The sequence below is a fragment of the Apodemus sylvaticus genome, chromosome 20 (assembly GCF_947179515.1).
Source record: "Apodemus sylvaticus chromosome 20, mApoSyl1.1, whole genome shotgun sequence".
NCBI lineage: Eukaryota > Metazoa > Chordata > Mammalia > Rodentia > Muridae > Apodemus > Apodemus sylvaticus.
Window position 1 is genome coordinate 43,580,482 of NC_067491.1, and position 128,589 is coordinate 43,709,070.

The following is a 128,589-nucleotide window of genomic DNA, read 5'->3' on the forward strand; positions in this document are numbered from 1 at the left end:
ACCAATACTGGAGTTACAGGACCATGCAGCAAGATCAGGCTTTCTATGAGAGTTCTAAAGAGTCAAGCTCAGGTCATCTTGCTTGGTCGTCATGCTCGGAGAGCAAGTGTTCTTCCCCACTGAGCCATCTCCCCAGTCCCTGTGATGGTGTATGCTGGATGAAGCAGTATTAGGATCCACATGTGTGTCACACTGCCCAGCCCCTTCTAGTCTTTAAAGAAGACTCCTTGGGGGAAATTATCCCTCCCATTGCTTTTTAAATTCTACACCCTGTTTACCTATCCCAGGACCATGTTAAGACCACTGTGGCCTCTTCCACCCTTATTCTTGCCTTGTCTGTCGGCTCTTTCTCCTCAGCCCACTAATGTGCTCAAGTGACTGACTTCTCTAAAAATCCTCTTAGGTCGAAAGTTCATTTGCATCAATCAGCCCATCGCAAGCCAGATTCTATAGTAACCTCACCTGGCTCTCTACACTGTCCTATTATTTGACTCATTCCACCAACACAGTCACTCAGAAATGTTTCTTAAGGCTCACTTATGCTCCACTGCCTCAAGTCCTGCTCAGTGGCTCTACTCACTGCCTCCCTGACATACATTCTCCTCTAGTCAAGTGACTTTGTAACAGTAACATTTATTCCCCTGTGTAATTGTCATCTAGGAGGCTTACTGCCTCATTCTGCTAAACTAGGCCTAGTCCTGGACGCTTCTAGTCTCCAGAGAATCTTATCTAGGCCTAGAACTTTTTCAGCCTCTGAGACACGCATTGCTGAATAAACTCACCCTTCCTAGTTCTTTCGCATCTCTGGCTGGCTGATTCAACTCAGTTGGTCTGGCTCAAACTCTTCTCCAAGCTGATTGACTCAATCTGGTTTCTTTGGGCTTTTCCTGAATTGCTCTGCTTGGCCTTATACTAACTTGGACAATATATTCTAATCTTCTGGATCCTTCTCATTCTCTAGCTTGTTCTGTATCCACCTGTGTCTAGCTTGTTCTCTTTTCAACCTGTCTCCTTTAAAACTCTCCTGGTAAAACTGCCTCTTCTCCCTCTCTCTGCACTGCTCACTTAAGTAGATTCCCTTTCCTCTCTCTTCTATTGAGAGTTGGGCATATTCTAGTCTGTCAAATCTTCCTCTGAGTCATCACTTTGTCTGCCCCTCAATTAGACATCTCTTTTAAAACACGTGCTTCCTTCTACAAACTAACTTTACCTTTGTTGTTTGGGATTAAAGATGTGTACTAAGGGCTTGTCTTTATTCCAACCAAGGGATTAAAGGTATGTTCTAAGACTGAGCCACACCACAACTAGAATCAATTTTTTTTCAGTAAATGACACAATCTTGGGCTTTACAGTGTAATCAAATACCCCATAAAATGCCTTGAACATGAAATGGGTTTCATCATTCCTTGCTACAGAAACATGATATATGTATCAATGTGAATCTAAAAGGTCTCATCTTCATAATCTGCTTTAATTCCATCTGAAAAAAATGGCACCTCACATGAATCTCTGTAATAGCTATCACATCAGTTGGAATTCCCCTTTGTTAAGTCACCAAATAGCATTGAACTTGGTGGGGACACTTTTTTTCAGAAGAAAACCCCATGACCTCTTCTCTCACAGTTGCCAAGTGTTCTCTTCCAAGACACAATTCATAGACTTTATCTTTCATGAAACCAAATGGCCATCAAAGCAACACCTGTACCTTCAGGTGCTCAGAGCCACTCATGTGTATTGTCAACTTCTACTTGCTTTCTCTTATCCATCAAGATTCCCTACAATCTCTCTGACATTTTCTTACATGCAATTATCATTCTGCCCATTCTGCCTGGGATTTCCTCTCTCTAATTTCCACTTAATTGTTTGCTTCACGTCATGAGGATCCACCATTCAGTTTCAAACGCTGCCACATTGTTTCTCATTTTATTTCTTGATGGGTGTCATCATTGGTATCTAATTTTTAAATTGATTTTCCTTGACCATAAACACAATTGAAGGCAGAGTTTGGTTTATAATGTTCAAAGCTAACTTCTCAATGCTTACAACTCATTGTAGGGTGTAACAAAATGTGAGGCGTGAATGTAAACCTCATGGTCTTGTCTTTGGAAATGCAGGGATTTTATATGCTTTCAGATTCCTCTGTGGTCCATTGTCTCCTTTTCTAATACTTAGTACTTTCTGAAGAATTGATTGAATAAATAACTGAAAAGAGAGGTCTTTGATATTCTGGTGATGAAACCCTACAAGCTACAGGCTTCCAACCCCCACTGTCCACGAGAGTCCTCTGAAGAGCTTTTTCAAAATGCCAGTGCCCTGCTCTCTCCCCAAGAGATTCTGATTTAATTAATCTGAAAAGGGGCTTAGACATCAATATTTTTTAAAAGGCCCCCAGATGATCCTAATGGAAATCCAAGGTTGAGAATCACGGCTCTGAACTGTACAGAAGAATGTCAAATCCAAATAAAGGTTGAATTCTGAGCAAGTTTTTAGAATGTGGCTATTGATCCAGTTCTTGAATTGCTCTTCATGAGGAACTGTGAGCAAGTGCCCTCTTTTGCAAAGATCTGCTAAAAGAACACTTTGAAAGACGGTGTTGGGGCAATGACTATTTTAAAGCGTACACTGAACTGAAGGAGTGGCCCTTCAAAACAAATATGACTTAGATCTATCTACTGTTCAGGATTTCCTTGAGGGAAAAACATTGCTTCTAGCATGTGTCAATCCTGTACAACCTGTCTCTGAGAAACAGTGAGCATCCCTCTGGCCAAGATTGGGAGTGTACTTGCAAAGGGGTGTGTCATATGTCTCCAAAATGAAAAAAAAAAAAATAAAAAGAGCCTATTTTGTTCAGGATTCAACAGCCATGCAATAAATTGGATGGAGTGGTATTTAAAAATCAAGAAAAAAAAAGTCCCAATTAGAGTACAAGGAATGGGAAGATAAAAGACTGAATAAGGTCACTTTGGGCTCCATTTTGCCTAGAGACATCTCAACACTTGCTTCAAAATAAATCAAAAATTTCCTGTATATATTCAATATTTGTTAATAATGTGCCAGCCAGTGATTTTCTGTCTTTCCTGCACACACACAGAAACTGACATGTGGATTGTCAGGCAGGTACATGTACAGGACCACGAGTGGCCCCTCTACCTGGGTAGACTCATCCCTGTTTCAAGAGAAGACTGCCTTCCCAACTTGAAACCCAAGAGAAGAATAAGAGTGCCAGCGAGTCCTCCAGCTTCCCATATGGTCTCGAGGAGGAAAATAATGATTCTTGGAGGCAATTTGACAAGGAATTTCTACCCTGCTAGTTTGGGTTAGAGTTTCTGAATGTGATAAATAACCTGGTTCTTGGACAGCCCATTCTTTTCTTTATTTTGATACTTTTACAGCAGTAATCATACCTCTCGCCAGGTGTTATAAAGATCAAGACGAATGCCCCCTATTGCTATTCTGTCAATGCAGCTCAACTCTAGTTGAAGAAAGACACCCCTGCTGATGTAGGAAAGGTAACATTTGTCTTGTTTCCATTGCAAGTGAAAGCACATCTTACCCCACCCAGATCCCTGGGTCAGAAAAGTAGAATACACTCCTGACAGCAACACAGCTTGCTTAGTTTGTTCCACTAACCACGCCCCTCTCTATACCACGCACTCTCCCTACCAACACCAAGATTTATTTTTCCTTTTCTGAGACTATCGATTAGCCTGTGTAACATGTCCATAAGGTCAAGTAGCAGAACAATTCGTTTATCAAATAAAATGGGGCTTTGGGGTGAATGCTTTCTTTCTCATCAGGACTCTACACAGTCATTATTGATGGTGCAGTACTTGGAAAAAATAAACATAAAATGATTTCCAAAGATGTGGTGCAGGAACCCGTCTGAATATTGTTGATGCCAAAACAGATGGAGTTGGGTTTAAATGTTGAAATAAATTGCCATATGGAACAAAACACAGCTGATTATTGCATTAACACTAATGGTAATAGGCTTCGTCATTCTGTTGTCATGAGAGGTACAGTTGTCACTATACGTTTATCAATATGCCTAGAATGGAAAACAGATTGTGGAGATGGATATCTGAAGGAGACTTCAGAAATAACCTAGCCATTTTATGGACAAGGAACGAAGAGAGAGAGAGAGAGAGAGAGAGAGAGAGAGAGAGAGAGAGAGAGAGAGAGAGAGAGAGAGAGAGAGAGAGAGAGAGAGAGAGAGAGAGAGGGAGAGAGAGAGAGAGAGAGAGAGAGAGGAGAGAGAGAGAGGAGAGAGAGAGAGAGAGAGAGAGAGAGAGAGAGAGAGAGAGAGAGAGAGAGTCTGCATGAAGGCATATTCCCCAGACCTGAGCATCAAACAATTCTGACAATATGGACTATCTCAGAAGAGGACATAGACACAGAGCTTAGGTCACGGGACCCACAGTGACGGTGCAAGGTTAGCAAATGAACATGGTGTGACGTTTGGTGCCATTAGATGAAACAAACAGGACAGCTGAACTTGCCCTGATGATCCTTACTGATTAGCATCTTGGAACGAGCACCCAGGATGCTTGATATGATCTGTTCATGGCATTTTTACAGTGATTTCTCACTTATTAGCTTCTGGGGGTATTCTCCATATGACAGAAAGTCCTTTGTGGATGAGAGAAGGAATACATCATCAAGACACAGAAGTACTGGAGAAAAAGAAAATGGGACATGATGCAGGGGGAGGGGGTAACTTCCGTTTCTACATGTGGTGAGTGAAGTTTTTTTTTTTTTTAATTCTCGTAGTTTTTCTCATAACTGTTGATCCTTCCCTGGTCCTCTCATCTCTGTAAAGTGGGAAATGAATGGGAATTGATCTGAAAAGCTATTTCAAAAGTTATTACAGGATTGTCAGTAATCCTTCTAAACCTCACCTCTGTCCCTTCTGCCACCCCTATACCAGACACACACAAAAAAAACCTTTGAAAAGCTAGTGTTGGGAGTCTGAAGCAAGAAAAGAGAAAGCCGGTAGCCACCCCCTGCTCCCACCCAAGCACAAGGTCAGTGACCCCAAAACAACTGAAAGGAGAAGTCCAAATTCTGTCAAAGAGAATGCACGGGTGCATGGAACAGGTGCTTCCTGCGCCGATTTGTGTTTTCATCGACTGCAGGGCCTTTAAGAAATTTCCAAATCCTTTCATTTTCCCTGGCTCCCACCCCTGACAGAACCTTTTACAGGACTCCTTAACTTTAATTTCCCTGTTATATTAGGTTTTTCTATCTTCCCTGGCCAGTTTGCTAGGTCCCTGGGGGGGGGGGGTGGGGGAAATGAATATGTAATTTTTTATGCAACCAAGTGTCCAACAAATAATACAGCAGACATTCAGTATCGATTACCACACAAGGACACAAATCTAACATTTACTGAATTGCTGAGTTCTGAGGACTGTATTAGACAGTGTGCATTTATGTGCTTATATCTGGGAGGCACTTGCTAAGCAAGTCAGGCTGCTTCAACAAAGATTCGACAAATGCATTGGTATTCTTAAGGTAGAAGTTACCTTTTCTTTTACAAAATAAGCCAGTAGCAGACAGGTGCATAGTTCAAGGTCAGTAAATGACTCCGTTCTGTGAAGTCATTTTAGGACTAAAACTTATGGTATGTTGACTCTGCCATCTTCAGCATAGGGATTACATCATTGGGGTCTAAAAGGTGCCACTAACAAGCTGGAGAGAGTGCCAAGGAGACAAAAAGAAGAAAAAAGAGCAAAAGGTAAAAGGTTTTCTTATAACTCATTTCCTCTGTTCATATCTTATTAGTCATAACTGTGTCATGTAACCACACCAATTCTCTTGCAGCCACAAGAGAATCCGAGAAATTTCATGTAAAATTGGACAGCCGAAACTAAAATGTGACGGTATGAAAATCTATTAGTAAAATTAAAATAGAGGGGTTAAGGTTAGGGTTAGGGTGTATATAAGAGAGGAGGGAATGGAGGGAGGGAGAGAGGAAGAGGGAGAAGGAGAGGAAGAGAGAGGGGAGTATGGAGGCCATAGATTTTGGAGTAAGAGGACAGCCATAGGTAGCACAGGGTCTCTTATTTTCCACTACTGTGTTACATGGCCTATGGACTTCCAGTTCTCTTGTCTCTATTTCCCATCCTACCATAGAAACATTAGGATCACAGCCCCACACTACTACAACTTTAAGTGGGTTCTTGGGATTTTAACTCAGATCTTCAAGCCCATGTAGCAAGCACTTTACTCACTGAAGAATCTCTCTTCCAGAACATGATCTATTTTCCGTCATTATTATATTTAAAGAACTTAGAACCGTATCTGGAATGTAATAGCATTTAATAAGCAAACTTCGAGTGATTTATTCTCTATTACATTTATGTATTAATAATGTTATAGTAGATTGTTGATGGGTAGATGATAGATAAATGATGAGAGATGGATAGATATACAAATAGATGGATGTTAGATGATAGATAAATAGGCAGTTGGTAAATATATAATTGATATACAGACAGAAAGATAGGCAGGTAACAGATATACAGAATATAGATAGATAGATAGATAGATAGATAGATAGATAGATAGATAGATAGATAGATAGATAGATAATAGACAGAGATAGGTGATAAATGATAGAGATAAAGAATAATAGATGATAGAAAAATAGGTGATAAATGATAGGCAGATGATAGATAATGATAGAGAGATAATGATACATAGACAATAGATGATAAACAGATGATGATGATAGATATAGATAGATAGTAGATCATGTATGATCACTTACATATATAACTCATCTATTCATCTCTGTCACTGGGGAATAATTGACAAAGTGTGGTCTTGTGATTCCTGGACAATCTCATTGGACATCATTGCCATTTTAAAACAGTTAACTTAATGTTCCTGCCTGCTTCTAATTGTCTTCAAATATTACTCTATTACATCAGTGCCCACTGTTTGGTTTCTAGTCTGTATTTCATGTGAATTTATGAACTTCATCTTCTTTTGTTCTAGCAGATAGAATAATTTAAAAAGAATCTTCATGAACTGCAGTTGTTTAAAATGTACCCTCTCGTGTAAGGAAACGTTCTCCCTTGAAATGCAAAGATGTTGTCTACAGTAGCTACTGCTTTTGATCTAGATGGTCTCTTTCTTATTTGCTATAGCAAAATCCAGACAGTGATGAAAACCAGTACTCTGTACCACAGATGGTGCTTCACAAATTTATCTCCTCAGACTTCCTCTGCACAATACCTATTGCAGATGTATGATGAAGAGGTTGAATGTACCTCCAATCTGTTTTTTTTTTCCAGGAAGAAGCCTCCTCAATTAATTATTGCTTGGAAGCTCTTCTCTCATTAAGCAAAAGATATTTGCTGTGTGATTTTGTTCTGCGTCTACAATGTCACCCACTTTAAATAAATGATAATAAAAAATTCTGGCTTATAACTGGCTTTCTACTTGACCCTTCTGTGCCTGGATACACTTGGATGACAGGGGGCAGGTAGATCATCAAAGAGAGCTCCAGGAAAACTGTAGGTCAATAGAATGAGCCATATTAGGGGGAAAGCTGCACTTCACAAGTAACCTAAATAATGGCAGCATCTATTTTCCCAGAGTTCATTTGGGAGCTCTTCTCTCCAGCTACACAACCACTTGCAATTTTAAACCTTTCAGTCCTAGACCCAGACAATTACAATGTCTCTATTTCCACCTGCCTTCCCTCTTCTCTAATTTCTCCCTGATAGAATTACGAATCTTCCTCCTAGCCTACAAATGGAGGGACTGCATCCCTTCATATCAACAAGACTTTGACACATTCTAATGCTAGTAGTATCTACTCCACAGCTCTTAGCAAACAAGAAATCCACTCTTGACTACCCTGGGCCACTCTTTTCCCCTTCGTGTCTTTTATACTACCCTAATATTCTAACAAAGGAGAGCCAACTCATTAAAGAATTTCCTGTTCCCCACCCCTGGCTCCTTTTGTTTTGTTTTTTCTATCAAGAATGCTCTCCCTTTCCATCAGCTCATTTTTCAATGTCCAGACCACAGTCAACTTAATTCATGAGACCTTGCCTGGTCATTTCCATTAAAATTAATTGTTTCCTCCACGTTCTATTCAGCCTTGCAATTTCTCCTCAACTGCACACCCACCACACTCAGCGTTCTTGTGAATCTATATTTGTATCTACTCGACTAAATTGCCAACTCTTTAAAAAAATATATTCATTTCTGTGTCCCTTAGGAGGCTTGCACTATATGTTAGACATGATTTCAGATACTGCAGGTGTGTTAGTAATTTATGTAATGCTCACAAAAGCTCTGGGGAGTTAAGTACTTTATCTCAGCTTTACAATTAGGTAGGGGAAGTATATAGACAACTAAGGTGATCTATCTATACTCACACAGCTAGAAAGTGGTAAAGCAAGTCAATCTGACCTCAGAGTCCATAGACTTAAAAGCTATATAAAATACATATTTAAATTTACCCAAACAAACACATTTAGATAGTACTAATGGCAACAGAAAATGCTTCAAGGGCAGGTGATAAAAAATATTAAGGCTGTGTTAAGTGTTATGGAGCACACAGGTATTCTGGTCATTTGGAGGGCAAAGACAAAGACATGTCTTTGCTTAAGGACAGCCTGTGCTACATGGACAGACATTGTCTCCAAAATTGAAAGAAGGAAGGTAAAAAAATGAAAGAAAGAGGAGAGGGAGAGGTGTGAAGGAAGGAAGGAGGAAAGGACAGAGGAACAGAAGGATACAGGAAGATAAAACAGACTAGAGCTAGAGAAGTTGAGTTGTATGGCCTAGTTTGTACAATGAGTTAGCAGAAGACAAAATGTCAGTGAGGATCCTGGAGCTGACCTTTAGATAGATCATGGCAGCCCTGTGGTTTGCAGTAACTGGGCAAGGCAGAGAAAAGGAGAAGTGTAGTCAAGTCTCATAGAAGTATAGGAAATAACGAGGAGCACAGGCAAGGATGGGTCTCAAGGCAGCTTACTACCTGGGAAGCATCACGGCAGATGACATTTCCTAAACTGTAAACTGCAAAACATAAAAATCATAGATCCAAGTAAAAATGTGTGTAGACTTCAATGAGATGAAGCTGAAAAATAGTAGAGACGTTTCCTCAGGACTCCCTTCTGCTACTCCATGCTGGGGTTGGGTGTCAACCAATCTTAAATCATTGGCCACACCTTACAAGACAGTCATTCTTTACAGATCTTGCAAGAAAAATTCTCAACCTCATATGGAAAAACAAAAGGCCCAGGAGAGCTAAACTAATCCTGAACAGTAAGAGAACTAACTTCTGGAAGTATCACTATCCCTGACTTCAAGCCATACTACGGAGCAGTAGTTATAAAAACTGCATAATATCAGACAAGTGGAGCAACAGAATCCAATTGAAGACACAGAAAAAATCTCAAGCACCTAAGGCCACTCAATTTTTGACAAAGAAGCCAAAACCATATATTGGGAAAAGGAGAGCATCTTCAACAAACAGTGCTGCTCTAACTGGATGTCTATAGAATGTCTGTAGAATATAAATAGATCCATATTTATCACTCTGCACAAAACTCAAGTACAAATGAATCAAAGACCTCAATGTAAAACCAGATACACTAAATTTAACAGAACAGAAAGTGGGAAATAGCTTCGAACTCATCAGTACAGGAGACAACTTCATGAACAGAACACCAATGGCTCAAGCACTAAGGTCAAGAAATAATAAATGAGATCTCATGAAACAAAAAACTTCTGTAAGTCAGAGGACACTGTCATTAGGACAAAATGACAGCCTACCAATGAAGAAAAATATCTTCACTAACCCTACATCTGGTAGACTGCTAATATCCATGTATATATATATATATATATATATATATATATATATATATATATATATATATATATATATATATATAAAACTCAAGTAGTTAGACACCAACAATTCAAATTACCCAATTAAAAAATGAGGTAGGAAGCTAAAATGAGAATTATCAACAAGGGAATCTCAAATAGCCAAGAAACACCTAAAGAAATGTTCAACATCCTCAGTCATCAGGGACATGTAAGTCAAAACAATTCTGAGATTCTACCTTACACCGATTAGAATGGCTAAGATCAAAAGCTAAAAGGTAGTGTGCGATGGCAAGATTGTGGAGTAAGGGTACCACTCCTCTAATGCTGGTGGGAGTGAAAACTTGTACAACCACTCTAGAAATCAATTTGGCAGTTCCTCAGAATATTGGGAGTAGCTCTACCTTAAGACCCAGCTTTGGTATATTCCTGGGCATATACCAAAAAGATACTCTACCATCCCACAAGGCCACTTGCTCAACTATGTTTACTGCAGCTTTATTAGCCAGAAACTGGAAACAACCTAGATGTCCCTCAACTGAAGAATGGCTAAAGAAAATGTGGTTCATTTATATGATGGAATATCACTCGGCTATTAAAAATAAGGACATTGTGAATTTCACAGGCAAATGAATGGAACTAGAAAAGATCATCCTGAGTGAGGTGACCCAGACCCAAAAGCAAAAGTATATGCAACATATCATGCTATAATCAAGATATAGATGTAGATGTAGATGTAGATGTAGATAGAGATAGAGATAGAGATAGAGATAGAGATAGAGATAGAGATAGAGACAGAGATAGAGATAGAGATAGATATATGTCAAATAACAAGGAGGGCCCAAGGGAGGATGGTTGAATCTTTCTCAGAATGAGAGACAAAAATAGATACTGGAGGTCAATGAAAGGAGGGAACTGGATGGAAGAGGGAATGTGGAGGAGAACAGGGTAGATGGGGCGATCTTATGTAAGGAGAACAGGGGAGAGAGAAGGGAGATTAGTGGGGGAGAGGCAATATCTAGGATGTGCCAGAGACCTGGCATGGGGAAAAATCCCAAAGGGTCTATAGGGATGATTCTAGGTGAGACTCTTAGCAGTGGGGGATATGGATCCTGAAGTGGCCACCTCCTGTAGCCAGGCAGGATTCCTTATGGAAGGATAAGGACAGCAACCCACCCAAAAAGCCTTCAACCAACAATGCATCCTGCTTACATGATGTTCAAGAGCAAAGACAGAACAGATACTGAGTGGATAGCCAACCAGTGACTGCCCCAACTTGAGACCCATCCCACAGGCAAGAACCAATTCCTAACACTATTGATGATAGTCTGTTAGGCTTGCAGACAGGAATCTAGTATAACTGTCCTCTGAGAGGCTCCACCCAGCAGCCCATGGAACGAGATGCAGAAACTCATACCCAAACATTAGCTAAGCTTGGAGAGTCATATGAAAGAGTTGGCAGAAGGATTGAGAAACCCAAAGAGGACAGGGACTCCACGTGAAGACCAACAGAGTCAACTAACCTGGTCCTTCAGGGCTCCCCAGAGACTGAATCACCAACCAAAGAGCTAGCATGGGCTGGACCTAGGCCCCATGAAGATAAGTCACAGATGAGCAGCTTGGTCTTCATGTGGGTCCCCCAATAATTGGAGCAAGGGCTGTCCCTGATCCTGTTGCCTGTCTGTGGTTCCTAAGCCCCTAAATGGACTCCTTGTCTGGCCTCAGTAAGAGAGCATGTGCCTAGTCCAACAGTGACTTGATGGGGGGGAGGGGCGACACCCAGAGAGGGACTTCCCATTCTCAAAAGAGAAGCAAAAGGTGGAATGGAATGGAAGATTTGCATTACAGAGTTCTGGGAAGAGAGGAAGGGCTAATATTGGGTTGTAAAGTGAATAAATATTTTGTTTAAAGATTAACATTGAAAAAAGAAAGAAAGGAAAAGAAAAGAAAAGAAAAGAAAGGAAAGGAAAGGAAAGGAAAAGAAAAGAAAAGAAAAGAAAAGAAAAGAAAAGAAAAGAAAAGAAAAGAAAAGAGAAAAGAAAAGAAAAGAAAAGAAAAGAAAAGAAAAGAAAAGAAAAGAAAAGAAAAGAAAAGAAAAGAAAAGAAAAGAAAAGAAAAGAAAAGAAAAGAAAAGAAAAGAAAAGGTAAAAGGTGACTCTCGGGAAACTGCACAATTTTTCCAGGTCAGTGAGCATCAAGAAGGAACACTGGGATGTAAATCCTAATGAGCAGGTTTTTTAGAGAATACAAATTCATCCTGAAAACTCTAAAACAGTTTTGGGTTTCAGTACACTCACATGTAGCACATACTTTTATTTTTCTCTTTTATTTCCCCCTCCAAATACTTAGATATATTTTAGTTCTTTACTGGGTCCCTAATGTCATCCTTAGGTCTATGCATAGGTGCCTTTTGAAATGGTCATAAAGAAGCAATCACAGAGAAACCTCTTACAGACAGACAGGCACTCTGGTGTCTAACAATAAATGGTCTCTCAAGCGCTGGTTTTTAGTGTTGTTGCTTGCTTTTATAGGTTCCCCACACTTTCTCCATCAGGACGTAGCAGCTGTTATTCCGTGCAGCCGTACCTTTTCCCCTTCCGCTTCACATCTTCCTAACGCAGGCTGAGAAACAACACACACTGTTAGAACTCAATCAAATTTCCATTACATTGCTCAGGATTGTTGGTTCTGTTTCCCAGTCTAACTTAACCTTGGAGTAAGAGGAGGCTGAGATGCCAAACTCTGAGAACTTAACTGCAAGTTCACAATCCTCCTCCCTTGAAAACACTTTCCTTTTTAGCTATGTTTCTGATGAGTCAGATATTAAGTAAATGTTTTGGGTTATACTGGAAAAATTAGCTATAAATTGAAGGAGACTACAGAGTGTTAGTGTGTAATACAAAAAAAATTAGGGTTTTTTTTTTCAAAGCCATCATTTCTAGAGAAATGACTATAGGAGACTTTAGAGTCATCCGATGTTAAAAATTCAGATGTTCCTTTTAATGTTTACTAAATATTTAGAAACATATTAAAGTGAGATTTAAGAGTTTAGACTTTAGAGCAAACCTACCTAAACTCCAATACCTACCTCTCTCCCACCCACCTGCCTCTCTGCTGTTTCCTGGCAATTGACTTTGGACATGTTATTTAATTTCCCTGGGCCTCATTTTCTCATTTCCATACTTAAATTGTAGTTAATAATAAAATCTCTCATAAAGTATGTAAAGTGCCCAGCACATGACAGCTCCCTTTAAAAAAAATCTCATTTAATAGAGTTGAGATTATATTTTTATCACTTGAACTTAAATATGCTTAGCCTTAAAGTTACCTCCATGATCAAAAATACATAACTCATCATTTTATGGCCAAAAAAAAAAAGGAGGAAGAATTCTTGCTATCACCTTACAAGCTATAAAAGTAGTAGTGTTTTATCTACAAAGCATTTGTATGGCTTATTTTCCCAATCACAATTTAAGCCCGAAGTTTATGGCTTTAATTTAGAGGGTCCTCAATAAGTACATGTTGGATGATAGATGAATGGGTGGAAAGACTTGTTCTCGGACACTGCATTGATACTTTCTAAGAGATTTTGCAGATAGAGAAAGAGATCCGTATTTAATATGTATTTTCATCTGGGCTGGATCAGAATCCCTTTTACTGCAAAAGATACAAACAGCAGTGGCCACTGAGACTTCAGGACATTAGGCACTTGGCGATGGACACTGGAGAAGATAAGGAAAAGAAGGTGAGTGTGGTGATTAGGTATCCAGTGCATGGATCGGCTTCAGAGTCTATCCCAGGGAGAGCCAGTTGCACAATTTAAGGTTTAGAGTGAGAAGAGAGAAGAAATTCTTGCACACTTCAGAGAAACAGTCAATCTGACAGATCACACAGTAATGGCGAATCCACAAAGAAAGAAACCAAAGTCATTCAGCAAATGAAAGGACCGTAGTGTTTGTCCTCGGAGACTGTTCTTTATGGATCTCAGTCCAGCAGCTTGGGAGTCAAGGAAGAAGCTTGCATCTTCAGGAAAAGACATTAGAGCCACACAAGCTGATGCCTGATGATAAGGAGCCAGGAGACATTTACAGAGATGTGGCTGAGGAAAGAGTGGGAAGAAGGGAAACAAAGTCCAGGGTAGATAAGGGGGTGGAGGTACAACTCCAACTGGTGATGAAATGTCTCCTATCCAAAATGTAACTCCTGATGAGACCCAAAGATGCATGTGGCTCAGCACCCATGACTGTGCTGAGTCCTGGATCTTAAGACTCAAAGTTACTGAACTGACACCAATACCATTGCCTGGAGCATCTGTATAATGATGTTCAGTTGAATTTCTCTTCACAATAGTCCTAAAATGGATTTGAACAAAAATCCTTGTTAGCTTGGTTGGCATAGTAGCTTGGTGGCTACTGTGACTATTAGGTACAAAGGATACAGGAAAATGGGAGGTACTCAGAACACATATGATCAGAGCACATCTTTGTCCCCAAGGTGTTATATAAGTAGCAGGATTAATAGAAATATATGATGAAATATGTTCATGTAGAAAGAGCATGGAGACCGAAGCAGAAAATTGTTACTCAAGTTATAGGTATGATTGTTTTTTATATCAACCCCCAGTGTGTTTCCTACACTGTTAATCATATTGTACCTGTGTAGAAGCTTTATTGAGGTGCCATGACACCTGGCAGGAACTTGACATCAACCAATGTGAAGTTTCTCTCTCAACCTTTGAGCAGGAACTCCTGTGTTAGCCATAATCCCCTCCACCTAGGGTGGAGTGCTCAGACCAAGGTGAAGCCCCATTGTTCTTCAAGGACCTGCAGTTTCCTAAGAAACACTAGCCACCTGCGGAGCAACTGAATTGGTTCTGATGAGAAGCTTCCAGCCTTTGGGGGAAGGGTTTTCCTCTGCCTATATATACATATACATATACATATACATATACATATACACATATATATTATATATAATATATATAATATATATATATTAAACAGCAATGTTGTCTTGATCTTCATCTCTTTTCACTGCCTTCCCATACATCCCCAGCTTCCCTTCTAGGTAACCCATTTGATGTAACTGCGGGCAGTTACATACCTGTTCTGTTCTCTGGCACTTATTTCAACCTCTCTGAAGGAAGTTTCTTGGACTGTAAGCTACCCTCAAAGTAGATTGAAAGCTGATAGGGGACTTTGCTCATAAACAATGTTCTTGAATGTAAGCATCCTTTTAGTCCCATTTCTAGAGTTAAACTGAAATATATGCACCAAAGTGAAAAAACTGTTGTTTAAGGAGATAATATTTTTTCTTAATTCCTTGATTCTGAAATTATCCCCCCAAGCATTCATGATTAACATGTTGAATTAGAGCTGGTTCATCACCCACTAGCTTCAAAACAACTGCTTCAGCTATTTTTAATAAAGAAAATTACAAAATTGTTATACAATTTCCCAATACAGAGTAGCACAAATAATTCGGGAGATAAATATAAACAAATGACTACTTTAAGAGATGAGGTACATAATACCTATTTAATGAAATTTCACTGCATCTAGGCATAGGAAATAGTCAATAAACGTATAGTCTTACAACAACAACAATAAAAAAAAACACTATGAAAAAGGTAATCACCATAGTCCTTGGTTACTGTTTCAGAGTATTTTTACATTCATCTAAAGAAAAGGCAGTGCTGTGGGTCACATTTATTAATTTAAAATAATTAAAATCTTGAGATTGGGGCCAAATCTGGAATGTGGAACACTAAAACTAGTACATGCATAATTTCCACAAAGGTAGAGTCCTTGCCAGATCACAGAATTGAAGAGAGATGAAGAAAAAGACACACCCAATGAGAGTTTTGCAGTACCCAGGTCAAACCAAGGAATTTATACATGCTGGGTCAATGCTTTTAAACTGAGTTACACCTTAGTCTAACATTTGGGAGGCAAATATTCTATTATAAAGAAAAATAGCTTATTTGACTCTTACCAACCTAAACTTTTTTCTTGGGTTTATAAAAAGCCAGAGAGGCTGGGGCCCATATTTGTAGTTCCTGGGTCCCCAGATTATTTCTACTGAAATTGGATAAACACAGATTGTAAGTCAAGTCTTTCTTACAGTTTGATTATGATGAGGCTTAGGTCTTAAGGATGAAAAATACCAGGAAAGGAGAGAGATAAGAACAGAGGGAAAAAGAAAAAGAAAGAAGAGATGGAGGGGGACGAAGGCCATTGTGTCTCTTCAGACCATTTCTATTCATTGTTGAACTTAAGTTCTAGTCAAAAACAAAAAGTAGAAAACTTCAAGATATAATAAAAAACTCATATCTACGTGTAGATGGAATAATCATTTATGGAGAAAATCCTAATCAATCTGCTGGATAAAGTATAATTAGTAAACAAAACCAGGAAGACTTCAGGAAACAGTATCACTCTGCAAAACCAATTATACTTCTGTAAACAGTAAACAACCTGAAAATGATTTTGAGAAGATGACTCCATTGAACATGACATGTGGAATAAATTTAACAAAAGGAATGCCAAGCCAATACTCAGAATACTTAACTGCTTTCTAGATGGGTGTCTCTGGACCCATTGGTGAGTGCAGCTGTCAGTCATCATCAGAGAGACTTCTGTGAGTAGTGGACAGTGACTCACAACTGATAGGGAAGAGAGAAGGTGTCTGAATGACATGTCATCACAAGTAGGACTTCCGTGTCACACTCCCTTCTCAGGAGACTCAGAAAACATCACCACAAAAGAGGTGAGAAGGAAGGAAGGGATGGAGAAGGAAGGGAGGGAGGAAGGGAAAAGGAAAATGAAGGAGCCAGAAATGAGGAAGGAAGCTAGAGTAGAACAGTGTTTCCTGTCATGACTGGACCCTTGCAACTACGAACACACAGCTGCTATGGTTCATGACCTGTGTAAGATCACAGCCAGTCATCTGCACTGACCGTTCTGCAAAAGTTGTCAAAGCTATTCTACAATCTTCTAAAAACACTGTAAGAGACCTGGAAAAGACAGAGTAATCTTTAAAAAAGTGTAAGTCGGCAAACTCACACTTCATTATTGTAAAAATCTACTGCAAAGTGGAGAAGGTGATACAAGCCTACAATTCCAACACTCGAAAAGCTGAGGCAGGAGCATTGTGAGGTGGAGACCAGCTTGGGTTACCTTGAGAAACCCTACCTCAAGCCACCAAACAAAACAAAGCAAACACGCAATGTAAAGTGCATTAGGGCTGTTTCAGAGCAAGCAAAAGAAGATGGCGTAGTAGCTTAAAGACAAGCCTGTAAGTGGATGGGGTGAGAACCAGCAAACTCTAAAACCTGTTGTCAACTGATTTCCGGCCAGGCAGCCACGAAGGCTCAGTGGTAGAATAACTCTCAACAACTGGGAACAACACAACCAGTTGTTCATGCAAAATAAGGAAGTTGGACCATTTCCTTGGACTATGCCTGGAATTTACTCACAAGTCATGAAAAAGCCCAAATACAACATCTGCAACTAACGTCAGAAGAAATTAGGGAGGTAAATCTCCACTTTAATACATTAACAGAAACACTGGCGACAGGCTAGAGTGTTGGTAAGTGGTGGAGCATGTGCTTAGCAAGCGCTAAGTTAAATCTTTGCCCCAAAAGTATCAAGATAAAAATAAACTGCTATTCGTCAAAGCTGAAACTCTGTGCCCTGAGCCAAAGTAAACCTTCCCATCTTTCAAGTTGATTATGCCAACTATTTAGTTGACAATGTCGAAAGCTGAACAACCCAGATACTGTCAAGAAAGTAAAAAATTAAGAAAGAGGAAGGAAATTATATTTTCATATAATACTTAATTGGATGTTGTATCCAAAATACAACAGTAAATAAACATGAATTATTTTTAAAGTCACTTAAAATGGGAAAGAATCTTAAAGACAGTTTTCTGAAGAGTTATGTAAAACCTCAACAAGTCCATTTGGCAAGCATTAAACCACTAGAGAAATGTAAACCAAAACCACATATCATACCTCCTCACATCCATTAAGATGCCTCCTAACAAGAAGATACTTACAGTATTGACAAAGATGTTGAGAATCTAAAACCTCCATGCAACACTGGTGGAAATATAAAATGGTACAGTCACTTAGGAACACATTCTGGCTGCTTATCGATGAGTTAAAGAAAGAACAGTCAGATATAACAAGGCCAGTTTAAGACATATAACAAATAAATGCATGCACAGATATCCATGCAAAAATTTCTCAATGAATGTTTCATGCGTAATCTCTATGTTTATTAATTTTATGTTGCTGTTATAAAATACCATGACCAAAAGCAATTTAAGGGAGGGATAAAAAGCTTATTTTAGATGAGAGTTCCAGAGGAATAGAGTCTATTATGGTATGGAAGGCATAGCATAGTGAGATATTTTTTTTTTATCCGCATGCGGGAATCAGAAAGAAAGAGAGCAGGAAATAGAATGAAGTTGTACACCCTCAAATCCTGCCCCTAGTGACTCACTTCCTCTAGCAAGGCTCCAGTTCCTAGACATTCCATAACCTCCTCAACTGAAGGTCCACCGCTTAGGAACTACATGTTCAGATACATGGCTCATGGGAGACGTTTCTTATTCCAACCACCATAATCCACAATTACCAAACAATGACACCCCAGATATCTGCAGGCTTAAGAGCAGAAAGATGCAGTGTACACTTTTATACACTGAATTTGAATTTGTATTTGAGAAAGAATGAGATTCCCGTATAAGTCACATATGGGTGAAACTTGGAGGTGATGTGCTCAGTGAACACCATGAAAGGCACATATCAACCACTCTGGAAATCAGTCTGGCGGTTCCTCCGAAAACTGGACACCTCACTTCCAGAAGATCCTGCTATACAACTCCTGGGCATATACCCAGAGGATTCCCCACCCTGTAATAAGGATACATGCTCTACTATGTTCGTAGCAGCCCTATTAATAATTGCCAGATGCTGGAAAGAACCAAGGTATCCCTCAACAGAAGAGTGGATGCAAAAAAATGTGGTATATCTACACAATGGAGTACTATTCAGCCATTAGAAACAATGAATTCATGAAATTCTTAGGCAAATGGATGGAGCTAGAGAACATCATACTAAGTGAGGTAACCCAGACTCAAAAGGTGAATCATGGTATGCACTCACTAATAAGTGGATATTAACCTAGAAAACTGGAACAGCCAAAACATAATCCACACATCAAATGAGGTACAAGAAGAAAGGAGGAGTGACCCCTTGTTCTGGAAAGACTCAGTGAAGCAGTATTCCGCAAAACCAGAACGGGGAAGTGGGAAGGGGTGGGTGGGAGGACAGGGGGAGGGAAGGGGGCTTACGGGACTTTCGGGGAGTGGGGGGCTAGAAAAGGGAAAATCATTTGAAATGTAAATAAAAAATATATCGAATAAAAAAAACCAAAAAAAAAGAAAGGCACATATCTTGTGATGCCATTCACATGTAATATTCATAATGTAATATTCATAATAACCCAAGCTGATAGAAACAGTCAGTGATTGTGGTAAACTGGTGTCTGGGGAACAAGATGAAAATGTTAGTGGGGACAGGAATGGGGAAAGGTTTCCAAATTTCACAGTAGTGAGGGTGACACAGCTCCATCTAAGTAGTGAACCCAGCCCCACTCCCTACCCTATCCCCCCCCCACACACACACACCCTGGAAGCAGGAAGCTAGGGGTGTGGCTCAGTGGGTGAAGTGCTTACCACACAAATGTGAAGACTTGAGTTTGCTAAGCCCGGATGTGATGGCACCTTGAAGTCCCGTGTTCCTACTGTGAGATGAGAAGCAGAGAAAGAATAATGCCTGTGAGCCGGGCGGTGGTGGTGCACGCCTGTAATCCCAGCACTTGGGAGGCAGAGGCGGGCGGATTTCTGAGTTCAAGGCCAGCCTGGTCTACAAAGTGAGTTCCAGGACAGCCAGCAGCCAGGGCTACACAGAGAAACCCTGTCTTGGAAAAAAACAAAGAAGAAGAAGAAGAAGAATGCCTGGGATCTCACGGGCCAGCCTGTCTGGCACAGGTAGCCATGAACAGTGAGAGCCTAACTCAAATAGACTGTGCAGTGAGGATCAACATTGAGGTTGTCTCCTGACCTCCACATGTGTGGCATGTGCATGTCCACACTCCCACACGTGAATGTGCACACACACACACATGCATACACACAGACACACACACATGCACACACACAGACACACACACAGACATACATACAGACACATACACAGACATACAGACATGCACACATGCACACACACACATGCGCACACACACACACATGCACACACAAAGAGTTTGAAATACTGGAAGTGTATATTTTTAATTAGGTGATTTAGATGGTGTGTGAATTATGTCTCAATAAATCTGTTGAAATTTTTCTTAAATCAATTTTGAGAGTGGCCCTTTCAACCAAGCTGCATTTTCTAACAACACCAAATGCCCTGAAGGAGACAGAATACCTGGAGACATGGGTACAGCAATAAAGGGAATTACAGAATACTGCTGTAATTTGGATCTGAAGTATCCCCTAAAGGCCTGTGTGATGGAGGCTTGCCCCCACCATGATGACTTCTTAGGAGGTGCTTGAACTCCCAGGAAGTAGAGTTTAGTGGAAAGGAACTGTTTGGGGGAATGTGGCTTTGAAGGGAATATAGGGATCCTAGCCCTTTCTTCCTCCCTCAACTACGAGCTGAACAGATCTCTCCAAACATGCACTTCTCACCAGAAAGATGGTGTCTCTCACCAGAAGGTCCCAGGAGCAAGATCAGACAGGATCAGATGACCAAGAACTGAAACCTAAACCTAAAACCGTGAGCCAAAATAACCTTTACTTGTTTTGAGTCATGCCAAGGATTCTGTCAACATAGCGAAAGTTGAACGATGTAGATAGCATTCCCTCAAGTTCATGCCAGGATTTTTATCCCGTGGGTTGAGAACTTTCCTTATGCATCTCTCTCCCCTCAAATGAGGTTCATCAGAATATTTACATCACAAAGCTTATGTTATCACTAACAATACTGATGCAGAGGGAAAGTGATTTGAATAGTTGAAAAACCATCCATTCTTTTAAAGAAACTAGAAAAGAATCTTTGATGAAACATATTTGGGTTCACGATTAAGGAAAAAACAAAACAAAACAAAAAAAGAAGCCATTTACATCAATACCCCAACAGAGTGAGACTCTTCTGTACTTAATTTTCAGATACAAAATTAAATGTCAGAAGCATGCATTGCGAAAGAGGATGCTCAGCCCAGCAAAATGTTACTGAAGTTGAAAGTGGCCTTGGTTGGGATGGAGCTAGAGAGGGCTCAGAGGTTCTGGATTTCTTCACAAAAAACAACAGCTTGGTAACACCCAGTTGAGTGTATCTCTTTCAAAGACAGTCAATCAGATAACAACTGCTTCAGTAAGTTGTACCATCTTATTTATTACCAGCGTATTTTGTATCTTTCCAAAATGTAAGTCATCTCTTAATCCTTTCATCTTCCTAGAGAGCATGTAGAGTTTAGGGTTGCAAGCAAACTTGTAAGCATGACGTAGTTTGGGTGAAAGAAGGATGGAAAGCACTGGAAAATCAGACACAAAGACAATTCAATTTTTCAAACTGTGACCCCCCATGAAATCATTGTAGGTGGAACAAGAAGCTAATCTGAGTATTTGGGAGCTACCAGGAAGTCAGAAGCATGGCGGTTCATACAAGCCTGCTTTTTATCCATTCTGTGTCATTTCCTAGACCAAATTCCTTATTAGGACAAACCTTAGAAAGATCACCAGCCCTGGAATTCTTGCTCCTCTGAATAGTTACTGTTCTGTGACGGATCAGGTACTTCAACTTCTCTGACGTTATCTTCCTACCCATGCATCTTACAGAAATGTATCACAGAGTCATTGAAGCTACGTGGATTATGGACCTCCACAGAAGCATGGCACTCTCTCTACATCTTTCCCCACTCCTTCTTCATCTCCTTCCTCCCTCTAATGGTTCAATTTGGACAAAACAGAAACGGAGTTACAAATATATCTATAGTTGTTGGTAAGAACAGAAGGACTTGCAGGTGGTCACATTGTATTTTTAAAGACTTTTCAAGTTCCAGGGACAACAAGGTAGTAGGCATGGCTGATGGACTTCCAATTTCCCAGAAACTTCTTTCTGGGCCACCAAGGAATAAAAGCTAATCCCGACAAAAAAGAAATGCTATATCCTTTGACTCCAAGTCTGTGAAATGGGTCTAAACACAATTTGCTCACCTGCTGAGTGATATTCTTGTAAGAATCAGTTAACTTGGTAAATGTGAAAATTTTATGAAAAAGAAAATGGCAAGTGACTACAGTTCTTCTTCCAGAACCTTAAGCAGTTTCACCCAACAAGAACCCGAATTTAAAACAATTAAGAAGTCTGCCATGCCCCCTGGTGCACTATCATATCTCCCTTTACTCAGGCAGGGCAAGTTTTCATCCATTCCCGAATGAAATGAGGCCTGTGTTTACTCTTTGGGGGCACATTGCTGGGTTAGAGCAAGAGTAATAATTCATACACTTCTCGGTATTAGCATTCCTCAAATCTTCAAAGTTAAAGCTAGGGAATTTATTGCAGCTTTAGGCAATGCTGAAGGTGCCCCACAGCAGTAATTGATGCCTCTGAAACACATACAGAGAAAAATCATTTGAATTCTTTCAAGCTGTTTCTCTTCAAATTTATGAAATATTGATAGAAAAATATAAATAGGTATTAATGCTGTTTGGGTACAGATTCAGCCTGGCAGAACCTGAGCATCATTTATCTCCAGCCTGCAGGATTAATGCTGGAGCTGCCGCTGATTCTGCATTAATAGCAAAGACAGGTCTCATAGGTCTCTGTGTTGCAGGGTCCCCAGGCATGTCTGGACTGAACACGGCTTAAAGTCCTCAAGCCTTGAACAGTTGCTTTTGCCCACAGCACCGTGAGTCAGGGAGGCCATCCAAGTTCTTTCACCTGCTTCCAGATGGCCAGCCTGTATCTGCCAAGTCTGTACTCCACTGGGAAAACTGGAGAAAAAAAAATAACTGGCAGTCTAAACCCAAAGTCTGAGAGGCAACTACTATTGTTGATTCATTGGGTGGTAGTTAGTAGGTCATAGTGTCTAATACCCTTGCCCTTACTTTATTGGCAGAGATAGCAAGGCTCCAGCCACCAGATCTTTATTGCACTCTGAAGAAAGCAAGAACCAGAAACTCCTGAAGAAAAGATGATGCCCCTCCCAGAAACCATAAATTGCAAGATGAAAAGCCCGAGTTCAGGATATGTCCTCTCAAGTTGGTCAAAAGTGTCCTGGAGACTCCCAAAATAATTCAAGATCTTGTCACTCTTCTTGGTTGCCACCAGAACTCAATTTTAAGACCCTGTTACTAAAAACATCATACACTTTGGTCGAGGTACATAGAGATATCAAGTTGTTACTGATCATCCTTCCTGAAGCTAACTTTCATAGTACTAGAAGGGACTGTGTAGATGACCGATGAAGAAAAGCCACCAACAGTCTTATTCAACTGTGTGCCCTGTGAGCTACAATAATGACCAGACTGTTAAGATTATACATTGGTGTAACAGTAGCATAAATGATATGGGAGGTAGCAAACTGCTTTCTGATTGGATTTAAGGCCCACCCAATGGGAGAAAATTCATGACTGATAGTGTAAATCTGGCCAGGAACCCATAGGAACTCATGCCCTAAGGGTTAACCTGCTACTAATATTCTGTGAAATAGACAAAGTATCAACTCTTCTCTACACTACTAACTCTAAACCCATAAGTTGATGTCAGTCTTAGTCTTTATCATAGAAGGAGTGGAGTTTCCTTTCCCAGTGGATAGCAGTTAACACAGAAATTGATTACTGGCCAAAGTGCTGGTTCTGACAGTGCTCAGCCAAAATTGGAACATCTGCATCACACACAGTCCCTAAAGCTGGTGTACCCTCACTGAGGGGTGGCCATGGGCATTGGCATTGTGCCACTAGAGGGGAAATTTTGCACCAGTGCAAGACAAACCAGAGGGAAAGCATTTGCCAAGAATGTTTTCATTAATCAAGAATGAAAGTCAGAGGTTCAAAGACAATCAAATCTGACCATAAACCATGCTGACTGGCAAAGCCAGGGGTTAAAGAGGACCAGACTGAAACAGTGTGTTCTGGACATGCCAGGATTTCTGCACTCTTGAACTCATAGCTATGCTTATCTGTAGCACAAGACTGGCACAATACTAATCCAGTCAACATTCTAGCATGGAGTCTGGAAGACTTCATGATCCCCATCCTAACTGAGGAGTTATTGAGAAATGCTGGTGTCTGAAGCAAGGAGAGGGTGTCCATTTTTAAGGGTGTGGCCTCCAGCAGGTCAACCATGCTCCAGAGGATGGATCCATGCCCAAAAGTATATGGGTTACATAAATTGGGCTCAGTGGATTATTTTAAAAAATCAGACATGAAATTTAGGAGTGGGTAGAGAGGTGGGATATATATACAGAAGAAATTAGGGGTAGGAGTAGGGCATGAATATAATCAAAATACAGTATATGAAATTCTCAATAATTAAAGGTCTCACATTATAAAAAGGGAATCAAGAAAATTCCTTTATATTCCTTTATATCAAGAAAGCAATGGCTCCTTAGAACTGTAGTGAAAAACTTCCTGTTTCTGTTTCATTACTCAGTATTATTTGGCCACCATGATTGCTAGGCATTGTATATGTAAGCCGTGTGATTTCTCTGAAAAGGAAGAAGTTTACATAGATACTGAGATAATGAACAGATACTGGGAGTTAACCAAACATCTGGCTAATGTATTTGCTGTTAACACTGACAGATGTTAATAAGGCAATTCTTGGCCTATTGACAACTGACTTGTTGAACTTCTAGAAGTACCTCTGTTACCCTCAAAGTTGGACTGTCCAAGTGAAATAGCAACCATGAATAATATACCCTTTTGTTGTTTTCCTGAGACAGGGTCTAATGCAGCCCAAGCTAGTCTCATACTCTATATGTAGCAAAAGCTTGCTCTGAATTCCTCATCCTCCTCTCTGCACCTCCCAAATTCTAGGATTGCAAGGAAGTACCACACACCAACCATGGCTTTTGTTTTGTTCTATTTGCAGTGCATGAATTTCTCTGCCCTAAGATATATCTCAACCATGGAGAGGTCTTGGTAGAATATTAGGGGACTGATAGATTAGATAGATAATAGGTGATAGAAGAATTTAGACATACAGGTGATAGATATAGATATACAGACAGATAAATTTAAACATATATAGATGACAAGTACATAGATGATACATGATAGTCTTATTAAAATGAGGATGATAAATCTTTTTTTCCCTTTTTATTGGATATTTTCTTTATTTACATTTCAATGTTTTCCTCTTTCCAGGTCTCCCCTTCAGAAACCCCCACCCCATACCCCCTCCCCCTGCCTCTATGAGGGTGCTCCCCCACCCATCCACTCCCATCTTCCTGCCCTGGCATTCCCCTTCACTGGATCATCAAACATCCTCAGGCCTAAGGGCCTCTCCTCCCACTGATGTCCAACAAGGTCATCCTCTGCCACATATGTGTCCAGCACCATGGGTCCCTCCATGTGTACTCTTTGGTTGGAGGCCCAGTCCCCGGAAGTTACGGGGGTGGGGGGGGGGTTCTGGCCCGTTGACACTGTTGCTCCCTCCATGGGTCCACAAACTCCCCAGCTCCTTCAGGCCCTTCTCCAACTCTTCCATTGGGGGACCCCTCACTCAGTGGTTGGATGCTAGTATCTGCCTCTGTATTTGTATGCCTCCCAGGGGACAGCCATATCAGGCTTCTATCAGCAAGCACTTCCCAGTATCTACAATAGCATCTCAGCTGGTTGCTGTATATGGGAGGGATCCCCAGGTAGGGCAGTCTCTGGATGGCCTTTTCTTCAGTCTGCTCCACACGTTCATATTCCATTTCAATTTCATTTCCATATTTCCTCCTGTGAGTATTTTGTTCAACGCTTCCAAGAAGCACTGAAGCATCCAAATTTTGGTCTTCCTTCTTCTTTGGCTTCACATGATCTGTGAATTGAATCTTGGATATTCTGAACATTTGAGCTAATAGTCACTTATCAGTGAATACACAACGTGTATGTTCTTCTGTGACTGAGTTACCTCACTCATGATATTTTCTAGTTCCATCCTGTGAATTTCATGAAGTCATTATTTTTAATAACTGAGTAGTATTCCATTGTGGAAATGTACTATATTTTCTGTATCCATTCCTCTGTTGAGGAATGTCTGGGGTGTTTGCAGCTTCTGGTTATTATAAACAAGGCTGCTATGAATACAGTGGAGCATGTGTTCTTGTTATATGTTGGAGCATCTTCGTGGTATATGCCCAGGAGTGGTATAGCTGGGTCCTCAGTACTATGTCCAATTTTCTGAGGAACCACCAGAATGATTTCCAGAGTTGTTGTATCAGCTTGTAATCCCACCAACAATAGAGAAGTGTTTCTCTTTCTCCACATCCTTGCCAGCATCTGCTGTCACCTGAGTTTTTTGTCTTAGCCATTCTGACTGGTGTGGGGTGGAATCTCAGGCTTATTTTGATTTGCATTTCCCTGATGACTAAGGACATTGGACATTTCTTTAGGTGCTTCTCAACCACTCAAGTTTCCTCAGTTGAGAATTCTCTGTTTATCTCTGTCCTCCATTTGTAGTAGGGTTATTTGGTTCTCTGTATTCTAACTTCTTGAGTTCTTTATGTACACTGGATATTAGCCCTCTATTGGATATGAGATTGGTAAACATCTTTTCCCAATCTGTTGGTTGCTGTTTTATTTTATTAACAGTGTCCTTTGCCTTCCAGAAACTTATATATAAATGTACATTAGTAGACATTTTATTAAACTGGTGATTTTATTAAACAGAATAAAACGTTTCTATTATCAATGTCAGTCCCCCTGATGTATCCATCCTCTCCACATATCCCTTACACCCTCTATACAAATGGGCACACATACACACTTTAAATATACCTCACATTTGAAAGATGAGATAATCATGTATAGTAATAAACACCTATAAACTCATCACTCAAAAAACTGAGGCAGGAGGATTCCCACAAGTTTGAGGCAGCCCTGGGTTACAAAGTAATATATTGATTCTCTCTCTGTTTCTCTGCTTTTCTGTCTCTCTGTCTCTGTCTCTGTCTCTGTCTCTGTCTCTGTCTCTCTCTCTCTCTCTCTCTCTCTCTCTCTCTCTCTCTCTCTCTCTCTGTGTGTGTGTGTGTGTGTGTGTGTGTGTGTGTGTGTGTGTGTATCTATGTGTATGTGTTTGTAAAATAAAAAAGTGGAGGAAAAAGGTGAGCCCACATATCATCATACACCTAAAACTTGTACACATGTGTGCATTAGAGGGAATGGGTCCAGATTTATGATAATGATCATGAATAGTGAATCTCTGCTCTAGGGTATGGAAGATAAAAGTTTAAGTTCAAAGAGAGAGGATAAAGAGATACTTTGTCCTGGCAGCATGACCTGTAGGCCTTGGTTCCTTCCTGTGGTTCCAACTAGCCAGGAAGTACCCTGTAGTTATATTACTTCTTGGAGTTGTAAGCTACATCATGGTAGCCTTGCTTCCCCCCCAATATTGTTGATATCACTGCTGGGTACTACAGTGGCCTTGACAAGACCTAACATGCTCAGTTTCTTCAGGCTACAATAAGTAGCCATGCAGGTCAGGAAGACTGTGGATGATTAATATTATATGTCAACTTAACTAGGCCATGAGAAGCCTCAATAAAGCAGGTGGTCCTTCATGATAAAGGACCACCCAGTCCATTGAGAACCTGAATAGGACAGAAGTGGAGGGAGTACATTTATTCTCACTCTTTCTTCATCTCATTCCCATCCCCCTCCTCCCTTGTCCATCCCCCTCTCCTCACACTATCCTTCCCATCGTATCTCCTTTCTGCCAGAGTGCCAGATCTGGAAGACCAATCCTCTCCTGCCCTTAGTGCTCCTAGTTCCTGATATGAACAAGAATGTATAGTGTTGCTTCTCCAGTTCTCAGACCTTCAACCTCCACCAGCACTCCTAGATTCCAAATGACAAACCCACAGAACTTCTCAGCCTCTATAATTGCCTGTTCTAATCCTTATAGGAAGTGTATGCATGCTTTTAGATTTGGGCATATAGCTTAACAGAGCATTTCTCTAGTTTGTGCAAAGTCTTGTTTCTTTCATGAATCCTAATATATTGTGTGTGTCTGTTGCTTGAGAAAAACAGCATCCATGGCCCTGGTGAGGCACTAGGAAGCTACATTTGAACTTGCTATTAGATTTGGATAATACACAGGTGATTCAAGAGACTTGGAAAATCCCCACACTAAATTTTCCAATATCCTATGACTCTTCTCCCAATAGCAAACAATTGTCCTTGTAATATCTCTAAAGCTTTCTCATAAGAGCTCAGCTTCAACAATACCCAGCCTGGGAACCATCTCCTGTTCTCTGTTGTAAGCCCTGCCATTGGTGCATGGGTCAGGAAGGTGAAACTTGTAGAAAGGATATGTCAGTGTGTGCTACATAAAGAACAGGGGCTACCTGTCCTAGCTGAAATAGACCTAGCTCTGAGCCAGAACCTACCTTCAGGTTAGGAAAGACCTGTGGGTACATGCCTAGGAAAGAATGGCATGATGGTTTTTTATTTGCCAAATGTAATTTTCATCTCAGAGGCTTACTGCTAAATGAACTCACCCTTTCTAGTTCTTTCTGAACTTTTTCTTGGTGGTTCAATTCAGCTGTTCTAGCCGAAGCTTGTCTCCAAGTTGACTGATTCAAACCAGCTTTTCTCAGCTTCTGACTAAATTGCTCTACTTGGCCTCATACCAACTTTGGCAATATGTCCTAATCTTACTGCTGTTCACCTCTTATCCTCTGGCTCATTCTGTATTCAGCTGCAAATTGTCTCTGTAAAACTGTCCCAGCCAATGAATCTCTGCCAATAAATTCATAAACTCAACTCAAACTGCCTGCACTCACTGACTGACTGAACTCAACTTACAGACCAGAACTGACTCATCCTCTTTCTCTTTGCACTGCTCTTAAGAAGCCTCTCTTTCAGGCTGAAAACATCCAATGGAAAAAAGATAGCCTTTTCAACAAATGGTGCTGGTTCAACTGGAGGTCAGCATGCAGAAGAATGCGAATTGATCCATCCTTGTCTCCTTGTACTAAGCTCAAATCCAAATGGATCAAGAACCTCCACATAAAGCCAAACACTCTGAAGCTAATAGAAAAGAAACTGGGGAAGACCCTTGAGGACATCGGTACAGGGAGAAAGTTTCTGAACAGAACGCCAATAGCGTATGCTCTAAGAGCAAGAATTGACAAATGGGACCTCATAAAATTACAAAGTTTCTGTAAGGCAAAGGACACCATCAAGAGGACAAATCGGCAACCAACAAATTGGGAAAAGATCTTCACCAATCCTACATCAGATAGAGGGCTTATATCCAATATGTATAAAGAACTCAAGAAGTTAGACTCCAGAAAACCGAACAACCCTATTAAAAAATGGGGTACAGAGTTAAACAAAGAATTCTCACCTGAAGAACATTGGATGGCGGAGAAGCATCTTAAAAAATGCTCAACTTCATTAGTCATTAGGGAAATGCAAATCAAAACAACCCTGAGATTTCATCTTACACCAGTCAGAATGGCTAAGATTAAAAATTCAGGAGACAGCAGGTGTTGGAGAGGGTGTGGAGAAAGAGGAACACTTCTCCACTGCTGGTGGGGTTGCCAATTGGTACAACCACTCTGGAAATCAGTCTGGCGGTTCCTCCGAAAACTGGACACCTCACTTCCAGAAGATCCTGCTATACCACTCCTGGGCATATACCCAGAGGATTACCCACCATGTAATAAGGATACATGCTCTACTATGTTCATAGCAGCCCTATTTATAATTGCCAGATGCTGGAAAGAACCCAGGTATCCCTCAACAGAAGAGTGGATGCAAAAAATGTGGTATATCTACACAATGGAGTACTATTCAGCCATTAGAAACAATGAATTCATGAAATTCTTAGGCAAATGGATGGAGCTGGAGAACATCATACTAAGAGAGGTAACCCAGACTCAAAAGATGAATCATGGTATGCACTCACTAATAAGTGGATATTAGCCTAGAAAACTGGAATACCCAAAACATAATCCACACATCAAATGAGGTACAAGAAGAAAGGAGGAGTGGCCCCTGGTTCTGGAAAGACTCAGTGAAACAGTACTCAGCAAAACCAGAACGGGGAAGTGGGAAGGGGTGGGTGGGAGGACAGGGGAAGAGAAGGGGGCTTACGGGACTTTCGGGGACTGGGGGGGCTAGAAAAGGGGAAATCATTTGAAATGTAAATAAATTATATCGAATAAAAAAATTAAAAAAAAAAAAGAAGCCTCTCTTTCTTGTGCTGTTCTTGGGTGAGTTAGGTGTATTCTATCTCTGACTAACTCTGCCAAATCTTTCTCTGATTCTTCATTTTGTCTGCCCCACCATTAGATGGCACTTTCAAGCATGGCTATCTCCTTCTACAAACTAACTTTACCTTCATTCTTTTGGATTAAAGGTGTGTACTAAGGGTGTGTCTATACTCTAGCCAGAGAGAGTAAAGTGTATCATCCAAGCTGGATCACACAGTCCTAGAAGGTCTTTGGAAGTGATCCCTTGCCAGAGAAGCCATATTGCTAGATTAAAATTCCTCTACAAGTAAGGACCATACCAAAAGAAACTGTGTCAGGAATTTGAGAGAGAGAGAGTTCAGATAACATGGAAGATATCAGTGGAGGAAGAGTTGAAAGGACTTAGACTGATCTCTGAAATCTCAAAATAATTTTTAAAATTTATATTTTTATTAATTTTTAAAATTTATATTTAAGTGCTCATTATAATCATATATGAAAGTGGGACTGATATGAAGGCTGAAGTATAAGAAATTAATTTAAGCTAATAGAAATAACTCAACAATCAAAGTGCATGACACAGATTCTCATCTTTATAAAAATCATTTAAATACCTTTACTTTGCCTGGGATTAGAATTTTGAAACATCCATTTAGCAATCTTCCCAGTAAGATAAGGCCACAAAAATCTCACTGTTATATAAATTCTGGTCAAGATGAAAAAGTCAGTAGGGTCTTCAGATAGAAATACGCCATGTGTGTCGCAAAGGCAACTATTTACAACTATTTAAGGGTGAACAGAGACACTCTGCATCTTCAAGAGTAAGATCAAAGAAATGATGGTCATATGGCCATATGTGTATGTGATCTGTCTCAATTCATCTTTCATTTTAGTCTTTAAATTTTCACCAGTAGATACTCAGTCTTTTACTGTACATATTGCCTGTACCCTGCACTTATCATGTCACTATATGTTGAAGAAACAACATCCAATGCCTAAGCAAACACAGATGTACCAAGAACAAAATAGAAATGGAAGGTAAGAAACTGAAGGCAAAAAAAGACCCCATGGGTTTAACCTAGGGTGTTGTTTAATTAAGCTTTCTTCTTCTTTTTTCCAATAAAAAGATCTAGTTGAGACTTCCAAAATGGAAAAAAAGAGCATTCCCAATGATATTTGATTAGCATTTTCATTACCAAATTTTCTTTATCATCGTCTACAAATGTCAAAGTATAAACCAGAGCTGTTTGATTTTGCTTTCCTTCATAGCTTCATGCTTAAGCCCAGAAAATCTGGCCATTAGAAATTTATTTTTAAATGGATTAAATGCTCTCCCAGGAGCAACCTTTAAACTTTTCCATCTATATTTTGATAAAACTTCACATGAAGCCAATAACAAATTAGAACATAAATATTTAAGCAGCTCCAAGATAAAATAAGAGCTTCCCTCTTTCTCTCTTTTTTATGTTGCTGGGAATGTGCCAAATGAAGAGGAATTAAAGAGTCTCAGTGAATATGTCAAAATCTTCGTGCTTGTGCAAACAAGAAAACCAAGAGAAAGGTCACTGATCAGAAAGAGGGTGCTGCCACCTTGAAGCTGACTTCATTTGCTTCAGGAATCCTTAATGCTCTTGAGTGGCTTCTCCTCCTCCTGTCCCAGGAATTTTTAGTGGTGGAAAAGAAAGAGCACTATGATGTCTATTCTTGGTTGTCAAGTTGACTGTGCCTGGAATTAAGTAAAACCCAGGGGACTTAATACACCTGAAGGACGTTTCCTTAAACAGGGTCTTGCGAGATAGAAAGAGCTGCCTTTAATCCTGACTACACCTTCTTGTGGTAGCCTACATAAAAGATATGGGGAATGGATGGTTTCTCTCTTTTCCTGATTACTCTCATGCTTGCTGGAAAGTCCATTCCTTCACTGGTATTAGCATCTACTTCTTTGAAATTTAAGTATATACGGAAGAAACACTAAGACATACAGGCTTGTGCACTGAACAACTAATGGATCTTTGACCTTCTGTTGGTAGATAGCCATTGTTGGACTCACTGACCCACAGCCTGTAAACCACTCTAATAAACCTCCTTTCTGTAAATAGATAGGCAGGCAGGTAGACAGACAGATGATAAACAGATGATAGATGATAGATAAATAATAGATAGATTGATAGATAGCTAATAGACAGACACATTCAGAGACAGACAGACAGACACATACAGAGACACACACACAGAGAGACAGACAGACAGAAAGACAAATAGATAGATAGATAGATAGATAGATAGATAGATAGATAGATAGATAGATAGATAGATTTTATCAATTCTGCTCCTCTAGAAAACACTGAATAGTATAAGCACTAGTAGTCTTTCTGTGGTAACCTTGTCCCTTATGAAGGGGCCATCTTAAGTCCATCAGCAAGCTATTTGTCCTTGTTGTTGCTGTCGATTTAATGCACATTCAATTATATATCTTTTAAAGAAATGCCTGAAGTGTTTCTTTTCAAAAGCAGACCAGATAAAATGTTGAGTGGAGAGAGGAGCCCCTCTGAAGACACAAGGAACCAGAAATATGTGGAAACAACCCAAGAATATGCTAATATATGCAAAGACGATTTCAAAAGGGGATGTGCTTTAACAGATAAACCCCAGAATAAACCACTCATTTGCTAAAAGTCACTCAGAAAAGGCTGTTTACTGAGGTCACCTATGCGTGGAGACAGTCTATCAAAAGAATGAATCTTATCTGTGGTGTGTGTTGAGATAAGATCTCAAGCAAGAGAGGAATTTTCTAGGGCTTTGATGGTAATTTTAGATATTTGATGGCAAATCGGAATGTTTGTTCTAGCTAATGAACAAAGGCACAGGATTAGTCATGGCTGGTATTAAAAGTTGTTTTGTTTACTGCAAGGTTTAGGGTTTAATGTTATCCAAGGACTCAAAAAGCATTCTCAAATGTCATATTTGTATGACACACAAATCTCCCCCACTTTGATGGAGCTGGAAGCTATCAAATTATATCTCTGCCTGCATTTGACTCACAGAATCATTTCTGTACTGTGTTTGGCCTAATGGGCAAGTTCAACGAAACTGTCACATTCTGAGTCACTTCTGTTTCATTAAGGATGAGAGAAGGCATTTGGCTTCATATCATTAAGGGTGTGTTTTCAGAGGACCTCGGCAATACTTTCTTTTCCTTTAAAAATAAAAGCATGAGGTGTAATGGTGAACCCAGTTCATCTCTTCCTCCCTCTCCACATGACAGACAAATGGCTAGTGTTCATTCATTCATTCAGTGAGTCAGTCCATGTTACTGAAACACATGCCAGACACAGGGCGTGATGTTGCAGAAATGAGTAAGACAGGCACTTTCTGATTAACACACACACACACACACACACACACACACACACATCCCTGAACTTACCTCTCCAGCTAAGAAATGATTCTAAATGCAACAAGTTTTATAGCCAACAGACAATAATTAGCCAGGCAAGGAGTTATTATCTGGGCCATAGATGTTAGAGAGCTGGGTACTACAGAAGACTGTAAAACAGAATTAGAAAAGTCAAAAGATAATATCTGGGCATTTGAGTAATAAAAGATTAGAACTCAGATTTCTAACTCTCTAGATACAGCCTCTACACCACTCTAAAGGGACCCATCTCTCTGTCACTGTGCACATTTGTTTCTGAGAAAGGTCTACTTTTTCTTTTTAAATGATGGCTATGCAGATTACATTACTATGTAGTTAATGACAAAAGCAAGACTTCAATGCATACATCCTTTAAATAACATATTAGTCCTATCATTGATGATATCTTTAATTATGGCCAAGGCAAAACCAGAGACGGTCTAATGGGAAATACAGATTGCTTGTTAAAATTATTAACAGAGTTAATGTGCTTACATTTGTTTATGTGTACTAGAATCAGCTCAAATATTTGACTGCAATGACAATATGTGTAAAGATCAATTAAAAGTCATAGAGATGAGATATTGGATTTCCAGGCCTTAATAGGATTTCATCTGCACTTGCTAGATTATTTTATACAATTACCATCGAGCTTCCATCAAATCATGGAATCCGTCATCTCACCAATTTCTTTTCTGAGCACTAATGAAATGTATTTCCTGTTGAGAATGCTTTTAAAAAGTATAACCCCGAGGAGGGCGTAGGGGAAGACATATGGCCCAAAAGCCTTCTATTTACTTAGTAAATCTCAGTAAAACCTCAGATGCAAGTAAAATGAGTTTGAACATTTTGGGAGCACCCAGAGTGGCCATTTTTTCTTATTATAAGGGTTCTCAGAATTGTAACCAACATTCATAACTCGTGCACACTCTAAGCCATGTCCTTGGATTGATCCCCTTGATTGTTGAAGAATCAAACTAGAAGCAAGGTTCAGATCACACTGTCCTCTGGAATTTTTCTCCCCAAATTAAACACATGCATTGAATTATAAATCAAAATTCTCTGAGGGGGAATGATTGCTCAGTGAGGTAGCTTTAGGATGATAAAATGTGGATTCCTTATCCAATATTGTTTTGAGATGCAAAGATGCTGTCTGTAGACTGTAGCCTAAGACAGTCTGATGGAAAATTCTGGAACAATGAGACAATGAGACAAAGGTTCTATGAATATAATCCTGTGCTTCTCACACTGGCTTGTAATGGCATAGCACATGTTAGACATAGACTCTTCTGGGAGAAAGAAGATGTTGCTCCTTAGAGGCAATTAGATACTGCATTTACTGACAGCATGAGGACCCTAAGGATGACAGATGCAGCCTCAACAGGAAAGATCTGCCTAACAGATGCAGGACCAGAAGTACTTGAACATATCCAAGAATGAAAAACACACCCTACACAAGCAACTGCCAGAAAATTAGCAGAAAATCTTTGCTTTCTGATCTCTGTCCCTTTGTACCTCTGAGGCATCGTGTCTTTGCCTTCAGCTCATAATGTACATGTCCTGCTATAGAGAGAACATCTTATGCATTATATAGGTGCCTCACCTGTCAATTAAAAACCTATGACCTATAGGAAAGGGTAGACTAGGACGGACATCCGGAGGCAGAAAGAATTCTGGGATAGAGCTGGGTGCAGGAAGATCTTCCCGAGAAGATGTAAGGACATGGATGTATAGTCCCTGAACACAGGAAAAAAGGCAGGTGCCAAAATGTAGATTAAAATAAATGAGCTATTTTAAGTTATGATTCTAGTCAGAGAAGAGCCTAACTATATAGCCAAGGTGCTTGTAAATATATTTTGAGTCTGAGTCTTATATTTATAAGCATAGGGCTGGGAGGAAGAACCAGACCATAACATCTGCATCCTGCAGCATCCTGTACCTAGCAGAGGCAGCTAGAGCTTGTGTGCCACTTTCTCCAGAAGCCCCACCTCCTTGCTCCTGGATTTTCAGCCAATAATTTGCTGAGAAGCAACTTCAGGTCTCTCCCAGCTCTACCATGCAATGACCCTATATAGAGAAAATCTTTAGTTAGCTTCTTTTGTCGTTTCAACATAGTATTTGAATAGCTGTGTTCTTGGCTGATCTTTTTGTAAGGAGAGGCAAATAAAATAAGGGATAGCATTTGAAAAGCTATACTATGGTAAATCTTTGAAAACACCTCTCATACCTTTGTTCTTCCCCTCTAGGTTAAGCATGCTCAGTTCTTTCCTGTTCCCTTGTAAGAGTTTCCTAAGGGAACTGCTCATATCCAATACTTCGCTCCTATCCCTCCATCTTAGAGACCAAACCGAGGTGAGCCACAGTCAGATGTCATTACCTACTTCAGATTTCCTTCCTACATCTCTTTGCCTCCATCCCTTCTCCCCTGTAGACTATCCCTTGAGTGATCCTTTCCAACTATTAACCACATCATGTGTCTGAAACCACTGGTCCGAGCATGGTGTCCACAGCCTTTATCATCTCCGTGTAAATCCTGTAACCTCGTCTCAGCTGCTCAGCTCCTGCTGTTCTCCAATCTCTTCGTGAATAATACGGACCCTTCCGTTTCTCAGTTTCTACAACAAGCCATGTTCTGCCACACCTCCCAGGCTCGTGTCCCACATGTTCTTTCTTCCTGAAAGTCTCCAAAATCTTCACCCACCACTCTGTCTAGCTAACTCAGGCTCTGACTGTCTATGTTACGTTCTCAAGTATACTGTCTCTAGCCATGCAGTTCCTCTTTGGCATCCTTCGTCCCCTTCATTCCAGCACACACTGCACATAGCTGGTCATTCCAGTCATTCCTGTACATACGTAGAATCCATGAACTGTGGATTCAAATATTTTTAAAAGGAAGGTGTTGTCTCTGTATGGGACACACACAGGCTTTCCTCCTAAACCATCTAGATTGACAACTGTTTGCATAGCATTCACATCTGGGGGTGACTTCAGGTCTACAGGAGGAAGCCAAGGAAGTCCGTAGGTCATAGGGAAATGTGGCAGCACGATTTTATAGAAAGATTTGAGCATCTATGACCTTCAATATTCACACAGAATCCTGCAATCACTCCCCCCACTACACTGAGGGACCATTGTTCCCATTTCCATCTTCTCATAAGACTGTTGACTCTCTAAGGGCCACCCCACGCCATCTTGTTTACTGCTGAGTGCGCAGAACTTAGCAGAATAGCTGGGACACTGCTCATGGTGTGAAAGAGAGGAGGGAAGAGAAAGGAAGAGCCCTAAAGTGTTGTGTGGTGTTTAAAATATCTTTCAAAGCTAAGCAGAGTATTCTTTTCTTTTCTATTTTTATTTATTATATTTTTAATTGAAATAGAATTACATCTTCTCCCCTCCTTTTCTTTCCTCCAACCCCACCCAGCTACCCACCTCAAGCCCCTCCCATGCCTTCCCACAAGCTGATAGCCTCTTTTTCTTCCATTAGTGTTGTTACATGTATGTGAATATATATATGTATGTGTTATATATTTTTATATTTAATAATTATAAATTCAAAATTCAATTTAAAAGTTAAACTTAGATATAAATAAAATAAATTATAAATTTATATATTTTAATAATTATTTAGAATATTTATAAATATATAGCATTATATTTATAATAAAATATATAATAAGATATAAATAATAATTATATATAAGTATATAGTTATTTATAAAATAAATGTTTATATAATATATGTTTATTATAATACATTTATATATAATATATATGTATGCTAAGTTTGTCTTTGTTAGTGTTGTATATACAGTTTAAAGGCTGACCACTCTGAATTGGACAATAAGTGAGGAGACTCAACCTTAGAAGAAGTTAATCCTCCTTCTCACAGTGGGCTCTGAAAATATTGTGGCTAAGCAAGCCAGACAGTTCTGTCTAGTCTCATGATGTTATCTTGTAAACACAGAGTTCAATAAACATTAAGTCCTTCACTGGGTGAGTATTTATTAATCATTACATTATACAAATATTTTATACGCACAGGACCTGCACAAACTTGAGCCAGACAACATCCCAGAGCACAGGGAGTGTTTTAGTTAGTGTTTCTATTGCTGAGACACCATTATTATTAGAACTCTTAAAAAGAAAAGCATTTCGGTGGTGCTGGCTTACAGTTCAAAGGTTTAGTTCATTATCATCATGGCGGGAAGCATGGCATTGTGCAAGCAGACATGGTGCTGGAGAAGGAGCTGAGAGTTCTACATCCAGATCCAAAGGCAGCAGGAAGAGAAAGAGAGAGTGAGAGAGAGACAGACAGACAGACAGACAGAGAGACAGAGAGACAGAGAGAGACAAAGACAGAAAGAGACAGAGACAGAGAGACAGAGACAAAGAGACAGAGAGAGACAGAGAGAGAGAGACTGGGCTTAGATTGAGCTTATGAAACCTCAGTGCTCACTCCCAGTGACACATTTCCTCCAGCAAGGCCACACCTACTCCAACAAGGCCATGTCTCCTAACAGTATTACTCCCTATGAGCCTACAAGGACCATTTTCATTCAAACCACCACAGGGAAAGAAAGGTATACATGAAACAGCTAAAAAGATAGCACCATTTGGAAGGAACGGGAGAGTCATTTCTCTTTAGTAATGGGATTCCTGGTGGGTTGACCACATGCCAGTGCATGCCCCACTCCCAACAATGGCTGGCAACACAAACTGGTTTCAGTGGGGAAAAACAAGAATACAAAAGAAGTAACTTCAAAAGGTTGATCGGGAGAGGTGAGGGTGGAGAGAGTGATTATGGAAGGTGATTGGGAGGAAGTAAATCTGCTGACAATATATTATATGAAATTCTCAAAGGATTAATAAGAGTGTTGTTAAAGGTATTTCATACAATAGATATAGTTTTGAATTGTGTTTCAGAGATGGTCCTGGAGACAGAATGCCCAGACTCAGCCAAAGTTCCAGCATGTAGCATTGTGCAGACTACATAACCCTCTGGTGTCTCAACTGTAAAATGGCAATGACAAGGACAGCTTTCTAGGAGTGTTGAGTGCGAAACACTCAAAACTGTGCCTGCATTATATCAAGTGCCCTATACGGTTTGCTTTCAGCTCCTAAAGAGCATTTCTCATGGTGGTGGCATCAGTAAGCAGCTGGTAAGTTCTGGGAGGCAGGGACACCTTAAACTGTCAAACATATTGCTTCCTATATAAGCTACCATTATTGTCATCCTGCTTAATGTATTTACATATGATAGCCACACAACATAAATTAACACCATGTTGCTTTTACTTATTTAATATATCAAAAAGCACATGAAACCAAGCTGATTTAAAAAAAAAAGTTTACCATGTGTATGAAAAAGTAGCTTAAGAGTTAGAAGACTCCCAATGAGATGTGAAAAACTGAGCTTAGGACCTGGATGTAGCTCAATGGAAAGGTACATGCCTGGCATGTACTAGACCCTGGGTTCCATTCCTATCACCAGACATAGAAAAAGGAATAACTTACAGAGTTATTTGTGACCGCAGAGTCTACAGTGCTATGCAGCACAGAGGAGGGAGTATTCTGACCTCTTCTTCTTCCCGGGCCCTGGTCTTGTTGTGTAGCTCGCCACTCACTAACCTGGCGCTCTTGATTCTCCTGACTCGATCCGCTGAGGACTATGATTACTAAAGTTGATTACCACCAAACCTGGCTTGACCTTTCCTTGGATGTTTGTTATACAATTGAATTCTTTTGAAGGCAAACTAAGCTTTGGAAGCCAGTTGGCTTAACTCTACTCATACTGACAAAGACGGACAGCCCATCCTCATGGTCAAAGCTGTATTATGGACAGTTGGCTTAGGTTCTGAGAAAAAAACAGGTAGCCTGTTTTTATTCATGTATTTATTTAATGCATGTGGCACTGATAATTAAGGTAGAAATCTACCATTGTTAGCTTAGCACAAAATGGTGGACTCCCTTTACCAGTAGGGCTTCTGTTTCTCTGATCTTGTCTGGGGAGTTCAAACCATCTGCATACACACACACCTCTCTACCTGAAGGATGGCAGATAACCTTGATTAGATTACAGGTTCTACTTCCTTTCTCCCAATAAGAACCCAGTCAGCCAGCACTTGGGATTCCTGAAATACCTCCCTATGCCAAGGAGATACCTCAGTACCTTAGCCGTCAGCCAATGACCTTCACCCACCTGGATATTCCTACCCTCTTTAGCCCTTGATTGACCCCCAAGTAAGATTGATCCTTCTCCCCAAAGCTGGTCCTAGTATATCATTATTACCGTTGGTACTCACAGGCTGTCCAAAATGTCATTTGTCCCTTCACCTTCATGGGCCAGAGGCCAACGACCCTGAGGAAAGAGGAGAGCCACAAAGGCATGTAAGTATAATTTGAACTATGTGTTCACTCATTCTCAGAGCAAGTTTCTATGATAGAACCAGCATGAGTCACTGTTCTTTTATACACCTCTACCCAAACATGAAAAACATAGAGACTGGATGCATAAAGCCCAGATCCCATCCCATCACACTCCTCGCCAATGTTCTGCACAGCCCCCGAGTGTATCTTCACAACCACAAGAGGCGGGCACAGCTATTACCATTGTGTAGACACAGGCACTGAGGAAGAGCAGTGTACCAGTGTCCTAGTCAGCTCAAGACAGCAAGACAACATTCCTTAGGCTGGGTGTCCTAGTGAGCAGACATTCACTTCTCACTGTCCTGAGGTCTAAGGGATCCAAGACCAAAGTTGGTAAGAGTTCATTTCTTGACTTTTCCAGACATACAGAAGAAAGAAGAGCCACATATAGCCACAGTGAGAGAAAGGAGGAGAATATGGGAGAGTATGAGGGATGGGGGATCTTGACGATATTCAGGGCAGGAGAATTTTTCTTTTCCTTTATAAAAAGAGCAAATGGATATCTAGGAGGGGGGAAGCCAGAATATTAGGATGGAGGCTTTAGGATGTATGATTGGCCCTTGGGATACTGAGAGGGCCTGGAGGTCAATGTGTGCTTTATTTTGCTTATAGGTGCCATATATGTTCCTTTGTCAGTTCATGTACATTTCCTTGGTGTCTATGATCAGAGAAAGGAAACACTGTTGTCTCCGTCACATAAAAGTGCTACTCTAAGGGCCTAAGCTAACCCTAATTACCCAGAAAGGCTCCACCTCCCAAAATCATTACACTTCGGATCAGCACACGAACATGGTGGATTTCAAGAGGAGAAAACATGCAGCGTACGATGGTAACTCTACCCAAGTATGCCTCCTGGAGACCTTCAAAGCTGGAGATTATACTCCCTCCCTTCACTGTGGGTGGGTGCCAGAGACCAATCTAGGTGTAAAGAGCGATCTAAGAATCCAATTTCAAAAAGTCCTTTGGTGACCCCGGGATAGTGCTTAAGAACCATTGAACATCCACTTCAAGGAGATGGGCCTGCTCCTGTGGGACCTCATGTGTTCCAAGGACAGAGGACACTAACAGACTCTGACTTCCTGTCTTCTCCAGAGCTGACTCAGCTCTTTTCTTTACCTTTATTGAACCACAGTTGCTTAGAGTTGAATTGTCAGCAAGAATTTAAGGGTTATCTATTGAATTTCAGCCAAGCTGGATTCCCCTGACATACACTGCTTATTTAGGTCTAGTTTACCCTTCTCTCTCTCTCTCTCTCTCTCTCTCTCTCTCTGAAGCTATTAACCACAGCAGTGTTAAACTTGCACACACACATACACACACACACACACACACCGCTGATAAGTAAGGGTATTACTTCCCCTATAATGATCTCTCTGTACCATACATATGGATGTGCTATAGCTATCACTGAAAACATCATAATACATACAGTTCTCTGGGGAGTAGGGGAACTTATCTTATAGTATTGGATACAATGTCATGGAAAATACTCTCTGGCCTCCAATGGCTTGGTTGGAATGAGGACACAAACTGTGGGATTTAATAACACCACAGTTATGGCTACAACTGTAGTTTAAACTCATAAACCACAAACTCCTGTCTAGCCAGAAATAAAAGGAATCTGAGCGTCGTATCCTCTTAAGTAGATTTGTCTATAGAGGAATGTTGGAGACCAGGCTAGCCCCCACCCACGCACCCCAGTGCCTAACTTTGCAATTCAAAAGAGTTGTGACTTAGCTTCCCTTATATAACATGGGCAGCTTTTCATCATGTTTATTTGATGCAGTGTTATTGAGGCAATATTTCATATGAATAATTCATTCCAACTCCAACTTTATCTAGCGAAGTCAAAAGCAGAATCTTAAATTTCGAAACAGATCAAAGAGTTCCTTAAATAAAATGGAAATGCTTTGAGTTGCCTGCTCTTCCGAATCTCCCCGTCTTGTCTACGCATTAAGCAAGCACTTACTATGGGCAGTTGGACACCAGAGTTATTAACTGTTCGGCAGCTCTCCTAACATTTTCTTCGGTGACAATAATTTCTGCTGGCCCAGTTTTGCACAACGTCCTCTTGTTCTTCGCCAGAAATTGAGTTCTCTAAGAGCAAATCACATCCCAGTAATTTTTAACATATTTTTAACTTTGGTCGCGCGTGTCTGAGTTTCTGAAATGGTCTCGGCCCTGATTACCTTCTGTGCCACTGGCAGTCTGATGAACACAGCAGGCAGGCTGTGGTGAAGAAAAGAGTGCAATTACACGTGGATGCTTAAAACTCCCAGCTGCCTAGGGACGTCTTGCCGCTGCCTCTCCACTGTGGCTATCTTCCTTTCAGATCTTACCAAGTCATGCAAGAAAGTTGCCTTTCAAAATGATTGACATCCAAAAAAATTGCCCTGGCTTTATCCAGGCACTGGAGCTACAAACAAGATTGCAGTAGTTGGAGAGGAGGAAAAAAAATCAAACATGGGATGGGGAGGCTGTATTAAGAATCTGTGGATCATACCTCAGCACGCTTTCTTATAAAAAAGAAAAGTGATATCGGGTCAATGAGAAAATAATAATAATAACTGAACGATCTTTCAGGTCTTCAAAAGCTCATTCATATGTGACTGTGTTGCATGAGGCATTGGAGGCAGGAACTTGGGCTTTTAGATGACAATCTCTTCTGGCGAGGACAGGTAGATGATGTAGAGTGTGCAGGAGTCAGGACAATGTGATTTCTTTTCTATCTGGAATACTTTCTAAAGGGCCTTTGGCAAATAACTTCCTAAGGCACTTCATTGTGATGGGATAATGCATTCTCCTCCACGAGACGTTAGAAGATGTAAATCGGTTGTGTTTATGTGTGTACTGGTACCTCTTACTCAGCAATCAGGATTAAAAGAAACCCATCAAGGACAAGAAAATGTGTTTTTCTGCTATCTATCAATCAAGCCTATTCATTAAAGATAAACAAAAAAGCACCCACACCAACAAAACATATCCTCAGCCACCTTATTCTAAGTATTTTGTAGTTATCTACCCATTAGCCAGTTCTCTCTCCTGCTTCCTAGAAATGGTCTTTGCCTTCATGATGGACTCTTGAAATGCCATGTAATTAATTAAGATTTACCATGGTTCCTTATGGCTAAGACTAAGTCAATGTTAATGAATAGAGATGTTTTGTAGGAGATCTCTCTGGTTTGTTTGTTTGTTTGTTTGTTTGTTTGTTTTAAAGAGGAATGTGAGAAGAGGGCACTATCTGCCCTCTCTGTCATGAACAGGTATCCTTTAAACTACCTCAGTTGTCCTAAATCTTGGAAGAAAGCATAAACTGGCCTCTGGCCTTGATCAGTAATACTGCCACTGAGTCCCTGAATTAGCCTGAAATAGTGTAGCATCTGAATTTTTGTGATAAGATGTAATAAAAGTCATTCTTTTTATTATTGAAAAGAGTTGTTTAAACATCACGGTGTATAACTGTAATCTCAACACCTGGGAAACTGAGGCAGGAGAATTTGTGACAGTTTGAGGACAGTGAGGGCTACAGATTAAGATTTTGTCTTAAAAGAAAAAAAAAGCAGCTCCTTCTGCCTTCTTCCCTCGACGTCTCCATGGTGCGAATGAATGTTCTCGTGGACGCTCTCAAGAGCATCAACAGTGCTGAGAAGAGAGGCAAATGCCAGCTCTCCATCAGGCCGTGCTCCAAAGTCATCGCTGGATTCCTAACTGTGAGGATGAAGCAGGGCTACACTGGTGAGTTCAAGGTCACTGATGATCACAGAGCCGGGAAGATCGTTGTGAACCTCACAAGCTGTGAACTTGTGCAGCTTGAACAAGTCTGGAGTTATAAGCCCTAGATTTGATGTTCAACTTGGAGACGTAGAACCTAGAAGGGCAGAACAATCTGCTCCCATCATGGCGGTTTGGTTTCATTGTGCTGACAACTTAGCTGACATCATGGTCCATGAAGAGGCAAGATGAAAACATACAGGAGGGAAAATCCTGGGATTCTTTTGTATAAATAAAAAGTCTCTATGGACTGTGAAAAAAGAAAAAGAAAAAAGAGAAGAAAAGAAAGGAAAAGAAAAGGAAGAGAAGAAAAAGAAAAGGAAAGAAAAGAAAAGAAAAACTTTTCACGTTATCTACAACAATAGATATAGCCCTCATTTGTTGTCCACAGTACATCAAGGCCATTTTTGCCATTTTTGCCATTTTGTGCATGTGTGATTGACCAAGCCAACACAGAACAACAACATGAGCTCAGTTTAGTGACTACTATGAATTTATTTAGAGGGAAGTTGACTAACCTATCCAATGTCACTCAGTCAAGAAATTACAATAAAGGATGAGACCCAGGCTATCTGTCTCATGTGAGCACACAACTTTTTCACAAACACATGTTAGGACATTCAAAAGGAAAGAACCTAAAAGGCCTAGTGTGTCTCACTCTACATTTCCTTTTGCTTTATATTATGAGCTGCACACATCTCTTAAACTGCAATCCCCCTAAACAACCTTGTGTTCTAGCTTCTCATTTCTTCATCTTCCTTTCATCCTGGGATCTATTACCATAGCAAGCTAATCTGGTTTACGAATTGAACTATATGATCAATGAAACCAATCTATCTTTTTTTATAGTTTAAATAGCATTTATTAATGCATAATTTTCTTTTATTAATTATATTTTATTTTCTATATTCTTTGTTTACATTCCAAATGATTTCCCCTTTCCCAGTTCCCCTCTCCCCATAAGTCCCATAAACCTTCTCTCCACTCATTCTCCAATCACCTCCCTCCTTTTTCTCTGTCCTTATATTCCCCTCCAATGCTAGATCAATCCTTTCCAGGATCAGGACCCTCTCCTTACTTCTTCATGGGAGTCATTTGTTATGCTAATTGTGCCTTTGTTATTCAGAGCTTCTGGGCTAATTAATCCACTTATCAGAGATTGCATTCCATGTGTATTCTTTTGTGATTAGGTTACCTCACTTAGGATGATATTTTCCAGATCCAACCACTTGCTTAAAAATTTCATGAATTCACTGTTTTTAATTGCTGAGTAGTATTCCATTGTGTAAATAATAGTGTTAAAAACTGCATGGTATTGGCACAGTGACAGGCAAGTGGACCAATGGAATAGAATTGAAGACCCAGAAATGAATCCAGACACCTACGGTCACTTGATCTTCGACAAAGGAACGGAAAACATCCAGTGGAAAAAAATAGCCTTTTCAACAAATGGTGCTGGTTCAACTGGAGGTCAGCATGTAGAAGAATGCAAATTGATCCATTCTTATCTCCTTGTACTAAACTCAACTCCAACTGGATCAAGGACCTCCACATAAAACCAGACACACTGAAACTAATAGAAAAGAAACTGGGGAAAACCCTTGAGGACATGGGCACAGGGGGAAAGTTCCTGAACAGAACACCAATAGCTTATGCTCTAAGATCAAGAATTGACAAATGGGACCTCATAAAATTACAAAGTTTCTGTAAGGCAAAGGACACTGTCAAAAGGACAAATCGGCAACCAACAAAATGGGAAAAGATTTTCACCAACCCTACATCTGATAGAGGGCTAATATCCAATATATACAAAGAACTCAAGAAGTTAGACCCCAGGGAAACAAATAACCCTATTAAAAATGGGGTACAGATCTAAACAAAGAATTTTCACCTGAAGAAATTCATATGGCCGAGAAGCACCTTAAGAAATGCTCAACATCATTAGTCATTAGGGAAATGCAAATCAAAACAACCCTGAGATTTCACCTCACACCAGTCAGAATGGCTAAGGTTAAAAACTCAGAAGACAGCAGGTGTTGGCAAGGATGTGGAGAAAGAGGAACACTCCTCCACTGCTGGTGGGGTTGTAAGATGGTACAACCACTTTAGAAATCAGTCTGGTGGTTCCTCAGAAAACTGGACATGACACTTTCGGAGGAACCTACTATACCTCTCCTGGGCATATACCCAAAGGATTCCACGGCATGCAATAAAGACACATGCTCCATTATGTTCATAGCAGCCTTATTTATAATAGCCAGAAGCTGGGAAGAACCCAGATGTCCCTCAATGGAGGAATGGATACAGAAAATGTGGTATATTTGAAACCAATCTATTTTTATGGGATCCTAGTATGCAAAATGTTTTCAGCTGAAGTTATCCATGTACCAGGGAACAGAAGGTAAGATGGTTCATCTGTATCATGGGGACACAAATTCTTCATGCCCTAAGGGCTGGTTCTGCCAATAAAGATTAGCTGTGGTCTGAAACACAGGCACATCATATTCATAACTCCAGCAGGTACTGACAAACTACCCCAGTTACCATGACCAGAGTATTTGAGATACTGGGGAGACAGCACTAAACAAAGCACCTATATTCCCTTTTTTCCTGAACCTTCAATTCTATTTTGGGGGGAGAAAATGAACAAATATGTGTAGCATTTCAAGTGTTTAAAAAATTATGCTGAAAATAAACAGGGCAAAGTGGTTAAGGTTGAAGTAGGTCATCTCGGCAAAGGAAGATTATATAAATGTAAAAACAACAACAACAAAAAAAAAAACAAAAACAAAAACAAAAAAACCAGTGTCATGCCTCAGACCTGTAACCCCAGGAGCTGGAAGACAGAAATAGGGTGATTGCAAGTTGGGGACCTTGGTAACATGGTTGATTCTTATGTCATGCTTTCTGTTCAAGCAGACAGCACTCTAACGTGGATAAAATAAAATGATAACATAAAAGAATTCACCTTCTGCCTCTAATGTGAGTCTGGGTGTGTCAGTCTTAAGTCTTATTCTTCCTAAATTTTGTTGGTTTGGATTTTGGTTTGATTTTGGTGCTGAGAGGGTCTCGTTCTGTTTCCTAGGCTAGTCTGGAACTCTCTATGTATCTCAGGCTGGCCTCAATTTCTTGGCAACCCTCCCATGAGTGCTTGTCTTATAGTTATTTACATCATGCCTAGACTACTCTACCAAAGTCTTGAAAAAGAATTTAGGCAAGAGAGTTTCCAAGTGCTGTCCTTAGCTGGATCACAGCTAATGGCTCATTTATGATCAGTGAAATGTATTCAGGATCTTCAAAGCCTTCAGTAGAGAAAGCATATCATTGTTCCAATAACTCTTGCCTCCCCTCGATGTACCAATTACCTAAACAGGGGAAGCCAAGATGCCCCAGTCCCAACTGTGCCATCATGCCAAAACCCAGGGACACAAACAAAGCTTGAAATCTTGTCTCTAATTAAGTCATGTGGAGCCCAGTGGCTTTGCTGGCCTGCAGCTCAGCAGTGAGCCATGGGAAACCTTGAACAAGCCCCCTTGGTGGCTAATGTCTCTAATAAAGATACAATCTCCAGCCTTTGTCAGAGCTCCCAGGACTGGTACCAAAAGAAGGGGATGGGAAGCCTTATAGTTATGAGAGGGCATGCTCTGAGAGTGTCTGCTCACTAATCAAACTGAGAGAGGTACCCTGTATCCTGCACCATCCTGCTCTTCAACATAAAGAAGCCACCCAGAGAGATGGCCACTGCAAAGGTCTGCTCGGTGGACTTCTTCAGTTGTTCATAAGTTGTTCCAATGTCTCCATTCATACAATATATTCTTCCCATCCCTGTGATGAATGAATGACCCAGCCACCCCGCACCTCCAATACCCCAGTCTCCATCCAGGGCCAGAGCATCTCATCCTATACTATTAATTCCAATACTCTGCGCAGCCATCCCTGTCTTGAGAATACCACTGAAAATGTAGAATGGTCAAAGGATTCCTGACTATCCTTTCCCCCTTAGTCCAGGAACTCTAAACTTCTGGGAGTTTCATTCATTTCACTGGGTTCCTTATTTAATATCTCTTTGTAAACAACTTGGCACAGTTATATACTTATGCATGGTATGTTCCGAGATGAGATGGTACTGTGTGCTGAGGACTGTATTAGGTGACTTATGTATACTCAATAATCATCAAAACATTTAATCAGGATCTGAACATTCAATACACACACACACACAGAGAGAGAGAGAGAGAGAGAGAGAGAGAGAGAGAGAGAGAGAGAGAGAGAGAGAACACAGAAATGCACACAGAGACTCACACAGAGACACACAGAGAGAGGTAAGATGGTGAGAGGGAGAGAGGCATTCACATTTTTGTACTATGTATTCCACATCGTACTCAGTTGCTGAGCAGGTGAAAAATGTTTTGGTATCGGGTGGATAAGGTAAATCATGTACAGCCCTGAGCACTATCTAATAGCAGCAATAAGATGCATACATTAAACAAATATAATATAGTGTACAGTGAATTTATTGCCACAACAAAGGCACTAAGTATTATGTTCGGGATTTAGATGTGCTAAAGAGCGGAAAGGGTATTACAGGCTGGAACCTAGCCATTCATCCACTGTGTATTTATAGAGTACAGATGTCCTCACTCACACTAAAAACTCCACTGAAGCCGAGATTTTTAAGGTGAGGAATAACCTGGTATACGGGGGATCTCTGTATAGATGAGAGGAAAGAAAGGAAGATGTGTGGAGATTCATAAGCAATTCAGTTTAGATGAGAAGCACAAAAGTACGAAATGGGACATAAAGCTGGAAAAAAAAATGAAGTAGAGCCAGATCCTGGGGAAGATTTAACACGATTTTACTCTGTAGTCGATAGGGAGGCATAAAAAGTTTACAGCTAGAAACTTGTGTCATCCGAACTCTGCTTTATAAAAACTAACCTGGCAACAATGTAGTGTAGAAATTAAGCAAAAAGTTAGATCACTGAGGAAATAACTCAACTCCGAGAGCAACGGAGTGTGAGGTAGGACCCATAACAATGGGAAAGAGAAAAGGAAACATATTTATGCTCTTAATTCCTGAACAATAAGAACACGTATTGCCTAAACCATGACCAGGATCACATCCATCCTCAGTGGGTTGCACAGTATGACTATCAAAGTGAATAAACAGATGGTGAGGTGACCATAAGGAATTAAATAAGCCTAATGTTTTAGTGAGATCGAAGTCTGTGAACAGTTTTGTAACAGGCTTGAGATCACAGGTCACCGTAGTTCATAGTGTTGGCTAAGGGATATGGGAGAGGAAAAGATATTTGGAACCCGGAGCTTGTGACAAGCACTAGAAAGATCTGGAATGTTAACAAATGAAAGACAGAAGGTAAGAAGGGAGAAAAGCAAAGGGTTGTTGCTGGGATGCTTCCCAGAAGAGCCGGAAGACTGGTGATGTGTGGCTTGGGAGATGACAAAGAGCCTGATAAGCAAAGGAGCACTGGATCTGTCTGCATGGACACCTGCATCTCATCCTGATAGAGATGGTTGTGAGCCACCATGTGCTTGCTTAGAATCGAACTCAGGACCTCTGGAAGAACAGCCAGTTCTCTTAGCCACTGACCCATCTCTCCAGCCCCTGGCCAAAGACCCAAAGAAGCTAACCAAGAAGGAAGGCACAAGTTTGAATCTCACTTAGAATGAAGAATTGGGTGGGAGAGGGGATGGGGAGGGGAATGGGGCGGGAATAAGGATCAGGTGTGAGGATGGCCATGAGAATAAATGTAAATCTATAACTGATGGGGGTAAAGAGGTGGGGGGGGGGTTCAACTCCAGGATAATATAGAGACCTGGGAAAAGAGAGGTGCCCAAGAATCAATGGGGTGACCTCAGCTGTGACTCACAACATTGGGGATATGGAGCCCGAAGAGGCCACCTCCTGTAGCCAGGCATAAACTCCAGTGGAGTGTAGGAATACCAACCCATCCCTGAAACTTTCAACCTAAAATTTATCCTGTCTAGAAAAAAAATGCAGGGATGGAAGAGAGACTGAGGGAATGGCCAATCAATAACCCACCCAACTTGAGACCCATCCCATGGGAAAGCACCAGTCCCTGACACTATTAATAATACTCTGTTATGGTTGCAGACAGGAGTCTAGCATTGCTCTCTTCTGAGAGAGTCCACCCAGAAGCTGATTAAGACAGATGCAGAGACGTAGAGTCAAACATGGATGGAGTTTGGGGATTCTTATGGAAGAATAGGGGGAAGGATTATTGCCCCAAAAGGGATAGGAGTTCCACAGGAAGACCAAGAGTCAACTAAGCTGGACCCTTGGGGATTTCAGAGTGTGAACCACTGACCAAAGAACATACACAGGCTAGACCTATGCCTCCCCACACATATGTAGCAGATGTGCAGTTTGATCTTCATGTGGGTCTCAAACAAGTGGGTCAGAGGCTATCCTAAACACTGTTGCCTATACGTGGGATATGTTCTATCTGGGCTGCCTTGTCTGGCCTCAATGGAAGAGAAAGCTCCTAGCATTGCACAGACTTGGTGAGTAGGTGAATACCCAGGGGGTGCCCATCTGATCAGAGGAAAAGAGGAGGAAGAAAAGATTGTAGGAGGAGTTGACTGGGAGGGTACAATAAGCAGGATGTAAAGTGAATAAGTTAAAAAGAAAGAAAAGAAAAGAAAGAAAGAACACTGGCAATTTGGAGACAGAACTTAGATGTTGCAGGGCTTGTCTAGAATGCACAAAGCCCTAGGTTCAATCCCCAGAACGTAGGAACAGAAGTGGAAGCATCTACCTATCTTCTAGCACAGAGAAAGTGGAGGCAGGAGGATCAGAAGCTCAAGATCATCCTTTACTACATAAGGAACTGGGGGATGGCCTGGAATAGAGATCTTGTTTGAGAAACAAAAAGAAAGGAAGAAAAGGAGGAAGGTATGTGGGTAGGTAGTAAGGTAGGGAGGCGGGTAAAAGGGAAATGGGGAGGAAGGGAAAAAGAGTGTGTGTGTGTGTGTGTGTGTGTGTGTGTGTGTGTGTGTGTGTGTGTACACATGTGCATGTGTGTGTGTGGTGTGCTAGAATGAAGCACTCATTGCAGAAACTGATTATGACACATATTACCCACTCAAATCATTGGAACACTGAGGGTTTTAATGTACCCATTAATAAATGATAATAAGCTACAGCTTTTCAGAGAATAAAGGTCCCATCCATGTTCCATGGACTTCTTCAGATGTTTATAAGCAGCTCCAGTGTCTTTATTCATTTCTGCAATCAATATTCTTCCCATCCCTGTGATGAATGAGTGACCCCACCACCCCAACTCCAATACCCCAGACTCCATTAGTGGCTAGAGTATCTCAACCTATAGTATTAATCCCAGCAGACATGGCTGTCTCTAGGAAGCCATCCCTGTCCTGAGGATAGCACTGAAAATGTAGAATGGTCAGAGGATCACTGACCATTTTCCCCTTGGTCCAGAGACTCTAAACTTCTGGGAGTAAAGACTCACTTCATTTGGGCTTCTTATTTAATATCTCTTTGGAAATAGCTTGGCACACTTACACAATTTTGCATGGCATATTTTGAGATGAGATGCTACTGTGTACTGAGGGTTGTATTAGGTGAGATAGAAGTTGTCTACCAAAATCTGCCTCTCCAAAAACTTGAACTGTATGAATCGATACCGGGAAGCAGCGACAGGCACATTGTCCAGACCTAATGGTGACCAAGAATGGCGTATAATAGAAAATTAGACTGTGAGCAAGAAAAAACATATTCTTCTGGGTTGGATTTCCAAGGACAGGGTATAGCTTTTCTTCTTTTTTTTCTTCTTCTTGTTCTTCTTCTTGTTCTTCTTGTTCTTGTTCTTGTTCTTGTTCTTGTTCTTCTTCTTCTTCTTCTTCTTTCTTCTTCTTCTTCTTCTTCTTCTTCTTCTTCTTGTACTACTACTACTACTACTACTACTCACACACACACACACACACACACACACACACACACACACTTGTATGCACAGGAGTATGGAGTTTTGGCAGATGGGGGTGCAGTACCATGGACAGGGCTTCAGTTTCAAACAATGCTGTTGAGGAAAAACCACCCTGGGATCAGAGCTTCAGTATTAGAAGGTCATGGGAGCAAGAAATAAGCCTCCGTGGGGTCAAACCACTGAAATTCTGTGATGTATTTGTCATGGCAGGAGGCCTGGTGCTCACAAATGCAGCAGAGATTATAAGATAAATAGCAGATAAGTCAGTAAGCACTCTTATCTCCTCGTGGTAAGTACTCAATAAATGTTAGCCTGGAGAAGAAGAGGAGGGAGGAGGAGAAGGGAGGAGGGAAAGGAGGAGAACAAAGGGAGGAGGGGGGGAAAGGAGGACAATGGAAGAGAGAGAATTGTGAGGAGCAGTCTGAAACCAATACGGCTCGGGCATTTTTTATCTTCCCTCAGACCTCAAATTTTAACTTAGTAAAAGATGAACTTTGTGTATTGGAAGAGAGGGTCACTCCCTTTATGAATGATTGAATGGATAAATGAGTGAGAGACGTGTAAGAGGAAGGGAGGGAGAGGGAGAGAGGGAGAGAGAGAGAGAGAGAGAGAGAGAGAGAGAGAGAGAGAGAGAGAGAGATCATGAGCTTCTTGTACTTTAATCCTCTAACCTTGCATAAGCTACAGCAATCCATCCACATGCATGCTGGACTCTGCTGCAGCATCTGGGGCTTCCGGCATACCTCCTGGTGTACAGCCCACCAGAGAGATCTTCTGCTCTAAGGCAAAGGGCAAACCATTGTTCCTCTGGAGAGATCCATACACCAATCTCTAGGACCTATGAACGTGTCACCTGACACAAAAGGAACTTTGTAAGTGTGATAAGGATCTTTAAGGAGACTGTCCTCGGGAATCATTGCAACCCCTACCTCATCCCAGGGGAAAGCAGTGAGTAGGAGAGACAATATGTTGATGGGAGCCAAGATCAGCAACTCAGAAAGAGATTACAAGATGCCCCACTGAAGGTTGTGAAGATAGAGATGAGGTCTCTAAGGAACACAGTGACCATGGACACTAGAAAAGCAAACTCATCTTCATGGTATTTTATTATAGAAAATACCTATCTATTTTAGATCTATTATAGAAAAAATAGATCCCCACAGCTCACCTGCTTGGCTTCTTCACCTTGGCTTCCTACATGGTTCACAAACAGATAAGCTATGTCTCCAGGCTCTCCAACCAGAACCCCTAGAGCAGAGAAACAAGTCCCTATTCTGATGTGCAGAGCCTCTTCAGGGCTCAGCTGCCCAACTCTGCGATCCAACCATTATCCATCAGAAACCAAACCAGCCATGACAGTGCACTAGATAACTACTAGCTCTATTAAGCTGGGAAATGACTTCTCAGCAATGTAAAGGATTTTACAGTCGTCAGATCACTAATCCATCACTGGGAAGGCTTGAAAGTTTTTCCCTTAAGTTCTTTACAAGGTAGCCAATTAGGCAGAAGACATCATCAGACAATAATTTTTTAATTGCAATTTCTATGTCTGCCAGAATTGTTTCCTGTGTTCACAATTAAATGAAAGGAGTTTTCCAATTCACTTCCTGTTTTTAAACGATGATAATGAAGGCGGGGAAGATGGCTCAATAGAGACTGTCCCTGCCACATGAGCCTCAGGACCTCAGTTCAGATCCCCAACACCAATATAAAAAGCCAAGTGTGTCAGTACACATATATAACTCCAGAGATGGGGACAAAGGCAAGACAATCCCCCACACCCATTGGCAGGCCAGGCTAACCAAATTGATGAGTTCTATGTTCAATGAAAGACTCTGCATCAATACATAAGGTAGGAAGTGATTGAGGTCTCTGGATTCCATATGCACGTACACGTATGTACATACATACACTCATATGAACAGGTACATACACCATATACATTTACATAGATAAGATGATAGAAGATAAGATAAGATAGATAGATAGATAGATAGATAGATAGATAGATAGATAGATAGACAGATAGACAGACAGATAGATGAGAGAGAAAATAGGATGACTCCTCAGATGAAATCATCCTTCCTCTTCTATTACTTCAACAAGGGGGCAATACTAGGAAGATCTTCCAAGTTAATTGTTTGCTCCCTCAGATTCATTCGTTGAAATGATAACCCTAATACTTCAGAATGTAACTGCACTTAAAGATGCAGCTTTTTAAAAGGCAATTCAATTGAAATGAAGTCCATTAGATTCAAATGAAGTCAGTAGTGTAAGTCCTTATTCATTACAGCTGGTGTCTCAAGAAAATGTGTCCGTCAGCTTTCCTTTACTCTGGCAAACACCGGGGATAATTAGGTTACCAAGAGAAAAGATTAATTTGTGCCTTGTGGTTTTGGAGTTTACAACCCATAAGTGATTGGTTCTTGGGTCTGCTGTGAGTTAACCACATGATGGCAAGAGTGTATGGTGAAAAAGAATGACTCAACTCAAGGTAACCAGAAAGGGCACATCTCCCCCGATTTAAGCCCTCTCATGAGCTGCACTTCTTTTATTATTATTATTATTATCTATATTCTTTGTTTACATTCCAAATGATTTCCCCTTTCCCAGTTCCCCCCTCCCCATAAGTACCATAAGCTTCTTCCCTCTACCCATTCCCCAGTCACCTTCCTCCCATTTCTCTGTCCTGGTAATCCCCGACAGTGCTGCATCAAACCTTTCCAGGACCAGGGCCCTCTCCTTACTTCTTCTTGGGAATCATTTGATATGTGAATTATGTCTTGGGTATTCAGAGCTTCTGGGCTAATATCCACTTATCAGTGACTGAATTCCATGTGTATTCTTTTGTGATTGGGTTACCTCACTTAGGATGATATTTTCCAGTTCCAACCATTTGCCTAAGAATCTCATGAATTCGTTGTTTTTAATTGCTGAGTAGTATTCCATTGTGTAAATATACCACATTTTCTGTATCCATTCCTCCACTGAGGGACATCTGGGTTCTTTCCAGCTTCTGGCTATGATAAATAAGGCTGCTATGAACATAGTGGAGGATGTGTCCTTATTGCATGCTGGGGAATCCTCTGGGTATATGCCCAGGAGTGATATAACAGGGTCCTGAAGTGTTATGCCCAGCTTTCTGAGGAACCTGCAGACTGATTTCCAGGGTATCTGTACTAGCTTGCAATCCCACCAGCAGTAGAGGAGTGCTCCTCTTTCTCCGGATCCTTGCCAACACCTACACTTCTGGGGAAATCAGTATCCCGGACCTCAAGCGGTACTAACAGAGCAATAGTGTTAAAAAAGTGCATGGTATTGGTACAGTCACAAGCCTCACTTCTTAAGGATATCTACCACCTTCCAGGAACACGAAGGTGAAGACCAATCCTTTAACACATGGGCTTGTTACGATCCAAACTATGGCAGAAGAAGTGGGGACACTGACAGATACCAGGGAAGACTGGGGGAAGACAACAAGAGTCAAAACAATCTTCCGTAACAAAGGAGTAACAGCCTCAAGGGGAAGTCACCAACCAACCTTGTTCCCCCTGGAAGAAAATGAAGTTCTATGTGGGAGGACCCAGGATGTAGTGCTTTATTACGGCAGCCATGGTGACCCTAGAAGGATACTGACTATCTCAGCATCTTAGAATATGCAGGAAAGCGCTGTCTACCAGACAGACCTATGAAATCCATGTGGGTGGATCTTATATTTCCAGTACATCGATCTCTTTCATAAAAGCACCAGTTCAGTATCTCAGATTTCCTCTACCATGTCATCAACTAATCAGGTGTCATAAACCAACAGTTTCTGAGTCTTTACTAGCCTTCATACCTTTTATCCATGAGGCACTATTGTTCTTAAACAATAATAATAAATAATTAAAATTATTGTTTAAAAAAAAAAGCAAGGGCAAGGAAACTGAGGCTCAAAACAATTTGGGGCAAATAAGAGGCCAAGCAGACACTATGGAGTCTATACCCAAGTGGCTCTCAAATTCATCCAGTTCCCTCAAATCTTGCAGCCTCTCCCTACGGCTGTGTGCTATGTGTTACCAATAATCAGTGAGAAGAGAAACAAAGATGAACAGAATCCCTTTAAGTCTCCGTCAAGCTAGCAAGCTCTCACGTGGGAAAAAATACAGGAGAAGGAAAAGAAAGTGCATGCTTCTTCAGGTCTATGTAGAAGAGAGGAATATGGCTGCCTGTGGAGTAGGCATTCACATCATTTGCCCTCTCTTGGTAATATTGCTGCTTCTGCAGCCATGGACTGTGATAAACACGTTGTAATACATTAGCAAGAGCAGTGCCTTTCTATAGCTAGCAGAATTCCTGAGAAATGGTTTTTATGGCACGGATCTCCTTGGAGACCTTAAATAACAGCCTGGAATATATGGTACAGAGAGCGCAGGGCTTATTACGTTAGCCGCAGCCTGGACTCGTGCAATTTATAGTTTCTCTGATAAATTAGGATCCATTCAGCTGCTACGTCTTATGCAGGATGGTAGAATTGTCTTTTCCACGTTGAAGGATTAGAAATGGGCAGATGGTTTGGCTGGGTCGTGAGAGCGGCAATCCAGGCCGTGTGAACCTGAGACAAGGCATCTGTTTGGGGAAACTGCTCTCCTCCCATTCCTCAGTACCTTCTCTCGCGGGAGCCAGATCTGAAGTCAGCTACCTCACCTTTCATCAAGAAGACATATTTTCAATACCATTTTTGTCCCTTACTTAAGGATACACGAAGACGCACATAAATTCAAATCCCACTTTAGAATCCAGAAACAAAGGGATGGCATTTTCCAAGGAACCTGGGAATATACTATTCCCTATTTTCTGTGAGTTTAATTAAGCTAACATCTGCTTTTAGTGGCTGTAGCTGGACCTGTTCTCCATCCACCTAGCCAATCTGATGCAGTTGAAAATAGGATTTTTGCAAGCTGTGAACAGAGAGCTCGGGAAAAACTGGGAGTTTGTGTTCCTGACTCTCAGCCAGTTAAGTGGAATATGTTAGCTCGAAGAGATTAAAAAAAAATCTTTTTAAGACAGGAAAAGGGTCATCGATGAGATTTCATAGTAGTCATTATTCCAATGAAGTGTAAAAAACAAGACCCAAGCCCCTGCAGGAGCTGACACCATCTTTCAATTGAAAACCTGGTATAGATTTTAGCGTTTGGATGCTGGAGCCCTTCCAGGTCCCATCTGACTGTTAATCTGCAAAAGATGAAGGATTTACACAAGGGCCTGGACTCCAAAGTGCCATTAAGTTCTATTGGGTCAATAATTTCTAAAAATGAATCCAAGCAACCAAGTCTGGGAAGCTTATGGACATCGTTAGCCTGTTTCATTGACAAAGAAATGGGAAGTATAGACCTGGGCTTAAGGGACAGAAATTGGGGCGGGGAGGGGGGGGGAATGTGCTTAACACAAGCACTGGGGGAGGGAGAGTGAAACATGAGCTATTTCTGTTAATCCCAGAGGCCACTCCGTTTTCTGTCGTAAGAAATGCTCTCTAACTTGTGAATACATGAGATAGCTCGCCGCAGGATGAGCATCCTCCTTCCCTGTCAGGTGTTCCTGTGACAAGTAAGTATCCCATCTTGTCACTGAGCCCCCAGGAAGGACATCAGTCAGATAGTGAATTGATATCTAGTGTTGTAAGGGAGAGCTAACAACTGGTACCTCAGAACATCAGCTATTGGGACAGAACTGTCTGGAGCATTTCCTGTTGACAGTCCATGCTGGGCCAGATAAAAGGTCATGAGCCTATCAGGAGTTTCTATTAAGGATCACCCTAACTATTCCAGGTAAATGAGAGGTTAATCTAGCCTGCTTACTGTTATGTAACCTTCAACATGATTCCCAGTGGTTTGTCCCATAAAAAAAAAAAAAATCTGGATGCAACTCTCATGAATGCAAAAGTCCCAAGTGCACTGACTCATCAAAAAGAAGCCAAGAGGGACAAACTGAAAAGATGGTACAAAAGGACTCAGGGATTGACCCAAAGGGGCTGACCTACACCTCAGGCAGGAAACACACGTCTAGATTCCTTTGTTCTCACAGTGACCCAATAGTGGAAGTTTCAATGACTCCCATTCTACAAAGTTTGAAACTCGGTAATATTATGCTGTGCTTCACCTGCCAAGCTCTGGGGATATAGACTTTATGGAAAAGCTTAGATTGATAAATCTCTCTTTCAAGCCAGTACTCAGCTATCAGGGCCCATTGCATTCCTCAACAGGGACAGATTAAAGACATCAGACATCAAGGCCTACCATGGTAGCTACCTGAGAAGAGACCCACAGAAAGCCCAAGAACCTCATAGCAGACAGCTAGATGATTTAGTGGGGCTGTTAACATTTGCTCTGGGGCCCTCAGAAGTGTTAGTGCTCCTTTAAAGGCATGTGCCTGTGTGGCATTGCTAACATCCTCCCCACGCTGTCTTATCCTTCACTCAAGATTATCTCTCTGTAGCTAAGCTCTTCCTCTTGTCATTGGTTTCTTACACTGAGACGATTCCTAATACTGGGTTATTAGCTGAATTATAAGTAGCTTCATTACTTACTTACTCAATGTGGATGCTTATTGTCAGTCTTCTGCCTGAGTGGCCCTCCATGCCTTTCTCCATCGATGCTTGAAGTGGTAAAGTTAGAATAACGAGAGGTCAGTCAGTCTCACAGAGACCTTCTGTATCAGAGGTCTGCTGCTGGCATCTGTCCTGAAGACAGAACTGCAGTGCCTAGTCATATTTATCGTGACCCAAGCCATTTGTTATGGTGCTTGAGGTAAAAATTCCCAAAGAGTATATGTATGTGTATGTGTGTGTGTGTGTGTGTGTGTGTGTGCATGTACGTGTATGTGTACATGTATGTGTATATGTATAAAGTTCAAATGGTTGGAAAATGAGTCTCCCAAATATCGAACATCAGCAGTAAGGCATTCCCAAAACTACCAGATTCTTTGGACTGATGGCAACATTTCCAGCCAGTGCTTCATGCTAAGGAGTGAGACAGTATACAGTGAGTATAAGTTTCTGGGGAACATGCTCACCATTAAAGCCACATTCGTATAATTGGTAGTCCAGAGACCATGGCCCCATCCCTGCCAACATATGCTTCAGAAAAGGATTAATCATATTATCTCCTGGACATCTGCCTGGACTTTCCCTGTTGTTACAGCTTCCTGAGAGAGCGCGATCACATGTCAACACACTCGATCTCAGCTTGTGTGATGGGGTATGGTTCATATATGTTTCTGTCTCTCTGACTCAACAATACAGTTTTGAGCATTGACCTAGCCCCTCTCCCTTCCCACATCCTCTGTCTAACACCCATAGCTCCTTGTACCAAGACTGGGGAGAAGTTTTTCTTCAGGCTTCTTTCTCAAAGGAAGCAGAGCAAGGCAAGGGGGCACATAGGTTAGCGACTCTCTCAGATCTCAGTGCTCCTGCAAGAGTTATCGATTGGGACTGGACCAGTTCAACTATTAACAAGGTTAAGGGTGATAACCACCCAGTCTGTAAAACGTCACCCACTTTGGTGTGTTGATGGGCATTTTTAAACAGATGATTCACGTTCAGTAACACTAAGACACTATTATTTACTCTGCACGAAGCATAAAGTCTGGAGATAGCAAGAACTGACAGTAGGTGCTGGGGGAGAGAGAGCTCCGGGACACGCTGACGGAAGTACAGAGACTTCCCTGGAGGGCTCGCAGTTTGCCTCTTGTCATCCATCCAGGAAGGACACACACATGCTCTTGGTAGTGTCCGGTTGTCGGAGCAAAACACTGAAAGTGATCTAAATGTCCATTGATACAGGAATGACCAAATAAATTCCAGCGTCCTTGTTCCCTAGAGTCCTGCAGGATCACTGATAAGCACAAGATGTATCTGCTCGTAACCCATGAGCACATTGCCAATATGACCTCTGTGAATTCAGGAACTTGGATTTTTTTTCCTGTTAGTTATTCATTGTGCTCTCAGTAATTTTGAGTGACATCTGGCATCTAATAGCTACTGAATAATTACTTCCTGGGTATATGGGAGAACAGTGAAGATGCACGTTGAGGAATACATATCTGTAATATGATACATTTATTTGTGAACATTTCAGTCTAGAAAAAGGAAAGTGGTAGATTGCATTTTCCATAAATGTCTGCTTGTGTGTTAAAACTCAGGCAAAGATTCATAAGGCTACAAAGTGATAACTGACTGTGTACAGGTAGGGAGAAAATGAGGGGTTTAGCCTGAACAGTAATGTGTTCATTCTTATAAGGAGACTATTGGCATATTATTTAGCTAATAAAAATAATTTTGAAAATTTAACTGCATGGTTAAAATTATAGTGTTTGTTACTGAAGGGAAGGAAACCAATAAGTCACAGGAGCATGTTCCAAAATTCTCCTTGGTCTCCTTTGAAATAATATGAATCCCAGAGTTGAAGAGAGAACTCAACCTTCGGGACCAAAAAGAAGTGGGATCTAGGAGGCTTGGAAGGTGTCTGAAAAAGTCAGGATACGAAAGTGAGCACTACAATGTTAACGTAGTTTTCTAAACACTGGCCAAAATAGGAAAGGAATAACAGAGATAGGTTAGAAAGAAATCAACAGGCCAGTTATGGTGGCACACGCCTTTAATCCCAGCACTCAGAGGCAGAGGCAGGCAGGTCTTCGTGAGTTCAAGGTCAGCCTGGTCTACAAAGTGAGTCCAGGACAGTCAAGGCTGTTGCAGTCTAAAACCCTATCTCAAAGGAAAATAATAATAATAATAATAATAATAAAAACAAAAAACAATTTAAAAAACTAGGACAATGAGTTTGTCCCTAACCCTGTTATAGCTGAGTTATAAGGAGATGTACTATTTGAGAGGAAGTGCTTGTTTGCTTGTTTTTATTTAAAAATAATAATAAAAACAATTAATTGGTTTTTTTTTTTAAAGAAATTCTGGTCTTGAAGTAATTTTGAGATGCCCAATTAGAAATATCCAGTAGGCAGGGAGCTATTGGTAAAATCATGGGAGATACTAATTTGGAAATAATGTGGGCACAGGTGAGAGTAAAGCAATGTAATTTGAATGGATTCTCCATTTGGTGAAAACTCCTTTCTGGTGATACCTTATGAAGAGGAGACAGGTTAAAAGTTACTGTCACCACCTCTCAGAGGAGTGCCCATGGATTGTCCCCTAAAAAGGCCAAGCCTGCCGGGCAGTGGTGGCGCACGCCTGTAATTCCAGCACTCTTGGAGGCAGAGGCAGGTGGATTTCTGAGTTCGAGGCCAGCCTGGTCTTCTACAGAGTGAGTTCCAGGATAGCCAGGGCTATACAGAGAAACCCTGTCTCGAAAAAACCAAATCCATCAACCCCTGACCCTGGATAACTTGAGTCAACAGGAAGCCTCTGCTAACCAATTATTAATTGGTTAATTATTAATTATTGTCAAGAGCTCTGATAACAATTTTGTAGTCAGCTGCAATTGATTGCTGAGACAAAGATGTCTTTAGTCTGTAGTCATCCTTGCCTGCAAGAGTTACCATTGGTTGCACCAAACTTGATTTCCTGGGAGAGGCCTCTTGCCCCTTGAAGGAATACAGAGCTGGTTACTGGACAAAGCTGCCTGAGAGAGTTATGTGCAGAAGAATCACAAATGACCGTTTTCGAAGCCTGGTGTCAGGATGATGCATCTTCAAAAGCAGCGGAGATTGATACCCAAAAATTTGCAGAAAGGCTAAGCTCGTTCAGTTTCAAACTGTTCTCGGTTAAAATGCACACAGACCCCAGGACAAGGAATTCATAGCCAGTGTGTTAATGTTCGAGTCATCTCAAGTGAGAGTAAACTCTTAACTTTGACTCTTCAGGTCTCTCTAGGGACCTATTTCCACACTTGTAGATGGTTGACAATGTCTGTCTTGCAGAATTGTCATAAGTCAAGGAAATGATGTATGTAGATCCCATGACACCAAATACTTTCAAACAAACTCAGCTGTCTTTATCTTTACTACTGCCAAAAGGGACAAAGAGGTAGGATTCCTCAAGGACTTACATGAGAGAGAGAGAGGCAGGGCTGCCCTGTTTCATGGCTCTGTCTCACCAGTCAAGCCCACACAAGCCTACATGATGACAATATTGAGTTTCTTCTGTGAACATCCAGATCTTGGTCACAATCCAAGTTTATATCTGACACTAAACGAGTAATACAGGAAAAGAGCAAAACCCTAGGTCTGAAGAAAGGAAAACCAAAAGCAGAAAAGGCTCTCTGCCAAAAAAGAGGACATTCCCCCAAACATTCACCAGTGACCTTGTAGCTTCTAACCCACAGGGCTTCTCTCCTTGCTCCCTGGGACGGAGCTGCTCTGGGCATGCGCAAAGAGTAGAAGAGATTTAGGAGGACGTGAGAACAAGAAGATGAGAGATTTGCGTGGATCCGAGAAGCCAGACCCCACTGTCTCACATCACTGCACTGCGCGTGAGCACCTGGTCATGCAGTAGGGCCATTTGTCCTTCAGTATGTTCCAGCCACATGGTGCCAGAGGCTTGAGTGGATGCCCCCAACCTTTCCACGTTGTGTTTGGAGACTTGACTGTCAGATGGACCTGTCATTTTAAGAGCTAGAAATATGAGCATCTGTCCCTTGTGTAACTTGCCTAATAACCCCGAGCCAGAAAATGAACTGTGTGCCCAACTATTTCAGAACCTTTTTAACTGACCCTTCCAGGCCTCCTTTTCTTCCTTATTTAGCCAAATATATGGTGACCTGTGAATACATTTGACAATGGTGTGAAATGGTTAGAAAGATGAAAAACACACCCTAAATCCTACTGTCTTGTTCCCTGTTCTCCTTCAGGCCTGTCTCTACATTTTCGAAGCCTCCGTTTCTTCACGTATAAAGTAGTAAACCAAGAGGCCATCACTCTCAACGTTACTGTTGGTATCTCTGTCATAGGTGTGTTTTGAGGACTCAGTGGTAGGTGGCGGGCGTCAGCCTCTTATGGGCAACTCTGACTTGTTGAGCGGTGCCTATCACGCTTCCCGTGTGAGCTCAGCCACCACAGTGTGGTTAGCCCTGTCAAGAGCAGTTCACATCCATGAGACTGTAAGGGAGCTCGGAAGCTGAGTGGCCTGCATTCTGAACATTCCTCGAAATTTCATTTCTCCTCAGTGCCAGCATGCATGCGCTCAGTAATTCTATTATTTAATTCTCATTTTTAGGACACCATTGAGTCCTCATATACATATCATTTACATATGGCTTTTGAAACGATGATGGCACACCACAGTGACCACACATCCTTGATTTTCTTGGAGAGCCTAACTCCATTCTTTGTCTGTGAAAGGCCCTGATTTGCTAAATGCGTAGCTAAATTGGATTTAATTGTGTAGAGCTGTAAGATTTCCAAATATGTAATTTTAAAAATCAAGCACAAATTTTTGGGTCCTGACTTTTTATTCTGAAAATGACGGTAATGAGTATGTGTGATTTTTGAAAGAATAGGTTCTAACGATCCCCGTGTTGGTAACAACACATTAACAACAACAAAAAAAAAAAAAGTTGCAAGAGCTTTTGACCTAGAGATTCCCTTTCCCGCTAAGGAAGCTAAGAAAAGTGGTTTGCAACCTGGTTAACAGAATGCTTGACGTGGGCATAAGCAACCAGGACCCAAGCATTCTGAAGTACTAATGACCTTTAGACCCAGTGGGCTCAGGAGACACTGATTTCTGCTCATTAAAGATAATATGAAAATATGAGGCAGAAAACAAACAGGTCATTTCGTGTATTAAAAATAAAAATACATTGAATACATCTGAGTGCTATTTGTAATTGTTTAGGACCCAATATAGGCCATCTGTGCCAAAGGCATTTTCTTTGAATCCAATGATTTTTTTTTTGAAACAAAGCAAATTTTGATATCTTTACTATTAATGGGAATGTGGAATGATTTACAAGAGGGGACCATATCTGCTGTGTCTCAACAGGAAAATACTAGAACTGGCCATCGTTTAGGTTTTGAATGAGGACATGCTACGCTCTCCATTCCTGAATTCATTGTATACCAGATACATACATGACTTGAGGAAGATCACGGACTTGTGTTTATGACTGAACTGACTGGCTACAGGGTTCTGTTCATGCCCAGTGGATTACAGGACTGTTCCATTCTGTTTTATTCTGAACACAGAAAAATCTTTAACAATTGGCACAGATGTTTTAAAACCAGTCTTCTGTTGATATTTACATGTGGCTTCGAGTTTAGTGGGGTTTGTGTAATTGTTTCCCCACATTTCATCTGCACCATTTGGATGGGGCAGAAGAAATCATAGCCCCTGTCTGCACATAATGTCACCACTCACTACACACAAGAACAAGAAGTTCCTCACAATACAACTACACTTTTATATAGTCCATATGATTCAGGTAACACACAACTGTGTCCAAGGAAGTCTCTGATGGGAACCTCAGGGTGATTTGTCTTCAAATACAGAAAAGTCTTACAGAGGAGAAAGATGGTTCCCTAAATACTTCTGCCTCAACATTCTACTGGAGAAGTTCTGTAAGAGTCTGTGAGTGTGAGAGTGTTTCTGAACCCTAGCAAAACCCTGTGGAGAAGTTAGAACTCAGGCTAAGTTCTAACCTGGGCTCGATTTTTCCGAGTTAAAATGGTAGAGATGCTACTGTAAGAAGAAATGTATATTACAAAAAGGACAGGGTTGGGAGTAGGTTGCTAGTCACTATGTATACATGCTAAGCCTCAAACTTTGGTACCTCTGAATATAATCCTGAGAAATATGGTCTTTACAGAAATAATTGTCAGAGCATTCATACTGAGATCATCTTAGTTTGAGGGTGAATAAACATCTTTAGACAGAAGGAAGAAGACAAATATACAGGAGGAAGGTCAAGTGAAGAGGGAGTCAAGGACTAGTGTAATGACTGGCCACAAGGCAAGGGACACCAGGAACTTTCAGAAGCTGGGTGATATAAAGTTCTTTCCAAAGCCTTCAGGAGGAATGTGATCCAGATTTGTCATTTACAGCCATCAGAACTACAAGAGAACGCATCACTCTTGTATTATGCCTTCGTTGGTAGTAATTTGTTTCAGCAGGAAGTGTTTTGAAGGATGATTGGGAGGGAGGAGGCCCCACCCCCGCTGTTTGTGTAACACAGTTATTTACTGGAGTGGGGGAGATTCAGAGGAACCAAGAAAGAGATATTGAAAGGATGCTGCTTCAGAAATAGGCACAAAGGTTAAAGTGAGCCCTTTGAATAGAAATGGGAAAACACAAGTATGTCTGAGGCACAGTCAGAATACTAGGACTAAGTACAGAATTATGTGTAAGATGGATTTTTTCCCAGGGAAACTAGAGAAAGGAAATGTAGTGGTTTGAATGGGGTTGCCTCCCCCCACCCCCATGGACTCATGTGTTTGAATGCTTGGCCCATAGGGAGTAACACTGTCAGGAGGGGTGGCCTTGTTGGTGGAAGTGTGGCAATGATTGTGGAATGGTGGGCTTTGGGTGCTCCTAGCTCTTAAGCTCAGCCCAGTATAGAAGAAGCAGTTTCTCCCGGATGCAGTCAGAGCAAGAGAGGCAGAACTCGACACTTCTTCTCCAGCACCACGTCTACCTAGAAGCTACCGTGCTTCCTGCCATGATGACAATGGACTGAACCTCTGAAACTATAAGCCAGACCCAAGTAAATGTTGTCCTTTATGAGAGTTGCTTTGGTCATGGTGTCTCTTCACCGCAATGGAAACACTAAGAATCTCCTTTAAAAAAAAAAAAAAAAAGGAACGAGGAATTAAGTCAAAGCGATGGCAAGAGTATTGAGGCTGCAGACCCTGGGTTGAGGGTCTTATGATTAACCGGGGTTTTAAAATTAGCTAGATGGACTAGAGACCAGAAGAGAGAAGTATAAATCAGCCTGTGGAAGACTTTGAAACTACAGAAGAGAAGCCAATTGATGAGACCATGAACTTCTCAGAAAGCAAAGTGGACCACACATTTCCAAATGACACCACTTATTCCAGTAGGAGTTAACACCTACTTGTATAAAAAGGTGCAAGAAAGCTTGGTGTGCTGATCATTTTTGAGCACTCACTATGAAATGAAGAACAGAAACAGAAACTATGAGAGACTCAACAAAGAAAAGGACAAGTCAAGTGTATTGTGTATCTTATAGTGTCCTGAATCAGGTCCTCTAGCAAATCAGACCCCAGGGTATTAACATACTATAACCAAAGAGTCCATGCTATCCTGCAGGTGTGATGCAAAACTCTAGTTCAACAGCTTGGGTAAGTTTGTGAAGTGAACTAACCCGTCACCTGCAATGAACCATCATTTGTAGAAAGGAATCAGAACTTGTCTTTGTTTACCAGGGAGGCTGAGCAGCACTAGCTTGCTGATGTAGTGGGATTTACAGACAATGGCCCCAGAGAACCAGGGGAAGGGAAACAGCCTGAAACCATGGGGAAGCTAGTGACAGGATGTAACAGTGGCGTAAGGGAAAACAAATTCACCAAGTGACAATTTTGCCTGTTTTGCTGTTCCATCCAGGGACAGACCTTGCCTCGTGGGGCCTTCAGTCACTCCCTGATTTGTTCTAGTAATTATCTATCAAACATCCTCCAAAGAGAATTCAAGGAATGATATTAATCCAAAAAGTATACACTGCCTCTGATTTCTGGTCCTTTTTGTATATACTCCAGGGTATTTTTTTTAATGTTTTTTGAGAATGTGCAAGGAAATGCCAGTCCAAGATAATTTTGTATACAGATCCTTACAGAGCATCAGGAGGAGAAATTATGAGAGAGACTAGAGGTCACCAGGGCTGTTGTCTGCACAGGGTAGCCAACATGGACGCCATAGCAAGTCCTCAGTGCATCTTTTGCTCCTCTTCTTTAATTTTATTTTTATTCTTCTCTCATATATTACGTCTCAGACACAGTTTCCCTTCCCTCTCCTCTCCCCCAGATCCATCTCCATTATGCCTCCCCTCAGAAAACAACAGGCTTCCGAGGGACATCAACCAAACATAACTTAACAACCTACAATAAGACCAGGCATATACCATCACGTAAAGCCTGGACAAAGCAATGCAGTAAGAGGAAAAGTATCCCACAGTAGGCAAAAGAGTCAGGGGAAGTCCCAGATCCCACTGTTAGGATGCCCACAAGAACATCAAACTATTCAGCCTTAACATAATACATACGGGACCTAGGTCAGCCCTCTATAGGCTTCCTCATCTCCATGAGTCCCCAGGAATCCCAGTCAGTTAACTCAGTGGGCCACATTCTCCTGGTGTTTCTCTGATCCCTCTGGTTCCTCCAATCCTTGCTCCCCTCTGATCCTTTTTTCCCCTGCTTGGAAGGACTCTCCGCCTAATGTTTGGCTGCAGTACTTGGCATTTGCTGCCACGAGTTGCTAGATGAAGTCTCTCTGGTCTCCTGCATCACTTTCTCTTAAATAGTAAAGCCCCCGCTTTACAATTTAGCCGAGAATGTCCGGCAATATACTCACAGGATAGAAGACACAGAATATCTAGATGCCCCAGCCTCTCCTGTCTCCAGGGTCTAAGCAGTCTCTTCCAGTAACTTTGCCCTATCCTCCAAAAGACTGTTAAGAGCTTATTAGAAGTTTAAAATGTTACCCCCAGGGTTCCACAATCATGTGTAGGAGCTGAGGATTACATTGTGAAAGGAAGTATGAAAAAAAAATACGTGCCCATTTTGTGGAAGATTAGACAATGTGCAATAATGGTTACCGTGGTTACGGCGACGCATGAATAGACAATACCATTTGAATGGCCACTTGTGAATTGTTGGGTTTCATGGAATCAGGAGGGGCCTCGATTTTCTAGGAGTCTTGATGAAGAAGATGCTGGGTGTGATTTTGATGGAGTTAAAAACTAAACTAAGAAAGGAGACAAATATTTACTCCAACTTCAGAAATCAGAAAGTTCCATTAATTCACTCAACAGATATTTATTGACTAATTGCCATGAGACAGACACTGAACTAGAAAATCCAGAAACTCCTTGAAGGCTAGGGAGGAGCAAAAATATCAGCCTTTGCTGCAGTCAGAAATGCTTTTGCCACACCATGGTGTTCCTCAGATGTGGAAAAACTTTTCCTTAAGGTTATAAAGTGATGACATACAACAGCTGTGGCCGAAGCCATGGAATAGTTGATGACAGTTACACACAGTGCCTTGGGGGGAGAAAATCCCCAGTGTCCCTTAGGAGAAGTGCCTGAGTTGGAAGAACAGACCCCAGGACTCTGCTATGTCCTTGTTCGGATCCTGGTCCTGCACAGACCTGGTGGGTAGCTCTTGTTCCTGACTTTTCTCACTTTTGCAGAACCTTGCCCCACCCCCCAGAACCTCATTCTACTTGGCTCAGCTGAGACACCCTGTCACAAGTCTAATTCCTATCTCACTATCCCAGAGGCAGTCTCACTAGCCAGAATCCCCAATGACTTTTCCACCCAAACCCCTTCTGCTGAGCTAGGAAAGAAGGACTATTCATGAGGTGGACAGAAATATGGCACCCTTAAGTCAATGCTAGAGCCCTGAATCCAGTCTTATCAGAGGCTAGCATGTCCTTGAACATTACATCACTTCCGGTTTGGCTGCTTTAAATGGAGTTTCTGTTACTTTAAACTGCATAAATATAATACCAAATACAAAAGAGAGCATACAAAGGCAATTCCAAAACCAACTCTATTACAAATTTATTTTTAGTAAGAAGAAAGTTTGGTGGTGCATGCCTGGAATTCTAGCACTCAGAAGGCTGAAGCAGGAGGAGTCTAACTTTGAGGCCAATTTTAATGAGTTCCAGGGCCTCCTAGGTTGAATAGCAAGACTCCTGTTGAGAGGAAGCAGAGAGAGGGAAGTAGGGAGAGCAGAATGAAGGATGGAGGGATGGAGGGAAACAGGAGGGAGGGAAGGAAGGAGGTATCTGAAGTCCTAAGGTCCAGTTTCCAAGCCACTAATGTTCACTAATGTGAACACTCTTCTCAATGTGCATCCTAAAATTACCCCAGTTGGAAGAGCTCTGCTTCCTATCAAGTTTTTTTTTTATGTATTTTTATTGTGTTTGTGAGGTTTGCTAGGTCTTCCCAATTACAAAAGTCATTTTCATTATAGAAAGTTTTTAAAAACATGTATTCTAGCCACCTATGGAGAAGCAACCTCTAATGCTATCCATGCTTCTGCCTCTCTAATACATAAATACATTTTTCAATTAACTCCCCTCAACCTTGTAATTGTATATGCCAGGCCCACATTTCTAGAGCAATCATTATTTCAACAAAGCATGCACTTAACAGGGATGATAGTCTAGTAAACAAATGTTCGGTCATCTCCTTTACCCAGAACCCTATTGATCAAAATTTAAGATTGTTTTCAGTTTTATGATGGTATACAAAACATTGCAAATATTATCAGCTTCTTGTCAAATCTTCATCTTTTAGAAGACACAATTCTTGTCAAAATAGTGTTATATTTTCAAGGCTATTTAACATGGGATGGTGATGTTTATAAGATATTCCCCCCTCCAAAAAAATGTTCTCTTTTTTTGTCCTTTTTTTTTTTGCAGTAACTGAAATAACTACATTTCTGAGATAATACTTTTGTGTGTGTTATTTCCCTGTCTGCAGTAACAATTCACCAAAAACACAGCATCTCCCAGCACTCATGAATTACCTCACAGTGTGCAAAGCTAGAAGTCCAGAAAGCTTGGGTGGGGGGCAGTAACTCCTCATAGGGTCTCAGAAGGCAAAGTCGAGGTGCTATATTGAGGCTGTGCTCTCCCTCTAGAAATCCTGAAGGGAAATTCCAATCTAGTTCCACTCTCCTTTATGTTATTGGAACAAGTCAGTTGCTTCTCACGACTGACAAATGACCCCCTTTATCTCCATAGCTACAAGAAGGGGTCTAATCTCTCTCACACTTGAAATGCCTTTGACATTTCCTAATGGCTCTCAAATCTCTGACCAAGAAAGTTCTACATAAAAACCCACGTTGCAATGGAACCCATGTGGGCGGCCCAGAATAAATTTCCTAACTTAATGTCTACAACCTTGACTATACATACACAGTATGTTTAGATATGTAATATGATGTATTCGCAGGTTCCCGTGGGTAGGATGTCCATGCCTCCCAAAAGATAAAACTACCAAAGTGCATTACATCACTGCCCTTTACAGTCTCCTGACCTTGAATCCTGGAATCACTTCAGAGTGGGTCAATTCGGTGTTCTTAAGTAAGCTGTTTAATACCCCCAACAAGTTCCCCATTGGTCAGAAAGATGGTCCTGTGAAACTTTCCAACATGTCTGTTGCTAGGAGACAGAGCATTCCATATCCTCAGGGATCCATTTCCCTTGGGAATGGCATGCCACGGGGATCCATGGTAATAAACTACATTGTGTCATGTTTTCAGGCACGTTGCCAGTCAAAAAAAGGAAAGTAAAAATTCAAGTGGTTTTCTATATAAATGTGGGTCCATAGATGGGATCTGCCCAAACAAACGTACGGCTGTGGACGTGCATATAAGCCTTCTTATGAGTCCTAAGTTTCTTTTGTTTTCACTCTTGTATCTAACTCATTTGTTCCTTATTAGTTTTCTGCAAAGATTTTCTTCTCCATGGCTAATTTCGAAGGAAATAGTGAGAGAGTTTTTCAGCAAAAGCAGTTTCCATGGTAACAGCGAAGTCTTTCTAAAAATAGCACATGATGTAATCAGCAAAACTTTAGCTACTGAAGTAACTTAAGAACATGAATCTGCACTGCTGTGAGAAGTTTGTTCTGTCATTCACATAGCATCTAAGACACATGGAGAGAATAGTCTGAATTATCTTTATTGCCCTGAGATTTGAGTTCTTCAAAGGCTTTTATGGACAGCTCCCAGCTGATCAGGCACCATAATTATTTTTAATATTGAGTGACGGAGAGTGAGACAGGCAGGAGGGAAGGTGAACCCCCACTTCATCTTGAGGCAAATAGTGCACTTTCTTTGACTTAGACCCTGAACCCTGTGTGAGGAAAAGATCCTATTCCAATTTGACTTGCCCACACCCCTTAAATTCTACAGCTAGCAAGCTGCCTACTCCATCTTCCTCGCTTTGTCTTGCAGGCTTTCTTTTCCTGACTGACTGATTCAAGGGTTGGTGGCAGAAGTAAAGACGAGAGAGGAGACCCATTCATTTTATTATTTCTCTTCCGTTATTGCTGCTGGCTCTCTCTCATATAATGAAAGAGAAGTGCAGACACCTGAGATTAAAACCGCTTCCCTTTTGCGTCTGGAGTTCTTTGTCCTCATTGTGTTTGACCTGTCAGTGGGCACAGCTGGGTCTCTATTTCCAATATCCTTTCTCCACACTTCATGTAATTAGAAAAGAGAATCAAGAACACCAGTCCCACCTGCTTCCAAGGCCATGTTCTCCCTGAATGGTAGGAGCTAGAAGTCAAAGAGGTGGTCACAGGGACCATTGTTCCCAGCTTGCATGTCACACTAGCCATTCCCTTCTGTCTGGCCACATCTCTGAATGCAGCCCGGAAACAATTTTCTATCCATGCAGCTGTGGGCCTCTCTGCTGCATCCTCTCCATATAGAATTTTAAGGCAACCCTCTCCACATAAACGTCAGTCTCAGCACCAAGTTCTTTGTCACTGATATCTATCAAGAAGAGCCCTAGAAATATATCTGGTTTGCTTTTAGATGTAAAATAGCAATCCCTGTTTCTTATCAGTCTGGGACTCAGAGAGATCCTCTGAAAAGAAACGCCTTCTATTTAGGGCCCATAGGTCTGGAGAGAGAGGGCTGGGCTATTGCATTTATTGTCGGTTTCTTAAATGTGTTTCTGTATCGGAGACACCATTAAAAAGAGTAGAGCCTCGACAATTTAAAAATCTATAGATTACAGGTGGCCGCACCAACTCACAGAGCAGCTTCTAAAGCGGCCTTCGTAAATAACCAGCTTTATAGATGGGCACTCGAAGCTCACATATTTTAAAAGGCCCTTTATGACATACTTTTAAGATCCATTTGTCTCTCATTACCTTCCATGGAACACTAACTCCTAAATATAGTCTCCGAAATGGCGCTGTACCCGGCCTACGAATTATCAAAGCAATATGCGTAATGATATAACTCAAACAGAAAAGCCAACCGTGACACCATGATGTGGGAAAGTGGGGTGGTTTTAGTTCCTACAATTATGCTTATTTATTTAGCCACCTGAATGGAGACACTCAGTAAAGAGTGCCCATTTTAAGTCTAATTAAAGAAATCCATTTCAAAGAGAGATGGAAGTGAGAGACAGATAGATAAATTAGGGAGGGCGGAGGGCCAATGCTATTCAGTGATGAGTCCAGGTGTTCTGGGTGGGTGGATGTGAAGATAGGAAGGCATCTTACTGCAGGAGGTATTTGTTCTGAGAGCAGGTGTTTGGCAGAGTAATGCCCAAATGGGCATCAGGCTGGTATTTTACTAAAGCTCCTAAAAACCCTTCCAATGTGTCCTGAATCCTCCCCTACTCTGTCTCTCAGTGGGGTGAGTCACTTTCAACCAACAGCACAGATCCTGTCTGAGCCTTCACATGTCCTTTGGCCTCCAACTAAGTTAGGCACTAGGACATCCTCTTTGGAGGTAGAACACAGTGAAAGTCCATGGTTGTTTTTGTTGGTTCCTTTAATGTAAGGTCTTGCTAGTCTTTACCTTGTCCTAAAGTTCAGACCACAGCCTTCAAACACATCTCCACTTAAATCTCCAATAGACAGATAGAACACATCAAAAATGCATTGGTTTTGCCACTTGGGACCCCTCTCCCTTTTTAAAAATCTCTCTGTTGGAACCTAGACAGCTTCTTCAGTGGTTCAAGCCCCCCCCCTAAAAAATTTCATTCTGATCCCTGTTTTGTTCTGTGCTCCCCTACCCCCTAATAGCAAGTTCTGTCATAAATCTGTTATCGAAGGTCTCACTGTCTGTTTAGATGTGTGCTTTCTACTCTCCCTCCTGTTACCTTTCTCCTGTTCTTGTGCCATTTAGCTGTCTGTTAAGCACAATGATCTTTTCAGACTACAAATTGGGTCAAGCGCTCCTTTGTATCTCACGGAATTAATTCCCTGGTTGATGGGTGCCAGCTATGACTATCCGTCACCAATGTCTCTCTTGTGCAGTCCACACTGGAAATGCTGACCCCGTTGCTATTTCTCCAAAGGGCCTTTCGTTCTCACACCGTTGCCTGCACACTTCTACGTTATCTGCCTCGAACGCTCAGCCCCATGTCTCTCACCTCATATGGGGTTTGGTTCCCAAAACACATCTCAGTGTAGCCTCTCCTAAGGACATTTTAACTCTCCATAGACTCCATGGCTGCTAGTACCTTCTTCCCCTCTCTAAACTTTTCTATCATCAAGAGGCCTTCTACACTTAGACTTTATCACAGATGTGTTGATCAGTTTCTTCTTCTCTAGAGATAAGCTCTGTGAGGGCAGGGGAATTCTGTGTTCAACCCTTAGAAACCACAACCAAAGATCAGGTCATGAATGTGTAACTGTCAGGAAGATGGGGTGTGACTCGCTTATCAAAATGCTACCATGAACAATGCCCTGAGTTTGATCCCTGACATCATAAGGAGGACGGACCTAGGGAGCCTGGAGCCTATTGTGGTAAGCAGAACAAATAAATTCCCCCACAAAACCAGCTACATCCCATTCTACGGATTCTGTAAAACAGTTACAAATGCAGCTGAGATTGTAAATAAGAAGACTTTGAAATCAAGAAACGATTCCAGATTTTTTTTCAGAGCAGCTAGGCATTACCACAATGGTACTTAGACATAGAAGGAAGCAAAAAAGAGGAGGTCAGAGGTATGCAAACTGAGGAGGGAAGAGAGTTTGAACAATTATCCATCGCCTCCTCTGAAGGTAACGGAAGGGTCCAGCAGCTAAGCCATGCCAATGACCTCAAGAGTCTAAAAGATAAGACAATTCTCGTTTCCAGAAGGCAGGAAAGCAATGGCAACAGCTTGGTTCTAGTTGGTCCAACCTGGGCTGCTTAACTCTCAGAAGTCTCAGGACACACTCACGTGCCACTATAAGCAGCTGCAACAGCAATGGAAACCCTTACTCTGTGAGCTACATTATTCCCCGTCTTTCTCAATTATTCCATTAGCACATTGCCAGCATAATTACACGATGACATTCTCTCTGTTCTAGCATGCACATACGGACATTCCATCTCTTGAGTGTCCATTGTTCAACATGGTGAGTATATTTTTAAGGGAAGACACGGAAATGATGAAATGTGTGCTTGTGATTCCTAACTGTGTGACTTTAGACATACTAACCCTTTAATTCCACATTTTCTTATGAGGAAAAGATACTCTAATACTAGTTGACTGTTTCCCAGACTCTTAAAAGTAAATACCCAGTAAACACTGAGGCAGTTGTGAGTTGGAGTTATCACTTTGACTGTGTTGAGATACACAATTAACAAGGTGCACCTGGGAGAGTTCCTGAGACAAATAGAGTTCCTGAGACAATAGTTCATAAGGGATGTGGCATTGGAAGGTCGTGGAACTGTGGCCAGCAAAGCCTCTTGGAGGGAGGTCCTGTCCCTAGGGATATCTCTTTAAAGGGCACGTCTCAGCCCCTCGCTGCTTTTCACTCTGCCTCTTGGAGGTCCACAGAACTGCTCCACCATATGCCCTTCTGTGGTGAGACTCGGCCTCATCAGGGTATAGAAGCCACACAGCCAGCAGCCATGGACTTCAGCCACAGAAACCACCGGCCAAAATAAATCCCTCCTCTCTCTAAATTGTTTCCCACAAGCATGTGTGGTAGTGATGGGTCATTACTCAGCAAAATGAGCTATTATTGTTGTCACTGCAACCGTAAGAGAGAATGCTGGAAGCAAGAAAACCCAAGCATGGAGTCCACACAAAATTATATACCTTTCAGAAACAATCTTAATTTCGTATAGTTGATAGCATTTTTGTGCCCTCAAAAGTGATTAGACCTTCCACCGTTTAATAACCAAAGATTCGTGTCCCTGGACAACAGGACATGAGAAAACAGACACTCACACATTGCTTTGGCCTAAGCATTGGATGTAATCTACAGTACTCTTGTCTTTCTTTTGCTTTTCTGCGCTGCTGACATTTTGTACAGAAAGTGTCATTGATGCTTAACAATAAAAGTAAAAGGCTGTCTTCATTTTGACAAAAAAACCTAAGTTTCTTTTTCTGGTAAGAAGAAGGAAAAGTGACTAGGCCTTCTCTGAAATATACTGCTTATAAATAAGAAATAAAAAAGAATGCCCATAGCAGTTTCAATGTTCTTGCTCTCATCCTAAGGACCAAGATCTAGTTTGTACAGGTCCCCAGCATAGAAACATACATGCATCTATACATATATACAAAACATATACCCAGGCACACACGCACAGAGTGTACTTAGAGACATACACAAACACATATGTATATGTGCATAAACATACATGCACACACACAAGCAAAACCACACAAAATGAACACGTGCACAACCACATATGCTTGTATGGAGAAACAGGAATACATGCATATGCATATACATGAATACACGTGATAGTGTATATACACCCATGAACATATATGAGCAAACATATGTACATCTCCATATATCTGTCATGAATACATGCACATTCACATATGCTATAACATTCTCCTATGAACACACATATACACATAAGGCACATACTTATATACATATATGCAGGCATTCATACACACAGTATATGTATATCATACATATATATATATATATATATATGATCCACAGAAGCACATGAATGTCCACACATATATACATGCATACACAAACACACAAGTATATACACATACATGTATATATGTATGTGTGTGAAATATAAATATTTATTCATTTACACATACATTGGTATACCTGCACACATGATCAAATCACAGTGTACGTACATGAATGTACATGAACATTACAGTGACACACATATTTGCATACACACATATACGAACATGATGACAATGTTATACTGAGACTAGAAAGAAAGAATTTATGAAACTTCTTACATTACACTTTGAATAAACTTGATGTGAGACTTAGTATGTTGCTCTTAAGTGAACACTGACCACATGGATTGTTCTAAGGTAATGAAACAAAAGGCAGTAATGAAGAAAAGCCAGATATTTGGTCCAGGTGTTTGAAGGAACTCACCTCTCTTCTGTAAACAAGTAGGTTAGCATATATCATGAGGGTGGTTAAGTTCTGCAACTGCTTAATTAACATCACCTTATATGACAATTCTGGCATCATTAGGGAGAAAAGTCAGCCGGAAGATGCTGTTAAACAGTGACCCTTTTCTATTTGTTTTTCTGTTCTTTCAATCACTGATTTCTTCATTTCACAGTTGTCTGTGAGTCAAACACCCACCATGTTCTATGGACACAATATCACAGTGAACAGGACAGATGTGATGGCTTCAAATAAAATAAGAATCAATTTCAAACTTCCCCAGAAAAATGTTGATGAACACTAATTTTAAAAAAAAAAAAAAAAAACTTCATAGTACACACCATCTCCTTCTTAGTATTATTATGTCAATTTCATGGAGAAGAAAGGATACTTGTTCTTCTAAAAAGAGTGCCATGAGTGTGTGACATCGCCAGTCAGAGGGGACCAAGGGCAAGCATTTTTGTCTACCTAGTAATTCCTCCTCTCCTTTTGTGGATTTGTTTGTTTGGTGGTTTGATTTTTTTGTTTGGTTTCATTTGGTTTGGTTTGGTTTATTTGTCTGTCTGTTTATTTGTTTCTTTGGTTGGTTGGTTTTTAGTTTTGGTTTTATCTTTTGTCATTGGTCAGTTGGTTGGTTGGTTGGTTGGTTGGTTGGTTGGTTGGTTGGTTGATTGGTTGGTTGGTTGGTTGGTTGGCTGGCTGGGTTTTGGTTTTTTTTGGGTAGGGGCAGAGGTTGGATTTTGTTTCTTGGATTTTGGGGTTTATGGGGGCTCTTTGTCTGCTTGTTTGTTTGTTTGTTTGTTTTGAGAAACTATGCATCCCTGGTTGGTCTGGTACTCACTGTGTAGATCAGACTGCCCTCTGTCTCACAGAGATCCACCTGCCTCTGCCTCCCCAGTCCTGGGATTAAAGTCATTTGCCTCCACACTTGGAGAGGCTCCTCCTTTCAATAATATTTCTTTAACCATCTATTTGATGTTGGGAATTTTGTATGTTATGGAAGAACAGCAGTGGAAACACTGAGAACCCTCCTTCCCATTCTGCTCAAGCACGATGTTCTAAAAATAAATCACTGTAATGTTTATAATTAAATAGTAACCTTAATTAAAAACTCAAAATCTTTAAAAAATGAGATTGTGGGTATCTTTTCCCAATTTCCATTCTAAATATTGCTTTCTTTTTTAAATCAATACCAATTTTAAAGTCTCGCTTGGCCAGAAACTCCTTAATGGTTAGTCTTTGTATCCCTTGCAAATCAAGAGTTCTTTGTGTCTTATGTTAAGTATCCTATGATTTTAAAGTGGATGACACTGCTAGCTTAACCACATGGAAAGGGTCTCTTTGCTTCAAGACATCTTGGGAACACTGATACTCTACTCTGTAACATGAGTATGCAAGAGAGAGCATTTCCCTCCAAATATTCAACCCAGGCTACTCATCTCAGAGAACTCAATCTGATGTAGCAGAGTGTCTCACCTGTTCTGCCTTTTTCTCTAATACATGAGTTGAAAGAAATAGGAGAAAGAATAATACTGATATCCCAGCCTCCCTGCTGTCAGTATGGCTAAGTGGCAATTCAAGAACATAAGACACAGATAGATGTTCTAAGGAGCACTTTTCTTCCAGCCTTCTTGCTTCTCTTCATCATGATAGAGTAATGATGCAGGACAGGAGGTGTGGCAGCCATCATACATTCTGCTAAGGACAGAAGAATAGGAAAGGAGGAGCTGCCCGCTTCTATAATGACATCACAGCCCCAAGAATCAGCCTTTGATTTTCCATTGGAAGACCAAGCTCCTTTTTAAATTATGATTTACATTTCTGGAATTATAATATAAATACTTTATTCCCCCGCCCCTTTGCTCTTTCCAGAAGAACTATAGGCAACTAAGAAATGCTGAGAGCAGCAGGAATAGTCTTCCCCCGCCCCAGGAAAGACCACACCTATTGGTTACCCAATACCAAATGATCAGCCCAGAGTAGAATCCTTTTGCAGTGTGTAGTAGTTAAGGCCAGCTCAGAGCTCTTTCAAATACAGAGTAAGCTTAGCCCCAAATTCCTAACTTTTTTTCTAAGTGATGATATTTCTTTTTTCTGTTTTATTTTGAGATTATAATAATTATATAACTTTTTTCTTTTCCGACCTCTGCCCTTATATGCCCCTTCTTTCTCATTTTCAAATTTATTGCTTCTTTTCTCACTAATCATTGTTGTATACATATATATACATATATATATACACATATATATATACATATATATGAATTTATATTTAATAATATATGTGATTCACGAATATATATATTGTACTGACTGGTTTTGTATCAACTTGACACAAGCTGGAGTTATCACAGAGAAAGGAGCCTCCCTTGAGGAAATGCCTCCATGAGATCCAGCTATGGGGCATTTTCTCAATTAGTGATCCAGGGGGAGGGGTCCTTGTGGGTGGAGCCATCCCTGGGCTGGTAGTCTTGGGTTTTATAAGAAAGCAAGCTGAGCAAGCCAGGGGAGGCAAGCCAGTAAGAAACATCCATCCATGGCCTCTGCATCAGCTCCTGCTTCCTGACCTGCTTGAGTTCCAGTCCTGACTTCCTTTGGTGATCAACAGCTGTGTGGGAAGTGTAAGCTGAATAAACCCTTTCCTCCCCAACTTGTTTCTTGGTCTTGATGTTTGTGCAGGAATAGGAACCCTGACTAAGACATATATATTCCTAAATATAACTTGTTCAGTCTGTATAATATCATGCATATGTATGTTTTCAGAGTTGACCATTTGGTACTGGAGAACCAATTGGTACACTGTTCCTGGAGAAGACCACCTGTGCCATATTCGGCATTCCATAGTTGTCTGTAGTTCTTTATGTAAAGTTGGAAGACTTTACATAAACTCTTACACATAAGCTACTGAACAATAGGGCTTTGTGCTCCATGCAGCAATTGCAATCCTACTGAATATAAACATCTCACAGACATTGACCACTGGGGTGGTGTGAATGAAAATGGCCCCCATAGATTCATAGGGAGTGAGTGGCACTATTAGAGTTGGCGATTTTGGAGTGTGTGTGGCCTTGTTGTCACTGGGGGTACCTTGAGGTTTCAGAATCTCAAACCAGATCTGGTGTCACTGGCTCTTCCTGCTGTCTGCCAATACAGATGGAGAATTCCCAGCTCCCTCTCCATACCATGTCTGCCTGCATGCCACCATGCTTCCTGACATAATTATGGTGGACTATACGCCAAACCCAATTAAATGCTTTCCTTTGTAAGAGTCTCTATGGTTATGGTGTCATTTCACATCAATAGAAAATCCCAACTAAGACAACCACAATTGTGGAAATAATATAGGTTTTGAAAGTGTGGGTGTCTAAGTACTGCACACAGCCCTCAGCTTCCTAGATATCTCCCTTGCTCCCAATCTTTCAAGGGTACTAAAGTGCTTAATATTCCCTAACATTGCTATGACTTTATACAACACATAAAAGTATGTTTGTCACCTACGGGTCTGTCTCCTGTGCATATCAGAGTCTTGATTCTAATCACTAGCTATGCTCCTGAAGCTTGAATGGCTTTCTTCACCATCATATGTGCATCACTTTTATTAACTAACCGCAACTAGGACTCTTACCATTAGTGATTATAGAATGGTGCATACCTGGGGACTTCAGAAATTCATCTCTCCTTGCCTGCTTGCTCTGAACACGCTACCTACGACAACAACAACACTAAAGGACACTCTTCCTATTCACACCTAAGTAAGTGGTTCTGCGGCTCACTGGTGTCCGATGTCACAGGCCCATCTAGGTTGAGCACTGCCTCAAATAATGTTCTAGTCTTGCTCCTTCTGAAGCCTGATTTCTGTTCATAGTCCCTCTGTGCTCATAGGTTCTCTCTCTCTCTCTCTCTCTCTCTCTCTCTCTCTCTCTCTCTCTCTCTCTCTCTCTCTCTGGCTGATACGCCCTTTTCTTCATCCACCTGACAAATGACTCTCCATCTGAGTGAGATTTCACAGACGCCGTGCAAGATGTTTTGTTTGAGATTTTATTTTTATTTTATGTGTGTGGCTGTTTAGGCTGTGTGTATGGCTGTGTATCACTTGCGTGCAATAATCTCTGAGGCTACAGAGGCCAAAAGAGGACATTGGAGTCTCTGGAACTGTAATTACACTAAGTTTTAAACATTGCTATGGGTAGTGCGAACAGAACTCGTGTCCTCTTGAAGAGCTGCTTTTACTGCTATTTCTCATAGGAACTATTTCTCCAGTCCCCTGTATAGCTTTTGAAAACCACATCAGAGTTAGATTCTCAAAGCCATTTTCTCCAGTGGCAAGCTGAAAGTACTACTGAAGTACTGTCCACAAAATAAGGTGAGCATTTATTTATGGGTCTCTTTACCCAAATATGGTTAAATTTCCTAAGACAACACAATATTGTACTTTGATCATATATAACATTAAATGTTCAGTGGATATTTTATTGAATGATGAAAGGCTTCTCTTTGGTAAGAATATTGTGCCTTTGACAGCCTTCATCCAAGCAAAAGCAGATTCCTTCCCTTGCTGGTATTGTGTTAGTCACTAGTAGGATGAGGTTAGAACCCAACACTAAGCTGACTACACAGTCATAACTTCATCACTATACATTAGTCAACACATTATTTTGAAGGAATAGGTGGATTATATAAACATTAAACTATGAATGTTATAAAGATATGAAAATTTTTAAATTGCATGAAAATATGTAACTTATGGGTTGAAATATAAAACTCTCTTTTTTTAAATATTTTTATTTTCTATATTCTTTGTTTATATTCCAAATGATTTCCCCTTTCCCGGATCCCCCCTCCCCATATGTCCCATAAACCTTCTTCTCTCCATCCCTTCTCCAATCACCTCCCTCCTTTTTTTCTCTGTCCTTATATACCCCTCCAATGCTAGATCAATCCTTTCCAGGATCAGGACCTTCTCCATACTTCTTCATGGGAGTCATTTGTTATGCAATTTGTGCCTTAGGTATTCAGGGCTTCTGGGCTAATTAATATCCACTTATCAGAGATTGCATTCCATGTATATTCTTTTGTGACTGGGTTACCTCACTTAGGATGATATTTTACAGATCAAACCATTTGCCCAAAAATTTTGTGAATTCATTGTTTCTAATTGCTGAGTAGTATTCCATTGTGTAAATATACCACATTTTCTGTATCCATTCCTCCTTTGAGGGGCATCTGGGTTCTTTCCACCTTCTGGCTATTATAAATAAGGCTGCTATGAACATAATGGAGCATGTCTCTTTATTGTATGCCGGGGAATCCTTTGGGTATATGCCCAGGAGAGGTATAGCAGGATCCTCCGGAAGTGTCATGTCCAGTTTTCTGAGGAACCGCCAGACTGATTTCAAAAGTGGTTGTACCAACTTACAGCCCCACCAGCAGTGAAGGAGTGTTCCTCTTTCTCCACATCCTCGCCAACACCTGCTGTCTCCTGAGTTTTTGACCCTAGCCATTCTGACTGGTGTAAGGTGAAATCTCAGGGTTGTTTTGATTTGCATTTCCCTAATGACTAATGATGTTGAGCACTTCTTAAGGTGCCTCTCGGCCATCCGAATTTCTTCAGGTGAAATTTCTTTGTTTAGATCTGTACCCCATTTTTAATAGGGTTATTTGGTTCCCTGGGGTCTAACTTCTTGAGTTCTTTGTATATATTGGATATTAGCCCTCTATCAGATGTAGGGTTGGTGAATATCCTTTCCCAATTTGATGGTTGTCATTTTGTCCTTTTAACAGTGTCCTTTGCCTTACAGAAACTTTGTAATTTTATGAGGTCCCATTTGTCAATTCTTGATCTTAGAGCATAAGCTATTGGTGATATGTTCAGGAACTTTTCCCCCATGCCCATGTCATCTAGGGTCCTCCCCAGTTTCTTTTCTATTAGTTTCAGTGTGTCTGGTTTTACATGAAGGTCCTTGATCCACTTGGAGTGAAGTTTAGTACATGGAGATAAGAATGGATCAATTCGCATTCTTCTGCATGCTGACCTCCAGTTGAACCAGCACCATTTGTTGAAAAGGCTATCTTTTTTCCATTGGATGTTTTTGGCTCCTTTGTCGAAGATCAAGTGACCATAGGTCTGTGGGTTCATTTCTGGATCTTCAATTCTATTCCATTGGTCCATTTGCCTGTCACTGTGCCAATACCATGCAGTTTTTAACACTATTGCTCTGTAGTATTGCTTGAAGTCAGGGATACTGATTCCCCCAGAATTTCTTTTGTTGTTGAGAATAGTTTTAGCTATCCTGGGTTTTTTGTTATTCCAGATGAATTTGAGAATTTCTTTTTCTAACTCTGTGAAGAACTGAGTTGGGATTTTAATGGGGATTGCATTGAATCTGTAGATTGCTTTTGGCAAGATGGCCATTTTAACTAAATTAATCCTGCCGATCCACGAGCATGGCAGATTTTTCCATTTTTTGAGGTCTTCTTTGATTTCCTTCTTCAGAGACCTGAAGTTCTTGTCATATAGATCTTTCACTTGTTTAGTTAGTCACACCAAGATACTTTATATTGTTTGTGGCTATTGTGAAGGGTGTCATTTCCCTAATTTCTTTCTCAGACTGCTTATCCTTTGAGGATAGGAAGGCAACTGATTTGCTTGAGTTGATTTTATAACCAGCCACTTTGCTGAAATTGTTTATCAGCTGTAGGAGTTCTCTGGTGGAGGTTTTTGGGTCACTTAAGTAGACTATCATGTCATCTGCAAATAGTGATAATTTGACTTCTTCCTTTCCAATTTGTATCCCCTTGACCTCCTTATGTTGTCTAATTGCTCTAGCTAGAACTTCAAGTACTATATTTAAAAGATATAAAGAGAGAGGACAGCCTTGTGTAGTCCCTGATTTTAGTGGGATTGCTTCAAGTTTCTCTCCGTTTAGTTTGATGTTGGCTACCAGTTTGCTGTATATTGCTTTAACGATGTTTAGGTATGGGCCTTGAATTCCTGTTCTTTCTAAGACTTTTAGTATGAAAGGATGCTGAATTTTGTCAAATGCTTTTTCTGCATCTAATGAGATGATCATATGGTTTTTTCTTTGAGTTTGTTTATGTAGTGGATAGCATTGATGGATTTTCTTATATTGAACCATCCCTGCATCCCTGGGATGAAGCCTACTTGATCATGGTGGATGACCGTTTTGATGTGTTCTTAGATTCGGGTGGCAGGAATTTTATTAAGTATTTTTGCACCAATATTCATAAGAGAAATTGGGCTGAAATTCTCTTTCTTTGTTGGATCTTTGTGTGGTTTTGGTATCAGTGTAATTGTGGCTTCATAGAATGAGTTGGGTAGAGTTCCTTCTGTTTATATTTTGAGGAATAGTTTGAAGAGTATTGGTGTTAGGTCTTCTATGAAGGTCTGATAGAATTCTGCACTGAAGCCATCTGGTCCCGTGCTTTTTTTGGTTGGGAGACTTTCTATGACCCTTTTTATTTCTTCAGGTGTTATGGGACTGTTTAGTTGATCTATTTGATCCTGATTTAGTTTTGGTATCGGATATCTGTCTAGGAAACTGTCCTGGAATTCCTCCAGATTCTCCAGTTGTGTTGAGTATAGGCTTTTGTAGTAGGATCTAATGATTTTTTTAATTTCCTCAGTTTCTGTTGTTGTAGCTCCCTTTTCATTTCTCAGTTTGTTAATCTGGATACTGTCTCTGTGCCCTTTGGTTAGTCTGGCTAAGGGTTTATCTATCTTGTTGATTTTCTCAAAGAACCAGATCCTGGTTTTGTTGATTCTTTGTATGGTTCTCTTTGTTTCTACTTGATTGATTTCGGCCCTGAGTTTGATGATTTCCTGCCTTCTACTCCTCCTGGGTGAAATGGCTTCTTTTTGTTCCAGGGCTTTCAGGTATGTCATTAAGCTGTTAGTGTATGCTCTCTCCATTTTCTTTTTGGAGGCACTCAGGGCTATGAGTTTTCCTCTTAGCACTGCTTTCATTGTGTCCCATAGATTTGGGTATGTTGTCTCTTCATTTTCATTAAGTTCTAAAAAGTCTTTAATTTCTTTCTTTATTTCTTCCTTGACCAAGGTATCATTGAGTAGAATATTGTTCAGTTTCCACGTGTATGTGGGTTTTCTGTTGTTTTTGTTGCTATTGAAGACCACTTTTACACCATAGTGATCTGATAGGAGGCATGGGATTAGTTCGATCTTCTTATATTTGTTGAGGTCAATTATATGGTCGATTTTGGAGAAGGTACCATGAGGTGCTGATAAAAAGGTATATTCTTTTGCTTTAGGATAGAATGTTCTATATATATATTTAACATTTAACATGTTATCATATAACATACATGTTAACATATAACATTTAACATATATATATATATGTTAAATCTAATTCGTCCAAAGCTTCAATTAGTTTCATTGTGTCCCTGTTCAGTTTCTGTTTTCCTGATCGGTTCATTGAGGAAAGTGCAGTGTTGAAGTCACCCACAATTATTGTGTTAGGTGCAATGTGTGCTATGAGCTTTAATAAAGTTTCTTTTATGAATCAGGGTGCCCTTGCCTTTGGAGCATAGATGTTCAGGATTGAGAGTTCTTCTTGTTGTATTTTTCCTTTGACCAGCAAGAAGTGTCCCTCAGAGTCTCTTTTGATGACTTTGGGTCGAAAGTCAATTTTATCTGATATTAGAATGGCTACTCCAACTTGTTTCCTGAGACCATTTGCTTGTAAAATTGTCTTCCAGCCTTTTACTCTAAGGTAGTGTTTGTCTTTGACCCTTAGGTGTGTTTCCTGTAAGCAGCAAAATGTAGGGTCCTGTTTATGTATCCAGTCAGTTAGTCTATGTCTTTTTATTGGGGCATTGAGTCCATTGATGTTAAGAGATATTAAGGAATAGAGATTATTACTTCCTGCCATTTTTGATGTTATTTTTTAAATTTGATTGGTTAACTTCTTTTGGGTTTGATGAGAGAAGGTTACTATCTTGCTTTTTCCAGGGTGAAGTTTCCCTCCTTGTATTGGTGTTTTCCTCCTATTATCCTTTGTAGGGCTGGATTTGTGGATAGATATTGGGTAAACTTGGTTTTGTCATGGAATATCTTAGTTTCTCCATCTATGGTGATTGAGAGTTTTGCTGGGTATTGTAGTTTTGGCTGGCATTTGTGTTCTCTTAGAGTCTGCATGAGATCTGCCCAGGATCTTCTAGCCTTCATAGTCTCAGGTGAAAAGTCTGCTGTGATTCTGATAGGTCTTCCTTTGATATGTTACTTGGCCTTTTTCTCTTACTGCCTTTAATATTCTTTCTTTGTTTAGTACATTTGGTGTTTTGATTATTATGTGACAGGAGGTATTTCTGTTCTGGTCCAGTCTGTTTGGAGTTTTGTAGGCTTCTTGTATATTCATGGGCATCTCTCTCTTTAGGTTAGGGAAGTTTTCTTCCATAATTTTATTGAAGATATTTGCTGGCCCTTTAAGTTGTAAATCTTTACTCTCATCTATGCCTATAATCCTTAGGTTTGGTCTTCTCATTGTGTCCTGGATTTCCTGGATATTTTGGGTTACAAGCTTTTTGCATTTTGCATTTTCTTTTACTGTTGAGTCCATGGTTTCTATGGTATCTTCAGCATCTGAGATTCTTTCTTCTATCTCTTGTATTCTGTTGTTGATATTTACATCCATGTCCCCTGATTTCTTCCCAAGGTTTTCTATCTCCAAAGTTGTCTCCCTTTGAGTTTTCTTAGTTGTTTCTACTTCTGATTTTAGATTCTGGATGGTTTTGCTTATCTCCTTCACTTGCTTGTTTGTGCTTTCCTGTAATTCTTTAAGAGATTTTTGTGTTTCCTCTTTCATGACCTCAGCCTGTTGACCAAAGTTCTTCTGTATTTCTTTAAGTGATTTTTGTCTTCCCTCCTTATTGGCTTTTGTATTCTCCTGAATTTCTTTCAATGATTTTTGTGTTTCCCTTGTAAGGGCTTCTAACTTTTCATCCATTTTCTCCTGAATTTCTTTAAGTATGTCCTTCATGTGTTCCTGTACCAGCATCATGACCAGTGATTTTAAATCCAAATCTTGTTTAACTGGTGTGATGGGGTATTCAGGACATGCTGTTAAAGGAGAATTGGGTTCAGATGCTGCCATAGTGCCTTGATTTGTTGGTGATGTTCCTGCATTTGCCTTTTGCCATCTAGTTCTCACTGGTGTTAGTTGGTCTTGTCAATGCTGGACTCACCAGTGCAAGCTGCCTCTTCCCAGGTGGCCTCTGGTGCACAGCTGACCTCCTGCACTGCCTGGAGACAGGGTGCTGTGGCCCAGGCTGTTCAGATCCCGAAGCAGACACCTAAAGACTCCCGCCAGGGCCTGTTGGACTCACCAAAGCACACTGACTCCTCCCAGCCGGCCTCTCAGATGCCCCTCTTGCCTCTTGCAGGACCTGGAGATGTGGCGTTGCAGCCCAGGCTTTTCTGGGGGCTCCCACCAGAGGCCTCAGGACTGGAACCTAGGCTCCGTGCCACCAGAGCAAGCTGTGAGCTCCCAGTCTGCTTCTGGGTGCACACCAGGTCTCCTGCACTTCCTGGAGACCGAGTGCTGTGGCCCAGGCTGTTCAGATCCCTAAGCAGACACCTGAAGGCTCCTGCTGGGGCCTGCTGGACTCACCAGAGCACACTGACTCCTCCCAGCCAGCCTCCCAGATGCCTAAATCTCTCTTAAATGCCACTAATAATATACACCAAAAAATGTAATAGTATAAATACAATGTTTCTTTTTCATTATTTAAATACAATGTATCTTTTCCATTGCTGCAAACAACAATTTGAGATCTTGTCTAACATACAGGCACGATAGTTAGCATTTCTCCATCATTGTGTCTCAAGCAAACATCCAGGAACTCCCATAAGTTTCCAAAGACTAGTCACATCTCCTTTTCCAGAGGCACAGAGGGCTCAGCAGGCCACCTTGGCCCAATGCTGGGACATCACCCCCACAACGGTATACTGATATTAATGCTCACCCTCAAAGTCCTTCACACTCCCATACCTTATGAACTAAATGCATTTTATGAGACATTGTTAGTTCCTGGGGTCTCATCTACTCACTCTTCGAGCAACATGATGCTGTTGTATGAAGCACCCACTTCCTAAGGCACAAGATGTATTGAGAAGCCTTGAACCATCTCTTCCTCTTAAGAGAAAGAAGCCTACTTCATCGCTACTGTGAAAACCATCCTGTTTCCACAATCAGATGAAGTCTTTACCCTACCACAAAATACAGGAAGTCGCTAGATATCTCTTTCCTGACCATTCATGCTACTATGCCTGGATAATGCTACTGAGTCTCTAAGGTACCAAAAGTTGCCTTTCTTTGAAATAAGTTGAATAACTGGAGTGTAATGGGCAGCCTCATGTAGTTTGGATCTTCATAGACAACTCCAATAAGTAGAGAATTTGGGTGGAAGGGGAAGCAGAGGAGTGGGCTGATCAACCTTCGGTCTCATGCACAGTGTTCCCCAAGTAAAGCATCCCCACTGCATATGAAAGAATATGAAGTCTTGGGTATAAGTAGGCATCATTTCAAAGATGACAAAAGAAAGAGATCGATCTCTAGCAAGAGGTGATTTGTGGACCCAACACCTACAGCTTCTCTTCAGTGTGGTACTCATAAGTCGGCATGTTAAGCAGCATGTTAACTTTGGACGGCGTTCCTGGCCAATAGTGCTATTGACCTATCAGTTTCTGGAGAGATGAAACCCACCTCGCTGTTTAAAAGCAGTGGCATTCTCATCAGCATCTAGTTGTCCCCGCTCAAATCTGATTTAAATCGCCTAGAAATGGATATTGTGTGCGAGACACTGATACACGCCATTATATGCGGCTTGCTCGGCAGACCTATTTTTGTCTGACCAAAAAAAAATAGAATTTTGTTCAAACAATAAGACACAAAATGGAGTTGTCAATATTTCACCCCCTGATAAACACTGATAATTTTACTATCCACAAATAGAGCCATCAAGACAGATGCCCTTGGGCAATTGAAATCTCTCTGTATGAAATGTTATTTACTGGCTGAACACTCTTTTTTAAAAATGATTGTTTTTTAAGCCTCTCACAGGTGAGCCAACACCCAGAAGCTACAGGCTGTGGAGGAAGGATCTTGTTCATCCGTCTGATAATGCTCCTCACAGTTGGTGGAATGCTTTGTTCCAAAAGAGCCCTTTTTTCCTATAAAATTATTCACAAAATATTTCCAGAACCAAAAATTTCCAAAGGACACATCTGTCTATCTCAGTATGTAGCTCTGTCTTTTTGTTTTCTCTTCCATTGATTCATTTTTTAAATATTTTTGGTATATGTCTTTGTGTGTATGCACACACATATATGTGCACAGGTGAGTGTGTGTGTTTCTGTGTGTTGTCTGTGTGTGTGTGTGTGTGTGTGTGTGTGTGTGTGCGTGTGCCTGCATGTGGCAATTTGTGCCCATGCAGTCCAGAAGAGGCCATCAGATCCCTTGGGGCTGAAGTTATAGAGAGTTGTGACCTGTCCAGTATGGGTGCTTGGAACTGAATTCCATTTCTCTATAATAGTAGTCCATGCTCTTAACCATCAGGCCTCTCCAGTCCTCTGATAATTCTCCTGAATAATACTATTAAATTCCATCTCTGTCAGACTTCTGAAATTACCTTTGAATGTGAGAAAGATAAGAACAGGATAGGATTTTAACGTTGGTAATTATTGAACTTAATATGGCAAATAGAAGGTCTCAAAAGACACAAAGATGTCATGATTGTGACCTCTCTGAAGGTTGTGACCATCTTCACAGTCCTGTAGTCTCCTCTGATCTGAAGTTTCCTTGTCAACCATTTAAGTTTCCTATGGGTAATGAAAAATAGCAAATGAAAAATTCCATAAATATTATTTGCGGTGCTACCTCTGAATCTTCAGATGTGAATATGTAGCTTGGAGTGATAGAAAAATACAAAGGGACCATACAGGGAAAACAGCTCCACAGAAGGAAAATATGAGACATGAGTTCTCTGAAGGGGAAAAATTGAAAAAATTAGAGAACTTGAAATAGGAAAGGGAGAGGGATCAGGGATAAATGACACCATAGGAATCGAGTCATTATTGTTTAACATTCTATGCAATATGTATATATGTATATACACTTTAAATAAATTACACTAACAGTAATAATACTCCCCCCAAAGAATCACAGTCTATCAACAAAAATTCTAATACTAGACATGAGAAACCACCTTTTGAGTTGTTAGTCAGAGGAGACCAAGCAACTCCCAAAATAATATAGGTTATCATGATTTTCCTTGGTTGGCTCCCAGGACTAGAAGGTAGGACCCTATTTCCAAAGACAGTGTATACTTTGGATGTGGGACTTGGCAGATACCAGATATATCTGACCCAGAATCCTCCTACCTGAGGTCTAATAATTCCTGGAGGTGCTATACTAACTTCTGATTGGGAAAAGCAATCAATAGTTCTACCTAGCTCTGATGCCTATACACCACAACAATCCTCAGGGAGAACAAGATATTCCCAAGTGCTCAATGTCACTCTTACACCTTGGAAGTCAACAACAGCCATCAAATTAGACAAAAGGCCCACTCAATTGGAAGGAAGTAGGGACTGATACTGTAAACCTAGCCAATTGCCCATGGCTAGGGTTATGGAACTTAAAGAACCTACTTACTGGCATATATCTAAGCCAGTATAATGTTTATGCATTCTAAATACTTATCATTATACCCACAGTTAAATGTAGCTCTCAGCCCTCCTCAAAGAAGCTCTTTTTTGCAGCAGAGAGTATTACAAAAAAACCATAACTAGACAAAAAATATAGAAAACTACTGACTGACCATGCCCTACTCCAGTTCATATATCTACAACACAATCCCTACACCTGAGCCTCAGGGAACATTAGAGAAGTGGAGGCAGAAAGATTGTAAGAGAAAGAGAAACAGGAAGTTGGCTATGAGATTTTGGTCTTCTATATATAAAACAGGAAAGATTCAGCCATGAAGTTGCAGCAATAGGACTGTTCAAATAATGCCTACACAATGACAATATCAGTTGACATACCAAAATAACTAGGAGGAATCACATAAGATATCACCTCTAGATGAAGAGTTGTAGGAAATTAATGATTATTGAAAGATGGAGGCTCAGTCTTGCCCAGGGCCCATAATTGGTTATTCAAAACAAGTAAACAAGAACTCATCCCTAAAAGCATATACATATAAGCAACATTACATAGTCTCAGTACATTGCATTGTGTGTGTGTGTGTGTGTGTGTGTGTGTGTGTATGTGTAAAACAATAAAGAAAAATAGGTCACGGATTTGAAAGGGATTGGGGAGACACAGGAGAAGCTGGGAGGAGGATGGGGGATAACATAAATAAATACATAATATAGGGAATTAAAATTTTTTAATTCTATAATCAATTCAGAAGCTTTAACTATGCACTGCTATGATAGTGTGATAAAACCTTAGACTCCATCCAGAATGTGAATCACTTATACTGTGGAAATTTCCTGTCTGATTGTCAGTTGCTTAGTTGACTATCACTGTGTCATAGTGTTTGTATGCAGGGGTCAGTTCTGTTGGTTTTGGTTCCACTGGGAGTCTTGGATGATAACTTTATCATAAGGAGGAACCATTCTATATATTCCTTTGCTACAATTCCCCACTTCTGGTACTAATTTCAGTAACTGATAAACATCTTTGATTATAATGCACAAAAACTAATTCAAGATGATTTAAAGGATATGGAGGAATTTCTAGAGGAAGGACTTGGCTGTAACCAGAGGAAACCAGAGAATATTTTAGAATCTACTTCCATTCCAACTTTTCAGGCTCTCATCTCTGTGGATAAATTGGTACTATCTACTACTCAGAGCATTGAAACAAAAGCCAAATTCCAAACAGAGACCCTCCAGTTGACTATATTTTGACCTATATTCATTTTCTAAAAAACAAAAAAAGAATCCTTGATTAATAATCCCTATACATATGAGCAAATTATCATTATTCAAAGTAGAAATGGGTGTTGTGTCAAAAGTGGGGGATTGATATCAGAGAGCAAAGAAAAGGAAAAAAAGAATAAATTACTGAAGTTTTGTATGATCTGGGTGTCTCTGGGGACCTTGTTGTGCCCCATCTCCCTGGCACTGTGCTGAGGACCAAGTATGGGTAAAAGAAGAGATACACACTTCATACTCAGTACACACACACACTCAATACATAATTCCCACCTCACTCATATGACTACAACCTTCAATTGTGTGGAAGCTATATTTTCTAGGTATTACAGTATTCCCAAAAAAGAATAGTTAACCTTTGATAAATACATTAAGATCAATAATTAGAGTTGGTTATGTTTTAAATATTTGTATCACTTTATTATCCCACCTCTCCTTATTCATTTTTCTTATTAATCCTCCCCCACCCATTTCTTTCTTTTCACCCTTAGCCTGAAGCTATTATTTTTATATCTAGGACTAAACCCTTTTCAGTGTCTAAATCTCAGGGGGGACAAAAGCCATGAATCCATAAAGATCTATGTAAATACAAAACGAATGGCAATACAGGTTCCTTGATTAGATTCCCTATCATGAAGTAAAAAGCCCAGGCTGGTTTTTATTTTTTTCCTTTAAGTTATCTGGTGTGCAGAGTAAGAGGTATTTTGTTCTCAGCCATCCACCACAGTCAGAGGACATTCTCCTTTTGTTTATAACAATTGAAGGAAGCACTAAAGTTTCCTAAAGTGGAGGGCAGTAACTTGAGGAATAAAAAACAAAAACAAACAACCAAAAAAGAAAAGACCAATAAACAACAACAAAAGCCTTCATTAGAGAAAAAGTAAGGCACAGAGAAGAGCAGAGTGGACAGTGAATTTAATAATTTAAACTTTAAATCTATTTCCTCATTCAGAAAGATTCTTCTTATGCCTGTGAGCAAGCCTTCTAATCACAAAAACCAACCGATCCTTTTTTCTAGTTAATGGCATTCAGTAGGTGCCACCAATGCTACTTGGAGTGACATCTGGCAATGCAAATTCTATTTACATTTAACCTACTAACACCCAAGGCTCATCCTAGCTGGGAGGCCAAGCGGAAGCTTCATTAGTTAGCCTAGGCATTTCTTTTCCTTCTTTTAGAGAACAATATCTGGCAGATAATTAGAGCCTTAGTTCTCTTTGAAATATTATCCTAGTGGGTTTGTGGCTGTTGCTGCTGTTGCTGCTGCTGTTACTGTTGCTACTATTGTTAATGTTACTGTTATTGTTGTTGCTGTATTAGAAGACTTGGTTTTGCTTTTTTTAAATTAATACGTAAAATAGGGGAAAAAATAAACAAAAGACTAATCACAAAGACAATACTGAATCCAGGGTTTCCCAGGTTTAAAGTGCATCAAGTCACCTGAAGATTTGATTTAAAACACACGTTCCACTCCTGGGACTAGGAATGGGAGTTTTCATTTCTAACAATCACCCTTGTGGAACAGCCGCTATGGGTCCAAAGACTTCAGTCTGAGTAGTGAGAACCAAACTAGTGAGCTCTGATCCACCCAACTCATGAGAAATCAGTCTGCTTGCAACTTTTCTTTTTGCCGTAATTTTTGCCACCTTCCTCACACACCCTATTTTCTTTCAGGTTGCAGACTGTGAACATTAGCAGATACAAAGAATCTTCCCCGCACACATCATCCACACGTCCTGTGTTCCTGTGTTTCACTTCCCACCCTCGTTTGGAACAAACTATGGACCTAATGTTATATAATTCTAATTGGCTTCGCCGCACCAAACTCTTTAATTCAGACTTGCAGATCTTGGTGGAAGTACTCATGCTTTTTCATAATCCCTTTTCTAATAAACTCCATTCCACTTACGAGGATAAGGGCCAGCCACAGCTATGCATATGGTGCTATTTACGCTATTTACAAGTGTTAAAATTCAAGAATCACTAACATGCCCCACCCAAGAGTCAAGATGGCCGATTTTAAGTTTTGGATTATACCACTTAACTTTCAGTTCTTCCAACTTTACAATTTTGTTTTATGGTGAGGTTCCCCCCCCCCATCTCTTTTTTTGAGCAAAGGTCAGGGGCATTCTACCCAAAGTGAACTCCTTTCTATAATACAAAGAAGTCATTTTAAAGAATCTGACTAGCCAGCTACTGGAAGGTGTCATGTTACCATTGGTTTGAGTCAAATACACACAAACACACAAACACACACACACACAAACTCTCTCACATACAAACACTAACTCTCTCACATATACAAAATCACACACATACAAACTCACACATACACACATAAACTTGTTCTCGTATACGCACAAACTCTCATGCACACACACAAACTCACATACACACAAACTCAGACACACACACAAACACAGACTCTCTTTCTCACACATACACAAACTCACACACACAAACTCACATATGTTCTCTCTTATACACTCACATACAAATTCACACATACACACATAAATTTGCTCTCTCTCTCACACATACAAACTCTCTCACATACACACAAACTCTCTCACACACAAACTCACACACATAAACTCACATATAGACATTCTCTCACACACATACACACACATACATACACACACACACATATACACACCAACTTCTGTGTTAGCAGTTTGCACCATGTCCTTGGGAGATTTCCCAGAGTCTCCCTAGGAAAAGAAGAGTTAAGCGCACAGCGCTGCTGCCCTCTCACTGGAGTAGATTGATAGCATGCTGTTCTATTTTTTTTCCGCCTCCTAATATGAAGCTTCTCACCAGACAGGGGGATCAGGTTTGTAATCCTTCTCAAATTCTGTTGAATTGAGTTTACTGCTTTGACCTTTGCAACAATACACATTTTTTTTTTGAATGACTGTATGTTGTGTTTCTTCAGGGGATCTGAAGTTATAGGAGCTCCAGAGAGGGTAGGAGGGGGAAGGAAGGGATGCTGGGGAGGAATCTAGAGCGATGGTGATGTTGTGTTTGACCTTCCAGACCAGAGATTTGTACTCCTGTGACTGAAGAGTTCTCGTAGCTCTACAGATTAACACTGGAGAGGTTAAATGGCAGGCCTGAATTGCATGGAGCAAGAAACTAGGGAATTTTTCCAGTCAACCAAGTGCTGTATTGAGGACACTGATATTATCCATAATGGCCGTCTGCCATGCTTTGTCTCCCCAGAAGATTTTTCTCTGTTTAACACCCTCTGCACACAGTCGTGCTGAGTTTCTCTACTCATGGGAACAGGAGAGTAAACAATCATGTAAGAGGACATCGAAGGCCATCAGAAGCTCCTCTGGAAGTAGACATGTCCCTATGGAGGGGTTAGCTACTGTCATTAGATAACTCAAGCCAAGTTGAGGATCATACAGTATTAAGGTGACCCTACGAATTGCATTCTCATCATGAAATTGCTGATTGTCCAGTCTTTGAGGAAAAAAAAATCATCCAAATCCTGATTCTGAAAATTCTGCCCAGTGTCTTTTTACTTAGCACCCTCCAGGGCCCAGAGAATCCCTCCAAAGCCAGGGATCTGGGGACTCGCTGTTCTGCCTGAGCACATGATCTTCTGTTAATTGTCTCACAAAAGACAGGAAATCCTTTCTTCCCCACTGGATATTGTGAGGATTAAACAGAGAGAAAATGAGAGAGATGACAGATGCATACAGAAATGCATAGATGACTGGTAGGTAAATGGTAGGTGATAGGTAGATGATTTAAGAGAAATGGATATATAAGAGATGAATGGGTAATAGGAAGATGATACATGAATAGATAGAGGATAATATATGGGTGGCATAGCAAAACAATTGAGCAAGCTATCAAGAACATAAACACAGTTCTTACAGCACTAAAGACAGATTTCACTAAGTCCATTTTACAAGCAGGAAACTGAACCTTAGAGAAGTTATGGAGAATTGCCTTCATTCATTATTTCAAGTCACTTGATGCCCTGGATTTAGTAAATCCAAAGGGAAAATGGAGGGCCCCCAAAGGGAACAAAGCATTCTGCAACGGTGCTGCGCGCAGCTGCGGATTGTGCCAGAATTCTAGTCTAAAGGGTGGTGTTCAGTAGCACTACAGTGCTGTTGTCCGCGGTCAGCTTTTGCTACTCAGCTGGGTTACTGTGAGACCTACAGCAAGTTAGAGAACATTGTCATGCATTAATTCCAAAGGTACCTGCTGCCTATCCTAATACCAAATCCTGTGTTTGCGAATGGTTGAACTCTTGCAGAAAATCTTACTAGGCAAACATCTAGATTGGATGGCAGGGATAATTGTGCATGTGCTATGTGGGATCCTGTCTAACCAGATGCAGGTTCGTTCGTTCTATCTATCTATCTATCTATCTATCTATCTATCTATCTATCTATCTATCTATCTATTCATCCATCCATCCATCCATCCGTCTATCTATCTATCCATCCATCTATCTATCTATATATCTATCTATCTATCATCTATCTATCTAGAGGAGGGAGAGAGATAAATATGTGTCTGTCTGTGTGTCTGTGTGTCTGTCTGTCTATCTGGCTCTCCCTCATCTCTCTCTGTCTTTGTCTCTGTCTCTCTTTCCCCTACATGTATGCTTGTGTGTGTGTGCGTGTGTTTTCATCTTCTTTACCATGCCCAACATCAACTCAGAGAGTAAGTACAAGCTCTCCTGTGGAATTCCATACTTTCAAAATAAGTCCCAATTCCCAAAAGCTTCAGACATATTAATGGAATACTGAATGAATGTACAGAAACCTGGAAGAATTAGAAAGGAAAGATATGGCACTTAAAAGTCATTGAAATATTGATGGCAAAGTAAAAAACAAGAAGTTAAGAGTTAGACCTGAGGTAAGGCTGGAATAAGCCCTGGACTAGCACCCACTCTGAAACTTCTTTACTTAACAGACAGGTAAATGGTGAGCTCCTGCGTACCTGTGCTCAGTCTCCTGGGAACAGGAGGATGAACAAGACGGATGAACAACCTCCTCACAACAATCGATGGAACCAAGGACTGTGGACTGTTGTCTCTGAAGCCAAGAGTCAAAATAAATCCTTACTAAACTGTCTATGTCAGCGAGTTTGTCATAGCAATGAGCGGATGACAGAAATGTCCCCTTTCTCTCAGCCAACAACTATTTTACATTGGGATCCTACCATCTAGTTCATCTCCTGGCACTGGCCTATGGCTTCTAAATTCTTCTCTAAGCCTTAACCTTGCAACCTAAGCCATTTTTCTATTCTGAGATGCAACTTCAGTGCATGGCATAGACTTGGCACAACCTGCACTGGGAGCCGGGTTTGTGGCTCAGCAGTTCTATTGCTTTTGACTACTGTTTGAAGTCACCCTGGTTTTAGTTTCCTCATCCGAAAAGCAGGGTCTGTGAGATTCACTTCTTCAAAGGATTGGTCCGAGCTTTAATATGGCTTAGATCAAGAACTTAAGACAGTTCATAGGAAACATGTTAAAAGATCGCTCATCAGTATATCCACTGTAGTCTGGCTTGTGAGTTATCAATAGGAAGACATGCTGTCTGCCTTAAGAAAGGGGGAGTTTTTTGGAGGATACAAACTGTATCCATCTCCATATTCTCATCACCCCTACATTTTATACAAGCAGTTTGTTACACCAGTGGTAAGATACAGATAAGACTGAAATCTCAGGGTTCCCATCTGCCCATCACTGCCTCTGCGCTCATAGACTGGGGAGCTTGGGACACATTGCACAATAATTCTCTGCCTCCATGTAAGGAAAGGCTAAGGACAGACCTGTGCCCTAGAGATGCTATGGAAACAAGGTAACGTGGCAAAGGACTGGGTAAGTAGCTCCCAGCCATGAGTGTTTCCCAAAGCCCAGCTGCCTGGACTTGTCCTTGCCTAGGAGTGAAAAGCTGTGACTTGGAAGTTTAAATGAAATGTCACTTAAGAGTTGAACTAGCAGTGACTGACAAAAAAAGACCACAAAACCTCATTCATGTCCTTCCTTGTGTTGACAGACAAGCTGAATCGGAGGGTCTTCAGAGGCCACCAGCAGCCCTTTCCCTTGGAGGAAGTTGTACTTTTCTGACTTAGTTGCAGGTGAGAGGGCTGTGGGGGGAATCCTCCTGCAGTGTGTTAGATCCACCCATTGCTGTGACAAACTCGCTGACACAGACAGTTTAATAGAGTAAGGATTTATTTTGACTGTTGGCTTCAGAGACAACAGTCCACGGTCCTTGGCATCTATTGATCCTGAGCTGTTGTGAAGAGGAGGCTGTTCATTTGTGGTAGACAGGAAGCAGAGTGCAGGAGTAACAGAAAAGGCTCAAGGTATGCTACAGAGATGGGGTAGAAAGATTGTAGGGGCCAGAGGACCGGGATATTTATCTCAAGGTTTCAAGGTAGTCTCTCCTTTGAAAGGAAAGGGCTGGAGACATGGGCTTAGCTGTTAAAGGCTGGGCTTACAACTGGGAGGGGAGGGGGACAAAAAAGAGGGAGGGGAAGGAGAGAGAGAGAGAGAGAGAGAGAGAGAGAGAGAGAGAGAGAGAGAGAGAGAGAGAGAGAGAGAGAGAGAGAAGACAGGGCAGAAGGTAGAAGAGAAGGAAGGGGTAGACATCTGGAAAGTCTGGGGAGGTAAATATGATCAAGATAAAAATTTTCTTAGAATTAATTTAAACATTTCTCTCTCTCTCTCACACACACACACACACACACACACACACACACTCACACATACACACACACTCTATCTCTCCCATCAACCTACTTCTTCTAAACAGACCCTATCTCTTAAGCCTCCAAAACATCCCAGAATAACATAACCAGCTGGAGACCAAGTGTTTCATGCACCAGGCTGTGTGAACCTTTCGAACTGAGATCACAAATCCCATCACCAGAGCTCCCATGGCTGGCGCCCCCACGGCAGGTCTGTTCGTCATGTTGCAGAAATAGGTTGGGAGTCCTTGGCAGCAGGTCTGCAGAATTCTACAGCATTATGCAAAAGCAAGACAATACATCACCCTTAAGTAGAAGAGAGCAGTGGAATCTGGCCTGGTTTGTAGGTAGGATGTAGGAGGAGAGAAGGAAAAAAAAAAAAAAAAGCAAACACAGTCTAAGCAAAAGTCAGCAGATTGTAAGGCAACCCCTGGTCAAGTAACACTAATAAAACCAGAAATCAAATAAGGAGGAGCCTCTGGCCTCTTCTATAGAACAAGGTCTTCAAAGACAAGCAAAAAAAAAGACAGGGTCTTTCCACAGGGTGCCCAGACACAGCTCCTAATCTCTGCCCCCACCCCCACCCCATCACCACTCATGAATTTGGGGGTAATTTCACCATTATTGTGATTTGAAATAATTCCAGAGCTCAGTTCTATTGTTGTTCTGCATACAGTGAGTAAGGAAACATTTTTACCAGCATCTTTGGGGCGCCTTTTCCTTTGATTTTCTCCAGCTTAATGACATTATTGGGAGGGCTTCGGGGACCGTTATGCAGATGCACTTCCTGGCGAAGTTGCTGCTTCAGGAGAAGTCATTACTTTTTGTGGGCCCCACAGGCACTAGAGAGGCCCGCTTCTATCAACGGCTCCCTACGACAGTTACCTCATGAAAAATACGTTATATGTCAAATTAACTTCACTGTGCAGACCTCAGCTAAGCAGGCTCGGGACATCTCCCTAACGGAACTTGAAAGGTACCCAGAGTTTTAATTAAAATCAAGAATGTAATTGTGCTTAGTTTACTCCTCAGAGATTGTCTGCAAAATAATACGGAACTCTCGCCCTTGGTTTCTGACAGAATAAATGAAACTTGATTTGTTCTTCCCTGTAATGTTTATTACCAGGGAAACTACATTTTAATTGTTGTTGACAAATATTCTGATTTATGGGGTGCATAAAATGGAACACAAGCCACAGTGGCATGTGTCTCCTTAATTTTTCCTCACAAAATGTGGCTTCAGGAGGCTGTGCTAGCTGTCTATCACGGGTATCCTTTAGGCCAGAGCATCTTAAAGTAAGTCACCAGATTGGATCTTGACTAGCAGAAAAAGAACCATCTGTCAGGAAGAGACGTGAGCCGTGGGTGAACGCATCACTTCTTGCCAACATAGGGAGGGCACGAAGATCAACAGGAAGAACAGCAGTGTCCAGCGGACTCTATCCAGAAACTGGGTTCGCTTTCCAGCATCCCAGTCATGCATTTTTAATTCATCACATGGCAAAGAGACAAGGCTCACACTAATTGGCACCATTAAAAAAAAATCCACACTATCTCAGAACTATTCAGTCAGGGGGACTCTGTATCCTTAACTACACGGACCATTTTGTATTCTGTTTAAAGTTTGCAGCTGAAACCGGCTGACATAGAAGAGGCTCTGGAAATCATGTAAGCTAGATTCCATTCAGCTCACTAGCTGAGCAAGAAAAATACTGAAGGTAAACAACCACGCATTCTTTTATTTTTCTGAAACAAAGTCATAATGTATCAGGGAATTGATATGACGTAGTCCTTCAATTAATGGTATATGGTATCCCTTAAATTGTATAGTCAGCTTCCCAGCTATTAATGAGCTCTTCACCCACAGAGTTAACCAAATAAGGACAGAAAAATCTCTGGAAAAAAGTAAACAGTTGTGTCTATACTAAGCATAAACAGATTTTTCTTCTTGCCATTATTCCCCCAAGGCAATGAGCTATAATTATCTACATAAATTTGATATGATGTTCAGTATTATAAGTAACTTAAGAATGAATTAAATAAAATATATAGGAGAAGAGCTGTGGATGTAGCCCATTGGTAGAGCATTGATATGCATGCAAAAGCCCTGGTTTCAATATCCATCACCACAAAATCAAAACCTTAGTTTTCTTAAAGTATATAAGAGGGTTTATTAGGTTGCATACAAACATTATGTCATGTTATAGAAGGGACTCGAACATCCATAGATTTGAGTAGCATAAGGGTCCTGGAATAATCCCCAAAGGAGACAGAGAGATGGGTGCATGTTATAAAGTCTTCCAGACAGTAATAAAAAATGTCTGCTTACCTTATCACTAACCTGCTCATTCTATAGTTGTGCTTCTCAAATTAAGGGTCATGACCCTTTGTTGGGGGGGGTGCTCAACTAAGCCTTTCACAGGGGTCACCTTAAGACCATTGGAAAACACAGATATTTGCATTATGGTTCATAAAGCAGCAAATTACAGTTATAAACAACAACAAAAATAATTTTATGGTTGGGAGTCACCACAACACGAAGAACTTTATCAAAGGGTCATAGCATTAGGAAGGTTGAGAACCACTGCTATCATGGATATTTTTTGCACGTATGACCTTAAGAAAACTAGAATAATTATCAATTAGGTCTAATAAGGTACATTTAAATATATGCTAATATATGTGAGAATTATTAAGAGAAATTATCATAATACCTACTGAGCACTTCTCTCTGCTAGATGTTAACCTTCCATAATACATAAAATTGCTGTTCTGTTCTTCCTGTGCCTCATGCTAGAAAAAAGCAAAATGGGTGCTAATGGAAAGACCTCCCTGCCTTCCGTAAAGCTGGGTCTGATTACAGACGTCGGGTACTTTGGGCTCAAGGTTTTCCTTGTGGCTGCTTTCTCAAACTTATATTCCGACATACTTTGCTTTTACGGCATTTTTAGCTTAAAAGGCTCTCTCGGGCATAATTAAATCATTTAATGTTCCTGAGTGTTATTTTCCTCCTTAAGAAATGCAATTTTCTGTCATTTCTTTCATTTGAACTACCATGAGAGTGCCTGCCTAGGTGCATACCTGTCTTGGGACGTTCCTGCTGATAGATTTCCTATGATTGGACTTTAAGAAGTCAATGTGGTACGACCCTACAGCAGAGGGACAGGGGTTGGGGGCATGCACTGTGGGCTTGGTTTTCCGCTTCTACCACTCTTTTCAACCCAGGAACAGTCAAACCTTTTCCTAGACTTGCCATTTGCAAAGTTCAAAGAAGAAAAGGGGGATTTTTCTCTTCTTCTTTGATTTGGGCATTTTTAAAGTCTCACTGAAAATTTTACCACAGACCATTGAAACAGCAGTAGTAATGGCGCGCAAGGTGATACCGTACAAAGGGTCTGGGAGGAAATTTGGCTACAACTGCTCAATTTAGCATCTTTACCAAAAGAAAAGAAGCATCATACATGATTGCTCCATTGTTACGTCTCAAGCTTCTGAAACAAAACACCACAGGATGTGTGGCCTAAACAACAGAAATTCATCTTCAAATGGTTCTTGAGAAAAAAAGTCTGAGGTGAAATGGATAGCAAGTATAGCTTTTCCTGAGGCCAGCCACTCTTCCATGGGCCCTTGTGTCCCATGGTGTCTGAGCACATGTGTCCCTGATGTCTCTCCTGGAACATCAGCGGTATTGGATTAGGACCCACCTGTATGACTTTCCTCTACCTCTGTCAATACTTCAACTACCCTAGCTCACACATGTTCTCAGGTACTTAGGTCCAAAACCTCAACAACAACAAAAAAAAAAAAAAGATTTTCAGGGGACACAGCTCAGTTCTTAGCAGCTAAAACTGTTAAGTGTAGAAAGGACAGAAAGAGTAAAGCTCACTAAATATGTCCAAGATACAGAGAAACTTTGAGCAACATAAATATATAAACACCCAGCATTTGGACCTTGAAATATCTTTCTGTATCTGAATGGGTTCTATGCAAAACTGTAGGGCTCACAGCCCAAGACCACACCCTCAAGAGAAAGATTCCAGGGATGGATAATCAAAAGCATATCACCGTTCAAAGGACACTTCTTATAAATCTAGCCTCAACCTCATTCCAAACCCAGATTCAGATCAATGTTGTTGTGGACCATGAGCACCTCCAAGGGGGACTCTGTCATACACACCATTATGTCCTTGTGCCCAGCAACAGACCTGATTCATTCTGAGGGATGAGACTGTTTCCTCAGCAGAAGCAAGGCCTTTGTTAGCAAAGTAAATAAATAGACTGTGGAGTCTTAACTCCTGCTGGCTTCATCTTCTTAGGCAGGACTCTCTGGTGTTTCTGCCAGAGTGGTATTTGAGATAGAATGCCAACTGTAAATAAGATGAAGATTCACTTTAAGAATCTACTTTATTCATTCTTAGTGTTTACTCAGAACGTATTTGCAGAATGTATTAAGGCATTAAAAGTTTCTAATGGAGGTGATGATAAACCATCCTTTGGAATGTTGGGGGCATCATGAGATGATCTAAATGCTTCCACCAAACTCCAGAACACTTCAAAATGTGCATCCTCTCTTTAAGAAACACTGGACGCATTCTTTGCTTCCCTGCTCCTAGATCTCATTTGCATTGCACCAGACAAGCATTTGAACAAGCTCTTGATTTGAGCCTCTATTGATTTTCCAGCCACCCAACAAACTCTCCTAAAAATAATTGGTTTTCAGTAATAATCTATAACTTATACACATTAACATAGAGATAAAGGGAAACCGAGCCATTTAAGTCTGCCACATTGCCGTTCTAGTTAATGGGTGATGGGTCTATGAAAGAATCAGACCTATCCTTCACTTTGACTTTGGGCATTTTCTTAAAGATCAGCTGATTTAAAAAAAATTTTTTTTTGCTCTCTCATGCAACATTACACATGTTTTGTCTAAAAACCTAAATGGCTTCACCTCGTGCTCTCTTTTATCTTTATATTAGCCTTGTTTTATATTAGCATTGCTTTACTTTAACAAATACCTGATACAATCCACCTAAAAGAGAGAAGGCTTTGATAATTTAAGCCCATGATCAACTGGCAACTTTGCTTTGATGCCCCAAGAGAGACTGACCATCATGATTGAGACATGTAGTGGAAGAAGCTGGTGACATTATGGTGACACAGAGATAGGAGCGATTAATAACAAAGATTAGCCAGGGTGGGAGGAGGGGAAGAAGAAGCCACAGCCATGCTGCCAACATCAATTCCTTTACATCCTCCCCTACTATATGTATCTTAACGGTTCCCCCATGGGCCCCAGCATCCAGCACCCCAGACTTTCCTCTGTCTCCTCAGATGCAGTGTTTGCCCTTTACATGATGTTGCTACAACTGAGCCGCCCTCTCTCATCCATCCCATCGCCTCCCTGAGCTAAATCATTTCTCCCTAATACAGGAATAGCAAAATCAGTGTCCCTGTCACAAGTTCACACTTACATATCCACCGCCACCTCCCCTTTCTCTTATAAGGCTATCACAGTTGTCACTGGCATTTATCCTGGCGATCCTTTAATTAATGTCCATCCATCTTTAATTAATTTCCTCTGTGGAAACAAGGTCAGCATGGCTCCCTTATACCTCATCATACATAGTCCCTGGTACCTCACTGAATCCTTACCATCTTCTGTTGAATAAATAAACGGCTTCACCCATGCTCTAACTCTACCCACTGTGTTTCCAGGATGCTGCCCTGATTTCATGAAAACCAAACTATCTTCTCCATTATGAAAGTTGGTCTTCATGAGAATTCCTTGGGGATGAACAGGGGCCAACACCTCACCTAGTCATCAGGAGAGTCATCCGTGTGCACGAGGCTCAGTGCATGACAAAACATAAACTCCAAGGCTGGAATTTTTTCCCAATCACAAGCTATTAATAATTTAGCAAAATTAATTCAAAACACTTCACTCAACACTGAAACAGAGCTGAGGAGGAAGTGATGCGTGCGCCTGTCTTCCAGGGTTGAATTAAATACTGCAAACAGCAAAGGAAAATGCCATCACTCCTTCTATAGAGCACAAGTCGCCACTTAGAGTTTAATTGCTTTTTCTTTTTTGTCTTTCTAAAGATATTAAGGAAGAAACATCCAAGACACAAATAAGAATCTTTATTTCACACAGGTGAATGATTTTCCATTGTAATAGTCATTTGTTCAGACCTCAAAAAAAAGAAAACAACAAAAAAAGCTGAAGGAATGTCTTCTTTTTTTTTTTTCTTCAGCATGAAGCAGTCATGAAGTCAAAGCAACATTTTCAGTAATTATTATTATTAGGAGCAAAGAGTGAGGCAGACAATCTGCAGGGCATAGAATTAGCTCTAAAATTTCCAGTAGAGCAGTACTGAGGAAGGAAGAGACGGTACAAAAACAAGTGGGCCAATGTCAGAACAGAATTGCCCAGAAGAAATCCCATTTTGCACAGGGGAGCCTGCTGGATTCTCTGACTCTTGCATGGATGAAGAAACAAAGGGATGGTGGAAAACCTGTCATAGCCACTACTCAGAGGCACGGAGAGATAGGGAAATCTGTGTGGAGCTCTCAGGACCCTGGGAGATAACTGGTATGTCAAGCAAGTTTCAAAACATTAGAACCCCACCTCGCCCTGGGTGTTTATAAAATGCCAGTAAGGAGGACCTGCCTCAGAGTTTTGACCCAGTCCCTGGGATAGATCCAGGCATTTACACATCCATTATGTTCCCAGGGTATTTGGGCAATCCCAGAACCACCTTTAAGAACCACATGCAAGGCAGGAGAGACAGCTGAATGGGTAAGAGCACCTGCTGTGTAAGTATAAGGAACTGAATTAGAAATTTAAAGACAATATGGGTATGGTCACAAATGTCTATCATGCCAACATTACAGGAATGATATACACAAATCCCATGAGTCTTAGTTACAGTGAAAGATACTGTGTCAGGGGAATAAGGCAGAGAATTATGAGAAAAATACCCAGCTTCATCAATCATCCAGCCTCTGCATAACACACAGGTACACACACACACACATATACACACATACACACACATACATATACATAAACATACAATACATATACACATACATACACATGCATACATATACCCATGCATACATATACATATATACACACATACATATACACGCACATACCCACACACATACATATACACATACATACACACGTATACATAGACCTATGCATACATATACATATATATACATATACACATACATACCCACACACAAAGAATAATAGTACTCACGAAGTGACAGCCATGTGTGCTAAGGACTTTATATAAGTCACTGATTCATCCTTTATAGCAATATGGTAAAGAAGAAACACCCTCATCCATCCTCCAAAAAAGAAAGGAAGACTGAGATGGTAGGCAGCTGGCCAGCCCAAGAATGAAAATTCGTGGTTAATTCTTAGGGTTGGTGATCTAACCCTTCAGCTAGAGTCTTCCCAGCATTAGATCCAGTTTTAAGGTCACACCCTTTAAGGGCGCTATCAGCTCCAAATAAGTTACTATTGACCCACATAAACCAATTAAAAATCACTAGTTTCCAAGATTGTATAGCAGTCACAAGCCCACAAACACATCTCCATGTGGTTAGGCTTGAACATGATACAAAAACACTCGTAAGTGTGAGAGTTAAGGAAGCTGCACACAGCCAATGGATGGATGTGCCAAGTCTATCTCTATGTGAGGCACGCATGAGAAAATGGAACACACTGATGACTTCATTCTAAGGATTGTTCAAAACAGGGTGGACTTTGAAAAGTAATATTGAAGATGACCCAAACACCCAACCAGGGCCACAAGAGGAGGTAGCAACAATAATCACAGAAAGAATAAACTGTAAGAGTTCAGGACGTGAAGAAGTCTATCAATGCAAGTCCACATAGAAGCCAGAAGCCCAGCAATAGCGAGATTATAGAAGTACCGCTCATATAAATAGGTTCTTCCCCCAGTACCCACCACTGCCCCCAAAGAAGCCTGCATCCCACAGGAAAAGAAATAGGTAGGAAAACAGCTTTGGAATTTGTAACAGATTCTTCCCTGGTGACATTGGTTACAAAACTCCTCTATATCTCAATTCCTCATCTGTTTAATGAGACTCATAACACCCAACTCAAAGAGTTGTAAGAAGTAAACAAGGTAATGTGTGCCAAGCATACATTGCTACCTGGGGCATTGTGCTAGCTCAGAACATGGCGGCTCTTGTAGTCTTACCTCTACCGTGGCTTTGCTGCTATAGCCATTAATATCACAATCAATAGCTGCTCAAGAAAACAAAACAATTTCTTAAAGTAAAATAATACACAATGGTCCAGACACTCTTCAGTTAAAAGTTCACATGTTCTCTTCCTGGTAATCCAAAGCTTGGCAGTCGGGGTCATGTGGTTTCTAATGACACAGGTGCTCCGGATAGAATTAGAAGAGAAAAGTAAACTAACCTAATAAAGCAGCATTTGGTGCCCTACTTTTCCCCTACATGGTTTACACATTCCCTTAATTAAATTTTTTAGTAAACGTGGCTCCACAGCCGTGCTGGGCTCACTTGGATGCGCTATAGAGTGATTCACAGCATCCATGGAAACTTCCCCCGCTCCACGTGCCAAATTCCTTGCTGTAGGTGCAATATCAGAATTCATTTATTATTTCGCTCCAGCTTAATTAATCCTTTTGCCAGCTACCTCTCTGTGATGGAGTTCTGTTGACAATGTTGAGCAAAGTTCTAAGGCAAAATGGTCTTTGCGATGGGTTTAATCTTGGATGGTCTGCCACTTCTGATTAAACTTCATGAGGATTTATAGCAACCTCTGCCCACCCCACCCCCACAACCCACATGCCTGTAACCTTTTAAGGATGTCTTATACAAAACAGAGGTTGTGGGTTTCTGAAAATCCTTGTTCTAATAATTCTGCTAGATGGCTGACCCTGGACACTCAGCTGTCTCTCATTTCTTCTTTACCCCACCCACTTCCAACCCCACACATATCTCCTCCAAAAATTCCCAGCAAGGGTAAAAATTAACAGCAATCTAATTAATGGCTTGATTTCACCAGAGGAAGGGAGGGAATTTTACAGTGTCTCACTGGAGGATGGGCTTTCTGTCTTTGCTGATGACCCAAGCATGTCTGCTAAGGAGAAATATGGTGTCCCGTGCCCCTCTGATATGCCACAGGAACTGATTGGCTGTGGCTACTGGCATGACAGGTGCAATAAATATTAATTAGCATGCCTGGCTACAGAGGGAGTAATGCTGAGCTGCTTTCTCTGAAGCGTTAAATTGTAGTGCTGGTATCGATGCCTCACCGTCTCTGCCATGGTAGGGAAGCATTTTGAGTTACACGCATCTCTCTATAAGCAACGGAATAAAGGTTTGTCTGTTGCCTAGAATGATGGGGAAAGGAAGTATCGCCTAAGAAGGATGGAGGTACGGCCCTTGGCACTCCCAATGCAATTATCTTTGTCTTTGTTTTCCATCAGTTCAGAGCAGATACACCAATGTATGCTGTGGTTAGGGACTAAAGCTGAAACATCTTCCCTTTGCTGAATACATAGGAAAGGGATTCAAAAATTCCATGTCTGTGATACAGTGACACACACACACACCAGGAGTATGCTTAAATATCAGAGGAGCTGGGTTTAGATTATGGGTCAGCTGGTGGCCTTACAGAGTTCAATCAGAGTACTGGGATTTTCACCAGTGTTTATGGATAAGTAACTATAGCAGCCTAGACTAGGAGAGAGTTACACTGAGGAACTGGAGATAAATTGCCCTTAAAATTTAGCTCTGGTTGGAAACAAACAAACAAAACACACGAGGAAGCTGTGATAAGCAAATTAACATTAGCGCTGATTCTAGGCTCACAGCAAAAACACATTTTGGAAATGGGTATGTTTAGCTGTTTACACCTGAAGTTATAACAAAACAACAGCATTTCACCAAGAAAAGAGGCTCTAATTAAATACTGATATTTTCCAAATCCTTAATTATAATGGCTTACAGTTCTGCCTGAGGGCTTCTCTGGGAGCTAATCTGCTGGAATATTACCACTTACACTTTTTCATTTGTGGAAGATCTTGCTCCCCCGCGAATTGCCCTTTTTTTTAAAGTTTGTTGTAAATGCATTTGGCATTCGCTTTCTGGGAACGCTTCCTACCCCCTATAAAGGAAAGACTGGCAAGAAACATGGCAAGCAAAGTTTCATTCTGGGTGGATTTCTTTTCTCTCCTGCATGGCGTAAATATGTTGATATCTGTTTCTCCATTGCAGCTGCAAAGAAATGAGTTTTGACTATGTGAGCAGGCGTGCTTTCTTTATTCTCTCCGGGAGCCTGGGCAATCTAGCAACAGATCCCAGAGCAAGTATTTCTGGCTACAGTGAGCAGAGGGAAACAGCACCCAACGGGCACTGAGCTAGAAGCTAATGATGAGTTAGCCAGAATCAGTAGGTACCTGGAAACCAGGATTGACCATTTTTGCAAAGTACATCTGCGGTCTTCTAGAGCACAGCAGCTTCCAGTCGGGAGGGATCCTGCTGTTCACCTGGTCTCTCCTCCCCTAAAATACTTCCACCTGCTTAGAGAAGCCAAGTTCATCTGCCCCAGGTGTTTAGAAAGCTTATCTACTGCCTGGAATAAGGCTCTACCGTATTATCCATGTCTCCTGGCCAACAGTTCTCCAACAACAACAACAAAAATCCAGCTGTCAGCAGCTGGAGGGGAGAACGGGCTGATTAGAACCAGAGCCTAAGAACTTTCTCCTTGGCAGGGTGGACCAGGAGACAAATGACTTGACTAAAAAAATAAGTTCCAAGTCGGAACTGGGCTCCACTGTAATCACTTGGACTAGAAGGCCCTGTCTGGCTGTTAGGAACCACTTCACAGCAGTTGCTAAGTTCTTATCATCAAAACGAAAAGTATTGAGACTTGTCCTACTTGGCTTTTTTTGTTGCCATGACGAAGCCCTGACCAGAAGCTACTGGAGAGGGTGAGATTTGGCTTACATTTCTATGTCACAGTCCCTGGGAGAAGTTAGGGCAAGAACTCAAGCAGGAACAGAGGTAGAAGCTATGAAGAAGTGAGGCTTACTGGCTTGCTCAACATTCTTACACAACTCAAGGGCTACCACATTGTTGGGGATGGCACAGCGGCCTGGGACCTCCCACATTAACCATTAATCGACATGTAAAACTACACACCTGCAGTGAGTTGAATAAAAATGACCGACACAGATACACAGGGGATGTCATTATTGGAGGAAGGCCTTATTTGGAGGAAGTGTGTAATTGAAGGGTTGGGCTTTGAGGCTTTAGAAGCTCAAGTCAGGTCTAGTGGCTCACTGTGTCTTCCTGCTGCCTGCAGATCGAGACGTAGAACTCTCAGTTATCTCTCCAGTACCATGTCTGTCTGTACACTGCCTTGTTTCCTGCCATGACAATAATGGACTGAACTTCTGAACTGTGAGCCAGCCCCAATTAAATAGCTCTTTTTATAGCATTGCTGCGGTCATGGTGCCTCATCCATATACATATAATAAAACCCTAACTAAGAAAATAAAACATTTCTATGTAAGGTAGGATTTAAAGTTAAGATGCTAAGAGAATTTCAGGTATTTTACTTTATAATAGCTCATTTGGCACAATATACCCTATTTACTCCCAACTCTTTCCCCCACGCTCCCTGGATACCCCACCACTCTCTAACTTCATGGGCTCTCCTTTTCATTTTGTTTGTTTCTTTGATTTTTTAATCCATTGAGTGTAGTTAGCGCTGTGCTCTGGAGGGTTGCCTGATCCTGACTTGATCTTGTAAGGCGCTTACACAAGTAACCATAACTTCAGGGGGTCCATGGGCTCAATGGCCATGCTGTGTCCAGAATATATCAGGTCGCAGAGTTCTCCTCCCCATCCTCAGATTTGTACCTTCTTGTCATATATATATATATATATATATATATATATTTCCCTTTCATATATATATTTCCCTTTTAAGGCTGAACATTCAACAGTCACTTATTTTCTACACATAACCATACACGATTTTTTTAGACCTCCCAGATGGGCTTTTAATTCACTGTGTAGCTGAGGACAACCACAGATTCCTGACCCCACTTCCAGAGTGCTGGAATGACAGGCCTAAGAAACCGTACTTTTCTTTTACATGGCACTAGGGAGAAACAACACAAAACAGGGCTTTCCGCATGGTAAGTAACCCCTCTACCAAATGCAGCACCTTGTTGGCCCACCAATGAAACCAGGAGCTAGTTAACGGTTTAAACACGGAGTTACCCGGAGGCTAGTTGTCTCGGGTATGTCACTTGGACTCTACAACATCAATTTCCCGATCAGCAAACTAAATGCAGCTTTTCCTCCCTACAAGAGCTATGAGGAGCCAAATGAGATTGTATTTATAATGTTAGAAAAGTGCTCCGTGCTAATAAATAGATGTCATACACAGTAGTTACTGAGTAATAGTAATTACTATAATTATTGCCATTCAATTAAATTCCAGAATCTTTACTATGACCCATAAGGCCCTGCATCATCAGATACCTCCCCAGAGTCACCACAGCATGTGCTGAACAGAATTATGCCCGTCAAGAAGATTCCACGCCCTGCTCCACAAGACCAGGAACCTGATGAATATATTACCTGTGAATATATTACAGCAAACATGTTTAAGGGGATAATCAATTGACTTTAAAAAAAAAAAGAAAGAAAGAAAAGATGACCCTGGATTACCTATATTGGCCCACTTAACCACATGAGCTTTTTTTTTTTTTTTTTTTTTTTTTAACATTTTTTTTTTATTATTCGATATAATTTATTTACATTTCAAATGATTTCCCCTCTTCTAGCCCCCCCACTCCCCGAAAGTCCCGCAAGCCCCCTTCTCTTCCCCTGTCCTCCCACCCACCCCTTCCCACTTCCCCGTTCTGGTTTTGCCGAATACTGTTTCACTGAGTCTTTCCAGAACCAGGGGTCACTCCTCCTTTCTTCTTGTACCTCATTTGATGTGTGGATTATGTTTTGGGTATTCCAGCTTTCTAGGTTAATATCCACTTATTAGTGAGTGCATACCATGATTCACCTTTTGAGTCTGGGTTACCTCACTTAGTATGATATTCTCTAGCTCCATCCATTTGCCTAAGAATTTCATGAATTCATTGTTTCTAATGGCTGAATAGTACTCCATTGTGTAGATATACCACATTTTTTGCATCCACTCTTCTGTTGAGGGATACCTGGGTTCTTTCCAGCATCTGGCAATTACAAATAGGGCTGCTATGAACATAGTAGAACATGTATCCTTATTACATGGTGGGGAGTCTTCTGGGTATATGCCCAGGAGTGGTATAGCAGGATCTTCTGGAAGTAAGGTGCCCAGTTTTCGGAGGAACCGCCAGACTGATTTCCAGAGTGGTTGTACCAATTTGCAATCCCACCAGCAGTGGAGGAGTGTTCCTCTTTCTCCACACCCTCTCCAACACCTGCTGTCTCCTGAATTTTTAATCTTAGCCATTCTGACTGGTGTAAGATGAAATCTTAGGGTTGTTTTGATTTGCATTTCCCTAATGACTAATGAAGTTGAGCATTTTTTAAGATGCTTCTCCGCCATCCGAAGTTCTTGAGGTGAGAATTCTTTGTTTAACTCTGTACCCCATTTTTTAATAGGGTTGTTTGGTTTTCTGGAGTCTAACTTCTTGAGTTCTTTATATATATTGGATATTAGCCCTCTATCTGATGTAGGATTGGTGAAGATCTTTTCCCAATTTGTTGGTTGCCGATTTGTCCTCTTGATGGTGTCCTTTGCCTTACAGAAACTTTGTAATTTTATGAGGTCCCATTTGTCAATTCTTGCTCTTAGAGCATACGCTATTGGTGTTCTGTTCAGAAACTTTCTCCCTGTACCGATGTCCTCAAGGGTCTTCCCCAATTTCTTTTCTATTAGCTTCAGAGTGTCTGGCTTTATGTGGAGGTCCTTGATCCATTTGGATTTGAGCTTAGTACAAGGAGACAAGGATGGATCAATTCGCATTCTTCTGCATGCTGACCTCCAGTTGAACCAGCACCATTTGTTGAAAAGGCTATCTTTTTTCCATTGGATGTTTTCAGCCTCTTTGTCGAGGATCAAGTGGCCATAGGTGTGTGGGTTCATTTCTGGATCTTCAATCCTGTTCCATTGATCCTCCTGCCTGTCACTGTACCAATACCATGCAGTTTTTAACACTATTGCTCTGTAGTATTGCTTGAGGTCAGGGATACTGATTCCCCCAGATTTCCTTTTGTTGCTGAGAATAGTTTTAGCTATCCTGGGTTTTTTGTTGTTCCAGATGAATTTGATAATTGCTCTTTCTAACTCTGTGAAGAATTGAGTTGGGATTTTGATGGGTATTGCATTGAATCTGTATAGTGCTTTAGGCAAAATGGCCATTTTAACTATATTGATTCTACCGATCCATGAGCATGGGAGGTTTTCCCATTTTTTGAGGTCTTCTTCCATTTCCTTCTTCAGAGTCTTGAAGTTCTTGTCATACAGATCTTTCACATGTTTGGTAAGAGTCACCCCAAGATACTTTATACTGTTTGTGGCTATTGTGAAGGGGGTCATTTCCCTAATTTCTTTCTCAGCCTGCTTATCCTTTGAGTATAGGAAGGCCACTGATTTGCTTGAGTTGACTTTATAACCTGCCACTTTGCTGAAGTTGTTTATCAGCTGTAGGAGCTCTCTAGTGGAGTTCTTTGGGTCACTTAGGTAGACGATCATGTCGTCTGCAAATAATGATAGTTTGACTTCTTCCTTTCCAATTTGTATCCCTTTGACCTCCTTATGTTGTCGAATTGCCCGAGCTAGTACCTCAAGTACAATATTGAAAAGATAAGGAGAAAGGGGGCAGCCTTGTCTGGTCCCTGATTTCAGTGGGATTGCTTCAAGTTTCTCTCCATTTAGTTTGATGCTGGCTACCGGTTTGCTGTATATTGCTTTTACTATGTTTAGGTATGGGCCTTGAATTCCTGTTCTCTCCAAGACTTTAAGCATGAAGGGATGCTGAATTTTGTCAAATGCTTTTTCAGCATCCAATGAAATGACCATGTGGTTTTGTTCTTTGAGTTTGTTTATGTAGTGGATTGTATTGATGGATTTCCGTATATTGAACCAACCCTGCATTCCCGGGATAAAGCCTACTTGATCATGGTGGATAATCGTTTTGATGTGTTCTTGGATTCGGTTGGCAAGAATTTTATTGAGTATTTTTGCATCGATGTTCATAAGGGAAATTGGTCTGAAGTTCTCTTTCTTTGTTGGATCTTTGTGTGGCTTTGGTATCAGCGTAATTGTGGCTTCGTAGAAGGAATTGGGTAGTGTTCCTTCTGTTTCTATTTTGTGGAATAGTTTGAAGAGTATTGGTGTTAACTCTTCTTTGAAGGTCTGGTAGAATTCTGCACTGAAGCCATCTGGTCCTGTGCTTTTTTTGGTTGGAAGACTTTCTATGACTCCTTCTATTTCTTTAGGCATTATGGGACTGTTTAGATGGTCTAGTTGGTCCTGATTTAATTTTGGTATTTGGTATCTGTCAAGGAAATTGTCCATTTCCTCCAGATTCTCCAGTTGTGTTGAGTATAGGCTCTTGTAGTAGGATCTGATGATTTTTTGGATTTCCTCAGTTTCCGTTGTTATATCTCCCTTTTCATTTCTAAGTTTGTTAATTTGGATACTTTCTCTGTGCCCTTTGGTCATTCTGGCTAAGGGTTTATCTATCTTGTTGATTTTCTCAAAGAACCAGCTCCTGGTATTGTTGATTTTTTGTATGGTTCTCTTTGTTTCTACTTGATTGATTTCGGCCCTGAGTTTGATGATTTCCTGCCTTCTACTCCTCCTGGGCGAAATAGCTTCTTTTTGTTCCAGGGCTTTCAGGTGTGTCATTAAGCTGGTAATGTATGCTCTCTCCATTTTCTTTTTGGAGGCACTCAGGGCTATGAGTTTTCCTCTTAGCACTGCTTTCATTGTGTCCCATAGATTTGGGTATGTTGTGTTTTCATTTTCATTGTGTTCTAAAAAGTCTTTAATTTCTTTCTTTATTTCTTCCTTGACCAAGGTATCATTGAGTAGAGTATTGTTCAGTTTCCACGTGTATGTGGGCTTTCTGTTGTTTCTGTTGCTATTGAAGACCACTTTTACTCCATAGTGATCAGATAGGAGGCATGGGATTAGTTCGATCTTCTTATATTTGTTGAGGTCTGTCTTGTGACCAATTATATGGTCGATTTTGGAGAAGGTACCATGAGGTGCTGAGAAAAAGGTATATTCTTTTGTTTTAGGATAGAATGTTCTATATATATCTGTTAAATCTAATTGGTCCAAAGCTTCAATTAGTTTCATTGTGTCCCTGTTTAGTTTCTGTTTTCCTGATCGGTCCATTGAGGAAAGTGCAGTGTTGAAGTCACCCACAATTATTGTGTTAGGTGCAATGTGTGCTTTGAGTTTTAATAAAGTTTCTTTTACGAAAGAGGGTGCCCTTGCATTTGGGGCATAGATGTTCAGGATTGACAGTTCTTCTTTTTGTATTTTTCCTTTGACCAGCAAGAAGTGTCCCTCAGGGTCTCTTTTGATGACTTTGGGTTGAAAGTCAATTTTATCTGATATTAAAATGGCTACTCCAGCTTGTTTCCTGAGACCATTTGCTTGTAAAATTGTCTTCCAGCCTTTTACTCTAAGGTAGTGTTTGTCTTTGACCCTGAAGTGTGTTTCCTGTAAGCAGCAAAATGTAGGGTCCTGTTTACGTATCCATTCAGTTAGTCTGTGTCTTTTTATTGGGGCATTAAGTCCATTGATGTTAAGAGATATTAAGGAATAGTGATTGTTACTTCCTATCATTTTTGACGTTATTTTTTAAATTTGAATGCTTAACTTCTTTTGGGTTTGATGAAAGGTTACTATCTTGCTTTTTCCAGGGTGAAGTTTCCCTCCTTGTATTGGTGTTGTCCTCCTATTATCCTTTTTAGGGCCGGGTTTGTGGATAGATATTGGGTAAACTTGGTTTTGTCATGAAATATCTTAGTTTCTCCATCTATGGTGATTGAGAGTTTTGCTGGATATAGTAGTTTTGGTTGGCATTTGTGTTCTCTTAGAGTCTGCATGAGATCTGCCCAGGACCTTCTAGCCTTCATAGTCTCAGGTGAAAAGTCTGCTGTGATTCTGATAGGTCTTCCTTTATATGTTACTTGGCCTTTTTCTCTTACTGCCTTTAGTATTCTTTCTTTGTTTAGAACATTTGGTGTTTTGATTATTATGTGACGGGAAGTATTTCTGTTCTGGTCCAGTCTGTTTGGAGTTCTGTAGGCTTCTTGTATATTCATGGGCATCTCTCTCTTTAGGTTAGGGAAGTTTTCTTCCATAATTTTATTGAAGATATTTGCTGGCCCTTTAAGTTGTAAATCTTCACTTTCATCTATGCCTATAATCCTTAGGTTTGGTCTTCTCATTGTGTCCTGGATTTCCTGGATATTTTGGGTTACAAGCTTTTTGCATTTTGCATTTTCTTTAACTGTTGAGTCCATGGTTTCTATGGAATCTTCAGCATCTGAGATTCTTTCTTCTATCTCTTGTATTCTGTTGTTGATATTTGTATCTCTGTCCCCTGATTTCTTCCCAAGGCTTTCTATCTCCAAAGTTGTCTCCCTTTGAGTTTTCTTAGTTGTTTCTACTTCTGATTTTAGATCCTGGATGGTTTTGCTTAGCTCCTTCACTTGCATGTTTGTGTTTTCCTGTAATTCTTTAAGAGATTTTTGTGTTTCCTCTTTCATGAGCTCAGCCTGTTGACCAAAGTTCTCCTGTATTTCTTTAAGAGATTTTTGTGTTTCGTCTTTCATGACCTCAGCCTGTTGAGCAAAGTTCTCCTGTATTTCTTTAAGTGTTTTTTGCATTTCCTCCTTGTTGGCTTTTGTATTCTCCTGGATTTCTTTCAATGATTTTTGTGTTTCCCTTGCAAGGGCTTCTAACTTTTGATCCATTTTCTCCTGAATTTCTTTATGTATGACCTTCATGTGTTCCTGTACCAGCATCATGACCAGTGATTTTAAATCCAAATCTTGTTTTACTGGTGTGATGGGGTATCCAGGACATGTTGGTAGAGGAGAATTGGGTTCAGATGTTGCCATATTGCCTTGATTTCTGTTAGTGACGTTCCTGCGTTTGCCTTTTGCCATCTAGATCTCACTGGTGTTAGTTTATCTTGTCAGTGCTGGACTCACCAGTGCAAGCTGCCCCTTCCCAGTTGGCCTCTGGTGCACAGCTTACCTCCTGCACTGCTTGTAGACAGTGTGCTGCTGCCCAGGCTGTTCTGATCCCAAAGCAGGCACCCGAAGGCTCCCGCTGGGGCCCGCTGGATTCACTGGAGCACACTGACTTCTCCCAGCTGGCCGCCCGGAAGCCCAGCTAGCCACTTGCAGGACTTGGAGATGTAATGCTGCCGCCCAGACTGATCTGGATCCGGAAGCGGAGAGAGTAGAGCTAGGGGCTTCTGCCTGAGGCCTTGCCCCAGATTGTGTCTGTGGAGCAGATGGAGCCCGTGTGCACTCCCAGGGAGTGCCGACCGTGTATGCTACTGTGACCTCCCCTGTGTTCCGCTCACTCAGCTGGGCAGCCGATCTGCCAACCGGGCTGTCGCACACAAGGTTAGCCTGGCCGCCCAGTCCCTGAGTCCAGGCAAAAGCCTGGGAGGCCAAGGTCCGAGCAAAGTTCCCCTGGGGCTATGACTGATAATTGGGTTTGCCAGGTGAATAGGATGGCGGGCGTGCGCGCCCGCGCTCCCTGAAAGCGCCGGGAGAGTCTGCTTTGCTAACAATCACCTGGGCGGGTTGACTCACAGATGGCCCACCAAGCCGCCCAGTTCTTGGGGTCAGTCCTGTGCCTTTTGGGGCCTGGACCCCCGCTTTGTTAGCCTTAGGCTATGCCTGTTACAGGTCTGCCCGCCTGAGCTCTCTGTCGTCCTGCAGGCAAAATGGCGGCGGCGCGCTCGCAGGCCTGGGCAAAAAACCTCCTGGTTGGGTTGGCACCCCGATGGCCCCCCGACCCGCCCAGGGCCTGGGTGCAGGCCAACGCCCGTCGGGCTCAGACCACCGCGGTGTTGGCCTCGGATTATGTTTGTGTACCTCAGTCTGTCCGATTCCTGGAGTACGGATCCAAGATGGATGCTCCTCTCCTGACTGGTGGGAGGCCGAGTTCTCACCACATGAGCTTTTAAAAGCATGGGAAAGAAGTCGATCAAGAGACTCAAAACCAAAGTGGGATTTAGCATGCCATTGCTGGTGTTAAGTAGGAAGGAGCCACATGGGAAGGGGAAAAAAACAAAAAAAGATGATGGGGACCATGGAAGATCTCTAGCCCTAAACAGAAACTCTGGCCTGATGACATTTTGACTTTGGCTTTGGAGCAACTAAGCAGAAAATACATCTTCACACAGATTCCCTACTCACTGGCGGATACTGTGTGAGAATAATGTTGCTTAGTAATTGCTGTTAACATTACTGAGTAATGTTTTAAGCAGTTTAATGACACTGATATAGTAGCCACCCATCTGTTTATCACCAACACATTTCAGATCAGCCGTCGGTCTTACTGGGTTCCATTGGCAGTGCTGGGGATTGAACCAAGGACCTTGTGCATGCTAGGCAGGTGTCCTACCACTGAGGTCGGTGCCTGATCACAGGACTGAGTTCTTTCTACGAAGACTTTGTGTGTATAATTCATTCCCACTTCTCACTTGCTCTTTTGTCCTCCAACTCTTCACCTGGTTGCACTTCTTTATCTTTTGGGTGTCAGCTCAGTTTCACCTGCATGTCTTATCTTATACTTCCTATGACTCTTTGTCCAGCCCCGCCCCCTATGACTCTTTGTCCAGCCCCACCTCCTAATTACTCTTTGTCCAGCCCCGCCCCCTATTACTCTTTGTCCAGCCCCACCTCCTAATTACTCTTTGTCCAGCCCCGCCCCCCTATGACTCTTTGTCCAGCACCACCTCCTAATGACTTGGTCCAGCCCCGCCCCCTATGACTTTTTGTCCAGCCCCGCCCCATTGGCTTTTGTCAAACTTTATAGTTGTCTTTTTTTTTAATTTTTCTATATTCTTTGTTTACATTTCAAATGATTTTCCCTTTCCCGGTTCCCCCCCCTCCCTCCCCATAAGTCCCATAAGCCCTCTTCCCTCTGCCCATTCTCTAATCAAACCTCTCCTACTTCTCTGTCTTGGTAATCCCTTTGATGCTCCTTTTACTTGTGTAGCTATAAATACGACATAAGTTGTGGCTCCGTGAACAGCACTGGTGGATCCTGAAGCAGCGATTCACTTCACTAAGTCCTGTGGCCACCCGATGAAGAAGCCACCATTATCACTGCCCGTGACCATAAGGGATCTGAAAAGTGAAATGGTTGGGTGACATTCTCCAGGTTGCCTGGACTATTAACTCTGACTAAGACTCCTGAGATAGCTGTTTCTGAGTCCTCCCAGTCCTCTGAGAGAAGGTCTAGGTGAAGGAGAGAGTCACTGTGTGAGTGAACCAGCACAAACTCCCCAAGTTCAGATATCTGGATCCCTCTAACATATATATAACAGAGCCTTCAAATCCAAACTTGCCCCTGCCAGGCCCTTGACAGTATCCTAAGATAACTAATGAAGTACCACAACCCAGGTGGCTTAAAACAATAGCATATTGTCCCACAACTCAAAGTCCAAACCTCAAGGTTCATCAGGACCACACTTCTTGTGGAAATTATCAAGGGAGTCCTTCCTTGACTCTTGGCTTCTGTTGGTCTGACCCTTTGACTTATGCATTTATTTCTCGCAGAGCCTTCTTCATACCTATGTCTTGTCTCTTCTTAGGAAGACGCCAATCACACTGAATAAAGACCACAGGCTCCCCTTCCCTTAACTCCTTCCTTCTAAAAAACAACCATCTTCTCAGACCCTAGAGATGACAATGTCAATAGAGCTTAAAGGGTGAGACAATTCCACCTCTAACTGTCTCCTAGTTACCTATATGATGTGATTTGGCTGCTTATCAGAATGAGGTGTGTTTGCTGGCTTCTGTTGATCTTGGTCCCCGCTGGTGACATGTGGCTTCTTGTTACCAAGGTAGACCACAGCTAAACAGGTCAGAACGGGCTGCGGCTGCCGCCACCGTGGCCGCAACGGGAGGGAGCAATTAGAGCAAAGGCTTGTTTGTGAAACCCAAGCGCCTCGTGTTCATTACTTTCTCCCTCACTTCTCTCCACACCCACACTCCCCGGCCAGGCTCTCAGGTGGTCATTAAGGGGCAGGCACGTGACAACATGTGGAACCGAGCAAGTGTGCTCCCTTTCTCAAGCATCTGATTTGGCAAGTGGCATTTTCTACAAAAGCATCTGCAGCGAGCGATCCAGCTTCCTTGGTGGCTCTGACTGGAAACGAAAAAATAGGAACGCATATAGCAACCACCACAACTAACAGAGTCAGATTATTAAAACACTAAAATACCCCCCTCTTGCCTCTGGAGTCAGGCACACACAACGCATATATGTTTCACTGAACTAGCGAGAGCCCATATAGCACAGCTTGTAGTGTGACTCCGAGGTCACCAAACATGGGGAATTCTCTCACTATTTCACAACCATTGTGGGGTGATTTGTGCAGAACTCACATCTCTGCAAGGGACGACAACAAAACCTGTGTTTAAAAATAGCCAGTCACCATTTCCCAAGAATAGAAAATGCAAGATGAATCGCATGCAAAGCGCTCTAAGATTTCTGTGGTGTATTGGGACTGGAACAAAGGACCTCTGACTTTATGACAGCAGGCTTGTTGTTCCCACTCCTGTCAGCTTTGACTCTCACCCCTCGCCACTGAAAAGAAAACAGCAAGAATACAGCATCCCACTCTCTGGACCCTGCTCTGATTTATGGAGTCCTGTCATTTCAGCACACAGGTTTGGTGTTCCGAAGCAACTAAAACCCAAGATATGTAAATTTAACCTGGATGGGGCACAGGCAAGTGAGAAAAGGTCCCTGGTAAAAAAAAGATCAACTTAACTCTCGGTGCCTAGTGCTCAGGGCCAGGGGTAGGGATGGTGGAGCCCAGGAGCAGGATCCTGTCTGCCAGGCTACCCCACAGGCACTATGAGGACACAGTTCCAGTTTGTAACAGCAGCACAATTATATCATTATAAACCAGAAAAGGTCAACATTGTGCAGTTATACCACAAACTCAGCTTTAACATAACAACCTATAGACACATTACCAGGAAGAACATAGAATGATATTTTCCTGGGGACAAGATGTGGATTCTTTCTTATGTTCCTTTAGAAACCTCTCCGGGGTCTTTCAGGCTACTGGGCTATGGCAAAAACTGTTCCTAGACCTTAGCTGACCCTATGAAGAGGATCTAGTTGAGTCATTATGCCACTAGCCCCACACAGTAAATCCCTGACATACAGAAGGTAGCATTTTCCCTTTCATTTCCAACATGAGGTACTGCAAATTTTCCCAGCATATTTTTATTGGTTATTTGGGAATTTCACACAGTGCAGCCCAATCATGCCAACTTCCCAGTCCTCCCAGGTCCTCTTCCCAGTCCTCTAAGGAAGGAGAAGGAGGAGAAGGAAGAGAAAAAAAAGGGAGAAAGAAAATGAAGAGGATGAAGAAGAAGAGGAGGAGGAGAAGGGAGAAGGAGAGGGAGGAGGTACAGGAAGAAGACGAGGAGGAGAGAAAAAATACACTGAATCCAGTTTGTGTTGCTAATATATTCATTGGAGCACAGTCACACTCCCAGTGGCCAGTCCCTTAAAGAAAAGTGAGGCTTTTCCCACTCCACCCCTGCCAGAAGTCACCAACTGTGAAGAACTACACCATTTTCAAGGTCTCTCTTCAACGACCTCCTGTCTAGACTGTTTCACTGGGGGAGAGGGACCTGTCACAGCAACCTTCAATGTCAAACATCCTCCATTGTGAGTGTGTAGCCATCACGATATATTCAAAGACACTCAGGAGTAAAGAAGATCAATAGATGGTGTGCGTCGGAACTCAGCTTAGGGTATTCTCTACGTGAGTGATGCTACGGTTGCAGGCTAAAATGGAATAGTGTTCATTTGTACAGAGAGGAAAGAACAATTAGAAAATCTACAGGCTCATCCTGTTTACCTTAGAGCAGTGGTTCTCAGTCTTTTTAATGCTGCAAACTTTTAATTCAGTTCCTCGTGTTCTGGTGATACTCCACCCACACAACCACAAAATTATTTCAGTGCTACTTCATGACTGTTGTTTTGCTACTGTTATGAAAATTAATATAAATATCTGATATGCAGGATATATGATATGCAACCCTGTGAAAAGGTCATTCGATCCCCATGAGACTCTTTGGCTTACCCAACAGCCATATAAATAGGCCAAATTCATGCATTAGTTATCAACAACAAACTTCACATTCAAATGAAATCTAAATTTTCACTTTTTTCCTTTGAAGATTTGATGAGATGAAGAGTTTAGCCCAGGGGACAACCACCTCTGCACAATTCCCACCCACTTGTCCTCAGTTCTGTTACCTAGCTTGCTCCCATGAGCTTCTGACCCATGGTTTGTTCTGTCTACTGTCAAAGCCAATTTCTTTCTATAAAGAACAGCCTCCGTATTGACTAAAAGTTTTTGAAACATTAACCTGAATTTCCTTTTGGTCACTGCATGTGAAATCCGATACTCAGACTACCCCCAAAGCATCTCCAATTGCTATTCGAGTCAGACGCATTTACTTAAACAAGCAATTAGCCTTGGCCTTGGAAGGCTGAAGAGAAATGAAGTTCATGAACATACTTGCTCGTCCCTAGATGGTGCCATTAGTCAATGTCCAAGTGTCAATATGCAGCAAATATTGTACCAATTCTGGGACCGGGGAGATTGGAGGCAGGGATGACTAATGTTTCAGGGAGCTGAAAGGGGGCGGGGGGAAGCAGGGCCAACTGAGACATGGTAAATGAATTCACTAAATGTCTACTGGGCACACAGTGTTCTACCGGCAGGCCACAGTCGATAAGCGGTACAGGCTCTCCTTGGATGTTTCATAAGTAAGAAAAGCAAATCCACTGATTGCTGCCTCTAAATGTATCTCCCAAATACTCACATGTTGGAAACTTACTCTCCAAATTCTTACAGTGATGATATTCTGAAGTGTCTTTGGGGGACATTTAGGATTGAATGAGACTGTGAAAGTAAGCCCCGCCCCCCATGATGGGATGGAGTCATGACACAAGAGCTAGAGAGGTCTGAGTGGGGGGCCTCCTCTTACTCCCTCGCTCACTTTCTGTGTGACAATGCCCTTTGCCATGAAACCCAGCAGCGGGACTCCCACAAGATGTTGTCCCCCAACCTTGCCCTTGCCCCTACTAGCAATATAATACATGAACTCATTTTCTTAATGAACTAACCTCTTTGGTGCTGTATTACAGTAACATAAAACATACAAACTCTCCGTGTTCCCTAAGGTTTCTTTAAAGATCTATCGGCTATCAAATGTATGTTCACACGGAAGATCTATCGGCTGTTCATACACAGCAACAAAGAATGTAAATTATGCTTCATTCTTTTTGTCTTTCTGCATGGCAACAAACTTGAGTGTGGCTCTATGCAGTTGGATTTCGGTTTAGAGAGAGAGAAGATGGTTATGTTGAAATACCATACAAATCTTGTCCTTATCTAAAGAGAAGGGAAAAGGAAGGTTTTCAGCAATTACAAATTTTGCCCAAATTCTTTCATCTCCCATCTTCCTTGCTGTAATTACAAGATCCAGCACATGACCATGCCTTGGGAAGTCGCACACCGTGAGCCATCCCCGACGTCATCGACTGCTTCTTCCTGTCGTTCTAGACAAAGGAAGTACAAATAAGTATAAGATTGAAGGAATAAACTTTTCACCAATTTTTGCATTTCTAAAACCAGCTTTTCCTTTCTCTCTAAAGCATGTATCATTGACTGAAATAGATGCTCTAGCTGTGACCCTTTGCTGAAGAAATAGCAAAATGAAAAATGACAACTTTTGAGTCGGCTACTTTGTTAGCAATTGAAAGGAGAGTTCGTATGTATTTACATTTCTTGAACTATTAACTAAATGTGTACTACATAGCCCTGTGGGGTAGTTAAGTGCTAATTACCGGGGCTGTGTTAAAATGTAGCTCATCAGTTAGAACGGTTCAATTCAATGAAAGACTTAGAGTAAATAAATGTTACAACAACAGGATTATAAGGCAGATTATATTTCAGAAAGAAGCATGGTAGGTGTATTGATTAGCTATTCCTACATAACAAAACACCCCAAACGGACACTCAAAGCATCAGAATTTAGTGCTGAGTCAGCTTACTTGTAGTCACATGGCAGAGGGCCAATACCACATGGACTTGTCTCGGTCACTTCAGCTGATTTGTCTCTGTTTCATACAAGTTGTTCTTCAGCAGGGTTCTCTGGTCACATCTACAAAGAGGATTCAGAGGGTAAATGAAAGGTAAACCCAGAAGTTAACATGTTTTCAGCCCCAAGCTTGTATCTAATTTGTTACTAACCTATTGGCCAAGGCAAACAGTCCCTAAATCCAGTGTGGGTGTGGTCAGAAGCCATCAAGTTACAGGACATAGGTCACAGATACAAAGAGATTGTTTAGTGAGTATCATCAATATAATCACTCTAGGTAGTGCTTGAATGAGAAACGCACTTCCCCCCGCCCACACACACACCCAGACTCATGTATTTGAATCCCTGGTGGAGGTTCAATTTGAGAAGGTTATAGAACCTTACAGGGATGGAGATTTCCCAGAAGAAATCCATCACTGGCTGCAAAGACTTTAAGGTTTCATAGGCTACACCCTCTCTTCTTCCTGTATGGAAATGAAATGTGATCTCTGTGGTTCTGGACTAACAGACAAGTCTCATGCTCCTGATGCCATGGCTTCTTCGCTGGGATGGGCTATATCGCCTCTGGAACCATAATTGAAGCCTTCATCCCCTAAGCTGCTTTTGGTCACGGTACTTTATTGTAGCAGCACAAAAGTAACTAATACACTCTACACAGTAGGGCTGGGATGAAGGCTATATTGGACTATATTCATGGGGGAAATAAAAACGTGCAAAGGTTAGGCAATAAAAGGATAGTTCAAGTATAAGAGGGACACAGAGCCTTAGGTGCAGCTTCATGAAGCAGGGCATTTAACCTGCCTTTCATCTTCAGCACTAGGGGGAAATAAATGAGAATTGAAACACCGATTCTCTGCTGTAAACAGTAGATTGCAAAAATGGGCGAACTGGGAAACCAGGAAATCTGTAAGAATTAGTACAGTTGTACAAGCAATGAAACTTGTGAGGAATTGAGTTTAGGTTGGCTGGCAGGAACAGCAAGGATAAAGAAGAAACAAGAGGCATTGTGGGAGCAGAATTGGTAAGACTGACAGATGAGCTCATAAGCAAAGAAGAATATCATCACCTGTGACCTGGGGTACGCATGCTGAGTGTCTGATTTAATACAGTGCTAAGAACCAGGTTGGGAGAGAAATGACAGTTGGAAGCAAGGGGGAAAATGTGTGTTCTGGTTCTGACACGTTGGTTTAGAGGGACCTGAAGTAGTAGGAAGGGCTAACAGTCTGGTGGAGATAGAAAATTCTTAGCCTAACTGACACTGCTGAGGGTAGTTGTGGAAAATTGGAAAAGGCCATGAATATGGAGTCAAAAACTGCGGGAAGCTCAGTTCCTTGCAAGCTGTGTGGAAATACAAGGATAAAGCAGGGAAGAAACTATCGTGACACAGGGAGTCACCATTGTCCATTTACCGAGGGCTTCAAAGTCTCATCTTTCCTTTCGCTTTAACGGCACCCCAGCCCTCCGCTCACATCCCTGCATTCGTTCTGGTTTTTGTTGTTGTTGGGTTGTTTTTCTTTCTTTCTTTTTTTTTTTTTAACAAACCATTCTCAGGGGTAGAAGATACACCTGTGCATCCAAAGACATCTGCGTTTCATCTACAGGCTTCAAGAGCCGTTTGGGACTTGGTATGTGTGAGTGTATCCGTGATTCCTGCAAGCACAAGCTGCCGCTGTATTTTTTTCCCTCTAAACCTTAAGTTACTATGATTTAAAAATAACCCTGTTTTGCATTTATATTAACACTTATATTTGCATTATCATTTCATCAGGAAAAAAAAAAAAACCTTGACTAGAATAACTCTTAGATGTGATTTCAAACGGGTTCCTGAGTGGACGTGACTTGATTGGATCAGGATGTTAAAAAAATTTTTTTCCAAAGAAATGCATATACAATTTGATGCGGAGAGCGTGTGAGAAGCACAAGACATTGACTTGCCATAGACCCACTCTGGGAATACATCTACCATAGAAAGGTAATTTAACTTGAGAGCATGAGAGTCAAGGATGGATAAATAGGCAGCTTGTGGGGTAACCAATCCAAGTCAGGCCAGTCCTGTTCTTGAGTGAACTAAACAGAATAGGGTCCAAGGGGACAGAAAGATGGGAATTGGATGAAAGAGCAAAAAGACACAAAAGAACTGACATGGGAGACGGTCCCTTACATGGAATGTGGCCAGCACACACGACCACAATATAGAGCTGAGTGACAGGGGAGCCCAGAGACACAACCTGACCCTTGGGAATCACCCTCCTTAGTAATCATCCACCATCTTAGCCTCTGTGGCTTTCCTGGCCTAGTTTCCTTGGCTGTTCCTTGCCTTCCCAGCTTCCTGTCTCTACTTCAGCCAGACCTTCCTGGCTTAGCATCCCACCATTCCACCCCTCCTCCAAACCAGGGTGGGTATCAGGTATCCTGTGGGAGAAAGATGAAGAATTTGGTTCTCCATGCTGGCTGTGCCCTTGTGTCACCTGGGAAGTCTCATCAGCCCCCCCACTGTTTGCTTTTAATATATCTGTCCTCCTCCTCCAACAGAGAGAGGACAGATATATTAAATTCCTTGGCATCAGAGTCGGAAGTCTAATGCACGTCTGTAGAGAGACGACAGTGAGGAAAATCGACATTTGTCTTGAGGATGATTTTAATGAGTGCAATAATGATTGACACCTCCCTCCGGAAACACGATGCACAGGCCACAGAAAGGTCACGCATCTCTCCTCCAGGTGGCAGCTTAATGACTTTTTGAAAACTGCCACTTTCAAGAGGCCACATGTATTATAGCAGATAGCACACAAGAATAAGGCACTGATTCTCTTCGGCTTTCAGCATCCCACTCAGATGTACACCTGGACTGCGGCTTGGTAACATTTGCCGTGGGCCATGTTCCAGAAAAGGGACTTTTAGGCTTCTGCTTTTCCATTTAAAAGCACTGTCGTCAGGGTGGCCCGGTAAGCAGGGTGGATATCCTAATAGTTGGAGTGTAGATAACTGTCAGTTGTTCCTAGGCATTGCTGGGTAAGCACACACAGCACAAAAAAACGTAACTGTTAAGACAGCCCTTCCTTCAGAAGGAGAGCAATGTTGAACAAAGGGTATATTAACCAACAAGGCTCTGCAAGCCTTCCTTGCCCCACGGGCACAGAATATGGACGTGAAAATTTACGACTCAGTCTCCTGCACTTTCAAAGTGCAAAAAGACACTATGGTCCACCTCCTCTCCCCCAAAATTAACCGAGTGGCCCAAGGCCACAGGTTAGCCAAGGCCTTTGTTTGTTTGTTTGGGGGAGGACTGTTGGTGGTGGGTTTTGGTTTGTTTTTCTTTAAGACAGAGTTTCTTTTTATAGCCCTGCCTGTCCTAGAACATGCTCTGTAGACCAGGATGACCTCAAACTTATAGAGATCCACCTGCCTCTTCCTCCCTAGTGGTAGGATCAAAGGTGTATTCACCTAGTGTATTTACTACCACCACCACCACCACCACCACCACCACCACTGGGCTTCGAAGGCATTCTTATCAAGCAAGATATTCTAAAGATTGCTGCCTAAAATGTTATTGCTCCCCAAACAGGTCAAGAGACAGAAACGTGTTTAGGCACGTGGTCTGAATAGCCTGGCTGCTAAGCCTGACTTTTACTGCACAGATCGTCACAAACTGAGCTCATTCTCAGGGCCATCAGTGGACAGTCATGTCTGTCTGTCTGTCTTCCCACAAAGGAAAGACAGCCCTGTTCCAGATCTTCCCTATACCCTTATTCTAAAGTCAAGGCTCAAATTGAAATCCAACTGAATCTAACTTTCTGGTTTATGTCTCACAACAACAACAAAAAGCACATTTTGCAATATGCTGGAAAACAGTGTGGAAAACCCCATGTGCTTCAACATTGTCAGGCTGATGATCATCCAGTTAAACCCCTGAAAAATCAAGAAATAGCTTTAGCCTTAAACCCATCCTTAAAAGCTTTAGGGTGCTTTCCTCTTTTCATCATTTGGCTATACGTGTGTGTGTGTGTGTGTGTGTGTGTGTTGTGCATATGTGTGTATGTAATATATATTTCTGTATGTATATATACTTCTCTATATATATTTCTACATGTATATATTTCTGTATGTATATATTTCTGTATTTGTATATATATTCTTGTTAATATATATTTCTGTATATATATGTACTTCTGTATATATTTCTATATGAATATATATCTGCATATATATGTATTTCTGTTAATATATTTCTATATCCATATATTTCTGCATATATTCCTATATATATATATCTTTTTACATGTATATACACCGCTGTTAATATATAATTTTATATGTATATATATATTTCTGTATATATTTCCCTATGTTTCTATATGTCTATACATATATCTTAATATATATTCTGTATGTATATATATATATTTCTGATTGTATATATATATACATTTCTGCTAATATATTTTTGTATATATTTCTGTATGCATATGTATGTTTCTGGATATATATTTCTGTACATATATTTCTGTATGTATATATATATATATATTTCTGTGTGTGCGTGTGTGTGTGTGTGTGTGTGTGTGTGTGTGTTTATCTATGTGATGAGTTTTTAGGAGATCTCATATATAAGCCAAAACACCTTTACATGACTCTAAAAAGAGGCTAATGTGTGTCTTCGCATGGATCTCACCCATCAAATTACACAGTCTATAAAACCTGTTCTTTTAAACACACACACACACACACACACACACACACACACAACTTCAAAGACCTTTAGGGTTCTTTCTGCTGCCTACTTTAAAATCCTTGCAAATTAGGTCTGTGCTCTTTGATCTAGGTGGAGTTCTTGGCATCTGGATTTAGTGCTTTCACCAAAGGGCAAGGGTGGCTTTTGAATGTGCCAAGAAGCCTTTCTTTTCATGGGTGGAAAGAAAAGAATCTGCTCAAACTGAACAAAAACTGAAGGTTTGCCCCAGCCTAGACTCTCTCACACTGTATCCAAACCCACGCTAAAATCAGACAAGCACACACCACAGGAATAGGTGAACAGTGGTGTAGCTATACAAGCCCTCTCAGGAGCTGCTGGGCCCATAATGCCCTTCTCCCAAAGTGGATGTGTGCATCTGTTTTGCACTTGCTATGTTTGTTTACTTGCTAGCTACTTAAACTCCTAAGTGTCAACCCAACTAGGACTTGTGGATACCATGATTTCACCAGACAAGATTATCACAATGTACTCAGAGGGAAAGCTACACACAGT

At 41.2% G+C, this 128,589-nt stretch overlaps 1 pseudogene; it reads left to right on the forward strand.

Moving 5' to 3' along the window:
• The first annotated feature begins 43,775 nt into the window (after positions 1-43,775).
• LOC127670530 (40S ribosomal protein S15a-like) lies at positions 43,776-99,564 on the forward strand (annotated as a pseudogene).
• Positions 99,565-128,589: the final 29,025 nt, after the last annotated feature.